At 35.3% G+C, this 134,191-nt stretch overlaps 5 protein-coding genes across 7 annotated transcripts; 4 read left to right on the top strand and 1 right to left on the bottom strand.

Annotated features, from left to right (window-relative positions):
- The first annotated feature begins 2,988 nt into the window (after positions 1–2,988).
- On the top strand, positions 2,989–8,407 carry LOC141479962 (endocuticle structural glycoprotein SgAbd-4-like). Its single transcript, XM_074169532.1, has 3 exons — positions 2,989–3,117; positions 5,812–5,918; positions 8,003–8,407. Exons 1-3 carry the CDS (start codon positions 3,064–3,066, stop codon positions 8,283–8,285), a joined length of 444 nt encoding a protein of 147 aa, XP_074025633.1. The 5' UTR covers positions 2,989–3,063; the 3' UTR covers positions 8,286–8,407.
- Positions 8,408–25,365: 16,958 nt separating this feature from the next.
- On the top strand, positions 25,366–31,220 carry LOC111506395 (uncharacterized). The gene is made up of 3 exons (XM_074169531.1): positions 25,366–25,441; positions 26,690–27,045; positions 30,906–31,220. Exons 1-3 carry the CDS (start codon positions 25,430–25,432, stop codon positions 31,144–31,146), a joined length of 609 nt encoding a protein of 202 aa, XP_074025632.1. The 5' UTR covers positions 25,366–25,429; the 3' UTR covers positions 31,147–31,220.
- A 6,018-nt stretch (positions 31,221–37,238) lies between these two features.
- Positions 37,239–42,141, top strand: LOC111506394 (uncharacterized). Its single transcript, XM_023161450.2, has 3 exons — positions 37,239–37,369; positions 41,216–41,589; positions 41,807–42,141. Exons 1-3 carry the CDS (start codon positions 37,358–37,360, stop codon positions 42,048–42,050), a joined length of 630 nt encoding a protein of 209 aa, XP_023017218.2. The 5' UTR covers positions 37,239–37,357; the 3' UTR covers positions 42,051–42,141.
- An 8,212-nt stretch (positions 42,142–50,353) lies between these two features.
- On the top strand, positions 50,354–56,614 carry LOC111506393 (uncharacterized). The gene is made up of 3 exons (XM_023161449.2): positions 50,354–50,448; positions 53,818–54,158; positions 56,300–56,614. Exons 1-3 carry the CDS (start codon positions 50,437–50,439, stop codon positions 56,544–56,546), a joined length of 600 nt encoding a protein of 199 aa, XP_023017217.2. The 5' UTR covers positions 50,354–50,436; the 3' UTR covers positions 56,547–56,614.
- A 21,033-nt stretch (positions 56,615–77,647) lies between these two features.
- On the bottom strand, positions 77,648–130,656 carry ninaC (STKc_myosinIII_N_like and MYSc_Myo21 domain-containing protein ninaC). 3 transcript variants are annotated; one of them, XM_074169528.1, is made up of 17 exons: positions 130,524–130,656; positions 125,290–125,618; positions 123,112–123,216; positions 112,308–112,538; positions 111,658–111,824; positions 107,649–107,739; positions 106,234–106,515; positions 101,407–101,795; positions 98,101–98,643; positions 94,134–94,426; positions 91,009–91,277; positions 84,217–84,497; positions 82,210–82,469; positions 82,080–82,151; positions 79,727–79,902; positions 79,416–79,615; positions 77,648–78,573 (listed from the first exon to the last, which is right to left on the bottom strand). In XM_074169528.1, the coding sequence occupies exons 2-17, from the start codon at positions 125,560–125,562 to the stop codon at positions 77,811–77,813; spliced, it is 4,395 nt and encodes a 1,464-aa protein (XP_074025629.1). In that variant the 5' UTR covers positions 125,563–125,618; positions 130,524–130,656; the 3' UTR covers positions 77,648–77,810. The 3 variants fall into 3 exon arrangements, with proteins under 3 accessions (XP_074025629.1, XP_074025628.1, XP_074025631.1); XM_074169527.1 differs by having other exon boundaries at positions 130,499–130,646; XM_074169530.1 differs by having other exon boundaries at positions 77,648–78,570; positions 130,499–130,646.
- Between the last annotated feature and the right edge of the window lie 3,535 nt (positions 130,657–134,191).

The following is a 134,191-nucleotide window of genomic DNA, read 5'->3' as shown; positions in this document are numbered from 1 at the left end:
AATATTGCTTTTAGAGAGTGGTAATCGTAAATCATCCTTACGACGTGTGTTGTATTCGTGAAAATCGTTATTTATGAGAAAAAAATCCCTATTTTCGAACACAAAAATACAGACTTTAAATACGTAGAGGCCTGTACAGATCAGAATTTCAAATCTTTTGGAGATTTCTCAACAAGAATAGTCTTTTTTCACTCCAGAAATACACCTAATGATTTTTTTATGTGATACGAGGACGTTATTCGATAGTGTAGAGTCTCCCCATAGGCAAATACAATACCTCAGTCGACTTTCCACTTGTGCATAGTATAAGTTTATTAATTGTTGCTGTGTCAGAACAACTTTGAGATTTCTGAACATATAGTGGAGAGATGAAAGTTTGGAAATCAGGACCTTGCAATGTTCTTTTCAATCTAAGTGTGAGTCAACGAATAGTCCTAAGAATTTACAGCTGTTATTCATAGGCAGAGGTGTGTTATTTGAAATTATATCTACATCTACCAATTCCCTCTGATGACTATGGAATTTCACAAGGTTAATTTTGTCTGTATTAAAATAAAGAGTGATTTGATTGAACCAAGAAGTTAGTTGGCATAGAGCAGTTTCACAGATTTCTTTTAGTTCTATTTGATTTTTGTTGGAAATCAGTAGAGAAGTATCGTCTGCATAAATAGTCATCTCAATATCCGAAAAGGAATTTGAGATTTCATTTATGTACAAAATAAAAAGAACTGGGCCCAAAATAGATCTTTGTGGAACACCTACATTAATATCGATTTTGGCAGATGTAACATTACGAGTTATATTATTTTGATGATGTTTCAGACTCACATACTGAGAACGACATCTAATAAATGATTCTAACCATTTCAGAGAAACACCTCTAATACCATAGTTATACAACTTTGATAAAAGAATATCGTGGTCCACACAGTCGAAAGCTCGACTCAGGTCACAGAAAATGCTCATTGGGACCTCTCCTTGTTCTATATGGTTCATGAGATTGTCATAGAACTCATAGATTGCGCTAGTTGTTGATTTACTAGGTCGAAAACCGTGCTGGCTATTTGTCAAAATATTATGTTCATTGATAAAATTCATCAGCCTGTCCAGAAATCCATATTCGAAAACTTTCGAGAAACTACTGCAAATCGTTATTGGTCTATAATTTTCCATGTAATCTGGACAGTGTTTTTTATAAATAGGAATGACTTTCCCTTTCTTGAGGGTTGTGGGGAATTTTCCTGTTTCGAATGAAATATTTAATAAAAAGGTCAAAGGTTCTATTATAACATTCATAACTTTTTTTAAAACGAAAGTGGGTATTTCATCTGGACCTGCGGATGTTTTATTTTTCAGCCTATCACTGAGCAGAATAAATAATTACTTAGATGAAAACGATCTGAGAAATAGAGAAGGTATAAGAATTTATTGGGTATTGTTTACTGCAGTATTTGACTGGGTGATCTTTTCTTTAAGTTCTAGCGGGACATTTTTGAAAAAGTCATTGAACAGATCTGATACAATAACTGGGTTTTCCACTTTTATATCATTGTAGAACACATTGATATTTTTGTGTCCTATTTTGTTTTTGTTGTTCATTTCGGATATTACTTTCCAGATACCCGGCTCATCAGAGGTGAGAATATTATTTTGATAGTATTGTTTCTTTTTAGATTCTTAAAGCCGAGAGTGTCACATTTGATGTTGCTTTAATAGTTTGTTTCCCTCGAAACCAAATTTGAGATGTAGATTCTTATATATATTGAAACATACTCTCCGTGTTTCAATATTCAAATGCATGCGAATCTATTCACTGGTATCTCCTTTTCGTATAGTTCACCATCGCTATTGGAATCACCACACTGGAAAAAGTCTGCGTTGTTATAACAGTCGTTATTACTATTAGTAAGTGTCCAAGGACGCCACATTTCAAACAAATAACAAAAATTTTTGAGTAATCATAACTGCACCAATATCGAATTTCAACACTCGAATAGCGATCACTTCCTGAACTGAACACGACGGCGATAACATTCCCCGATTTCCCCGATTTCTATTCGTCACCGTAACATGACTTCAAATTTAATTTTATGCCTCTTTAGCAATCATAAAACTCGGTTAGTAGAATTATCCAATATGAACCGCCAATTCTACAATCCACGTTGGCTATTTCGGCTTTCTATGTATTGGTTTTTTGGCCTTTGACAGTGCCGCCAACTTTAAATATGCACAATATCGTTTACTTCGACTATCGTATTTGTCAGTATTCGAATGGAATATTTCCTGACAGAATCCAAATTTCTGTGCAAAATTTAGTGAAGAGAAGGAAACTTGGAAAATAATAAATAGAATTAAAATATTGTGAAATTGAGAAACTCTTATGAGAATTCATATACTTCGAAAATGTTGTACCTATGCTGTCAACTTCAAATATCTGCTTGAAAATTGCTATTCTATCACATCAAATTCTTAATCAACTGCAACAAGTTTTCTCTATGACGGTGCAAGACAAATGTTGAGTAAATTTTTTCATCATTCATACATTTTGCATTTTTGCTGAATTCACCCACGTAGACGAAGTATCCATAGTATTAACACGAAGTGGAATAATTTATCTTGTGTGCAGTGAAGGTTATGATATAAGCAAGTTCCATCCGAATCTGTTCAAATATTTTACGCATGATTGAACAAACCTCCAAACATACGAATTCACATCAGAAGATTCATCCTCCGATGGAAGTTTGCTGAATATGTCTTGTTGCTGGAACTGATCAAGAATCACCCAGTATTTCGAATCACCAGATTTACGTTTATCCTTGCGAATAATCCGGACGTTTTAGAAATGCGATCGTTACCAATGAACTGATTCCATTCCATGAATATGGATAACTATCATAAAAGAATCCAATTCTTATACAATTATGACATCATTAGGTCATCCCATATCTGTATATTGATGAGTATGAAGACATAATAATGATCATAGCCAAAACTCTTTTAGGAAATTATGTAAAATGCAAATTCTGCGATGCCGGAGTATAAAACTGAATATTTCTGCAGAAAATGTATCAGTTTCAATCAGCTGTTGACACAGTAGCTTACAAAATGTACAAGTTGGTGAGTATTTACGAAATGTATTTTTTAATAATGAAACAGAGAAGATATCAATCTGATCTTCAGATGTGTACTTTTTGTTACTTCAGAAGAAATGATCATTCACAATAAAAATAATGATGTGAAATTTTCATGATTGAAAAAGCATTGGTTCACAAATATTTTTTGTAATTATAATAATTGATGAACATTTTAATTGTCTTTAAAATAGTGCTTCTACTACTGGTAAAGGTCAGAATTAATTACAACTTAAATGAAATATCAATATTAATTTGACAAATTATGAAAGTTTAGTATTCCTCTATTTCATTAATGTATATTTCTTGATCATATCCTAACTGGTAAAATTTATGTCTCAATGTCAAATTGGATTTTTATCATCGCCGGTTTCCTGTGGAGAATGGAATAATTTAGTAAATTGCCAGTGTATTCATTTCACTCTATAATCAAAGCTTGTTAGTAAAAACACCATCATCCTCAAATTTATAATTTGAATTGTAACTGAATACAATCAATATAATGATAAAATCTAGTGCAAGTAATCAGAAACTAGTTTTAAATTGGACTATTGAAAACAAAAAAACCGGAGGGATAAAAATTATCTGACACATGACTGAAGAAACGTTCAATATCGAATGAAAATAGAAAACTTTTAAAGATTAAGGAAGAATGAAGAAATCGATGTATGTTTTGATGAAAGAAAACAATTATATATTCCGTGAACAAGTCAAGGTTTGAAAAACCATGTTGTATTCAACTGAAACTTAGCCCCAAATGGATCAGTTTCTTCCTGAGGGTAATGTGAAAAGTCTCTTTGGAGCCTCCACAATCACATGTTTGCCTTCTTGGGAGCAATAATGCTCTCAATTCAATTTTTTGTCAAAGGTATCGAGCTGTCACCAGGATAATATTGCTTCGTGAAGGCAACATATCGATAATTTGATGATCTCACCAGAAACTACAAGTTTCCCTTCAGGAACAATCTTTTCTTCTTCTTTATGTTTTCATACTTCTAGTGATATGCTCTTGTATTTATCACCTTCAAACATTTTTCAGAGCAAATTCTGAAAATCCTTTCCTAGTCGTATTTGCAAAAATGTTTTACTGTTTCATACGAACATGTTCAGTTTAAGTGACACACTCTCCACTAAAACTATGGCTGGGTATATCTCATTTTCGTTAATTCGCATTTTCACGGCTCTGGGTGACAAATCTCTGGAAACTATGCATATTGTGACAGAGACAAACCTGTTCTGGGTAGGTATAATGTATATACTGAACTAGACTTCTTTTTATTTGAATATTCAGGACTATTGAGTCACAGTAACCTCGTTTATTTTTATCAAAGGTTGATCCGAATTGTGCTGTTAGTAGAAGGTTATCTGTGTTGTTTAATATTCCTTCAGCAACTCTTTGTTGTAGAAATCTCCCCCCAAAGGAATATCAAATTGGGGAGGAATGTGATTCACAGATTACTAAGGTGATTTTAACTACAGTCTACATTATTCAGGAGCGGAAGTTGTGCTAACATTGAAACAATTTTTTTCGATAAAATTCTGTTTTATTATTACATATTTATTTATTTTATCCAGCAGCTTGAGGACACATTCAGACAAGTCCAAAAATAATGTCCACTAATTTTAGATACAGTGAAATTGTAGGGTTTATGGAGATTATTACAAATATACGTACAGTGATACTGAATGACATTTAATGATATTAGTAAAATAGGAAAAATGGGTTATTACATACAAGTATTTTACATATAAATCTAACATACATGTACATACAATTATCCTTAAATTTCAATTTTCGAAGTTTAACTAAAACGACGAGTTTCAAAAAAAAGTTATAATGACCAGCAGTTAAAAATATGAAGATCTGATAACTTTTTTTAGTGACAAGAAGTTGTTGAAAAATATATCTACATGCTTTTTTTAAATACATATTATATTCAATTCTTTTTGTGATCGTATGAGACGAGAGTTTGTATCAATTTTTCTCCTGTTTTTCATGTGATTGAAAAATTCCTTTTTCCGATGGCTCCTTGATGGAACCTTGAATTCCAATTGTGACAGTAATTCTTGCGATTTTTGCGATTATTGCGATGATTTTAGTTGAAATTATACCTCACCAAGAGTTCTTTTATCGGCTAGTCGGAGAATATTGAATTTTTCCTTGATGATGTCGTAGTTGCTATCCTGTACAAGAAAATTGATTTTATATTCCAGGAATCTTAAGAATTTGTTTTTGATTTTTTCCAGTCTATTTATATCTATTTCATACATTTGGTTCCATAAAGTTGTCTTCGAAGAAAACACAACGATTGGCTACACCAGTATTTTTTATCGCTAAAATGCAACGCACGACTTTCGTTTTTATCCATTTCTTTCAAACTAACAAAAGTTGCTTCATTCAAAATAATTTACCTCACAAACTAATTGTCGGATAGTTGTGTAGTTTTTTCAAGTGTCTTTTGAAGGTTAGGGTTACCTAAAAATTATATGGATTCGATACTAGTACACCAACTTTTCAGCCCACCTGATAATTAAATTGTATTATCCTTGAAATTACCTTGAAATATATGTCTAATGTCTCAATAAGTGCCTTATTTGTTCTTTCTCATGCATTTGAATTCAATGCTATATACCAAGAATTATTTAAATCACGAATTTGAGAAATACCTTTTTTTTGCAGACGATATTCTCAATTCTATTGGTAGCTACATACGCTCTGCCCAATCAATTTGTTCGTATTTTAGGCCAAGACCAAGTTCTTTACCCTGATGGAAGTTACAAATATGGGTAAGTGTATTTTCGAATTTGATTGAAAATAAATACCTTTTTTCATCACCTGTTAAATAATCGATTTCATATTGCTCAATTGAGAAAACTTGATCATAAATATGAGAAGTAGGTCTCAGTATGAATATTTTGTATATGTATTGTCAGGTGTTTATGGTAAATAACTGAATGAAGAAGCGATTAACAGAGAAGACATTGCAGATTCAAAAAAGAGTTGATGGTAAGATACATGGTAATTGATAATTAAATTTGACAATACTACAAATCATCAACTCCAATCCGTCTGGATAACATTGTACAATCAGTAGAAATACATATTCACGGAAATCGATGATATTATTGAAAAAAATGAGGATAAGTTGATTTATTTTCAGCTAACATGAATGTCTTGGATTGCAGTGTGTCGGGGGAAAAGTAAGAATTGAGAGAAATCTACCACTCATTCCACTCTTTAGCTCCATAAAAATTTTGAATAATTCCAACTTTTGAATCATTCATATTTCACAAGAAGAAATTCTCAAATAGTTTTGATTTCAACTTCATTCAAATGTTTGCAATATTTATCAATGCTTTGTTCCTTTGGGAATTCCATCAGTGATTATGGGCATTAATTTAATTGAGATGATACATGATACTATTAGGATTGTTAATGTGGAGTGTATATTTGGCTCATTTTTCAGTTATTCAGGAGATTGATTTTTGAATATTCAGAAGTCTATTTTCACACCTTCCAGGTTTAATTGTTTTCTACAACTTTTTTAATATGCTTCTTTTGATTCATTCATTTATATTTTTGGAATTTTTTCTACCCTTTTGAGTATTTCATTTGATATTTTTTGTATTCACTGTATTTGTTTTGAAAAGTTCTCCGTAAGATAATCTTTATCCTTTTTTTATATTTCCTCAACTCTCTCTTCTCCTTCGAAACTCATTCTTTTCTCTTTTCATATAATGGGGTTAAATCATATTTTCTCCATTGTTACTCATTTTTCCATCATTTAGGGTTTGTTATTTCGTTTATTGTTTCTTTTCTTCACCTACCTAACTTTTTTATATGATGTGTTTGTGGTATGGTGGTTTGATATCTTCAATGCTTGACTTTCGAAATGGTTCTATCACTCACCTGCAAAAAGTTCACTAATTTCAATATTTAGTGATAAAAAATAGTGATTACTTCATTTGGTTCATCGCTTATATAATTGAAATCACTACCACCACTTAGTTCCAAGAAAAATCTGAAGAGATATATATATTTCAATTCGGTCCTCTTCATTCATAAAATTCAATCATTTGATATCAGGTTTTGATATTTATTTTCCATAAATATCTAGAGAATATCAAAGTTATCATTATATTATTATTTTAAATTTCCTGTATGTTAATGACATTACCTTTCACATTTAAAATATCAAATTCTCATTCATTCGTTTTTCGTCTCTCTTTCCTGCTTTTCACCCATTTTACTTCTTTCTTTTCTTCTTTTTTTTAATCAAGTTTGATTGCAAAATATTTTGTATTCATATGAATTAGCTATTGATGGTTGGACGAGAGAACAATATCTGCCTTGATTTTTCATGTCTAGATGTTGAATTCTGCCATTTGTTAGGTTAGGTTAGTATCTCTTGTATTGAGCTACCTTTCAAGAAAATCATTTATTACCATTATAAATATTACTATGTGGTAACTGAATTGCTGGATGAAGTTTGTCCACTTGACATCCCGTCCGTTGATGATTTTCAACTCCTCTGTTTGGCAAAAAGGTTATTACCAACTTTCTCCACTGGTTGACAATAATCAAACGAGTTTTGGTAAAATAATGATCAAGATCTAATAAATTGTGTAGCAAAACAATGAACAACAACACAGATGAAGTGAGTGATTACATTTTCAGATATTTTTATATTATCTAATTTCAAATCATCGAAGATATGAATATAACCTATCCAACACGATTATTGATTTCATGACAAAATGAATGAGTCCATCAATATTAATATAACCATCTTTACTCCTTCTATTTCACCTCATATATGAAGATGTTAATGAATTCACCATTTACAAAAATTCGAACTTTCTACTTCCAGTTACGAAACTGAAAATGGTATCCAAGCTGTCGAACAAGGAATCCAAAAACAATTGCCTGAAGGTTCTGGTACCGCTGCTGAAGGGTTCTTCCGTTATACCGCACCCAGTGGAGAACCCATTGAACTCAGATATGTGGCAGATGAAAATGGTTTCCGTGCAGAGGGTAATGCCGTTCCTCAACCCCCACCAATCCCGCCACTGATCCTCAAAGCATTGCAATGGATCGAAGCCCATCCTGAACCAGAACAGCGAGTACTCGCACAGAACCAGTACTACCAGTGAAGACGAAATACTAGTCATGTGATATCGTTTTAACCATATATAACGAAGTAATTTTACTGTGAAATAGTTACCCGAAAATAATATTTATTACTTTGTTGAATAAAAAATAGTTTCGATGACGATTCTTCATTAATTTTTCTGCTCAAGAGAATAAATTTATTCTCCTGATGAATCCGTTGAAGATTTCATGCTCTTTGACTAATTTGAACTTCGGAAGTTTTACATGAAGTTACATTTGCACATTCTGCCCCCATTTCATTTCATTTGTCGATTTATAGATGTTGGCGCGATTCATTTTCAAATTGAAAGGTGTATATTTTGACGATATATTAATTTTTCATAAAAAAAGTGGGGATCTTGCAAAGAACTGAAGAAATGAATTAATTTCAAAATCAACTCCTTACAAAGATTTGTAGATCATGCGAAGGAGTAACTTTCAGACACAAACTGGAAGAAAAAGCTTTCTCGAAACAACTACTTTGAATTATACGAAAGAAAAATATCTAATAGATTGTTCTAAAAGTGTTGTCCTTTGTGATGTCATGTGTTTTGTAGCTCTATATCTCAAACAATATCCTTTCTGCTTTGTCGTGGTATATACTAATCGATAGAGGATTTTTTTACTCCATACATTGATGCTCTTTTTTTCCCAAAATTTAGATTTTTCTGCCTCATTCAACATATTCGCCAGTCTTCTCGCCAACCGACTGTCATCTTTTCAAGCACTTCGGTAATTTTTTCACCGGTAGAACCTTCGCTAATCAGAAACGGGCAAAAACGGCCTTCGTCGATTTCATCAAATCCTGAGCACACCATTTGCAAAAATTTTCTGATTCGAATGACACTTATTTCCATTGAATTGATGGTACACACTGACCGGTGAGAATTTTGTACTCTATACATTGATGCTATCAATTTTTTTCCAAATTAAAATTTTGCCTTTTATCACTAATTACTATATGATGTCGTGCATGGGATGGCGAAACTGCAATTCAATGTCTGTATGAAAGTAGCTGTTTCGACAGAACCTTTCTTCCAGCTAGTGTCTGAAAGTTACTTCTTTGCCTGATCTACATATCTTTGTATAAGGTTGATTGTTTTATTTCTTTCTTTGAAAGATTTCGTAATTTTTTTGCATAAAGATTGTAATGGATCGTATGGTATCTCAGGGTTGTAGGGGATCAAACCTGGCTCTTTGTAGTGAAAAGCAGAAATATGGTAGACTGTTTATTCTCAGATGACTTGACAAAACTAAAATAGTGCACGTTTAGATTTACACTTGAATTTTATATCCTTACCCACCTAAAATAGTGCAGGCACCAACCAAATATCAAAAGGATAATATTATGAGTTTTATTCAACCAAAAAACAGTTTCATCAATGTGCCGATCTTTTCTGACTTTTAAATGGCCTTGCAGTAACCACGATCGAAACAGCCGTTGCCGTTTTTATGTGGAACTAAAAAAACTCGCTTTGAAAAACCCTTCTCGAGCTGCTAATCGTAGCCCTGCCTAGAGCACATAGAAATGTATTGTAGGTTCTATAACGAAGTGGCGCTGTGGAAATCACTTTTCGCTACAAGATGGAGAAGTAGAAAGTCAAAAACTTTCTTTCCCATCAATTATTCTCTCCTAAAAATACACCCCTTTCTATTTAAATAAGATTGCCATGGCTGGATTTGATCAAAACGAAAACGAAAACGTCAATCCTCAGTTATAACTTTTCGAAGACTTTGTTTTATGAAATTTAAGGTGTTTTTAACTTGGTCCACATCATTCAGCAAGTGTTTTAGTCATATTCAGTGTCTGCCTAAGTTATTCGTGAACCTGTCATTCGATTAAGATGTGGTTGACCGTTTCTATTCTATTGCAGATGTTGCATACTTCTGGTCTATCGCCCCGTAATAGGTATGATGCATACTGGAGATTTATCCACATGGAGATGATCACTTGGTGATCGAAACACGTGTGGAGGTGTTAAAATAACGGTTTGGGATTAAACTTCAGTAATATTACTTACAAAGACAATGCTGTATTTTGTCTATCAGGTTTCCAAGTAGTCGTCTTAGGATGAAACTTGTTAAATCCAGCCTGTGTAATCTCTCCTGATATGTTGAATACCAGATAGAGATGTGACGGAATTGGCAGATACTTGATGAACATCCATAACGTATTCAAGTAACACCTCAACCTCCTTTGCAAAGGAGGGTGCTCCCTTGCAAAGGAGGGTTCTCCCTTGCAAAGGAGGGTGCTGCAAGCAGGTTCATTGGACCAGAACCTGCCATTGGCATCGCTTCAGGTTTTGCCAAATAAAGATTGAATACCTGGATGACAAGAAGATTTATGGACTTCTGGCAAAATCTGCCAGGATTGGCTAACTCCCAGGCGTTTATTCACCCTTCGAAGATTGATTCCAAATAGTTGTTGGACTACAGTAGGGATGAACTAAGATGTCTAACAGGCCTTCTTACAGGTCACTGTCATTTGAATCATCACAAGCAGAGACTTGGAATGTCGGAAGACAGTGTGTGTCGCCTCTGTCTGGAAAATGAATGAACAGCAGAGCACATACTTCATGCCTGCACCACTGAGTACCGAACCCAGTATTTAGAGTTCGGCAGAGCCGTACTCTTACTATCTGACCTGAAAGACCACTCACCATACAAACTAATTGGCTTCGTTGAGAAGCTGGGTTTATTTGGTTGATTTTGAATAGGTGTGAGCCAAAATAAACTCTTGCGGGTTGCGGTAGAGGATCGAATATACTAACTCACTTTGGACCTTCCCTAACCTAACACTTTATTCTGTGATTTGGACAAGTTACTAAACCGCAACACGTGTTTCACAATACAATAGCTACCTTATACTCATAAACCCGCATAAAGAAGTTACTGCATATCAAAACTTGCTTGATGATTCTTCCACTGTTTTTTTTAAAGAAGTGGAATTCATAGTAGCACAGTATTTTCCAGTATGGATTGTACATCACTATTATAGATCAAATTCGGGAGTTCAGGAGACATGTTTTTGAATGCCGAGGAAATCATATAAGATATCAAGATACTTATCTTAACGGGTGCTTCTAAGTGACTTGCCGATTCAAGATGGCCCCCAATTCGTTGTGATAGAACACAGACCTAATTTGAGAATTGTTGAGATACAAATGATGTTTGGCATTCTTGGATCCAATATGAAGTACAGTTTATTTCGCCATTGAGTAGAAGCAGTCATTTCTGGCATAATGTTCCATTAGTTTTAATCTTTTCCGTGATTTTGTAAGATTCAAGTGATATGATTGGTGAATAATTCAGTATCGTCAGCGAAAAGAAATGCATATGACTTTATCGGTGGTATGAGGCCACTAATGAAGATGTAGAATAGTAGTGGGTATATCACGGACCCTTGGAGTACCCTACTGGTGGCAGAGTAAACCCTAAGGGAGATCACCATCGATTTTCACAAGTTTTATAAAATGTTTCTCATTCTCCATATATGTTTTTTTATTTTCTTCACTTTTACGTACCATTTACCATTCTAGGAGCTGTAATGAAATATGTATCAAAATAATTTTTATTTGAATTATTCCACACTGAACAATAATATTGAAACATATCTGGGGTACTCTGGGGTGCTTGAAACATATTTCCTCTTGGCCAGTTATGCCAATTAATGAATACGACGATAATTAACTACGTTTGCAACAAAACAGTTATTGTTATAAAAATAAAGTTCTTCAAAACGAAAGTCATTGAAGAATTTCTGAACTAATTTATATATTCTATTGAAAATGCCAAATTCAATTCATGAGAGAAGTTCCACTGAAACCTACGAATTCATCAATATTAATTAAAAAAAAATTCCAATGGGTGAAGTATAAGACATGTGAATATCATTAACAATGGTAGTAGGTTGTAATATATCCCAATTTTATTATGAAATCAAAGATAACATGTACCGGCAATAAACGATTTTCGATGAAACTGTTACGGATTATAGGGAACTATAGAAGTTAGATGGATAAATAACTTTACTTCTGTGGGTATTGTTCGGTATTTAGATACCAACTCAACTCAAAGCCTTCAGTAGCCATGCGTTTTTGAAAAATAAATATTTTTTATGGATATCTGAAGGAATTTATTTTATAGACAGTTTTGAAATATCTTGAACTAGCCACCCAGCCCGGCTCCGTACGGGTGCAATGCTGATATACATGTTATATTTCAGAACAACATATAACAATAAAGTGGTACATTTTCTATCTATGTCATAGGGTTCAGCCAGCGTTTACAATGTAAGCGTAAAATAATAATGATAATTATAATGATTCTTCATTTACCATAATATAAAATATTCTTCAAATTACATAACGAGCTAAATAAATGTATTATGCTAGGCCTTAAAACCAATTTTTCCACATAAACCACAACTAAAATAAAATAAACATTCTAGCTATAGTTACACCAGGATATAAATAGAACTCAAATATTGCTTCTCAAACAAAAGTTTTTTGGCATTTTTTTGGAAGTGTGAATTGATGTAGAGAAATCGGGAACATCCAGGAGATTGCCGTGAAGAGATATCTGGTAGGTAGATGACCTTTTATAAATTTGGGTTCAGGAATATGGATCATATTTTTTTCTCCGAAGATTGACGTTATGCACATCTGTCCCATATATAACTTTTCTATATAAATATTCAGGATTTTTGAATTTCAGTATTTTATAATAAAAAGTGAGAGCTTATAATTTGCGTCTGATATACATACTCAACCATTCCGCGTCTTTCATCTTTTGGAAAATTCTTTCTCTTCTCCTTATGTGATATATCATTCGAAGACAACAACTTTGAACTTTTTGGATTCGACGTATGTCACTATAATCTATACATGAACCATACACAATGTCACAGTGATTGAAATGGGACAATATCATAGTATCGCTCAACATTTTCTTCACTTCCAAACCTAGATAAATTCTCTGCTGATATACTAACTTCGACGACGCGTAGGCCTTTCGAAGTTTTTCGGTACATGTGCTTTAAAACGTAATTTAACATATAAGTCCCTAAGATTATCTGCATTTCACTCAAAGCTTCATGTTTCTGAGTATCGTTACCAAATGATACAGCTGATAAATTTATAGATAAAAGATGATCATTAGAAAGATTAAGGAGGATTTCTAAATCACGCTTGATTTTTATGTTAGCTTTCTTCAAATTCTCCAATTTAAATGCACAATAAATTTGCGTGTTATCGGCAAACATGTGGTAATTGCAATATGTCAGATGATTATGAAAATTGGAGATATACAATAAATACAATAAAAGTGATCCCAATACGCTACCTTGTGGAACCCCTTGGTGAACCACTATACTATTTAATATTTCGTGTTCTATTTTAACGCACTGAGTTCGGTTTGATAAATATGATTTCAGAAAAGAACAAACCAATAAAGTGTAAAATTGCAGTTAATATTTGATGATTTAACGTGTCAAATACCCTTTTTATCCAAGGCATTCAAAATATCATCTGTTATAGTTGCTAAAGCTGTTGAACAGCTGTAACCAGATCTGAAACCAGACTGATTTGATGGTAATATTTTATTGATTTCTATATGCTTCCTCATCTGTTTTTCAAATGTGTTTATTTACGACATCACATTAGAAACCTCTAAAATTATCAGTGGTTCTTTACTATATTATGCATGCTATGTACATATAAATCTTCATCTTGAATCACTTTATTAAAAAACGTGCATCAAAATCCGTTCTGTAGTTTAAAAGATCTACAGACAGCGGAAAACGACTTTGATGAGATTTATTCACAAAAGTCATAAAAGGGTTTCCAAAAATAAATATTCATATACTCAACACTTCGGTACTATTTTCATTGTTATTTTAGTGGTTTTTACATGTTCACTTGTTGAGAGCAACTCATGTTCAACGCTTCTCTTTCCATATCTCACTCTCGTAGCCATTCATTTCATTTGAAATATCTATTCCGAACAGGGATGGTTGCAAAATAGTTCAAACATAACCTATTTCGATTATATTTGCTCAAGCTAGATCTTGAAGTCGGTTGCTAGTGAATTTATGAACGACTTGATATTTCCAAAGGGTCATCAATCATCTGTGGGAAAACGTTTATCACGCCTTACAGATTAAGTAATAATAAATTTATCGCGGCTTGGTACAACGTTACAAATTATGATGAGGCTTCAATTTCTGTTATTAAGTTATTTAGCAAATCTGAATATTTTTCATTTTTAATAGCTACCTTCAAAACATAATTTTGTTACACATTTTTTATCGTTTAATTACTTCAACCTTTCGGTTCGCGTTGTCGAGGATCATTAGTTCAGAATTAATAAATATAACAATGTCGATTTCAACATGAAGAGTTTTCGATTCTTGGAACTTCCTGATTGATGATGATTGATGATGAGGATCATTATATTTGACTGTGAATATTATGTGATCAGTATTATGAATATATGATTTCAATTAATTTTCTATAAACTGTATCGAATTCGTGAAACCAAAGCCAAAAATACATTCAAAACTGGAGTTTGTAGCTGCAGAGAAAAATAAATTTGGAATTGCAATGGGGATCTTATTTATCTGAATAAGTCCTTTTCAGAAGCCTGGAAAGAAAACACTATTCTACTTATTCGAATACCGGAAATTCAGATAAAATCTCATGATTTAGTCGAGTCATACTTTCAACTATTTCTGAAAAATCATCAGAACACCAACATGTGATCAATCGAGAAACTATCTCTAATCGAATGAAATATCGCCACCAAGTCAATCAGGTTTCAGAAAACACATAGCAAGCACCACAACGGCGCATCAATGAAAATGATAAATAAAAAGAGCACCTATTGGATATTATTCAATTTCAATAAGTCTTACGATACTTTGTCTGCAGGTGGCGCAGTGGTACACTCTACTGGATCAACTGCAGGCAGAGCATATGACTAGTTGGAATTCATTTTGTTTGTTCGGGACCTATTCCCAGATAACCACAGGCCAATCAGCTTAACCCCTTCCTTAAGCAAAGTGGCAGAACTTGTCATCCTAAAAAGATTAGAGGACAAACCAACGCACTAGGAATACTACCAAACGAACAGTTTTGTTTCACATCAGAACACTCGACAGAGTTGCAAGTCCTGAGGGTAGTAGATTTTGCGACGGAAGGCTTTAACTTCGGCAAAGAATTCAACACCGGAGCTATTTTCTTAGATGACTCCAAGGCGTTTGACAGAGTTTGGCATGATGGACTTCTGGCCAAAATGAGAAACTTTGGCTACACGAAACCAATGGTAAGATTAATCTAGTCTTTTCTAGCTGACAGACAGAGTAGGACAAGAACTCTCAACCATGCGATTACTGGAAGCAGGGTTTCCACAAGGTGCAGTCCTTTCGCCACACCTCTTCTCGGTATACACAGCAGACGTGCCCAAGCCAGAAAACAACTTTAACAAGTTGGCATTCTACGCGGACGACACAGCTCTGCTGGCGAGATCAACAAGCCAAGCGGATGTCAATAGATACTTGCAGCAACAGGCAGATATATTAGAGGAATGGGCCAACCTGTGGAAGATCCTGACAAGAGTCAGGATTTTTATATTGAAAATGAGACGGATAATTCGCTTTTGACATATGAACGCACTTCCAGAATTTACACAATCCCCCCCACAAAATAACAATATATGCCAAATGGGAGTAAATTAATGCATAGAAGGTATCAGTAAGAGCCATCTGATTCACCGTAGACTTCAGTTTTAAAATTGCATAAAATATTGAGTTTAATTTCTTGCAAACATTCTGCAGTTGGTCATTCCATGTTGAACACTGATCTAGAGAGGCCCCTAAATTTTGTTTTGGTACTAGTTGATACAGCATCCATAGTTATGTTATTGTGAATTTTTCGGCATTTGAAATTGATACATACGGTTTTATTCAAGTTCAAGATGAGATAATTTCTATTACACCAATTTTCAAATGAATATATAATGTGTGTAATAGCATTTTGAAATGCCTCTGGTGTCTGCACTCTAACCCCTATTGAGGAGTCGTCTGCAAACATCGTGACAGATCCTGTTGATAAGAACTCAAGCATATCGTTTATAAATATGGTGAACATTAGTGGCCCCAGTACAAACCCCTGAGGTACCCCAATATCATTTGTCATATACTCAGTACAACAGTTTTCAAATTCAACATAGGATTCTCTATCTACTAGGTATGACTGCATAAGTTCAAGCATATTTCCTTTAATTCCATTTGTGCACAGTTTTTGTAAAATAAAATCTCATTGTAGTCTATCGAAGGCGCATGAAAGATCGAAGAAGATACCGGATACATATTGTCCAGAGTCAATACCTTTATAGACATGACCCATGAAATCGCACACGGCATCCTCTGTCGACCTTCCCGCACGAAACCCATATTGAGCAGAAGAAAGAAGTCTGTTCTCGTCCAAAAAATTGACTATTCTATAGTAATACGTCCGCTCAAAAATTTTTGAAAGAATATTTAAGACAGTTACTTGTCTATAGTTTTCCAAGTTGATCTGATTTTTTGTGTATGGGTATTATCTTTTCGATTTTTAGACACTGCAAAAAAGTACAAGTTTCAAAACTCAGATTAATGAGATGAGCTAAAATGTCACAGATGGATTCATCAACAGCTTTCAAAATTTTTACACTTATGTTGTCATCACCAACACTTTTTTATTTTTTAAATTTGATATGGCCTTATCAACCTCTTCCGAGGTTACATAGGTGAAGTAGAAGCTATGATCTACAGTAATGGTTGATGTACATTGTACTGACTTGTCATTACCAAATTTATCATTCAATTTCTTGTGTGTTATAGAACTGAAGTGAGTAGCAAAATAGTCTGCAATTTCTTCAGGCTGATCAATTTTTTTGTCTCCTACTTTCAATGATATTCTATTGGAATGTTTATTTTTTCCTAGTTCTTCATTAACAATTTGCCAGAGGGTTTTCTGTTTGTTTTCACTGTTTTTTATAATCTCATAGTTATAGCTATTTTTTGCTTCAGTTATCAATTTCATATAGTTTTTTTTCTTTTTACTGTAATTTTGCCATTTGTCATAATCGTTTAGGTTTTTTATCGAGTTGAACATATTTTTTAAAGTTTTACTTTCCTCTTCAATGCGTTTTGTTACACACCCTTTTAGTTGCATTCTATTTTGCTGTCTCATTCTTTGCAGGCAATTTGATTCAACTTCAAAGTTCAAATTGATAAGAAAATATTTCATCGCGGTATTAATGTCATGTCCGGATTCATGGACTTCATCAAAGCCCATATTAAAAATGTTTTGTTTCGTCATGCTTGAGTTGTAATCTGATAAAACGGATATAATAATGTCAGATCAGACAATTCCGCTTTCTTCTTCGATAAGTTTAATGGGGGTTAAAATGGGCACCAATAGGTATTCTTGGAAATGCGAAGGCTGCTTCTCAAAAGATTGGAATACTGTTTCCACCCAGAAAACCGTACATACCTCAGCAACTTTTCATGCTTTATAAAGCTCAGATTAGACCTTCGTTGGAGTATTGTTCTCATCTATGGAGCTTCGCTCCCAAACATACCCTGAAGCTGCTGGATCCCATCCAGAAAAGAGCTATCCACCTGATTGGAGACGCGAACATCACATGCAACTCAGATATCTATAGATAATTTAACGGGAAGTGTTCAAGTGACACCAAGAGCGATACGTATCATATATACGCGACGGACTGTACCTGCTCATCGTTTCGAGGTTCAACTAAGAACACCTCGAACTTCACTGTTTAAGAACTTTTCCATTTGGAGAACTGAGTTTATATGGAATAAACCTCCTCACAACGTTTTTCCAAATGGATTTTAATCTCCAGCGATTCAAATCCAATGTGAATCACTACTTTAGCACAGGCACCGCTCTAAGAGCGCCTCTAGGATTTTTGTAGTGCTTGTGTTTTGTCCTTAAAAAAATTATACAAAAGTGTATTTTAAATAGCTCCTTGGGAATGGATCGTACTTTGCTACACGTCTTGAAGAAAAATATGGATAGTGGCGAAATACTAACTGATACCACCTGGTAATACATCGAATGTTTTAGAAGTCAATCAATAACATTGTCATATTTAATATTCCGAAACTCTTTCGACATCTGAAGAAGAAGTTAAAAAATATAGAGAATAAGCGAGAAAAAACTGTTAATGTACTTAGATGTTTTCAAAAGTGTTCGAGCATTTAAAAAAATAACTTGTTTTTTAATTTTTGAATTTAATAATTTATTTCAAGTTGAAGACTAGCACTGTAGAAGTGAATTATAATTCAGGGGATCATATCTGCTGGAGTTTGTGATGATACTTGCTTCTGTATCTGTAGAGTAGGGAGGGTGAGTGTAAGCCCACGCACTTAGGCCACATGTGACCCATTGTACATCCTCCCGAGGAGTTGTCCTCCTAGGTCATCGCCCATCCTGTCCTTTCCAGGAAGGTGGACAGGTCGCTGGGAGACATCTCCTTTATATCGGCAGGTGTAGGCCAAGACTCACCGAACACACACTCTCTTATTGACGATAACTCCGGGCACTCGCACAGGACATGCCTGACAGTCTCATCTTCCTGTTCACACATCCTGCATAGAGGTGTGTCCACTAGTCCCATATTATGTAGGTGTTTCCTTAGCTGACAGTGACCAGTCAGAAATCCTACTGTAAGGCGTAGATTTTTCCTGGTCATCGCCAGATATTTCTTCGGCGCCAGCTTCCCAGGGTCACCCAAGGTGATCCTGGCAAGATTACATCCTTTGGTTTCATCCCATCTCTTTAAAGATTGAGCATGGGTGTAACATTTGACTAGTTCCGCAATTGTCGAAGTCATCAGGCCGTGGGTGCCACTGGGTCCTAAAATTGTTAGTTCAGCCGCTTTCTTGGCTAAAGAGTCGGCAATGCGATTACTTTTTCTCCTGTCGTGCCCTTTAACCCACCTTAGGATAATGTTATTATCTACCGAGGCTTTGGCTAAATCTTGGTGGCACTCTAGTGCTAGCCCTGAAGTAACACGCTGTCTGTTCAAGGCTAATAGTGCTTGTCTGCTATCAGTGCAGATTGTTATGTTTTTGTCAGAAATTCTTTTCTTGGTTATTTCTTTTGTGGCGATTGAGATACCAGCCAGTTCTGTTAGAACCACGTTGGTATTTCTTTCCATTCCCCACTTAATCTTCAGGCTTAGTGATCTGGAGTACACTTCACATCCTGAGTTTTTGGGCCATGTGTATAAATCCGTATTGCATTTGTAGCATCTGACTCTGTGTTCTGCTTAATTTGTATTTTGTAGGGTTTATTGAACATAAACCTGGGTTCAATTGCATCACTTGTTGCCTGCAGGTTGGAACTATGTTCCAGAGAAGTGGTGATAAGACCCCTCCCTGTGGACATCCCCTCATGACCAGTCCTTTTACTGTGATGTCTTCTACATTAATACTTATTTCTCTGCTAGAGAGCATCTGGAGTATCCATTCTCCTACTACCAGGGGTACATTCCTGGAGTGTAGTTGCTGGGTAATTGTTGGAAAGGTTGTTTTATCAAACGCTCCCTCGATATCTATGAATATACCTAGGGTGGATTCTTTATTGTTCTCGATTCTGCCAACCACATGGTGAAGGGCCGAATCAGTAGACCTTCCCGGGGTATATGCATGCTGATTTGGATGAAGTGGTTTTTAAGAAAAAAGATGTGAGACTAATTTGTCGGAATGCTTTTGGTAGGGTGTAGTCCATCCTACCTGGTTTGGGTATAAATACTACTCTTACTTCTCTCCACTTACTGGGAATATTCCTCAGAGCTAGAGAGGCTCTGAATATTCCAACCAGGTGTGGCATAAGAGTGTCCAGTCCCCACTGAAGTAGGGCTGGTCTTATACCGTCAGGCCCTGGTGACTTGAAGGGGGAAAAGCCCGATATAGCCCATCTTATTTTGTCCTCATCAATTACTGTACTAGCATATTGCCAGTCATATTGTGAGGGTGTTATTGGTACATCCGTCCAGTTCGCCGTTCCAGTAAAGACAGAACCTGGGAAGTGAGTTTCCATAAGAATCTCAGCACTCTCCTGGAGGTTGGCGGCTTTGTCGCCATTTTCCCTCGTCAGGATGCCAATAATCTTATGGTGGTCATTTGAGAGTGCCTTCTGTAGCCTAGAAGCTAGTGGAAAGTCTTCTACTGCCTCACAATAGGCTCTCCAGGCTTCTCTTTGCTTTCGTCTGCAGACTTTTTTGAACTCTCTGAGGTTGGCTTGATATATAACCCAGTCCTCTTCGAGTCTTGTACGTTTTGCCTTGTTAAAGGTCGTTCTCGCTGTCTTCCTGAGATGTTCCAATTCAGGGCACCACCATGTGTTGGTTGTGCCATGCGTTTGAACCATCCTCATCCGACAGGATTCCTTATAGGCAGTGTCTATTTTGTTGTGGATAGATACTGTGTACCTTTTCAGTTCTTCACTGTTGCCAGGAGTCAGGACCTCTGTTTCCCGCAGAGCTCCTCTTAAGAGTCGATTGTAGAGAGCTACATCCGTCCTCTTCGGGTCACGGGATTTTACAGTAGACCTGAGATCCTGGCTTACCGTATAGGTCAGCCAGCGGTGGTCTGACATAGAGATATGGTCCGAGACTTGCCAGTCTTGGATTTTGTTTCACATTTCGGCTATCGTGAGCGTGATATCTATTAATGTTTGGCTACGGGCATTAATAAATGTTGGCTCCGTGCCTCTGTTCAAGATTGTTAGATCTTTCTGTATTATATATTCATATAGTGACTTACCTCGGGCGTTGGTATCCTTGCTGCCCCAGCTCACGTGGTGAGAGTTTGAGTCGCAACCCAATATGAGCTCCAACTCTCTGGTTGAGGCAGTGGTCCACTAGTAGCAAATCGATAATTGCTTATTAGAGGATCCTTCACAGAGGTAACGTTTTGTGAACGATTTTGGTCCACCTTGGAGTAAGTATACGTCTCTCCGTTTTAAGAACCCCATTGAAAATCCTTTATTATCTTGGTTATAACTTAAAACATATTTCACTAATTATTATATTCTATTCATCTAGGCATCTTCACTCAGGTATCAGGAAATTATTCACAGTGAAACACATTAACTATTTATCAACATTTTTTTGATATTACTTCACATCAATTATGTAAATGTTGCCATTCAAGTAAGCCAACAATAATACAAATTGAATGGTGTTATTATGGCCTATTAAATAGGATTGTGGATTTTTAGTGTGAATGTCATCTAGTAACATCAATAAAGCAAATTAATGGATTGATAATAAGCACCGAAGAAAAATAGTCCAAACAACCTTGACGATGGCCCGCAGATTGAAGATGATCTAATAAAATACTTTTCAATAACGAAATAACAAACCTGTGGGCGTGCTTTGTTTGATTTTGCGTTGGCCGAATACAATTATATTAGTTCAATGGGGAAATTGTCATTAACGGATTTCAACTTCTTTAGGATTGGCCATTAAGGTCAAATGGTAATATGAAACCAAACAAATACGGAATTTGGACACGATTTCTTAGTTTGAAACCTACAACGGATTGACATTTCTCTGGATTTTTTTGATTTTCCCTTTTACAGTGAATATGAGCAACTTTTTTCATTTCAATTGGTTCATTCCAGTCCATTCATAGTTATCCTATTCCACTTTCTTAAAAAAAATCTCACCTTCGATATTGTCGAGTTCGAAAGAATGAGCAGAAAATGAGTATTTCAAATGTCCATTCGAAACATTCAGCTATTCCATGATTCTTCTGATAGGAAATTTTTCCACGCAATATAACAATAATAGCTATCAGAAACTGATTTTCATTCTTTTCAGTTTATTTTATTTATCCGAAGTCGAGTTACAGTTTTTCAATATTTTTTTTTCTATTTCAAAATAATTCCGTCCAAACTGTTGAAGATTACATATAACATGCATACTAAATGAATGAGACTTTAGTGAATTTTGATTATGTATTTCTCAATTATAAACCAAAATAATTACGCCTTTATATTGTGCAAACTAAAAAAAAACAATATTTTCATATTTTCTTAGAATTGTAACATAAAGAATATACGAACTATAAACAAAAATGTCTATATAAAAGATTACAGATGATGAATTTTGGCTTATTTTTCATAAAAGATAGAAGATAGATTCGTGTATTTTCTGGAAATTTCGAAGTTGAAATCCGTTTTTATTTGTTGTAAAACATAATTGAATATGTTTTCAGATGAAATTTTCATGAAATGTTTCGCAAAAGATATCAAGCATGTTTTGTTTGTGAATAAAAAAAGATTTATGACTTTCTACTTTTCCAAACAAAAAATATAGAAAATTACTCAAAAATTCAAATCATGTATATTATTACAGTGTCTAAACTGAGTCGTTAACACGATATACTTTGCTGACTACGGCGATATGAAATTTGTAAGTACCTTTCAGGTAATATTTGAAGACACTATATTCAATAAAATACAGAGTAAATAGGTGGTTGGGTTAGGTTATATTACTCAATAAGATAATAATAATAATAATAATAATATGACCGCCAGGCGCCCGAGACCCTAATGCACTTGCTATCAGCATGTCCAGCATATGCGGTCTCGGCCTATATCCATCGACATAATGCGGCCTTAAGAGTGCTATATTACCATTTACGGCATTCTTACGGTATTGACGAGACACCGGTGTTGCCCTACGCTTCGGGGGATATTGAATCCGGTGTGGGAAACAAGAAGTGCCGAATTTATTGGAACTATTTGTTCCCCACCCTCAGGTTCATACAAGCTAATAAGCCTGATGTAGTCCTTCTCGATCACCAGAGCAAAACGATATCTGTCGTGGAGTTTTCAGCTCCTGGCGAGACGAATATCGTCAGAAAAGAGGAGGAAAAACGGATAAAATATCGAAATTTTCTCTTCTGATTATTGGAGTCTTTGGTGGAATGATGTCCTCTCTACTCTCGAATCTCAAAATCATACCGGCTTGCCGCACTAAGGCAGAAATATCAGCCGCACAGATGCAGAAGGCTGTCATTCTTGTCTCACTGCGTTTGCTCAGGGCACATGATTCTCGGACCCCACGGTGTGGGGAGTGGTCATTAGTTGATAATGCTGGCGCGCCCTCCCGAATGTATCGGGGCTTCGGGGGATAGGGCCTGACCAGCGCACACTACGGGGATAATAATAACAATAATAATAATAATAATAAGTTTCTCAAAATAAAATACAATAATATAATAATTGTGCACTTATTCCAAATATTTACAATAATTACTACACTTTAAAATCGGGTTCAGTTGCATTTCTATATTATATATTATATGTATAAAATTATGTATAATTCACTAAAATGTTGTAACATAATAAAATTATAGTAAATGTAATAAAATTAGGCTAATGAGCCGTACATACAATTATTGAAACATAAATATCATAACGTAGGTAACGAACATAATTAATCAACAAGAATAAATTATATTGAATATTCTAATATTCGAACAATGAATGGACAGCCTTACGTTTTAAAGAAAGAATATAATGTTTAGTCTTTTTTTTGAAGGAATATATGTTTGAGATTTCTTTGTTTTCCGTCGGCAAAAAGTTATAAAATTTACTAGATAAAAAAGTATGATTTATCTGTCCTATTCTCTTTCTGGCTGGTTTCATTTTCAGAGAATTATTCTCTTTCAGACGAGTTTGGTAGTTATGGCTGATGAGTGGGAGATCAAATCTGTTTTTGCATTGTCTTATCACAATTTGATAGTAATAGTCCTGACGCAAATCAAAGACTTCCGTTTCTGCAAATAGTAGGTCGGAGGAATACCTAATTGGTTTGAAAGATATAATTTTCAAAAATCTTTTTTGTATTACTTCAAGATTCTACAAGTGAGCATTTGTTGCTGCCCCCCAAGCTAGAATACCGTAAGTAAGTCGTGTTTCCACTAATGATTGATAAAGAATTTTGAGATACTTGAAGATACAGAATATGTGTTTAAAATATGTTTAGAGTATGTTTTAACCAGCTGTCGCACCCCTACGAACGACAATCCTCAGAAGTCGAAACTTGTGCAAGCTTAGGACTAACGAGGTCTTACCTTTCAACGTGTGATTCCTAACATGGGGTTTTATGTAAATTTAAAACCTGTAAGAATTGGGTAATTAACTGAAGTATATCTAACAAAATGATCACGGGAAATTTTTTTTATATGGATTTTCGTTTATTGAAGTGTATAAAAGGTATGTTTTTTTTCTCAATAATGGTAATTAATGGGTTGAAATAATATTTATTGTTCAAACGTCCGTATCGGTCATCGCCCGCTTTTAGCGCTATTTTCGCCTCTGAATTGAAATTATAAATATTGGTGATAGAGTTCCGGGAGGCAGGACTTTCTTTTGGGAAATTTTCTCCTCCTCAAGGATGTTTTATCAAATTTTGGATATATTCAATATTTTTCGAGATATTTGCAAAAAACCAAACCCCTTTTTTGTACTAAATTGTTCAGAACTTTTGCAGTTTTTACGAGCCCCTTTTGAAATTCTTCAAAAAGTTGCTAGAGGTCATTCCGAATCGAATTAGCCATGGATCATTATTCTTGGTGCCCTTGGACAGAAGTACCAAAAAAAGGATCTTGTGACCTAGATTATTACTTACAGTGTTAGGTAATAGGAGTACTTTTGTAGTTAACAAACATGCTGTTTTCAATGATTCGCTTTGTTATCTAATAAGTTTTTTTTTTCTGGATATAATTGAAAATATGCAGGATATATTGACGTATTATTGAATACTTTCAGTGTCAGATTGTCTGATATTAATTTTCAGAGTGAACTGAAGTCACAATCATTGCGTTGGTTTATGATATTTTTATGAAATCAAATTCAACAGAATTGAGCAAGCATTTTATTAATTTTAGTACTTTTTAATTGATTCATCAACATTCATGTTATCTCATGTAATTGGCGAACAATTAATTTCCTTCCAACGAATTTATTGGTTTTGGAAAGAATTAGAATTGTATATAAAAAAATATTTGATTCTAAATCATCATTCACAGTACGCTTGTTTGTGAAAGATATTCAGTATGTTCAAATTGGTAAGTAGTGAAAAGCATATCCTGTTTTTTTTAATGGTAATAATAACTCAAATGAACGAAATTATATTTATTTCGTTATCCAAATTTTGTGGTGGTTCAATGGTTAGACTAACTTGTATTGTGAGATAAATCTGTACGAAAGGAAATATTCCATTTCATAATATAACAAAAATCCAGTCAGTCTTTAGGTAAATTTATAATTCAACCGTATATTTGAACAATCTATTGTTTGTCGAATGACAAATTGAGTAATCGGTTCATGGAAAAATTTGGAAATTGTGGTGATGGAGTAATTTTCAGTATTCAATGGCATTTTGCATACTATTTTCATTGATATTTCAGATTCAAATTTTTCAAATGGACTCTCTTGAAAATATAGCGAATCAAAACAACAGAAACTGTTGAACTCAATAATGGAGTCGACGCCTTCAAATCATTCTTGTTACTATAATTGAAACTCCACTAACTATACATTAACTTTTCCATCAATTCATGACAGTTTTTGTTTATGATTCTATGAATACCTCCTTTTTTCAATTACGACCAAATTTGCTGATTCATTGAGAAAAAAATAAGATGTTCAGAAATAATGGGATCTTTTACGCAATTATTTTAATTCAGTTATTAGTATTTCTGGGAGAAAGCCACCATTAAATTCAATAGCTTTACTCCCTTCAAAAACTATAGAATCCGTACTCATGCCACATGAGTTTCAAATATTTCGAAATGCTATTTCTTGATGATGTAACAGTAAAGTGTCTATAACTATGATGATTATAACAGATAATGTTACTCATATGAGCTGAGTCTTGATTTATGAGAACAATCCATTCCAAAACATCTTTCAGATACGTTATTTTATGGAAACACAAGATTGAATTTTCACCTGAAATTGAGTTGTTATGTATTTGGTATCTATTGAAGAGCATATTATTACATAAGAACGTGTGCAAATCTCCTCTGCAATTCATTCACATCACCCCTTTATGCAAAACACATATTTTTTCGAAGTATTTGTCAAATCTACTCTAATTTGTAGTCGGATATATTGATTTGCTGGAATTCTGTTCAAAGAAACGCACAATTAAAAGTGGGAGATTGGTTATTTTCAGCTAGCATATGCCAAATGAGAACTTCTCAAGGTTACTGCGGTGAAGAAAATACACAAAATAATGTTTTCTCAACCCCACATGTGCTTCGAAAAATATATTTTTATCTATCTTTGAATTTTGCAATTTTGCTTTTCAGGTTCTCTTTTTCTGCCTAGCAGCCATTGCTTTTGGCGCAGAAGACCCTGCTACCACCTTCCCAACTACTACCTCGCCATTTACTCGAGATTTCTTCAGAAACCAACTGTTCCAGAACCCAAACAACCCGTACACTGGGAACAAGGTGTACCTACCCAATAACTACAAATACAATCAACCCAAGTATTTCGACAAAGACTACCAAAAGAAAAATCCAGTTGATTATTACAACAAAGAATATCTGAATAAAAATTATTATAACAACGAGTACTACCAGAAGTACAATCAAGAAGCCAAAAGTGCTGGCATCGTCCGTTCTGAGAGTGACATCAACCCCGATGGTAGTTATCAGTATAGGTGAGTTCCACACAAAATGTGAAAAAGGAAAGTTTTATAATCAATTTATTCCGTTGTCTTATATGACCCAAGAATCAGAAAAATACAGTTCCAAGTGGAATGGAGTTATTTAGGATCTGATTTCCTAAAAATTCAAACATTATATAGCAAACTCCAATCTACAAATATTGCAATTGTTCAAAATGTGTGAATTTTCACACAAAGTTATTTTTCGGCTTTATTTGCATCATAGATGCTAACAAAACTCGCAACATAGCTTTGAAATTCACAATAATTCGACTGTCAATTTTTAATGAAATGTCAATTGTACAAATTTTTCACTGTAAAACAGTTCAACAATTGTTTTTCTCTGTGAGTTTCGTAATCAACATCTGTGCTGAAAAATCCCGGGCCTAGGAAAAAAAACGCGTTTTTTTGTTCGAAGTTGTATTTATCAACGTAATCCCCATCAAAAACCACACTTTCATTCCAGCGCTGCTCTAACACTTCAATACCACTTTTGTAGAACGACTTATATTTTGCCCCAAAATAGACCTCAGAAATAACCTTTCCATTCGAGCAAAATTTCTTTCCAATGACCATTCTCATGAGATCTGAGAACAGCATAACGTTGCTGGGGACCAGATCTGAAAATAATAATAATATCGTCTTATCAAGATGGTTGTTCTGATTATTGGAGTCTTTGGTGGAATGATGTCTTCTCTACTCTCGAATCTTAAAATCATACCGGCTTGCCGCACTAAGGCAGAACTCTTAGCCGCACAGATGCAGAAGGCTGTCATTCTTGGCTCACTGCGCTTGCTCAGGGCACATGATTCTCGGACCCAATGATCACTTACCCCACGGTGTGGAGAGTGGTCATTGGTTGATAATGCTGGCGCGCCCTCCCGAATGTATCGGGGCTTAGGGGGATAGGGCCTGACCAGCGCACACTACAGTGAAAATAATAATAATATCTTCTTTATTATCTTCTAATACATTTAAAGCAAATTAATCATGTACAGTTCATTTATTATAAGAAGATAAAAGGCGAAGTTCAATTTACATGATGAGAAGTCATCATTCAATTGTTCTTCCACTTAACCTCGGTGGCTCCGTTTTTTTCGATTTGTGACACTGTGCATTATATCGATGTAGCAGTACTCTCTGACCATTACATCGAGACCAATATGCATACAGCTCAGGTATGTCATCAGAAACGGCTTTATGTCGGGTAACAGAAAAAGTAGAATATACTTACAAAAACAAGGAAGTACTTTTAGCTGCTTTCTTGGACATTGAGGGCGCATTTGATAATACGTCGTTAGAATCAACCATCCAGGCGTCGAGGAGAAGAGGGATCGACAAGACAAGCTGTAGGTGGATAGATTGCATGCTTAGGGGAAGATTGGTATATACAACCTCTATGGGCAAGCAGTCATGGCACGGGTAGCAAGGGGCTCTAATCAGGGGGGGGGTTCTATCCCCTCTGTTATGGAACCTTGTAATAGACGAGCTACTATATCTCTTGGACCATAATGGGTATGAAGCACTGGCTATGCAGACGACTCAGTCATCTTAGTCCAGGGTGAATACAATAATGTAGTGAAGGGATGCATGCAGCAGGTCCTGAAAATTATAACCAGATTGACCGAAGAAGAAGGGCTTAACAAAAGCCCATCCACATCGACCATAGTAGCATTCACCAAGAGGACTATAACGGAGGGTCTCGGACCTCAAAGACTTCGAGGTGAAGAAATACAAGTGTCGGGGGAAGTTAAATAGCTGGGAGTAATCCTAGATTCCAAACTGACCTGGAACCAACACTTGGAAGCTGGAACCAAAGAGGAAAGCGGAGGTAGCATTGATGTTCGCCAGACGCATCTATGGAAAACATGGGGGCTAAAACCAGACATGGTATTTGGCTATAAACGATCGTGGTTAAACCCATGATAACATACGCATCTCTGGTCTGGTGGCCAAAGATGAAGCAGGCGACCGCCATCAATAAACTGGGCAATGTGCATGTTTGGGAATGAGGGGAGTAATGAGAACTACCTCAACAGCTGTATTGAAGACTCCTGTATCTACCTCCTTTACACTTTGTGAGAATGAAAAACTCACCGCACTACAAAAGATCGGACCGAACAGAAATTTCGGAATAAGTGGAGAAGCAGATATTGAATATGTGCACGGACCATATGACACCGAAGTACACCTTTAACACAAACTTCACAGCCAAAAGCATAAGCCGTGAAGAGTGGAAGACCATTAGTAATCCTGAAAACATATTTGGAAAAAACACCTGGGATACAGATGGATCGAAAACCAAACATGGAACGGGAGCTGGAATATACCGAGCGGGTAAAAATCTAAACTACAGCCGCTATCATCAACTTCATATTAGGTCTTGAACCAGCTCTGGGGGTACCAAAATCATTGGTACGAAACCAGATTAGGACATGGACTAATAAGAAGGACACAGAGTACTGGACAAAAGTAGCTGGCAAAAAACACAGTAGAACCTTCATTATGGAACCGTTCGAGAAAATAACCGAAGAAATACTTCAATATAGTGTGGATCGGCTCAGAATGATTACAGGGTTACTAACCGGTCATTGTCCGCTTAGAGGACATCTGAATAAAATGGGGCTGTACAACGGAGACCTCAGCTGCAGATTATGCAATGAAGGGACAGAAACAGCTCTACACATCTTATGCGAATGTGAGGCACTGAATCACAGGAGGCAGGCAATATATGGACGTACAAAATTATGCCTAGAAGAATATGACGAACATCAAACACGGAACCTGTACAAACTAGTACAGGAAACGAGACTGATGGAATGAGTGTCAAGAAAAGATGGGAGAATAAACGCAATAAGTCCAAGAGGCTGCAGTGTTTTCTGGAGACTTGGACTGAATGGACAAGTCAGACAGCTCCCAAGGTACAAAAAAAAACTCTCTGTTTTTTCAAAGGGGAAGGTTTTTCCGCAAGTTTTTCAAACGCTTCAATAACGCTGTATAATATTCACTGTTGATGTTGTTTTCCTTCTCAAGATAGTCGATGAATATTTCACTACGCACATCCCAAAATATAAAGGCCGTAGCCTTTTCAGCCATTGTCACAGATCAGGGACCACTTTATTTATTGATGATCTTCCAAAGTCAAAACAGTATTTGAAGGAGTTTGAATTTCTAAAAATGAATTCCAAAAATTCGAACAGCTCGAAAATAACTGAAAATATAAAAAATTGTGAGAAGAATTGTTCTACAGAAGAGTCGGGCACACTTCTTAAGTAACTCTATTAGTGTGGCAGAATATTTCGAATAATAATGGAAAATTGAAGTTCCATCCTGAATCTTGAGAATAATTGAAGATGTAGAAGATTTCCAAAAAATCGATTTCATTGACATTAATGAGTACTACATTTACGACTAAACTTTCCACTAATTTTGGAATTCTCTTTCCACTAAACATTTTCAGCACTTTTACCGAAAATGTTAAAAAATTTTGAAATATACAACAAAAATTTTTCTTTGAAACATACAAAATCCATAACAATTTCATTTTCATTCACAACTATTCTTCGAAAGAGAATATCACTAATCTTTATTTCTTGGTGTCATTAGTCAATTCACAAATTTCAAACATTATAAATTCGTGATATAAACATTTCCTTTATATTCTTGTTTTATTTACTCTGTGTAAACATTGAGCAGGACGAATGTTACCTTTATAGTGCAAATCCTCCTATTCTCTTTGATTCAACTGATCATCTAGTCGAACTAAAACTATATCAGTCATACCATCACATTGAAAATGTTCAAATAACTTCAACAATTCAGCTTGTTTATTTATTCGTCTCTTTAATTCACAGTTTCGAAACCCAAAATGGAATCGCTGCCGAACAACAAGGTGCAGTACGGGCAACAGCGGACAAAACAGAATCTGTAGTCGTTCAAGGATTTTACCGTTATTTTAACCCAGATGGAACACCCGTTGAAGTGAAATACACAGCAGACGAATTTGGTTACCATCCTCAAGCAAGTGTTTTATCCAACCAAGGGAGAGCCGTTACCTACAAGGCTGATGTCACCCCAAAACCGGCAGACGAGTGATAGATGATATATTCCATATGACGAAGCTTTTTGATTTTGTGTATCAGCCTTCTCATTAAACATTATTTCTATTATTTGTTGATTTAATTTGAGTATACTACCCCAAAAGTAATTCATGGCATTGATGATGCAGACCAAAATTTCGATAAAATAAGGTAACTTGATAACAATTTTTATGCTTCCTGATCAAAACTTGTGTCCAGAGTAGTGAATCATCATTTTTTTCATTCCCCCTCCAATGAGGTGAATTTTTTTCTGGAGTATCTGTATCTGTAAAGTAGGGAGGTTGAGTGTAGACTCACAGCACTTAGGTCACTTGTGACACATTGTACATCCTTTCGAGGAGTTGTCCTTCTAGATCATGGTCCATTCTGTCCTTTCCAGGAAGGTGGACAGGTCAGTAGGAGACATCTCCTCAATATTGGTGTAGGCCAAGACTCGCCGAACACACAATCCCTTTGGCAACCTTGAGATGTCTCACGGCGGCCTACGCGTAGGTTTTGGAAGGTGCAGCGACATTATTGTCGTTGCATCTTCCCCGTTCCCCAAGGGAAGTATTTTTCAAGGATAGGTTGCACGGGGTGGAAATAAATTAAAAAAAATGACAATTACCGGCAATTCTTCTGTGGATGATCTGCATCATCCTGGGATTTTCGAGCTTCAATCTCTTATTAAACTCAATTTTGCGTTTCTTACTTTTGGCAATGGTATTCTGATACTTGTTGTTTGTAACTAACAAACGTTGCTTCACTCAAAATGTTCTATCTCATAAACTAATAGTGCGACAGTTGTGAAATTTGTACACGTGTAAAAATCATCAACTCATTCATGATGGAATTGGCCGATACTTGATGAAAATCCATAACTGACGTATTCAAAAAACACTTTATTATGAGATTTTCCATAATCGATTTTACAAAAACGCAACACGTGTTTCGCCATGCAATCGCTTCACTTGAGTAAAGACACTCCCGAAGAGGTGATTGTACGGCGAAACTGGTGTTGCTTTTTTGTGAAATCTCACAATTAAGTGTTTTTTGAATACGTTATCATCAATTCAATATTAGAAGCGTCATCTGTGTGTTAGCCTACGAACTTTTCATCCTACCTGAAAATATATCTTTTTTTACTATAATAATATCATACTGAGTGTTTTCTAACTTCCTTTCGGAGATAAAAGGCGTTGGAGTTTGAGAAAACTGTATTTTGAAATATCACAAATATCCTCACAGAAAGATTGTACTGAAGTTTAAATCGTCTTCTTGAAGATGATCACTTAGTGATCGAAACACGTGTCGATGCGTTGAAATTAACGGTTTGGTGTTGGGATAAAACTCCAGTACCTATAATTCAATACTACTTATTTAAAATTGTTATTGAAAATTATTAATTTGTGAACTCAAAATAAATTTCGATGTGATTATATGGTTATTTGCTGGAAAAAATACAAAATTTGTGCAAGTAAATATATGAGAGTTTGTTCAAGAAAATTTGTTTTGAGGAAGACTTTTCTGTTTTTCTATTCATTCATGATTATATTGTAAAATGTGGGATATTTCCGAAAAAAGGAAGAAAGTAATTAGATTCGAAAACATTCCACAAATATGTGCAGATCATTAACAGACGTTTTTTCAGGAAAAAAAGTATCACTTTATCACATACACATATGAGCATTCAATTACATGGAAAATTAAGTTTCTTCGGAAGCTTTTGATAATTCCTCTTCCATTTAAATTAATAATGAATTCATTTCCACCATCAATATGGCAGTGTCCAATCACCATATAGTCTTTTCCAACTGAAATTACTTTTTTAATCCTTTTGTGCCAGTCTTTTTCGATAATAGTAGATACTTCTTCTCTATTAGCGTCTTATCAAATTCTGGAAAATTATTTTTACGCCTGATGCTTTGTTTCAATTTTCCCCAAATCAACTCGATGGGATTGAAAACACAAAAATGAGGGGAAAGTCTCAGTATGGTGTGTCCATACTTTTCAGCAATACTCTCAAGGGCATACACTTTTTCAAATGTTTTTGTCTGTGAAACAAATAGTTGGTTTTTGGTATGATGATCTTCAAAATATAATAAATAAAAAAACTTTGTATTTCATCTTTCCTCGAATTTTTTGTTGGTACTTTGATGAGCTGTCGCGAATGATAGGAAGCGTTGTCAAGAATTATTACACTATTCGTATCCAAATGTGGGATCAATGTGTTTTCAAACCATTCCTCGAAAATATTAGCTTCCATGTTCTTATGATAGTCAACATTGCAGTTCTCACGTTTTTTCCACATAATTGCAAAGAATTCGAAACCCATCCTTTACTTCCTCCATAATGCACAATGATTAGTCGTGATCCTTTATTTGCAGGCATGTTAGGCGTACACATTCTCGAACCATCAGTCCGCCCTTTCGTAACTGTGTCGTGAGTGTCACACCAAGTTCTGTTCGAATAGAAAATTTGCCAATGTTCTTGTCTATATTTAGTTATTTGTTCTAAGTATTTGTTATGCAATTCCTCTATTCTTCTGCTTTCCATAACTGCTTAACGTTTGTTTATTATTTTGAATCTAAATCCTAGTTTCTTTATCCATTTCTGAAGGGTTTTGTCACCGCAGCTCATGTTATGGCCGGAAGTATTCAATTTCTTCCTCATGATTTCAATTGTAGAAATCTCATTGCTTTTGTAACAGTCGTATATTATTTTTCCAATGATGTTATTAGATGAACATCTAAAGGTTTTGGTAATCTTGTATCACATCGCGTCTTGCATTCATGAGGTTTGTTTCTGACTATTTTACGTACAGTTGTGAAAGGAGTTTCTGTCAAATCTGATGTTGCTTGTAGTAGTTTGTTTCCTTCGAAACTAAACTTGAGATGTAGATATTTACATACATTGAAACATATTCTCTGTGTTCCAATATTCAAATGCATGCGACTTTTATTCACTGGTATCTCTTTTTCGCATTGTTTACCATCGCTATTGGAATCATTACACTGGAAAAAGTCTGCGTTGTTATGACACTCGTTATTATTATTAGCACTTGTCCAAGGACGCCACATTTTAAACAGATAACAAAACTTTTAAGTAATTATAACTGCACCAATATCGAATTTCAACACCCAAATCGCGATCAGTTCCTGAACTGAACACGATGGCGATTATCATCCTTGTATTCCCCGAATTCTAGTTCGCGGAGTAGTTCGCAGCCGGTTCGTTTGTATGTATTGGATCTTTTGGACTTTGCACAATATCGTTTACTTCGACTATAAATGAATTGAAACGAATATCCTTCACAGAGACGCTACACAACTTCAAATATGAAACAGTATTTTCGGGAAATAGAGATTTTGGCTTTCTGCTTCTCCATCGTTATACAAAAAAATGTGTTATTCAATGTTCAATGAATTAGAATTGGAAACAGCACTTCCTAGCGGAGAAAACTTTGCGTTAGAAATAATGTGACCAAATATGAATATAAATAAAATCTGCTATTGAGACACATGTCTTATGGAATCATAGTATATCACAAAAATGAATTTCTATGATGAAATATTAGTCTGAAACACTATATTTACAGGAACAACAGTAAAAATGTTGACAAAAATGTTTATCGCGCTATTACAGTACCCAATTCGATAGCGACAAGTTGCATTACTGTATCTTTACCATGCAGCAAGTAAATGTTCTGTTTCTGTTTAAAATCTGTTTTTCCGTTAATCAGCTGTCGCCCCCATACGAACGACAACTCTCAGAAGTTGAGAAACTTGTGCGAGCTAAGGACTATCGAGGTCTTACCTTTTAACGTGTGATTCCTAACACGGTTGCAGAATCATCGCAGCTTCAACGAGATGAATTCTTTCGAGAAAAATACTACAACATAAGCATAAGTATACATGGTGTGAAGCATGCGTGTGTATGTACGAAAAATGTGTGCATTATGTAATATTTGGGGACTCACAAACCAGTATAGCAGGACATCGATAGAAAATGACCACGTAGTCAAGTTGAAGATCAAACTCAAATTCAAGGTCAGATCATGAAATGGTGGAGGGGAGGAATCAGTTTTCAGGTTGAAGTGTGGAAATACCTCCTTTTCAGTTGAATACACGCTTACGTCATATGGTATATTGACTTGAATCTTGGATAATATTGGGTTTTAAGAAGAAGATAGTAATACATTTCAAATTGAAACATGTGTATTGCGACATGTAAAAGTTCATGACGAGAATATATTTAGGTGTGAAAAATATGTCTTTTTCGATGTAAAATGGTGTGTTGTGACTGTATACATTGTTTTGGAGAACTTCCAAACCCTGTTTAGCATGATTTTCGAAAAGAATGAACTTTGTATTCATTTTCACAGTCAAACCACACTCCACCGTCAGATATTGCAATATAGTGTTGAATTTCAAATGATTAGATTGTATTGCAATACGTGAAAGTTCTTGTTAGGCGAGCATATGCATGTGTGAGAAATATCAATCTATTCAACTGCTAATTCTTCCAATGCTAATTTTTTATGATTGATTTCTTTCTTTGAAAAAGTCCTATATTTTATCAATGGATATGTGGAAGTAGAAGGCCACAGTTTTTTCTTTCCCAAATATTATTCTCTTCTGAAAATATACCCCTTTCAATGTGAACAATGGGGGATGTGACTTAAATGAGCGAATGAATGTCATTACCTACTGCCGTCGATGACATTAGTAGATTCAACTCATTCGTGACATAAAGTCGTAATTTTATGAATGCATTGAGTCCTTCATCATATAATGTTATCTACATTGGTGCTGACGAGGCAATAAGGCAAGTATCTTACGCCGAAACATCGTACGTCCAACAGTGAGGAAGACACTGTTCCATTAAGTGAAATGGTACCTCTTTCATATAATATATTGTGTAGCAATTCTGTGAATTATATCTGATTCAATTCCATAGGAATTGTTTGCAATAAAAATGAATAGAGAGAGTTTTGTATAACTCAATCATTAGGAAGTATTTCATTAGTTCAGACTTCCATTGTCTAATATGATATAAATTGATTTTAAATTCTTGAAACAATACAGATTGACAAATTGACAAAGATTAGTTGAAAAATAACGATTATATTAATCAAAAAAAAATATCCAATTGTTATTTTTTAGCTATTCTTTTAAATTTTTTAGATTCTTTCAGGAATTTCAAATCAATTTATAATATCATATTAGACAGTGAGAGTCCTAACTAACGAAATGCACCACGAAACATTGTCAATCTCCTTCAAACAAACGCAAGGAAGTAGTTTCATCAGAAGTATTTTTTTTATAATTAATCTTTGAGTGGAAGTAGCTGTTTTGAAAGGGCTTTTTCTTTCAGTTTGTATCTGAAAATTACTCCTTTGCACGATATAGGTACACACTTTTCTGTAGAGTTACTTTTTTGAATTGATTGCTTCTTTCCTTTGGAAGATTCTTCCCTAAAAATATACCCCTTTCATTTCGAATGAAAGACTATTATTGTAAATTTTTACTCAGAAGGAAAACTATCCCGTCCTGTAGAGGTGAAAATATTTCTCTTCATCTTCTCATCAGCACTTTTTTTGATAGCTTAAAAACGAAACAATGCTTTTTTTCATAAAATCACGAGAATAATTTCCATGTAGTTCAATGTTCATATGTCGATAGATGTTTCGGATGGACTTTTTTTTATCTTAACGAAACTTCTCGAGCATAATCTACAGACTACAAGCATAAAATTTATGATTTTCTTCCTTTCTTTGTAAGTTTCCCATATTTATTTGTATAATAATAGAGAAGTTAAAAACTATTATACTTTTTCTGAAACTCGAATCTCTCCTATAAAATATTTCTATTTCTATTCCATAAAAAAGTTGCTTACACTGAAATATCTCTTATCAAAAAGATAATTCGAGATATTTTGTCTAGTTTAACATTTTGTTTCACATTGATGAACATATTTTTAAATTTTGGCGAATAATTTAATTTTTTTTTCCTTGATTGGCTACTATTCATCAAATGAACAACTTGATTCATTCCTTATTCAAATGATCTTGGCTTCCCTGTGTAATTGGCGAGCACTTAATCTGTCTGATTATGAGTTATCGGTGTTCAGAAGAATAAGGATTGCATATAAAAAGGATTCAGATCTTCGAGATCATCAAACGCAGTTCGTTCGTTTGTGAAAGATATCGTTCAATATCGTTCAAAATGTACAAACCGGTGAGTGACTAGGTTAATTAATGATTGGAGAGTTTTTCCTTCAAAATTTGACGACTAATTATTTCTTCGGAATTAAAAAAGTGTTATGCAGGAAGTGTTATTTTCTATTTCATTTGGTTGAGCCAAACTAAGTAATATTTCTCAGTTATCAAACGTAGTTTCCAGGTGCGATTTGTTTCAGAATTCGAATTTCAAGAAGAAAATACAAATGTTCCATTGGAATAATCATTCCTTTGGATACTAAAAATTTTTGTTTTCATATACAGGGTGAGTCAACAAGATTCCCCCGGTCCATTGCTATCAGTGAAAACAATTTTTCGAATCATTAATTTTTTTTCGCAGTCATATCAATACTGGGTGGTTCAACCGAGCCTGGCCAACCAAAGTTATAATTTATTAAATGAATATACAGTATATGGACTCGTCATTCGATTCCATATTTTTTTAGCTCTCCAAAGAATTTGTTGTTTTCGAATTTTTATTGCGGCATCGCAAGTTATTCCAAAAAAACCTATTTTTTTAATTCACCATGATAATTTCTGTGATCTCAACTTTCGTAAACAATATATAGGGTGCTTGGGAACACCTGTCAAGTATTATTCATTTTCAAACAGACATTATTCAACTTTTTCAAATGGAAAACCCTGTATTTTTTCATTTGTATGAAATGTTTCAACATTCTACTACATTTATTATTAGAATTATACTATAAGAAAAACAGATATTTTACCAATTTGTCCCTGTTTTATTAATTGTTGTAACCACAAAAAATTCATTTATTGTCGTTCACTCAGGGCCGTCGCCATGGAGGGGGGACGGGGGATCTTCCCCCCTGCTTTTTCGGGTAAATTTTGGGCCGTGAAGAAAAAAATAATAGTAAAAAAATGAAAAAAAAATGAAAAAAATAGAAATGAGAGAAAAGAAAAGGAGAGGTGATAAGAAAAGGGAAAGAACGAGGAGAAGGTTGGGATTTCCTAACATGCTTAACTTGGAGATCCCATACTTCTGAAATTTTGAGTTGTTTGAAAACTTCAAAAAACTTGAATTTCTCCCAAGTAAGAGATCAGTCCTGAACACTCCACAAATTTTGAAGTGACAATTTTACAAAATTCCCAAATTTCCGCTGTTTTTTCGACTTGGAAAAGTCGAAACTACAGCGGAAATTTCGGGCCGTGAAGATAGAAAAAATAATAGTAGAAAACAATAAGCACAATATTATTTAAGTGTCGTTTCCTTTCATTTGTATTGCATATTCCTATACATGGTGGAAGGACAAGGACCTTGGTCCAAAGTAGAATAATTTCCATTATTACTTTTATAATTACCAAAATTTATTTTCGTTTGTGCATACCCTAACGGGCATATAAGCATTCATCCAATCTTTGGATACCTAAGTAAGAAAATTAATATATTATAGTAGTAACTTATCCCTTGGCTTCCATTTTTTCGAAAGTTTGCTGGTAAGGTTGGGAAAAATTTGGATTTCCCCCCTTCCCTGGTTTTTCTTTTCGCTACGGCCCTGCGTTCACTTACTCAAATTTTTTTCAATATGTTCAACATCAACATCAAAAGATGTTCAAAATGGCGACCAATTTCTGCAACAGATAATGTCAGTCTTATTTTAAATGAAATCCCCACCCGTTCCAGCATATTCTCTGGGATTTCCCCTGAAAGCTGTAGTGATTCTTCGTTTCATGTCTTCGATAGATGTACCCGCATAAAAAACCTATTTTGTCAGGTCAGGTGATCTGGGTGGCCATGCCACAGGCCCACCCCTACTTTACCATTTTTGATTGAAATGATCTATGAGGTATTCGGTATTTCCGTACTTCAGTTTTAAAATGTGGTGGTGCACCATCTTTTGGATGGAAGAGTAAGGTCTGCTCATGTTGCGATTTCTCCGTAGCATGTTCAGAAATTGAATCCTGCCATTTGATAGGAGGTTATATTTTTGTATATATATTTTTTTCTTTGTACTTTGTTCTCATCAATAAAATCAATTATTATTATTATTATCTTATTGTAGCCACATTCTAAGTCTTGTTCCATATGGAACCCCGTTCAATAAACTCGAAAACTCATACCGAAGAAATCTAACATATTTTTTTTTCAGTGAGATGCCCATCCAAAAAATACGGACCGATAATTTTTTTCCGAGAATTCCACACCGAACATGCAGTGACCATTTTCCCGATTGATCTTTCCTAAGCCCCATCGGCAAAATTGAACACGTTTTTCAGAATCTCTTCCTCTTAACTGCAAAAAAATTGAGCAGTTTACAAAATTGTTTTCTCTGATAGCAATGGACCGAGGGAATCTTGTTGTACAGTAGTACTTTGAATACATATCATCATGGAGATTACCAAACTGACAATACTTATATCTTCAATTGAAATTTCAAATTCGTAAGGAAGCTTTGTTTCCCCTACAGTTTCCCCTACACGATTTCTTGAAAAAATATGAAACTCATGAATGAAAAACATTCAACGCATTCTCAGACAAAATTTGTTTGACGAAGGAAGATAGAACTTATATAATCATTTCTCTATGCTTCAATTCGACTTGCTATAAGATAATGAATGTCGTTTTCCAGTTTACCTTTCCAAAAGAAATTTCCTCAGATATTGTTTATACAAAAAAAAAAATTCAATGAAAGGGCGAAGTTCAGCCGAGGCTGTTTTACAACTTAACCTAGGGGATACCTTGTATTATACAGGGTGTAACTGAATAAGTGTAAAACATTTGAGGAGGTCATTGCTCATCGGAAAAAAGATAGAATCTTTCATATAAAGAAACTTCATTGGAACATCTCTTGTTAAGATACAGCCCCTTAAAAGGGGTACATAAAATTTGTATGACAATTTTTTTCACAAGCACTAAAAAAGTTACAATATTGAAATTAACCTGACGTTTTGTACTACCAAAAAGAACTCAGCCTGTAATTTATTTGGTTTACCCCATGGTTGAAAGGGGTGGAAAACGCAATTCATTGGTAAGTGAGTAGTTCATAAATCATTGTAAAACTGAGAATAAAACAAAGGTTATAAATTTCAGAGTAAATATTAAAAATCTGTTTAGCTTAAATAAGGTGAAATATATAGCAACACATAGACACAAGTGAGAAAAAGGGAAAACCATATGAGCAGGGCATAACATGAATATTTTATCTATCCAGAAGACTTCAGATATGCTTTCAACTTTTTCTTGAAATTATATATAGAGTAGTGTCTAAATTCACTGGGCAGAGCGTTATATTATTTGATAGAGTTGTAAATAAAACTACGAGAAAAGCAGGCAGGAATCAGTAAAAATTATACTGTTGTAAAGAGTTTTTGTGATGCTGATTCCTTAAGACTTCCTTCTACAGATTATTTCTTCTTGGCATTTATGAGAAATGAACTTACTTGAAATGTAATCTATTCTAATGATGTGAGTATGAATTATATAGAAAAAGTTTCGCTTCGCGTTTTCCGTACTTCAGATTGAGGTCATTTTGTAAATAACTTAATTTTCCAATTTGGGGATTCTAAAATCTCCAATGGAATTAATGAATCTCCTGGGGAAGGATCCGAATCAGTAAAAATTATATTGTTGTAGAGAGTTTCTGTGATTTTAATTTCTTCACACTTCTTTCTACCCAAGTATATATCTTCAAAAAACTGAACCACTCGTATATTTGTCCTTGAAAGGTTCTGGATGGATTTGAGAACTTTCTGTGGATTCCTCATTGAGTGTGAGAGTTGAAAAGTTTGTCTGCGGATCATTTATTCATAGGAAAACTTGTTTCTGTTTACCTTGATATCGGCACAATTATCCAGAGTTTCTCAATTTATATATTCATTTCAGATTCTTCTGTTGGGGTTTTTGTCCATTGCACTTGCAGCTGATGTACCGGCTACTACTCCAATTCCCTCTATCTTCAATCAAGGATATTACAGAAATCAATTGTATTCAAATAGGTTCAATCCTTATCACAACAACTTCAAAGGAAACAAATACTATCAACCCGATTATCGATACAATCAAGCTGGTTATTTCGACAAAGACTACCAGAAATACAATCCAGGTAGCTATTACAACAGAGACTACTACAACAGAGATTATTATAACAAAAACTACTACAACAACGAGTACTACCAGAAATATATTCATGATGCTAGAAATGCTGGCATTCTCCGTTTTGTAAACGATGTTCAACCTGATGGCAGCTACCAATATAGGTAAGTGTTCCACAAGAATTTTCAGAACACTGTAATTTTTATTGCCTCTTTATTGAGGAAAAAATACTTGATCAGTTATTTGAAAGATGTAAATGGAGCAAATATAAACATTTATTTGGCTCATCTTTCAAATTATTGTGCAACATCTTCAAGTCAATAGTGAACTGTGAAATTTGCAGTTATATCAAGATTTTTTCAATAAATGATTTCTCTGCAGTTTCGAAACACAAAATGGAATTGCTGCTGAAGAACAAGGAGCAGTTAGGGTGGCAACAGATCACACAGCTCCTGTTGTCGCACAAGGATTCTATCGCTATACTTCTCCCGAAGGAGTTCCAGTTGAGATTAGATACACTGCCGACGAATTTGGATACCATCCACAAGGAAGTGTAATTGCTGGCCCAGGTCGTGTCTTTGGTTTAAAGAGTGCTGCTGACATTCCAGCTGCTGAGAAAAAATGATTTCATGAGACAGTTCATATTGTTTTGTTCCTTCGAACTTCGAATTGTGATCCTATTACTACCTTTACTAATAAATAGCGCTTAACTCACACCCATGTTGTTTAATATGCCCTTAAAACTCATTCAAATTTTTTCTCTATATTCTATGTTCTATCTTATCTATTTCAACTTGAAAAAATGGCTGGTAATCAGTCAGAAGATTAATTATTACCCCTACTGATGATTTTTCATACACTGCTCCACACAATTTCGATAATTTTTCATACACTGCTCCACAATATCTCGAGAATTTTTCATTCACTGCTCCACACTATCTCGATAATCTGAGAATGTGGTGCCGTGACATTTTCCTCAAAGTTAAAGTCTCACAGTCAAACGAATCCGTGAAAATGTCTGCATCTTTGATACTTGAGAGTAATCTCCAGATAGAATGAAGGGATTACGGTATTGGAAGCAAACTATTTTATCCCCTAGTATGTTTTACCAAAAATGGGTTGTTCCATCGCGAGTGGCAAGCAGTGTATATGACTTTGAGTTTTCATGTCAAAATTCTGATTTTCTATGACAGGTACGTGTTTTGATGTCAAAGCAAAAAAAAATACTTCAATAATTACGGAAAATACGGGGGTGTCTCCATGAGAAGTCAGACAAATTCGGATTTTTCAGGACTGAAATTTTTTCAGGGAAAAAGTGTACTTGTAGTAAGTTGCTAGTCTTGATCATGAATCTGTAGGAATTTTGAACCTATTTTGCTTCTTAGTGTGTTTTACAATAAAAATGACCAACCCCATTTTAGGTGGTTGGTACTTTTTGAGCATTCTAACTCGATTATTACGGAAGATACAGGGGTGTTTCCATGAGAAGTGAGACACACTTTACAATCATTAAATTTCACACATAAGCTCGATAGGTGTACATATATGTGTATACAAATTAATTCATATTGATCATTATAAAAACAGATCAAATACATGTAGTCGAAAGTTCAAAGTCTGCTGGAACTGCAGCATTGTCGAAAAATTAAAACGAAAAAAACGAAAAATTAAAACATAAAAAACCAAAAATTAAAACGAAAAAAATACTGAAATCTTAGTAACAGCTATATGTTTAGGCCAAGCAACGAAAGATTACCGTTGTACTTCTTTTTTGATGAAAAGAATTAGTTTTGCTATTCAACGTGCTAATGCTGCTTTGATCCTTCAAACTGTTCCTCCTTCAATAATTTTGATGAGATCATGCATTGCCCTCATTTCAGTACGGAACTGAAATCTCTTCGAAACAAGCCGAGATATTTGTATATCAAGGTTAATGCGCAAGTGATTGATCCACTATCTTCTTTTTCAGTGGGATCAATGCACTTGAGTCATTCTTGGCCTTCCAAATATGAGCTGCAGTCCTCGTGGTTTTGGTTACCTTTCAGTGGAAGAGATTCGTGAAGCAAGAGCCGAATCGATCCCTCTACAAAAAACCTTCATCACTTGGAAGGATCGATTGCAGCTTGAGAAATGGTTTTGATGCATATTCTGTGAAACATGTACTTCCTTAAGAATCATTAAACAGTTGTCCTGAAAATCTTGAGAAAAAAATTGGATAGATAATCTAGGAAACACTTGCTACATGAATAGAATTTTACAAGTGTTGTTCATGACGAAGGATTCAAGAATGAGGTTTTAACGATGAACGAGAACGAGAATGCTTCCTACTTATTCAACAAACTGTAAGAATGTAACATGTAACAAACTGTAAGAATGTATCATCTTTCCCAGCAACCGATTTCTTGGAGTCTTTGAAGTCCACTAGATACTCGTTAGAACAACATGAGGGATGCTCCGAATTCTTGGGGTTCTTGTTGAAAACTCTTCGTGAGGAAAAATTAGCAGAGTCAATCCTCCTGACCGCTCTGGATTGAATGATTCCGTACAGTCTATCTAGTCTTGTGTTTGTAGATCTTTTTCTGGAAAAATCCTCACTTATTCACTTTTTAGTACATGTTCAAGTGGTAGCAAAAACGTATGTGACTTTCTGGAACTCCAATTAGCGTTTCCTAATATGACTGATAACCAGTCCATGCGAAATCATCTGAAAATGAAAGTTTTTACGGGTGATGATCAACTGTATGGCCAAACATGCGTTAAACTAACTGACTATTATAAGAAAACAAGTATAGCTGAGACGCCAGTCAATTTAATAATAACACTGATGATCTTCAAACATGACTCAACCTCTGACGGAAGCACCAAACTCTTACGAAGGTTCGAAATAGATGAATAATTCAATCTAGCAGCAATTATAATCATGTTGTAGTCATTGTTCACCGTGGTTCTGGCGTTGACTCTGGTCATTATTACGCATTGGTCGATGACGAAATGGACTGGTTAAAGTTTGATGTCGTGTTACTAAGTATTCCGGCGAGGTTGAATTTATTGGAGCCTCTGGAGACACCCTACATTTTGTTTTATGGAAGAGAGGACATTGGCAGATCAAGATCTTCAGATGATGTGGTGCTGCAGGTTTTTCTGCAGGTAAAAATGCGAATGCGCCACTGAATTCAATGAAGTCGCCTCGTAGCGCCTCGTAGCGCTTTTTCAACAAGTAAAAAGTATCAAACGATCGTAAAAATACATACATACAAACGTCATACAATAAAAAAAGGAGAAATTCAGCCAAATTATAAAAACATCCTTGAATTAAAAATATTTTCAGCTCCCTACTGAATTCATTGAAGGTGCGTGACCCCTTTATATATTTTGGCAGCTTATTAAAAATTATTTTTCACATTACAGATGGCGAGTCTGATGAAATTTTGTGAAAAGAAGATGCAATTTTGTGAAAGGAATATGAAAATTTGATTTTTGCCTCGTATTCACATTATGAACATTCGAGTTCAGCAAGAACTTATCTTTATTCTTGAAAATATATAAGGATAATTGAAAAATATGAAGAGTTACAAGAGTCATAACCTTAAATTGTCTGAATAAACTCCTAAAAGAAAAAATGCTTCAAAATTCATTTCTGTACTATAAATACTTGAGATGCCATTGTAGAGTTACCCCACATGCATATGCCATATATCTCAGCCTGGATGCTACCTGGGAGTGATTTAAAGAAAGTAGTTGTTGTTTCGTCAAGAAATTCGTTATATTTCTGAATAGATAACACAAGGAATTTGCTAGATAGGAGTTCACAGTGTTTTCTCAAATTCAGGAATGAATCCATAGTGACACCAAAAATTTAGTTTCTTCTGAATTTTCGAGTATTAGGTTGCTGATTAGGATATCAGGGCATTGTTTCTGGCGATTGTGGAATCTTATAAATTGCTGCTTTGCTCGATACGAAAAAAAAAATATATAACAGTTTGAAGACTTGAACTCCTTGGAGATCTGACATAACCAAATTGGCATTCATCAGTTATGCTGACCAAAAAGTAAAAAATGACGTATTTCCTTATGCATCTGGCTCCGTATGGGTTTTACAGGTTTTTTTGGTGATCTCTCATTCTCCCTTCATGACGTTGATCACCATCCATTTTATGAGGAATGTGCCATTCTTGAAAATATATAATTATGACGTGAAAAAATAAAAAATGCATACATTTTTTCCCCGCAGGCTCAAAGCAAATTTAACAGCATTTAATAGCTCATTAATTGTGTTATATCAACAGAATCTGTGATTGAAGATCGCACATATTTGGTCCGCTGGCGACCGAATCAGGTTCTTTGAGTTCGGCAGATCTGTACTCTCACCATCTGACCTGAAAGACCACTCACCATACAAACTAATCGGCTTCGTTAAGAAGCTGGGTTTATTTGGGCGAGTGTGAATAGGTGTGAGCCACAATAAACCCTTGCGGGTTGCCGTGGAGGGTCGAATAGACCCACTGACTTTAGACCTACCTACCTACATATTGATTCAACATATTTGGTTACAAACAGGGGCATGCCTAATTTTTTTATCTGAATAAAGGGATATGTTTATCGATAATTCTGAACAAATAAGACGATTATAATTGAAACAATTGTCAATTATGAAGTTGAAATACTATGAATATATTTGCTGAATGAAATTTCAATAGTGTTCAATATATTATTGAATATACATCATTCCAAACTGTTATTAATTCATCGGAGTTTGTTGAGTTATTATTTTCAGTGATGGAAGTTGTAGGATTGGGGATATACACCCTATTTCACTGGGTGAACCTTTTTTCTATCTCAATACACCTTGTAGAACGCAAAAATACATTCCGAATTTGAAAAAAAGTGGTATTTTGATAAACCCCTTCATCAAAACTAACTAGTGGAAATATTTCTTAACTTGACAACTAATAGAAATAACCTCTATGGACCAAATTCGTAAGTCTACAATTGTGCTTGTAGATATCTTTCTTTCTTATACATACCGTTCAATACAAGTAGCCATAGAAGCTCCTCCGATATTTTCATCCTCAACGCTAGTGATCGCAAAGAATCTATTTTGTCTGTAAACTCAGGAAAACTATTGTTGTTCATGACGAAGAATTTCAAGAACGAAGTTTTAATGATGAACGAGAACGGGAATATTTCCTACTTATTCATCAAACTCAAACACCTGTTCATGCAGCTGCAGTTTCGTAAGAAGGTATCATCTTTCCCTCCAACCGGTTTCCTGGAGCCTTTGAAGTCCACTAGATACTCGTTAGGACAACAAGAGGATTGTTCCAAATTCTTGGGGTTCTTGTTGAATACTTTTCATGAGCAAAACAATAGCAAAATCAATACTCCTGACCGCTCTGGACTGAATGATTCCGTACAGCCCATCTCGTCTTGTGTTTGTAAATCTTCTGCTGGAAAAATCCTCACTTGTTCACTTTGTGGTAAATGTCCAAGAAGTACCGAAAACTTATGTGAATTTCTGGAACTTCATCTAGCTTTTCCTAATATGACTAATAACCAGTCCGTGCAAAGCTTATTGTTAAATCATCTGAAAATGGAATTTTTAACAGGTGATGCTCGACTGTATTGTCAAATATGCGCCAAACTAACTGACTGTTATAAGGAAACAAGTATAGCTGAGGCACCAGTCAATCTAATAATAACACTGATGATTTTCGAATAAGACTTAACCTCTAACGGAAGCAAGAAACTCTTTGGAAGGTTCGAAATAGATGAACATTCCCTAGCAGACCACTATTATAATATTCATGCAGTCGTTGTTCACTGTAGTTCTTGCGTTGAATTTGGTCATTATTACGCCTTGGTCAAAGACGAAACGGACTAGTTTAAATTTGACGATAGTCGTATCACGAAGTGTTCTGGCGATGCATTGAATTTATTGGAGCCTCTGGAGACACCCTACATTTTGTTTTATAAGAGAGAGGACATTGTTAGATTAAGATCTTCAGATGATGTGGTGCTGCAGGTTTTTCCGGGTTTTCCTGCAGCTAAAAAAGCAAATGCGCCACTGGAATCAATGAAGTCGCCTCGGAGCGCCAATTAATTTTTATTATTGTTGTTTTTATTTTATTTTTGTCAAAGAAGTATACACATCATATATAAATCTAAAGAAATGAACTTTAAACGTTCAAGCCAGTCTCAAATATACACAGATATACACAGTAGGTTGAATGGACTGACGCCTATCAGAAAACAACTACTCCCCTGGCTAATACCACGATGGGCGTTGGATTATATACGACAGGAGACAGTGGAGTTCATTTCTTCAGATTTATTTACTACCAGTCTTCAAGCATAGCCAAGTGACTGAGAAACATCATATATACACAGTATTGAGAAGAATTTGAGGTGTTCGTGACTTGGCGTATTTGATTCCACTAAGAGCGATACATATCAGAAATACGCGACGAATTGTGGCTGTCCATCGTTTTGAGGTTCAACTGAATACACCTCTAACTCCAATGTTTGAAAACTCTGACATTTGGAGAACTGTGTTTATGTGAAGTGATCCTCCTCGAATTAATTTAATCACCAGAGATTCAAATCCAACGTGAATCGTTACTTTCGCATAGGCACCGCTCTTGGACCGCTTCAAGGATTTTCCTGTAGTGCTTGTATTTTGTCTTAAAAAAATACATCGTGTATACACAGTATTGGGAACAATTTGATAGTTGGTCCGAAAACTTTCTCGACATTCGTTCATAATAAGAATAATAGTACAAAAATTCTGAGCGAAATCAACCCACAATCAATTGTGTACAATCAATTCAGTACGTTTTTTGAAAATGTTTATTCACTACCTCATATCGAAGAAGATAACGTTGTTTTCAACTTCGAATATAATAGTTCAATAGATATTAGTGAAGAACTAATAACAGAGATGAAAATATTAGAAGCTGAATCGAAATTAAAAAACAAGATGACCTCAGGTCCAGATAAAATTTCTTTGTTTCTAGTGAAAGACTCTCTGAAAATATCAGTTTATAAAACAAATAGCCGTCAACAATGATTACGATAGTAGTAGTCTAATATATTCTTTATTATCAAAAAAGTTATACAGCCAAGTTTACCCAATTGGAAGAGAAGAATATAAAAGTTATAGAACCTTAACCCATTTAGGCCAACCCACCACAAATATTTGAGATTTTCTGCACAACAGAGGCAAGTAGAAATGTTGTACACAGACTTTTCTAAAGCATTCGATAGGATTAACCATGAGTTACTCATTCGTAAACTTTCTTGCATGGGTTTCAATAAAATTCATTTGCAACTTTTGGAATTATATTTTAGCGGACGCAATCAATATGTATACTATTATGGCTTCTCTTCAAATATGTACATAACCACTTGCGGAGTTCCGCAAGGATCTTATCTTGACCCCTTATTGTTTTCATTATTAATTAACGATTTGTGCAACTCGTTAACCTGAAACAGATTAAAGTTTGCCGATGATTTGAAACTTTACACGTCTATAAACAGTTCAGATGACTGCATCATTTTGCAAAACCAGATTGATTTATCATAAGAATGGGGTCTCAAGAACCTCCTCCATGTGAATATATCTAAATGTGAAATTGTGACATTAAGCCGAAAATTCAATACACTGAAAATTCATTACCATATTGTTAACATTATATTGGACAGAACAGATAATATCCGGGATTTAGGAGTCTATTTTGATCATCATCTGACGTTCAATTACCACATTAATCACATTGTAAACTGAGTTTACCGTACTTACGTTTATATAAGGAACTATAAGAATTTCCATAATAAACTGGCCCTATCCTCTCTGTTTTTCAGTTTGGCGAGTCCAAAACTAGAATATATTTCCATAATATGGCATATTTGATCGATATGCATCTGCAATTGATAGAGTAAAAATGAAATTTCTGAAATTCCTCAGTTTCACAAATATTGGAACGTATCCCCCAAGGAATTGTAATTAATTTCTAATTAGCCAGTGGGCTATGCTTGAAGACTGGCAGTAAACAAATCTAAAGAAATAAACTTTAAACTTTCAAGCCAGTCTCGGATTTACCTACACAGTAGGTACTAACCAACTGCATATCCGAAATTTCGGATAGTTATTACCTCGTCCACTAGATGGAGTGACATTTTGTGGTTCGCTCCAACTCAGGAAGAGGAATGAAATACTCTGAAAGAATTCTGATTTTCAATTGTGGAATATCATTGACTAGGTCGATGATGGCCACTATCTTGCACTGATGAGTAGCTAATGAGCCTGAAACCGGTCTGCAAGTGTGTCTGTTCCAAAATTGAGGGTCGACTCTTTCAGTTGTATTGCCAATTGCATATGCAGGAAATTTTCTGTGAAGATTCCTGCACTGATGCCTGTCGGATATAATCCAACGCCCTTCGTGGTATTAGCCAGGGAAGTAGTTGTTTTCTGATAGGCGTCAGTCCATTAAATCTACTATGTAGGTATATCCGAGTCTGGCTTGAACGTTAGAAGTTAATTTCTTCAGAATTGTAATTAGAGAAACGAAGAAATCAGGCATCTGTTTTATTTTCGTAGAAGTTAATGAATGGCAAGATAGAATCTACTGCCCTACAATCAGAAATAGAAATCTTTATTCCAAGACTAGCATCTAGGAACAGTAATACTTCTGTATGCATAAGGGCACGTCTTTTGTTTCCGGAATACTGCTAATGAATAACCCAACAAATGAATTTGTGAGATTAGCACATTTTTTTTTCATGTATTTCAAGCCAAAAAGAAGAAAAAATGAACCATAGCTTCCTTCCTTTAGTTTATATTTAATTTTAATTTGACTGATTTGAAATTCTAATTATTCGCTGTTCCTGTATAATTGGTGGTATTTAATCCATCATCTTTTAGTGAGTTATCGGCGATCGTAAGAATATAAAAGGATTCCACATGTTCAAAATTATCACACGTATTGTGTTCTTTGTGAACTGTATCGCTCGATATGTACAAAACGGTGAGTGAAGTCTACTTAATTTTTGTGTCAAGTCTGTTCATTATTATACATAATAAATTACTCACGTTCTGTAGCCGTGTTTTTCAAAATTAAATATTATATTTTTTGGACAAATATTGCAATAGTACATTAAAAAATTACAAACGTTTGTTGAAACACGTTCAACTTGGAACACACAAATTTTTGAAAGATATTCGTTCCGAAATTTCATTCTGTAATGCATTTGTATTTCATTCTATAATGCATTTGTATTCTTGTCTTGGTCTTTTTCAGGGAAGGCTTAGATATTTGAAAGATTTTTGAAACATGTATTTTGATTTATTTCTTCAAATTCTATCATCAAATTAAGGTTTCTATATTTCTGCAAATATTGAATTGATTTTAAATTTCACTATGGAATTATTTGTTATCCTTTTATTTTAAATAATATTGAAATATCATTTGACGATAATGATTTTGAGAATTTTATTTCATTGGTATTTACAATATAAGGTATAAATATACAAATTGGCCTCCTTGATAACTTTTATGCTGAATATTGCAGATACAGAAAAAAACTAAGATTTCACAATATTCCAAATTCACCATCAGTCTACCAAATATTTTGTTATCATTTCATTTAATCTTTGTGAAATTCAATTGCAATGGAAGTATCTTGCGAAAAATTTCATGTAGTTTCATACTCTTTACTGTAAATTAAGAGTTTTGTTCCATTGATATGTATAACTGAAGCCTCTGGCGTAAAATAAATCCAAGGAATAAATTCAGGGGATGAAGTAGTCTACTTCATCTTTTGAAGGCATCCAACTTGGTTAGGAAATGCGCAAAGTATTTGTTTCAGTTCTGGTGTTACCGCAGCGTTCTCTTCAAGGCAAACAATTATGAACGACTAGCTATTTATGATATGAGTGTTAAAAGTAAGGTTTTATTTGGTGTGTGAGAACAAAATAAAACTTACTTTCAACACAAATATCATAAGTTTTTTGTACAACTGTCCTGTTTTCACACTAAAATAGATGAATTCAATATTTCTATAAAAACAGATTTTGACATCTTTTGTCAGTTAACTATTTTCATGGTTTTGCATTTGTTGTGAAGTAGCCATGTCAGGTGACTCCGAATCACCTGGTAGACAACAAACAGTATTGTTTACAGGTATCCATTTTATTTAAAGTCACATTTAAAGTTCTTGCTGGTGTTTAATGTCTTGCATAATGAAGAACGATAGTGAGGAATTCTGTGTTCATGACGATATTGAAGAGGCTGCAAAGAGAGCTGCTTCAACTGAATTTTTACCAAAAAAATCGACTCAGCAGTACGACATCGCATATTCTAATTTTCTTAGCTGGTGTAGACTTAAAAACGTCGAAGGAAATTTCCGGGAAACAGTCTTCTCAGCCTATTTATAAGAAAAATCAAAAATATGGAACTCATCAACTTTGTGGAGTAAGTTTTCAATGATAAAGTCGAGTGCGCTCTTTAAAAATGGTGTTAATACAAGAAAATATTCCAAGATAATAGCATTCTTAAAGCGGAAAAATAAAAGTTATAGGTCTGAAAAATCAAAAACTCTTACGTTTGAACAAGTTCAGAGGTTTATGAATGAGGCGCCAGATGAAAAATATTTGATGATAAAAGTTGATACTATTTTCGGAATATATGGAGCCTGCCGGCGTGCAGACCTGTGCCATTTATTAATAGAAGACGTTAAATTAATGGATAAATTATTGATTGTTTGAATTCCAAATACAAAAACGAAAATTAGTCGTTCTATTTGCATTGTTGGAAAAAACGTTGACTATTTTAATAAATACGTTGCATTACATCCTTCTGTTGTCAATCATCAACGTTTTTTTCTGATATACTCTAATTATAAATGCAGTGCCAACCCAGTTGGTACAAACACGTTTGGAAAAATGCCCTCTACCATTGCTGAGTTCCTGAACCTCCCGGAAACACAGGAATATACAGGTCACTGTTTCAGAAGGTCTTTTGAAATTATGTTTTGTTTATTGCTATTTGGTCGAAAAAAATCGTGTTAAAAATACATTTACTAGTATTAAAAGTATTTTTAACACACTACTTTGTGAATATCATCTTTTAATACTCTTAACAACCATTAAAAATGTCACTTTTAATGATAGTTTACAAAAATTATATTTTGGAAGGGAATGAGTTGGAAATTATTTTGGCTTTTGATTTGAATCTCTAGAAATGTGAAAATCATGTATGTGATACTTCGGAAACAAAGAAGAATAGTTAATTATACAAGATTCACTTTTTTTCATGTTGTACACAAACTATTCGTGATGTAAAATATTTGTTGCCGACATAGAAATACTGGCTTGACAAAAAATAGGTCAGCTTAAGTATATACGAGAGGAGCACACCGCAAATTCAAGATAAAGGAAACAATTTACAAATCTGAGAAGAAAACAAAAGAAATAGAATTTAGAAATGAAAAAAGGAACCATAAATGAAATCTGAAAATATGGAATTTCAGTGGAATCAAAATGTATGTCAAGGACAATAGCGACGAACAAATTTGAGGCGAGGATGTTGAAGGTAACCGAGAAAAAAATGGAAAAAATTGTTACAGGCATTATATGGAAGAGTAGGGAGAGAAAGCCAATGAAACTGAAGAGCTGATAAGAAATTAAAAGACTATAAGAATAAAAGAAATATAAATTGCTTGAAAGCGAAACAAATTACATGGATTGGATATGTTATTCGATTGAGAAATAACTGAATCATCAACATGATATTGGATAGGAAAAAAAGCCGAAGAAGTATATTCGCGAAGAAAAAACATAGATTGGAGAGATAAACACTAGATAGGGAGATTAGGTGCTAGGTAGAAAAGGTTGAAAAGATAAGAGAAAGCGAAAACATATTTTGTATGATATTGTAGTCAGAAAGTAATGTACAAGCCTACTAAAAACAAGCTTGTGATTTCAAAATGCCCATTGGTTTCAGATAAATACACTCCTCATCAGTCAATGAAAATGCTGAATATTCAAGAATTCATATCCTCTATGGAACTAACAGTAACAGACTATGTTTGATGAGAATTTTATGATAAACGTGAAAGGTATCAACAGAATTACGTTCAATGGACTGCTCATTGAAGATTACCCAATAAATATTCAAATAATTTGAGAGTTTGCCATTTGAATATTTGTGGAAAAAAGATTTTCACCAGAATAATAGTGACAAATATAAACAAATAAATAAATCTTTCCAATCCGTTTTGCAATGAGATGCTTCTTCATATACATGGATGAAGGAGCATATCAAAAAGTTCCTAGAATATTTAATTAGAATCTCATATCCTTCTATGATTTTTTGTATATTTCAACTGAATTACAGGCATTCCTTCTTTTTGGCTTGATAGCCATTGCAATCGCAACAAACGAACCAGTTACGACTCCTCAAGACTACTACACGAATCAACTTCATCAGAACCAGTTTAATCCATACAACACCAGGTTCTACCAACCTAACAGATACAATCGACCGGGTTACTACAATAACGACTACCACAAGTACAACTCGGGCAGCTACTTCAACAACGATTATTATAACAAAGACTACTACAACAAAAATTATTACGATAATGAATACTATCAAAAATATAACCAAGATGCTAAAAACGCCGGAATTCTCCGTTTTGTGAACGATGCGCAACCTGACGGAAGCTACAAATATGGGTAAGTTAGCCACACAATCAAAATATTTTGTTTCTCGTGGGAGATTTAGGAAAGCATCAAAGATACTCAACATACATTATGGAGTAGGAGGAGGAGGTGACAGAAGGCTCAACCCATGGAAATCAATGATGAAAAAGGCTCCCAAAATAAGGTCATTATATCAAGCAAAGTTTGGATATTGGGAGACGGACGAGGTTCATCACCTCTTTTTGAACGCGTAATGAGCAGAGTGATATCCGTAGATTGAGTCTTTTGTCGAACATTAAGACGAGATGTCATTGCCTTTTCCTACTTAGGCTTGTCCCTTGAAGACAGTTCAGTCCAACAATAAATTCTTGGTTTAGCCTAGCAGAGCTGATGATACTTGTATTGGTGTTGGATGAGTAATACTTCGTTTTTTAGACTTTGCCTTGCAAATTTATTCGGTTGCGTGCGTATAAGGAAAATGAATTTATTGGTTTTGTTATTATGTCAACAATATGTTTGAGTTTTCTAGATAAAGACTTGAAATGTTGTTCTGATTTGTTGGGAATCTCTAATGAGTTTCTAATCAATGATATATATTCAATTGTCAAATTTATTTTGTATCCTGCTAGTCATGGTGCCAAAAACACATATTTGCACATCCGTCTAAACGGTTGACATTTTAAATCTGGCTGATTGACTTCAACAATCGTTTCATTATCTGAAAAGGCAAGTGTTAGGTATCTAACAATATTTTATTGAAATAAAATATTCATGAATATGAGGTTCATTTGAAACGCAGAAATAAATTTCTGACTATGGCATGAGTATCATATAGTTGGAGCTTAGAGCTTTCTCTTCCAAGCAACCAACGCTCGCGTATCTATCCATAAATAACATTTTCATTGTTGGATGATGGTTCAATATCCGCATTGTATGATGATGGCGAATACATACTATCCCCCATAATCGATGTAGACTATTGTAGTGATGACTGAAGAATGGTAGATGATATAACATGAGCTGGGAAGCCGCGTCTTATAGATAACGCTAGTCTTATTGCATTTACCGTTGTTTCAGTTAGTACTAACCTTTAAAAGTAAGCAGTTGGAATTCGATGATATTCTAATCATAAGTTTGCGAGTTATTGTGCTGACTGACACTACTTTTGTTATTTTCAATACAATGAATCAGATATAATTTCGTGTTTAGACTGCTCCTTGATGGGAAAAATACCGTTCAAGCGCAGCAATAGCTTGAAAACTGTTATAAGAACTTCGCTTCATCAACAACAACAATTAAACGTTGGTTTGCTGACTTCAAACGTCGAAGAGACACCGATGATGCAGAAAGCAGTGGACGTCCATATGGGGCAGTAACACCAGTCGTATGTCAATTAAAACAATGCAAAACTAGATGAATTGAACAATGAATTGCTCCCACATCCACCGTATTCGCCAGATTTGGCTCTCAACGAAGCTAATTTTGAACACAAAAAAAAGTGTTTTTTTTCTTAGGCCCGGGACTTTTCATCCCATGGAATATGGAAGTCACAAGAGAGCTATTTTTTTATCATGCACATCTGTTTTGAAAATACCTCGGGCAAATATCGGTGGATCAATAGACGGCGATCTTTCGAATGGCCAGCAAGTTCACCAGATTTTCTTTGTGATAAGAAATAATGGACAATTTTTGAGTTTTCTGCAGCATATCACTACCCTATTACTGAGTATTCAATAATTTCAGGTTGAATCCTCCACTTTTTCATTGTTTCATGTATATGTGACTTTCATAATCAGTACATTTTGTGTTTTGAAGAGAATAATTGCTTTTCATAGATATATTTGTCAGAATTTCTTCCTTGTTAGTGACATACTCAAAACGAATTATCGGATACAACAACAGTAAACGTTTCTTCGATGACATTCAACTGATAATACTAGTTCCCTTATCAATTATTTAAAAAATATTGTAAATGATATTCCGAAACGTAATTATTGCATAAGAATTTGATACATGAAGATTTCAACGACTTCATATGAATAGAAATCCTATGTCACTGTAAAAATAATTAGACTCTGTGATTTGCGTGGACAAATTATTCGGTAAATAAATAGGGAAACATGAGATTTTCTCAAAATTATTCATTCATCAATTCTTTTGTTCCACTTTCACAGATTTGAAACGCAAAATGGTATTGCTGCTGAACAGCAAGGAGTCGTCCGAATTATAGGAGACCAAACAGCTCCAGTGGTTGTCCAAGGGTTCTATCGCTACACTTCTCCCGAAGGAATACCTGTCGAGGTTAGATACACAGCAGATGAATTCGGATATCACCCCCAAGGAAGTGCTATTCCTGGACAAGGGCATGAACTTACCTACAAGAGTGCTGTGATCCCAGAAGCAGCAGCTCAACAGAAGTGATTTATAGTATAAGCCACGAATTGTGATCCTACAAGTTACCTACACTATTAAATAGCTTTCACTCTATATTATGGAGTCCATTTTCCGGATTGTTATTCAATATATTAGTGTAGTGTGCAATAAGCTTGGTTTACTAAAACTTTTTAGAGGTTTAATATTTCAAAAAATGGCAATGACGTATTTCCTCACGAAGACACCATCCATGGGTCCAACCACGATGATAAAAAAACCACTGGTTATTCATTCAATCATAAATCAATAATTTTGATGAATTGGTTGAGATGGTGACATTGTGATTTTTATGAGAAGTGGTATGCCTAATCTATTCAAAATGTTTCTGGATATTGGTTGACAGCGACCGCGCAAGCTTTGCACGGGTGCCAATGCCTCTAAAAATATAGCCTTACGGAGAAACAGTGATGAAAAGGTAATTTTTATAAGTAAACGCTCCTATTTTACCCCCACGGAGGCGCCCCAGTTATAATATTCAAAAATTATGTTTTAGTGAGCATCTGAGACGCAAGCAGCACCTATATACCAAATTTTAGCTTCCTAGGACTTACCAGTACGGAGAAAGAGACACTACTGGGGCACTCCCCTAGGGATAGATGTGACGCGTTTGAATATGAAAATTATCTTTTCATCATTGTTTCTCCGTACTCCTTCATTTTCGGAGGCTGACATTTTGTATGTAGGTGTGTTTTATGTTGTAGATGTGCAATAACGAAGGATTTTTAAATATTCCAAGTGTTCCTGCGGAAGTTTGTTTCAAAACGTTTGTTTATTGTTAATCTTGTTCATTTAACATTTATGTTTGGGTCAATTTTCCTGTTTAACCCTGTATAAAAGACAATTGAGAGGTAGATTTGGAAATGAAAAGTTGTTGTTGACGGTACGAAAAAATTATCTTCGCATTTCTTCATATTAAACAAAACCAAAGTCTTGTCCAAGTCGAAAAGTAAAACCAAGTCAGATATACCGAGTGTTAGGAATAACACGTTAAAAGGTAAGACCTCGTTAGTCTTTAGCTCGCACAAGTTTCTCGACTTCTGAGAGTTGTCGTTCGTATGGGGGCGACAGCTGATTAACGGAAAAACATTTTAAACAGACAGAAGACGCCAGCCGCAAAGGAAAAAGCGCGGTCGGTAGCCAAGCGGTTCGACGTGGGTGCTTGGTTCACTCAGTCAATCGGCCGATGTGTCTGTCGATGGTTCAAGCCGCAGACTGAATGATCGATTATCACTTGCTATTGTCCAACCCGTGTTAGGAATCACACGTTGAAAGGTGAGATCTTGTTAGTCCTCAGCTAACATAAGTTTCGATTTCTGAGGGTTGTCGTTCGTAGGGGCGCAATAGCTGGTTACAGGAAAAACATATTTTAAAACATATTTATCTTATATGTGCCCATTATGTGATCAATATGGCCCCCTACAGCATGTGCTTTGAATGAGTACTGTCGAGATATTACAGATTAAAATGCAGGGACATCGCGGTGTCGGCGGTACCGGGTGATTATACAATGTGTAAAAACCATATGGAATGAATTCATTATTTAAGTTACTGTACAGATAAAAAAAATGAAATACATCAAATGTAAATTACAATTTGACACTCTTCAACATAAAAATGTCACCCCTAACTAATATATATATATATATATATATATATATATATATATATATATATATATATATATATATATATATATATATATATATAGCTTTCGAGTTTATTGCAACAATTAGGATAAAATAAATTAAAACCATGTAGTTACCGAAATTCGATAAAATACACTCAAAAACTAAAATTCAAAGCAAAACGCAATGAAATGTAGAATACGAATGTTTTAGTGAGCATCTGAGACGCAAGCAGCACCTATATACCAAATTTTAGCTTCCTAGGACTTACCAGTACGGAGAAAGAGACACTACTGGGGCACTCCCCTGGGGATAGATGTGACGCGTTTGAATATGAAAATTATCTTTTCATCATTGTTTCTCCGTACTCCTTCATTTTCGGAGGCTGACATTTTGTATGTATGAATACGAAAAAGAACTATGGGTGTTAACGAAGTAGATGTTCAAAATGTTCACCGCGAACGTCTTGGCAACACCTCAAATAAAACTGTCTTTCAACATTATTAACATATCAGGCGTGTGTTCTTCTCTCATCCAGTGATGATTTTCCGTCGACCAGTGGCGGCAATACACTCATCAGAAAATATAACGTCTTCTAATTGAATGATATTGTTATCCAACATGTCCATCATTTGCTCACAAAAATAAGTTTTTCTATCAATATCGTCTTCCATGAGCTCCTAAGTATAATTTCTGTATCTGTAGAGTAGTGAGGGTGAGTGTAAGCCCACGCACTTAGGCCACATGTGACCCATTGTACATCCTCCCGAGGAGTTGTCCACCTAGGTCATCGTCCATCCTGTCCTTTCCAGGAAGGTGGACAGGTCGCTGGGAGACATCTCCTTTATATCGGCAGGTGTAGGCCAAAACTTGCCGAAAACACACTCTCTTATTGACGATAACTCCGGGCACTCGCACAGGACATGCCTGACAGTCTCATCTTCCTGTTCACACATCCTACATAGAGGTGTGTCCACTAGCCCCAAATTATGTAGGTGTTTCCTTAGCTGACAGTGGCCAGTCAGAAATCCTGACGTAGATTTTTCCTGGTCATCGCCAGATATTTCTTCGGCGCCAGCTTCCCAGGGTCGCCCAAGGTGATCCTGGCAAGATTGCATCCTTTGATTTCATCCCATCTCTTTAAGGATTGAGCATGGGTGTAACATTTGACTAGTTCTGCAATTGTCGAAGTCATCAGGCCGTGGGTGCCACTGGGTCCTAAAATTCTTAGTCCAGCCGCTTCCTTGGCTAAAGAGTCGGAAATGCGATTACCTTTACTCCTGTCGTGCCCTTCAACCCACCTCAGGATAATGTTATTATCTACCGAGGCTTTGGCTAAATCTTGGTGGCACTCTAGTGCTAGCCCTGAGGTAACACGTTGTCTATTCAAGGTTGATAGGTCTTGTCTACTATCAGTACAGAATTTTTTGTTTTTGCCAGAAATTTCTTTTCTGGTTGTTTCTTTTGTGGCAATTAAGGTACCAACCAGTTCTGTTTGAACCACGCTGGTATTTTTCCCGTTACCCACTTAATCCTTTGACTTAGTGATCTGGAGTAAGTATCATTTAATAGGAATGCATTTTATTTTCTTTCAATATATTTACTATCGATGTCTGGCTAACATTGACCGTAGTGGATGCCTGTTTATTATATACAGTGTGATCCATTTTTAATGGAAACACCTCCCTAAAATTTTAAGTTGTGAACTGGTTTTAATAATTTTTTTTTGAAATCTCAAGTACTAAAAGGTATACCTTGAGACAAAATTTTAAATGTTTATTAAAGTTTCTCTTAGTCGAGAATCGGGATTTTTTATTAGCTCAAAAATAATCAAAAATTCGAAAACTCACACAGCTAACAGTCACAAAAAACACCCTATATCAACAGATATAGCCATGAGAATACTTTTTTTATGATTTCAACAATGAAGTGCCGCCAGATGAAAAACAAAAAACAAATAGCGTAAATATTTTTAATGAAAATAACGGAATTACATTCAAGTTTTCACGCAAATTAACTAAAACAAAGACCTAATATTTCAATTTAAATCTTAGTTGCCATGGAAATGATATTACAGTTTGACACTTGTGAAATATTTGAGTGTAAAGTAAAGAAATAAGCTCTCAAAAAAGGAATAACTGCATATTTATTCGAATTTTTATCCATTTCTGAAGACGGAGGCAGATTTTGGCCTCCGAAACGTAAAAGATAAGTATAATTTCTTAATATTTTTTTTGATAGGAAAAATTGTGAAACACGACAAGTTACTGATAAATAGAAGATTTTTCTTTGTGAAAAATACTTTGATTTTTACGCAGTAACTTATCGGGGTAAACTAAAAAGTTTGCCCTTCTACACTTGTATAAAGTTCTCCATTAAAATTTTTATATTTTTTCAGATTGTGGAAGCTAACCATTACCCAAAAAAAGGTCGATAAAAACTGATTTTTTCCTCCACAAAAAATGACTTTCGTTGAATATTTGAGTGTACTATTGTCAACAATATTCACCTTACAGTTCTTCGAATTATTTTGTGTCATGTCTGCAAGATTGAGCGTAAGAGAGAAAATTGAAATTGTACGCCTTTCGGGAGATGACGTTAGAAGTGCTAGAGAGGTTTGTAGAGTATTTAATGAGAGACATCCAGACCGTCCTCGTATTAGCTGCTGTACGGTAAATAAAATAAATAAAATATTCAATGAAACTGGTGCAGTATCAAAAATGATGTTAAAAAGTAATCCTGTACAAAGACGAAACAGGAATGACAGGAATGATCAAACCATTTTAGATTATTTCGGAAATAATCCTAATGCCAGTATAAGGAATGCCACTTTAGATTTGAATATTCCACGAGAAACTATTTGGAGATGTCTCAAGGCGAAGAATATTAAACCTTTCAAGCCAAAATTTTTACACACACTTCAAGAAGGCGACGAAGCAAAACGCCTGGAATATTGTTTATGGGCCCAAGGGGAATATTTAAACAATAGAAATTTCCTAAAAAATATTTCATATACCGACGAAGCCACTTTCACTATAAATGGAGTAGTGTCATCACATAATTGTCGCCATTGGGCAGCGGATAATCCTTACTGGGTAATAAACTGTAAAAGCCAGTTTTCCCAAAAAATCAACGTCTGGTGTGGGATATTGAACGAATGAATTATTGGTCTTTTCTTTTTTGAGAAAAACATTATTGCGCAGATGTTTCTAGAATTTTAAACACAGAGTTTTGGGATGCTATTCACGAGCTGCCAATCAATGAACGATTTAGTTGTCCAGTTAGATGGGTGTTCAGTTCATTATGCCAGAGCTGTGAGGCAATGACTCAACGACCATTTTCCAAACCGATGGATAGGCCGTGGTAGCCCGTTTATAGAGTGGCCACCCGGATCTCCAGACCTCACAGTTTTGGACTTTTTTCTCTGGGGACTTCTCACACAAAAGATTCACAAAAACCTCTCAAGAGATAGAAATGAACTTTGTGCAAGAATTCGACAGGTATGTGCAGACATTAGCCCTCAAGAACTAAGGAACGTAATCAGAAACATTCGTAAGCGCTACGACACATGTATCGAAATACGTGGTGGATTAGTAGAGGCTACTAGAATATGAGTTAGAATTAATTGTTGCACTGAATCGAAACATTTCAATAATTAGTTATTAGTTACGTTTATTAAATTTTTTGCTTCATTGTTAGTTGAATTGTGAGAATGTAACTCCGTTATTTTCATTAAAAATATTTACGCTATTTGCTTTTTTTTTCATTTGGCAGCACTTTATTGTTGAAATCATAAAAAAAATATATTGTGACTATTAGCTGTGTGAGTTTTCGAATTTTTGAGTTGTCATAACTTTGTTAATCATGTATATTTTTTCATGAAATTTTGGTCACACCTATTTAGAGGCACTCTGAATCCAGTGGCGTAGTGATTTTTTCAAAATGAATAGAGAATGAAGAGATCTTTCAAACGATATCTCACAAGCCTATGTTTCCTATTTGAAAAATTGGGGGTTGTACCTGTCATTCATCGGGGGTTGAAGGTATGGATAGCATTTCTTCGTTGAAGTATGTCAAATTATAATTTGAATCTGATATGTTTCGGGATTTTGTCAAAATATGTATCGTAACCAAAATAATGAATATATTAATTCCATTTAGTTTTTACAGACTGTATGTCGCTCTTTCAAGAGTTACCTCTAAAGAAAACATGTTTGTGTTCACTGACAAAAAATCTGTGGGCGTCGTATATGAATAAATTCTGTAATATATTCAGTATCAGCGTTGAACCCGCTACTGTTGTAACACTTGTGAAATTCATAAGAACCGATAAGAAGGTATATCCAACTGAACGTCCTGAGTCATTCAGAAGTCCAAACTGATAGCATCATATTAGTTTCTTGAAGTGTAATTAATTCGACATGATCTTCAAAGATTGATTATTACTTTATCGGTCCTAAAGATCGTTCTGATGAAAACATTTATTAGGAAAAGAAGGAAAATAACAATTTTTGAAATTGTAGCGAATTTTTTGGAATGCGAATTTTGAAGAAGTCAATATTTTCATTATGTCTTCAGTTTATATTTTAAAAACATGATACATCAGTATCATGTTTTTTGAATATATTATATGATGAACAAAGTAAAATGAAATTTATGGACTTGAAATTCAAAATTGTGAATTCAATTTCCAATAATGACATCGGCGGATATCGTTATTATCCAACCACGCATAAATTGTCAACAACTCATTATTGACTTTGCATTTTCCTTCTTAACTTCTCCCATACAAAAAAACCATAAAAAATGGTAATTAAGCAATATATATCTCTGCTCAAATTAGGAACATGCATGATGAGTAATGCTCTAAGAAATATGATCTGGGCGACCATGAAACTGGTACTAATTCGAGACTACATTTTTGTGTAGTAGGAAGTTCGAATCCTCCGAGGCTAGAACACGCAGTGAAGAATCGGTTTTCAGTAGACCGTGGATTTTTTTTGTTAATGATTCCTCATCCGTAATGAATTCATTACAGTTCATATGAAATATTGCTTATGGTAGCCAGATGATCCTTTTGTAAACTGACAGTAGGTGTCGTCCTTTATTTTTCGAACAGCGAATATAACTTTGAATAAATATGAGGATTTGGTGAATAAGTTTTACGAAACTGGTTCAGTGATAAATAAAAAAGAAATAACCCCAGAGTTTTGGTAACATTTGCTGCAGAGCCCACGAGCTCCTCACGATCAGTATCAGAACACCTGGAAATGTCACACGAGACTGTAAGAAAAGCATTGGAGCTTCGAGAGCTTCACGAGGATGATTGTGAGAGAATAATAGAGCTTTTTGAAATCATGTCTTTTCGAGTCAGTATCATCATCTTCTGTTGATCATCTGTTTTAGCGATGACTGTTCATTTTCTCCGAATGGCAAAGTCATTAGACAACATTGTCGCTATTGGAGTAACGAAAACCCACATATTTGTTGGGAAAGACATACGCAACACACACAAAAAGGTAATGTTTGGGATGCTATTCTTGGAAATGCCAATATTGGTCCATTATTTCTGAAAGAAAACCTTGAAATGCTTGAAAAAGCTATCAGTCATCTTATAACTCAAGAGCTAGAAACTCAAATGGATGCATAAGATAATGAACTTTTGCAGGAGGATTTGTTACATTTCCTGCAGGACGGTGCTCCACCTCAATATTTTCTTTTCGTCCGTCAGTGGTTAGACGAGATCACCGGACTTAACACTCGAAGAGTTCTTTCTTTAAGAGTATTTCAAATCCGTTGTTTATAAAACACAACCTTCTGATATTGAATATCTTAAAAGATGAATTACAGTAGAATATCAGTCAATTCCGTGGCAAAGGAAAAAATTAACAGCGATCTACAAAAGTTACTGGATCTATCTCTAGCCCATAACCTGAAATTGCATTCTAAAAAACTCAGCTGATACTTTATGGCCCGAAACACAAAAGATGGAAAATCGAAGGAAGAATTGAATTACAGAAAGCAAGAACTTGGGTTTGTGTCTAGATGCTGATCTGAGATTTCACAGACATATGAATTCACTTTTTTGTAGCTCGTACAGTATCTTACGTTAACTTTATCAAAGTAGAGATATTGTGACTTCCAAATTGAAATTGAAACTTTGCGAAACCCTCATATTGTCTAGATTGGCATATTGCGATATAATCTACAGGCCTTCTTTGATACAAACCGATGTAAATCGCTTACAAAACAGAACAATTTGAGAACACGAAACCGTCTCACATTTATTTTTCCTAAACACTCGACAGCCTGCTTTTCTCGTAGTTTTATTTACAACTCTATCAAACAATATAACGTTCTGCCCACTTAGACACTACTCCATATATAATTTCAAGAAAAAGTTGAAAACGTATCTGAAGTCTTTATGGATAGATAATATATTCATGTTATGCCTTGCTCATATGGTTCTCCCTTTGTATCACTATTATGTATGTTTTGCTATATATTTTACCTCATTTAAGCTAAATCGATTTTTAATATTTACTTTGAAATTTATAACCCTTGTTTTCTTCTTAGTTTTACAGAGATTCATGAACTACTCACTTACCAATGTATACCAAGTAATTATTTTTATATTTCTATGTAATACATGCTATCCTGTTCTAAAATCTTTGCCCTTTCATTGATTTTTGTATCTACTTCTTCTTTGTAAACAATGTATGTCAATGAATAAAGCCCATTTATTATTATTACTATTAATTCAGAAAATTTCCCGTAATGTTAGATGGAAGTTCGAAAATAGAATTTATCACTATAAGATAAGCGTAAGTAAATTTTATGTTTGAAATGTTTTTCTCGCAAATTGAATTTTATTTTATAGAATGACAAAAATCAACAAATAAAAAATCCCACGCGTGGTGGTTGAACCACGAGGGCTACAAATATTTCTTGAAAGTGTCCCCTTTGACTAAAAAAATTGACCTGTTTTTTCAATTCCTCATATTATTTACTGGAAGGAAGATATTAAGGGTGGGAAGTTTTCAAATTGACATCCTGTATAACACAACTTTGTGTGTAGAAAAAAAAAAATAATTTCAAACTTCAATGAGAAATTATTACTAATTCAACAACATCTTGTATAAAAACAAAATCAGAAATACAAATAAATATAACCTATTATAATAATGTTATAATGAATTCTCTACAATTAAGTGTTGATTAAATAAACGCTAATAATGAGAGTTCTCAATGAATGTTGCCAGTTTCACAATTCGAAGTTTGGAAAATAGCAAATACATTTTTTGCCATAAGTTGCTCCAGTTAAATTATACATATTTTTGTGTGAAAGCTATTTTTCGAGTTTTACGGCTGTGGCCTGCAAGTTGCATGTCTGACGTTTCGTCTTCTACTGCGGTAGACATAATCAAAGGCGATACGGCAACGATGGCAGTGCACGAGTTGGTGCTCGCGTTGCTGGTTCCGTTGTGAACGCGGTAACCACGCCCACGGTAGTGGGCGTGGCTTAGTTTCCCTCGATTGCATAAACTGACCTTGAATGTGTATCATTGAGTATAGGTAGCCAGATTTTATTGATGTTCATTGCCTTTCCTTTTCTACTGAAATTATCCGCGTGATTTTGAATTTCTGTTGCATCTCTATACACTCTTGGATATTAATTTTGAGTTTTATTGACTATTACAGTATCTTTGAATAAGATGTTGTCAGTGCCTTCTTTGTTAGAACATGTTTGGCTACAGCTGATTTGTCGGCTTGTCCGAGTCGACAATTTATTGTGTTTGCAGGGTGACAGGTATAGTCGAAGTTACCTGTATTGTGCATAGTTGAAGGTGTCGTCCCTCTCAAAGGTCAAAAAACTAATACAGAGAAATAAAGCCGCTGCCAACTAGTCCACGTGATGTGACGAAAAGGAGATACCAGTGAATGAGATTCGGATGCATTCGAATATTGACACATAGAGAGTATGTTTCAATGTATATAAGAATCTACATCTCAAGTTTGGTTTCGAAGGAAACAAATTATTACAAGCAACATCAGATTTGACCGAAAATTCCTTTGCCAACTGTACGTAAAATAGTCAAAAACAAACTTTATGAGCGCAAGGCGCGATGTGATACGGGGTTACCAAAACCTTCAGATGTTCATTTCGTAATAAAATCATTAAAAAAAACAATATACGACTGTTACAGAAGCAATGAGATTCCTACAACTGAAATCATAAGGAAGAAATTGAATACTTCCAGTCATAACGTGAACTGCTGTGACGAAACTCTTCAGAATTAGATAAAAAAACTAGGATTTAGATTTAAAATAATAAACAAACGTCAAGCAGTTATGGAAAGCAGAAGAATAGTGGAATTGCGTAACAAATACTTACAAAAATAACTAAATACAGACAAGAACAACGATTAATTTTCTATTTTGACGAAACTTGGTATGACACTCACGTGACAATTACGAAAGGGTGGACTAATGGTTCGACAACGTGTATGCCTAACATGTCTGCAAACAAAGGATCGCGACCAATCATTGTGCATTGCGGAGGAAAAAAAGGATGGGTTCCGAATTCTTTGAAATTATGTGGAAAAAAATTGAGGACTGCAATGTTGACTATCATAAGAACATGGAAGCTAATATTTTTGATGATTGGTTTGAAAACACATTGATCCCAAATTTGGATGTGAATAGTGTAATTGTTGTTAATAACGCTTTCTATCATTCGCGACAGCTCATCAAAGTACCGAATAAAAATTCAAGGAAAGATGAAATACAACATTTTTAAATGGATTACATTTTGTATTTTGAAGATACCTATACCAAAAACCAATTACTTGGTGATACTACAAGTTGCTTCTTAAGCTAATATTTATATACCACTTATATACCTCTACAACTTTTAAATACCCGACGTACCTCTTCAATTATGATTACCTGAAGAATAATACTTCACTTCTATATCAGTAATAATACTTCCTCGTTTTTGTTCAAAAAACAAGTCCAATAATGGTGATCTATTCAAATCTAGTTGGTCATTCTTAAGAATGTTTGAATTGTTAAGTCCATTAATTTCCATTGCTTTCGAACGATACAGTTTCAAACCTTTATTTTCTGTCTGTAAAATTTCAAACTATTCATTGAATATATGATTTTTCTCCTGAAAGATAATTTGAATATGTTGAACTTGTTTTCCTATTTACATAGTTCGTGTGATGTTCCTGAATTCGATTCCTAAATGTTCTGCCAGTTTGACCAATATATACCTCAGGACACGAATTTAGATGTTTTGTTTCCAACGTATTACTTGTTCTATATGCAATAATTTCGGCTCCTGCTTTGGAGTCAATTTCAAGAATCACTTGAAACTGTACTTACAAGACTCGAGGAATAACGGAATTAGTTAGCTCCATAACTATATCATTATAGGGAAGCTGGTTGCACTATATCGTTCACTTGAACTATACCCACGAGTATACCTCCTTTTGTAGTTCCGATGTAGATCGTTCTCTGGGGTCCTTAGCTGACTTTAGATTTTCTGTGATGGTTTTTTGTTGTCTTGAATATTGATTTCACATCGTGTTTCTCTGAAACTCTGTTACATAGGGAAGGAGGGCTTTTCCTATGTTGGCAATGTTACAAATCGGATTGGGAGAGTATCAGAGAAACACGACCTTTACTAAATGATGTCTACCGCAGTAATATTCGAAACGTCAAGCATAAAAACCTGTAGATCACGATAAAAACACCCGGAAAATAGCTTCCACACAGTTAACTCCGGTTGTGAAGTTTATATCCTTGTTAATTTTATTTTTTTTTAGAAAAAAAAAGTCCTATTGCAAATTAAATAAATCAAAGTTTTTTTCATGACTGAGATTTGGCCATAATTTTTTAAGACTGACCAGCTAGGTCGCCAAATCTAACTCAACTGGATTTATTTCATTTGAATTTCAATACATTTTTGTTATTGAAAAATTATTCGTATTGCCTGAAAATGTGTTGTAACATTTTCAAAGATTTTGATACATAAATCCATTTTGAAATCTCACTCAATAAGAAAAAAAAACAGAGTTCTTACTGCTTCTTGTTTTCTTCGCCACGAAAGATAAAAACTGATTTTCTACAGCAGAAAAGATTGTCTGAAAAAAAGTACATACTTATCGATAAACACAGAAGCTACTTGGGTATACTTAATAAATCAAATCAAATGGGAAATGAAAGAAAACGTTGAAGATTCATCAGTGTTTTTTTAATTATGAAAACCCAAGCGATGATCCCATTACTTCACGGATACACAAATTCAATAAAAATTCAAATAATGTCTACTCATTATTTGATATTGATGCCTTCAGCAATAAATTTAAGTTGAGGTCAGGATTTACATAAACCTTTTATTAATAGCTTGGGTGGGATCTTCTACCAAATTTGTTATATCACTATTATTATGGCCCCATTATTAGTTTTACTATATTATGCAACCTTGAGGTAAAGAAGATCTTTACGAAATATACCGTGTTAATGATTCAACGTGAATTCCAAGCTCATTAAAATGAAATAGATTATTCGGCAACTGGTCGGTGTAGGAAAAACATTATCAGTAGTTAATTCTGAATACTCGTACATTTCTGGTTCGAAATAGTGAATATTCAATGAATACAGGTGTCAATATGGTCAAACCAATGCCTAATATGAAATCTATACTTTTTTTTTTTTTTTATTTCAAATTTACCCGCATCAACCATATAGGTTATTAGCGGGGTTCGATACATTTCATATGTCACACAATATATTTATACACTTCAGGAAAGTAACAAGTCTACCATTGTTCTGTGGGGTGAGGATTCCTCGTAGGTCACCGGGTAAGCCACTAGCACGTCTTTGTCGTTGGTAAGATGGGCAATCCAGAAGAATGTGGTTTACATCAAGGTTTGTTTGGCAGGTTTCACATTTTCTGGCCACATCTCGTTGAAGGAGGTGTTGATGTGTTAGCTTGGTATGACCAGTGCGGAGCCTGGTGAGAATCACTTGGTACCTTCTACACATCCCCATGTATTGGACAGGATTCAGATTCGGGTTTATTTGCAAAAGCTTGTTGTTTTGATTTTTATGCCATCTGTCATGCCAAATATTCCGTATATACGTTTTAATAACGGGCTTCATGTCTGTATATGGTATTTTTGATATAATTTTGGCAGATGGGTCTACACTGGCCTCTTTTGCAGCCACGTCGGCCTTTTCATTACCAGGAATGCCTATATGGGATGGGATCCACACCACCTCGATATTTTTTCCTTGGAGTCTCATCTCATATAACTGTGTCTTGATGTTCTTCAGTATGGGATGTTTTGGGTAGGGCTGTTTAATGCTCTGTAAGGAGCTCAGGGAGTCAGTGAATATTACCGAATCTTTAGCGTTGAGGTTTGTAGAGAGTTTAATCGCTTCCGCTATGGCATGCAGTTCTCCCGTATAAACTGAGCATTCTGGAGGCATACTGAACTTATAGGTGTTGGTCCCTGATATAACTGATGCACCAACTCGTTCATCTTCATACGTCTTAGATGCATCAGTGTAGAGAATGTTGAACCCACTGTACTTAGTTTCTATCTCGAAAAATTTTTGAACGAGTTTGTGGTTGGAGGTAGTGGACTTAAGAAACGTTGTGAGGGAAGTATTACAGGGAGGAATTTCCACAAGCCAGGGTGGTGGGCTTTCTTCTTGAGCTGATAGGGTGTTAGAGAAAGTGAACCCATGTTTTCTGACTCGTACATTGAATGGATCTCTAATACTTTTATTATGTTAGGGATTTCTACCAGAAGCTTCCGAAAATGTATGTTCATAAGTTGGATGTTTATTATGTGCAGATATTTTGGATGCATATGTTAGGCTGAGGTATTGACGTCTCAAATCCAGGGGTGGTTCGTTGGCTTTGACATATAGACTCTCAACCGGGGTAGTTCGATAAGCACCCATTGCAAGTCTTAGAGCTGCATTGTGTAAGGTATCCAGTTGTTGCAAGCGTGATTTTGCGGCAGTGGAGTAGCTGATTGAGCCATAATCAATTTTAGATCTTATTAGAGATCTATATATTCTGATGAGGGTGGTACTGTCCGCTCCCCAGGTATGGCTGGATAGAATTTTCAGTAAGTTGATTCCGCTCTGGCATTGTTGTTTAAGGTGACGGATGTGAGCATCCCAATTCAGTTTTTCATCGAAGACTATTCCGAGAAACTTGAATTTCTTCACAAATTCAATCTGCTCACCATACACTTTCAGTATTGGATATCTTGTGGGGGGTCGTTTACTAAATAGCATACACTTCGTTTTTGTACTTGAGAAGGTGAATCCATATTGGGAAGACCATTGTTCCAGTTTGCTGATTGCGGTTTGTAGGAGTTTAGATGCAGAGGACATGTTATTGCTACTTATATATAGCACAAGGTCATCAGCATATATACCACTTTTAATAGGCGACTCGTTTCCCTCGCAAATATCATTAATGGCTATAAGAAATAATGTTACACTCAATATTGATCTTTGTGGAGTTCCGTTTTGTTGTATTTTTTTATCCGATAAAGTGTTGTTTGCTCTCACACGGAATGATCGGTTGCTCAGAAAATTCGATACGAACGCTAGGAAGTTACCATCTATTCCCCAAACTTTCAATTTCTTCAGGATATTATATCTCCATGCTGAGTCGTATGCTCTACAAATATCAAAAAATATGGCAATAACATTCCGTTTAGTCGCAAAAGCTTGATGAACATTCGACTCAAGGTTTACTATATTGTCTGTTGTGGAACGGTTTTTACGGAAACCACTCTGCTGGGGTATCAGAAGATTGTTCGTTTCTAGATAAAATTGTAATCTTCGGTTCAGTATCTTCTCAAGTAGTTTACACATTTTACAGGTGAGCGAGATAGGTCGATATGAATCGGGGTTATTCGTGGATTTATTTGCTTTTAGAATTGGAATTATTGTTGCCATTTTCCAGTTATCGGGAAAACATCGAGATGTGAAAATAACATTGAAAATCTTCAGAAGATATATTTTGGCAGCTTTGGGTAGATAGATGAGAAGGCTATAGGGGATATCATCATGTCCAGCGGCTGAGTCCCTGGCGGAATTCAATACATCATCCAGTTCAGTTAGAGTTATTTTTGCATTGAGGGGATTCTCTTTGTCTTCTAATATGATGATTGGTTCTTTTTCTGCAGTTGCTTTGAGTTCGCGGAATTCTGGGGTATAATTGTTATTACTCGAATGACGTTGAAACACTTCCCCAAGTAAGTTAGATACTTCTTTTTTATTTTCGATGGAATTTCCGTCACCATCAATTAAATTTATATTTTGGTGTATTCTTCCGCCCTTCAGTTTCTTTATTTTATTCCATACGTCAGTCATAGTAGTGGAACTATTTATGTTAGACACATAAATTTCCCAGGATTTCTTTTTACTTTTTTTTAAAAATATATCTTGATTGAGCTCGTAGTTTCTTGAATTCCAGAATATTTTCCAGAGTATTTTGTTTCTTCAATCTATTGAAGGCATGTTTTGTGAGTTTATTTGCTTCTTCACATTCTTTGTTCCACCATGGTACCGGTCGATGTCCGATTACAGGGGAAGTTTTACCAATTGCTTGTGTTGCTGCTTCAATTATTGTATGAGTGAAATTTTTGACTATTTCATTTATAGGTGCCTCGTCCTTGATTTCATATGGTATATTATAGTCCACCAGATGAGAATAAAGTGTCCAGTTAGCGTTGTTAAGTTTCCATCTCTGTGGTACAGTTGAGGGTTCGTTGGATATTTTATTGTGTTCTATAAGAATAGGAAAGTGGTCGCTGTCGTAAAGGTCAGGAAGAACTTTCCAAGACAGTAAGGGAGCTAATGCAGGATCACACAGTGTTAGATCAAGAACTGAGTGTTTACCAGAGGATGCGTTGAATCTAGTTTTTGTTCCACTGTTCAAGAGAATCAAATTTGATGTGTCAATGACATTTTCTAACGACCGCCCCCGTATGTTAGTGGTGTCACTTCCCCATAACTCATTGTGGGAGTTGAAGTCACCAAGGATGATACGTGGCTTAGGTATCTGTTCGAATAAATCACTGAATTTCTGTTCATCGATAATGGTGTTGGGGGAAATATAGATGTTGCATAAATTTATATTAACTGGTCCTTTGGTAGACACTGCTACAGCTTCCAGATCTGTATCCAGTTGAATTTGCTCTGTCTGAATAGACTTATCAATATAGATTGAAACTCCTCCACTGGTCCTAAGTTGATCTTGTCGATTTTTGTGGAAAGCAAGGTAATTTTTGAGCTGATAGGTTTTGTGGTCCCGAAAATGGGTTTCCTGGAGACATAAAATTGACGGCTTCACTTCATTTTTCAATTTCTGCAACATTTCCAGACGGGTGTATAACCCATTTAAATTCCATTGCAAAATGAATGTGATTTGAAATTTCAATACGTTTCGAGAGATATACTGTCACTTTCAGACTCTGAGAGAGATGCATTAGAGTTTGTTTCAAATTGTTTCTGTAATTGGCGAATTATTTTCTTTTTAATTCTAGTTACTCTTGATTTGATTCCTCTGTCTACAAGAGATGGGTAGATTTTCGAGAGCATGTCCAGAAGACCATGAATATCCTTTGTGTGTTCTTTGGCGATCGATAGGGGATCCGGTGAACCAAAACTGTTATCTAAAAAACTAGTGAGTTGGTCGAAATTCAAAGGAAAAGGAGGGATTGCTTCTTCGATGGTTTTTTTTGATGGTGTGATTGATTGTTCGCATGAGGTTAGCGATTCATGAGGGTTTATTTTGATTTTTTTAGGAATAGGTTTCGGTTTGGTGAAAATTGGAGGCTCTTTCGTTGAGGGATCTTCAGGTGATGGTGTAATTATTTCAGATGAGTTACGCTTGTGTGTGGAAGGAGTTATATCTATAAGGGGTATTATTGGCTCCGTAGTGTCCAGCTCTGTAGTTTGGCTGATCATTGCATTGGTCTCATTTGATTTTTGTTGTTCGGTAATAGTTTCTGGTTCAGGACATGCAGAGGCTAGATGTCCCACTTTTTTACACCTGAAGCAACTCATGTTATCTTCGGAAAGAAATATTCGATATTGGGTGTTATCGAAGGTAATGAGGATTGACTCTGGGACAGGAACGTTTTCATTAGGATTTATATACGTTTGTCGACGGAAACTAAGGACATGACTGTACTCTGGGTTGTTTATTCCAGCTCGGAGGAATGACATAGGGGAGAGTAGAGTTAATCCGTAATTCTTCAAAGTTTTTTCGATGATATCATGTGGGATCATTGGGCACACGTTTGATAATACTACTCGTGTCGCTGGTGTTATGAGCCTGCGTGCCTTAATGATATGGTGATCCACTTTTATTTCGCCATGTTCTGTGAGGAACTTATCAACGATATCTTTACCCGACAAATATACACAGATGCGATTATTCGATATTCTTGATGTAAAAAGGATATTTTTCGGTTGAATAATTGATCCAAGAGCTACAATATAATCGTGTAGTTTGATTCCGTCAATTGAAGGGAAAAGAATAGCTTGTTCTTTTGTTGGAAACTGGGTACTTCTTCCTTGACTAACTATATTGGAGTAGGATGGGACATTGATTAATGCGTCGTGTTGTATTCTTTGGGTACCCCTGTAGTCAGAAGTACCCGTATTGGCATTTTCAGTCATTGCTGGAAAAACCTCAGTAGCATCGTCGTACACGATGTGCCGGTACGGTTCTGTGTCGCTACCTCGCTTGGAGATAAGGAGTGACCAGAGCCAACAGCGGGCAGTCAGGAACCTCAAGGCAATTATTTATTTGACGAAATTAGGTATTTCTTATTGTTTTTGGCTGTACTCACAGTGTTTGGTAATTCACAATTCGATGTACTGTAGTATGTTTCGCATGAAACAATATATTTATCACTAAAACTAATAAAACGTAAGCTTTCTTACAGAACTGTCGAAACTCCGTGCGTATTCAATTATACCAGAGTTGGACCTGAAATCTATACTTATAAATGCGAAAGTTCATTAATTTCCATTGCTTTCAAATGATTCAGTTTCAATTTATATATTCCTGATTTATTTAATTTGGATGTTTTGTCTTTATTATTTTTAACTAACTTTCCCAACGTATTACCTGTTCTATATGCAATAATTTTAATATCTCGTTTCCTCAAAAATAAAACCACTTTTTCTGTTGTTTGTCCAAAATACTTTAAAGATCTATTATTTTGATTTTGACTATCTGACTTCTCAATAGGAAAAACATCGCGAATCGGTTTTTGCGTTGACTTTTTTGGAAATTATTTCGTTTATCATTTCAGATTAATTTGCTTAGTGATATTGAGTTCTTCATTGAAATTATCTATTGAAAGAGTAACATTGACTAATCTGTAAATCATGCTATTAAAAGCTGCTACTTTGTGTTGATATGGATGGGTAGAATCGTTATGTATAGTAATATCCGTATGCGACGGTTTGTAATAAATTGAAAAATCATGTTTGTTTTTCATTCTACTAACTCTTAAGTCCAAGAAATTAATTGAGTTTGAGTTGTCTGCTTCTACTTCAATAGTAAATTCAATGTTTTCATGAATTTTGTTAATATCCCTATGAAAATTATCTAATTATCTTTTAGTAGGTACCTGTAGAACATACCAAAACGTCATCCACATATCTATATCAATACAAGAAATTCTCAATCAAAGGATGTTTAAAAATCGACTTCTGTAGGTTATCCATAGACATTTCCATAAGTAAGGGGCTTAACGGATTTCTCATAATTTAATCTTTTGAAGAGGAATAAATATTGTTGTTGAATTGAAAATAATTTTGTTTGAGACATAATGATAGAAGGTCAATGGTTTCTTGTTTTAAAATTGGATTCACTCTATAATAATCTAATAATTCTTTTACTAAAGTAACAGAATGCTGTTTGCGTTGTCTGGTAAAGTTATGTTTATTTAGACTGAATTTTTGGTGAAAGTTACAATGGTTCAGGATGACACAAATTAGCTGTTCTAATAACTTCACTGATGGTGCAGTGACAAACGAAACTACTGGTCTAATTGGATAATTTTGTTTGTACAGTTATTATGTTTTTTTCTGACTTTTACGATCAAATTATATTCAAGTAACACTTTGTTGTGAGGTTTTAACTGGACATTTCACAAAACCGTAACACGTGTCTCGCTATATTATAGCTCCCTCAGGCATTTTCATACAAAAATGTTTTTTTTATCAAAATTTCTGGAAAAAAATAACTTCAAAAAGTTACCACTGAAGGGTCTAATTAGTCAGTACCTGATATTCATAAATTTTGCCGACAATTTGAATAATCAATGAAAAAATTGGACAAGTTTGCTTTCTTGAGACGATTACATTTCGAAAAGTAATTCCTTTTCGTTTTCAATAGCCAAAAAATTCACTTCTCTAAACGAAAACAGGTATATTTTCTTTGACAAACGTCAAAAAGTTGAAATGTCCACATGTCATATTCGAAAGTCATGACATCTGGACTAATTGAGCTCTCCAGTTAGCTTTATTTATTATAAAGAATATGGAAGATGAAAACCTGAAAAAATTGTCAAAACACCTTGACTTTCACAAATGTCTTGAAAGAAGAGGTGTATTTATATTCAATTCCACAATTATGATCAATTACTGTAGTATAAGTACGAAAATTATCAAATAACACTTTTTTATTTAGAGATGGAGAAGTAGACCTTTCTTCGTCATAACAGAAAACAATTGAATATGAGAATTTCCATTGGAATATTTTTTATTACTGAATTGAAAAACAAGTTAGTCCTATAGTTTTGAATCACTCTATAGTAAACAAGTGGCAGTACTCTCGGTATACCTTCTTTACTTCGATTTTGGAAGATGATTGAAATGATATGTTTCAGTTCCAACTGAAGGACGAATTATTCACGCAAGATGAGGGACTACCAATGAAATCTTCACTTTCACCGGTTATAGCCAATATATATATATCATTGAAGAGGCCCACATGAAGCCCCGAGTTTGGTTGAGATACGTGGACGGCACCTTCATAATATGGAATCATGGAAATGCAGAACTAGACATCTTCCTGAAGCACATCAACAACGTGAGTTTTTTCATCACTTTTATGAGGAGAAGGAAGTCTACAACGGATTGCCATTCTTAGATGTATTGGTGAAGAGGACCGGCACGAAATGGGAAACATCTGTGTATCGAAAACCCACTCACACAGGATAGTATCTGAACCAGGAATCCAACCACCTTCAATCGAGTAAGAGAGAAATCATCAAGACTCTACTAGCCCGTACTTCCGGGCTCTGCAATACAAAGGAAGGTCTCGAAAGGAAAATAGGCATCATCGAAAATGACCTTCAACGAAATGGTTACTCTAAAGTGATGCTGGAAAAGGCTATAGCTAGATGACAGCAAGAGCTCCACAAGGAAGAGAAGTCACCATAACTAGTGCTAGCACTTCTCTACATCAAAGTATTGTCGGAAAGGATAAGAAGGATTTGGTCGAAGTATAACATCAGAAACTGCTTCAGATCTGGAAACACTATCTGTAGCAGCCTCACAAAAACCAGGCCACAAAACGAGAACTGCGATTCCAAGAATTGCATTTACCAGATACCCTGCGAGTGTGGAGAATTGAAAGTTCGTATTGCCGAGCATAAGAAACACACACAGCTAGGAGAAACTAGCAAATCGAGAATAGCAGAGCACGTTTGGACTCATCATCATAACATAAAGTGGGCTCAAGCTGAAGTCATCCACAAGGAAAAACACTGGTTTAGGAGAAAATTCAAAGAAGCCGCATATATACAACAACGCATTTAGCCAAGCTAGCATAGAGATACGGAACATATGGAAACCTCTAATCAAGTGGAACACGACCAACTCCCGCCAAACGGTCAGCTTCCGCTAAAACCAATTAAGCGGAGAAAGGGAAGAGGGGATACGTGAAAGCACTCGAGAGTCAGATTTCGAGTGCTTTCGAGTCCACTCGAGTCCACTCCCCTTAGTCATGAATCCATTTGTCTTTCTGACCTTAATCAGCTGAAAGGGCAAGGGAGCTGGGCTCCAACCTGAGTGAACTGAAGACGATTGGTTAGTTAGAATAAGTCCAGTTATCACCCGCAGACGATTGTGGATACTAACAATCGAAACGTCGTGAAGTAACTTGGTTTGCAATCTTTTAGTTTTCAATTCTTTTTAATAATTTTTCAATTTTCATCTCGTGTTAATATTTCATTTTGTTTTTTATTTTTTGGTTGTTCCTTCTATTTTATATCATTGTAATTTCAGTTTTTTTGATTAGTATATAATTGTTATTTTTCAGCTTATCTTTTTTAATTTTTTCACAGATTCTTTCAGGTATTAGACAATGGAAGTCCGAACTAATGAAATGCATGATTGAAATGAAATAGCATTCAAATATATTGTCTTATCCTTGACAAATGAAAAAAATTAGGTCTGAAGAATAACATTTAATGAAAACAAAAAAGTTCTTACATTATTCACTAAAATATATAAACAACTTCTTCTAGCAGAAATAACGCAAGGGGAGAGTTCAATCTTAGAGTTCTACTTCAACTCCTTCCATGATCAGACCCGGCAATATTTCCACAGAAACTGGTTTACTGATTATAGGTTCTTCCTTCAAGTTACCGTTGGTAAGAGCCTTTGCTTTATCTCCCTTCTCTTGATCTTGAGTTAGAGAGAATCTACGTACTGCTTGCATAGTATTCTTCAGAGATTCTCTCTTGAAGTTAGTCTTTCTCAACATCCCTTGGAAGTTGAAAGGTGGGTCGTCCTCAGAAGTATTGCTTTCTCTTCGAGCAATGCTTCTCAGTTCAGCTATTGGATCAACAGAGTGTTTTGGTTTAATACTGACAGGAGTAGCTTTGATGTAGTCAAAATCTTTGTTAGCAGGGGCGGAGTTGATGGTAAAATTTTCCTGGTTTGCTTTCTTCTTGTAAGTATCAGTTTTTCGAAGATTAACATTCGGAAATGGAGATTTTTCTGATTGAAATTTACTCTTTCCTTTGAAACTGTCCTTCTTCATCACATTTTTATTTTTTTGATCGGAAGTGACTGGTACTGTAGAAATGTTTCCTTTAACAGCCACATTGAAAAGATCTTTAGTTTCCTTAGTTCCTTCTTCTGAATCCACTGGACTTGTGAGCGACGCCATTTCCTCTTCAGGATCTCTCGAGTAGTTTATGTTGGATAAACCTTTACTGTCCACCTCATCTTCCGAATCATCTTCTTTTGTGAGGGATTTGGAGTCTCTCCATCGATAAGGAGTATCCCATGACTCTTCCTTATCAGCAAAACTTCTGTAATGAATAAAAATATCACTTCTCGTTGAAAGATATAGAATATGGGTATGACATAGAAATATATAGAATATCTTTTGTGGAAATGGTTTTCAGAATGTGAATATAAACTTTGAGAATGAAGAAAAAAAGGAAATTATAGTTATAATTACATGACGGTAGATTACAATGAAAATTAATGCAACTCATCTCACTTAAAATCTTATCTAATATACCTTACATGTCGGAGATTTGGGAAGTGAAAACAATAATGAACCTCTTGTTGATTTTGCTAATTCTGAAAAATGTTTGAGGAAAAATAGAAGATTCTCACGATAGAAAAAGTTTTTGCTTTTCTCAAATGAAAGTCCTTACTATTTTCAAAAACCACACAAAGTTTATACGTGACAGAGACAATTATGCAATTGTGCTAATGTTTTTTCACAAACATCAATGTTTCTGATAGTTTCAATGCAAATGAACCAAAGTTTCCTGATATGAGTTTGCTGCAGGAAAATCTTATCACAGCAGTAGTTAACTCAACTTCAGATGAATTTGGACCGTCCCAGAATATGTTTTTAACAAGATTGTATACCAGATCATTATGCTCAAATGAAAGCAATGAGGTATTCTATAGTTCAAGAATTTGATGTAGATGTAAATCTATTCATATGATAAAATTGTAACTGGTTCATAAAAAAATACACCAATTTAAAAATTAATACCAAACATTTGTTGGAGAAAATACTATTAAAGTACAGTTCAGATGATTCAACTGAAACTTTTGTTAACGAAAGGGGAGTTACAAATAATAGATAGTTAGTGAATGAAATGCTGAACCTTTGGAAAATACAAATACCCACCCCAAGTGTCTGAGAAAGTCACATACGTTCGACGAATCATAGAAAGGTATATCCTCCAAGATGAATTGTTTCTTCAGAACGGAGCTCTTCATCTCTCCCAACCAGGATGATGCATTTGCCTTTATATCAACATCTTCCAAGTCGATGTCTTCTTGGATTTCTTCTAAACTATGAACATAATTCATGTTGTATAGATGTACCTGAAATTTTGAATATTACCAGTGTGTCTTGAAGATTTTGAAGTGTCTTTGAAATTGATTTCGAAATTCAGAATTATGTTTTCAAATGAGTTTTCTACTTTACCAACTCACCTGTTGCGATAGATTAAAAAAATCCTGTAATTTCATACCCCTGTATCGCATCAGTACATAAAATAAACTTTTATTTTTCCATCTCATCGCAAAAGGCCTGATGAATTTAATATCCGCTTCTGTTAATTGCTCATAAAGTTCCAAACATTCTTTGCGTTTAGTTTTCTTTTTATAAGCTGAAATTAAAAAATATTCAGAATTCCTTCATGACATTTGCCACTGTAGGTTTTGGCAATGTTGTTTGGCATTGTTATTTTCAGTTTTTCACTCCTCCACCCTTTGAAGGTTGCCAACTCGACTTTGAAAAAGTTGAAAATACCCCTTGAGATACCTAGTTATTTTGGATAACAACTAGGAAAATATTATAGAAACAGTTCGTGAATAACAAGGAAATTCAGAAACGGAATGAATCAGTATTTATTTTCTCCTGTTTCTATGATAATGTCATGGTCTATATTGATTGTTACGTGAGCCTTTTGAATATACTCAGTTGAAATGAATATAAACGTTCAACAAACATGAATCAATTGAGATACTTATAATATGTGCAATTCTTATTTCGTTTATATTTTGTTCATACAGTGTGTGAATAAATCCATTATTTTAGTTACAGTAGATATTTCAACAAATTAACAAATTTAACGTACATTAATGGAAAAATTCTACTCCTACCTTCGACCCCCGTCGAATGACGGGTACAACCTCCAATTTTTTTAATGGAAAGTATAGGCTTGTGATATATCGTTTGAAAGGTATCTTCATTCTCTATTCAAAAATGTTATCGCTTTCAAGTTTATTACAACAATTGAGAAAATAAAAAATCATGTGGTTACCGAAATTCGATGAAATACACTCAAAAGTTATTGCAATATACTCAGAACTCATTTCATATTGAGGTATTGATAATGGGAAAGTAAGCAAAAATCATAGCAATGTTCTTTTTAGATGGTATCCTTTAAAAACTGTAAATAATTTCCGTGGCAACGTTAGTTTAAAACGCTTTGTCAAACTAGTTTTGTATGTTACAACATTAGTTGAAAGTATTTTAAATCAAGTTCAAAGTTCTTTAACTTCAAGTCTGACAAATGGATAGATTAACGGAAATGCATGAAATAACAGTTTTACAAATGATTGGTTATAGTGATAAAACCCGAACAAAACAGGAAGTCGCTCACCTATTTCATCAGAAATTTCCTAATTTACCGTGCATATAATAATAATAATAATAATAGGTCATCTTAGGCCAATATCTCAAGGAACAATAAGTAAAATAGAGAAGCTTGGTCATGTGTGGCAGATAGAAAAGCAGCTGCCAATGCAATGAGTGATGAACTCACATTAGATGTGATGCTTCAGTTTCATGAATACCTATATACATCGAGTGGACAGGCGTCCACTACATTCAATGTTAGCCATATATCGATAATAAACATATTAAAATAAAATAAAATGCATCCCTATAAAATGATACCTACTCAGGAGCTCATGGAAGGCAATTTTGATAGAAGAACTTATTTTTGTGAGCAAATGATGGACATGTGGGATAACAATGCGTTATGTTTTCTGATGAGTGTACTTTGTCTCTTAACGGTCACGCTAATCGGCAAAATTCGCACTACTGGTCAACGGAAAATCCTCACTGGATGACTGGGTGAGAGAAGAACCGCAATACCCTCAAAAGGTTAATGTTCGGGCAGGGATTGTGGGAAACCATACGCTTGCGATTACGTCGGTCACGCCTGATATGTTAAATAATGTTAGAAGACAATTTTATTTGAGATTAGGATGTTGCCAAGACGTTCGCGGTGAGCATTTTAAACATCTACTTCGTTAACATTCATAGTTATATTTCGTATTCTATATTTCATTACGTTTTGTATCACATTTTAGTTCTTGGGTATATTTTATCTCAATTGTTGCAATAAACTTGAAAGCTATAACATGAAGAGACCTTTCAATCGCTATATCGCAAACATATACTTCTCATTTAAAAAATCAGGGTTGTGCCTGTTATTCGAAGGGGGTTGACGGTAGAGGTGGTATTTTTACGTTGTAGAATGTCAAATTATAATTTTCATTTGACGTGTTTCGGGATTTATTCCATTTGGCTTTTATACACTGTATGTTTTCAAAAAAGTCACAGAAAAAGATAAAGGATATGTATCATGGCACACTTTGTTAAATAATATTTCATTTCTTCCAAACTCAGTAAAACAAAATATCAGACACTAATATGTTGTTTCGAAGATACAACCATCAACCATTTCGTTATTCGAAAAATCGATCATAAGTACTGTTGAGTAGGTTTCGTTTCATTGAAAATTTCTTTCAACCACCTCGTGGGCGAACTCACCTTTTTGTATAATTTCCGCCGCTTCATCTTCTGTCATTACACTGCTTCTTCTTCGTTTTTTGATTTCTTCGACTGAAATAAAAAATCTATTCAATTCGAAGCTAATCAGAGACGACTGAAAATTTCTTACTGCATTCCTTTTGTTCTTCTTTGACTTGTTTGGCGAGTCTACAGTGCACAAGGAATCCTCGAAGAATACTTTGAATTTTGATGATTTTCTTCACTTGGGTTTCATAAAGTCGTGAGAGGAATTCTTCGTTGTGATACTTCAAAAATACTTTGGTCCTGCCCAAAGCCCATCCTTCCATTTTTAGTCGAATCAGTAACAATCTACAGTTGTCTCTTGTTATTTCTACGTTTTCGTCGAAATCGAATGCCAGAAATTTGTACCTGAAATCAAAATATTATGGATCGTGAAAATTATATGATCTAACATATGTTGATACGTTTTTTTGAAGGTGCTTGACAATGTTTCATGGTGCATTCCATTAGTTCGGACTTCCATTGTTTAATATGATATAAATTGATTTGAAATCCCTGAAAGGATCTATGAAAAATCGAAAAGATTAGCTGAAGAAATAACAATTATGAAATGAAATAAAATACACGAAACAATAAAAAAAATTGAATTAATAACACGAACATGAAAATTAAAAATTAAAAGATTCCAAGCCAAGTTACTTCACGACGTTTCGAGTGTTAGTATCCACAATCGATATCACCAGAAGACGATTTGACGTATACGTCCAATGTATTTGAGTAATACATTTTAATAATAGTTGATATTTGAGAGTTCATGGTTGCCTTTTATATTTGGGGATTGGAGAATAAAAACAAATATTAATCATCGAAAATCACTTTATTGTTTTTCAAAATATTCCCCATGAAGATCTATATACTTTTGCATACGTTTGAACCAATTGTCGAAGGACTTTTGCCACTCTGATTGAGATATCTCCAAAACATGCATTCTGAATGCAGCAACCGCATCTTCAGGTGTCGAAAAACGTTGACCACTCAGTTTTTTTACGTGCGAAAATGAAAAAGAGTCATTCGGTGCCAAGTCAGGACTCTACGGCGGATGACTCATCAAATCGACGTTTTGGGTGCTCAAAAATGCAGTTGTTTGAGCCGATGTGTGAGAGCTCGCATTATCGTGGTGAAGAGTGACCAGTCTTCAGCGGTTGGTTTTCCTGATTTCTTGGAAGACAACTGGCAAAAACATGGTTGTGTACCACTCAGAATTGACTGTTCTGCGTTGTCTAGTGGTACGGTTGCGACATGTCCAGTTTTTCCGACCATTTGCTTGGAACTGCTTCGTGTTGGATTTTGCTCGTCTTGGAACACCCATACAGTCGTATGGCTGTTAACTTTCGGGCTCATACGCGTAAATTCACGATTCATCACCTGTCACGATGTCATAGACGTGTTCCGAAGCACCCAGATCGTTTTTTGAGCATTTCTTTCGACCAATCGACACGAGCCTTTTTTTTGAGCGATTGACAAATTGTGCGGGATCCAACACGAACAAATTTTGTTGACAGTCAAATGTTTATGAAATATTGAATGTATGCTGGTCCCACTAATGCCTAGGTTATCTCAATCTCATAATAGATCACATGACGATCTTGCAATATCAGTTCGCGCACAGCATCAATGGTTTTCGGAACAACAACTGATTTTGGACGACCTTCACGAAATTGGAGTGAACTACGATCATGATTGAATTCACCATCCCATCGATAAACACTGGTCCTTGATGAGCTTCATCGCCAAAAATTGAATTGAGTTTATCCATGCACTGTTGCTGAGTTAATCCACGTCGAAAGTTGTAAAAAATAATCGTACGAAAATGTTCACGATTTAATTCCATTTTTGGGCTGAGGTGAATCTTTTAAGTTACTGTAAACAACACAAGTTGCGCGCGTATGTCAAAATGTTCTGAGTACGTATAAGATCAAAAATGTCCAACTTTACGATAGAGCTATCAGTTGCCAGATTGCAACACTAGGGTTGCCAAACTCAGAAACATAAAAGGCAACCCACCAGCCCGATAGTAAAGTATCAAAATCTGTAATTTTCAGGTGAAGAAGTTCCATGGACGGGTCAAAACAATGTTTCAAGGTAAAGTGCTAACCTTCTCAAAAACTCCGAAAACGATATTCTATGTGGATACCCCTGCTGCCTGGTCTTGGCTGTTTCCACTACCGCCATTGCTCTTATTTGCTGTTTAACAAGCTCTCTTCTGAAACTTCCTGGAGCTCCCTTCAAATCTGTCCGGATACACCTCACGAAATGAGTGTTTCCTGCTCCACTTCCAACTGACAACTCCTTGAGTAAGCTCAAACAAAGTGATCTGAAAACTGTACTTTGGGTGCGCATCTTCTTGATTTGGGAATATTGTCTGTCACTACTTATCTACAAAATAATAAACCCTCAGAAACTTTCTGTTTTGTTTTCGAAACTCATTTATAATTAACTCAAATATTGATCACAACACAACAAAGTTTTTGTTTCGGGGTTGAAATTAGATGATTTTAATGTATTTCCACGTGTTAAAACCGAAAGTGACCATAAAAATTATATATTAGCTCTTGTTTTCAAGATATAGTATCATTATATTATATATATGTATATTGCGTCATATTGCGAGAGTGGCTGAAAAATAAAAACCGGGCAATGGCTTTTGCAGTACCTATGGTTTGGCGTAAGCCTACCAATCATACAGACGACTGTTATTTCTGCTTAACTCCTCCCATTAAGCAAGGTTTATTTATGAAGGAAAGAGGAACGGTTAAATACCCTAATCTCCCATCTGCTCTTCGGCCTGTACCACACTCAGACAATTTGCCAGTCCCTTCTCCACCCCAAAACTATGAAATTTTAGAGGAAGGTGATGAAGACTGTTTAGAAGGAGCAACCCATCCTTCTACATCCTATGACCCTGATTTTGAGGTAAGCGATAGGTCTAGTGATCCGCACAGAATCAGTCAAGCAGAGTTGAGTGACCTTATAAGAGATCTTCGCTTGTCTAAGGAAAAGGCTGAGCTGTTAGGGTCAAGACTACAACAGTGGAATCTTCTAAAACATGATGTGAAAATATCTCAGTACAGACAGCGTCAAAAAGATTTGCTTCCTTTTTTTGAGAAAAAAGAAAACCTCGTAGTTTGTTCTGATGTTAATGGTTTGATGGACTGCTTGAATTTGGATCACACTCCATCTGAATGGAGACTGTTTATAGACTCTTCAAAACTAAGCTTAAAAGCTGTACTTCTGCATAATGGAAATCAGCTACCCTCTATTCCTATAGGTCATGCAGTTCACATGAAGGAAACGTATATAAATATGAAAACACTTCTCCAATCAATCAAATATGAACAACACAAGTGGCACATCTGTGGTGATCTGAAAGTCATTGCTATACTCCTAGGAATGCAATTAGGGTTCACTAAGTACTGTTGTTTTTTGTGTCTGTGGGACAGTCGGGATAGAAAATCTCACTATAAAAAAATGAACTGGCCTACACGAGACCTAAACCCTAATGAGAAAAATGTAGTTTACGAGCCTCTTGTAGATCCTAAGGATGTTCTCCTTCCCCCATTACATATTAAGTTGGGACTAATGAAAAACTTTGTGAAGGCCATGGACCAGGAAGGACAAGCTTTTAAGTACTTGAGAGCAAAGTTTCCCAGGTTGAGTGATGCTAAAGTCAAGGAAGGCATCTTTATTGGGCCTCAAATCCGTGAAATCGTAAATGATCCTGCTTTTGACATGATTTTAACAGGAAATGAAAAAAGAGCCTGGGAAGCCTTTAAGGGGGTTGTACATGGGTTTCTAGGTAACAAAAGAGATGATAACTTCACAGCATTGGTTAAAGAGCTTCTTCAAGTTTACCACCAACTTGGATGCAACATGTCCTTAAAAATTCATTTTCTTCACTCTCATCTTAATTTCTTCCCACAAAACTGTGGAGCTGTGAGTGACGAACATGGAGAAAGATTCCATCAAGACATTGCCTTAATGGAACAGAGATATCAGGGCCGTTGGAATGAAGCAATGCTTGCAGACTACTGCTGGTCTGTGTGTAGGGATGCTCCAGAAGTGTTTTATAAAAGACAAGCTAAACGACAGCGATCTTACAATGAATCGAATGGACTTAATTGAAATTTGGTGGTACAAACTTCTTTTATTTGTCAAAACACTAAGAATAATGTTTTTTTTTTATTAATTTTGTACTTAAAATATTCTAAAAGAAACATAACAATATTGTTTTATGTACTTTCACTTTTCACGTATAGTATAACTACTCTTCAAGATTAAGTACTGTGTATCTCAAAAACCAGAGCTAATAAAAATTTTTCATTGTTATTTTCGTTTTTATCACCCCAAAATTAGTAGAAATTGACTAATTCAGTGTAGGAAACATTCAAAAAATATTTTTTTGTTGTGTTGTGAATCTGATACTGAAAATGAACTGAATAAGCGGTTAATGAAATTAATTGTAAGCATTCCTTTTCTTAATCAACTCAAAATTGTAATGATGATATTCATAATAGGAAGTTACTACAAATGAGGCGGTTATGGAACTAATTGTTGGAATCCAAAAGTGCATGTCAAATCTTACCATTTTGGTTGATGAAACATGACTTTTAATGAATCTATTAATAGTTTTATTCTATTTTATACATCTTCAACGATACATTAATACTTTTATTCTATTTCATACATCTTCAACGATACACCTGCATTTTCACTCAGAATAATAATTTTGTTCCATTTGAAGGAAGAATGTGATTTGAATGACTGAAAATAAGACTAAAACTGAGTTGTCAGTACAGATGTCGACCACATATCTAGGTTCATCAAAAGAAGATTTTGATCATGACGCTAGTTGGGGTGATATCGAGAATTAAAAAATGGTATGACAAACGGAAATGAGCCTATGATATACCAGCGAAGAAAAAGTTGGATAAGGAATCAAAATAGTTCAATGAAGAATGACAGCAAAACTTAGGAGATAAGAGAAAAGCTGGACTGAAATTCAAATTTTATTATCAAATAAGAAGAATTGAAGGAATCAAGAAACAAGATATAGTATTATGAGAAAAAAGAATACATGAAAATATCGACCCTGAAAGTCATTGGTGCTAGGCTCAAACAACGGACTGTCTTTGAAGCTTCGTTCATCTGTGATATTCGAAGATTGAGTCTTCTATCGATCCTCTCGATGTCTTTTCCGCAAGAGAGAAGTGAAGAAAAAATATTGAAGGGTGCCCAAGGTAGGAGTGTGCAGACTGATGTACAGTAAATGGATCAAAGGATAAAAAGGGATTGACTTTTGTGTCAAAATTCACTTCGCACAAAATAACATCTGTGATAGATCATAACAAAATTTACCCCTCCAGTTGAAGATAATAATTGAAAGGCTAACTGACAATGATTTTTCATATTAACTTGAACAAAAACTAAAAATACCAAACTGTTTTTGAGATATATCACAAATAAGAAATTATTCATGACTACAATGAAATATATGGTTACTATTTGGTTGTTACAAAAGTTTTGTCAGTTTTGATATCATGTTATTTGTAACTCCATATCTCAATAAATATTTATTTTACTGTTTCTTGGTATATGCTGCACGATAGAGAAATGTGTACTCTATATATTAATGTTATTTATTTTCACCTCTTTCCACCTCACTATAATATGATGTCGTTAATCGACTTTCGATCGAATTTGTCTCTACGAATTTAAATTAAACCAAAGCGCTGCCAAAACAGCCCGAAAAATCAATCATCATTTGTTCGACGTTGGTTTGCGAAATTTAGTTTTAAAAATTGAACAAAAATTAAAAATACCAAACTGTTTTTTAGATATATCACAAATAAGAAATTATTCATGACTACAATGAAATATATGGTTACTATTTGGTTGTTACAAAAGTTTTGTCAGTTTTGATATCATGTTTTTTGTAGCTCCATATCTCAATAAATATTTATTTTACTGTTTCTTGGTATATGCTGCACGATAGAGAAATGTGTACTCTATATATTGATGCTATTTATTTTCACCTCTTTCCACCTCACTATATGATGTCGTTAATCGACTTTCGATCGAATTTTTCTCTACGAATTTAAATTGAACCAAAGCGCTGCCAAAACAGCCCGAAAAATCAATCATCATTTGTTCGACGTTGGTTTGCGAAATTTAGTTTTGAAAATTTCAGCCTCGAAGATGAGTTCTGAAGAGGTCGACCTACAGTAATCCAGGACTACCATTTGAGGATCCTGGTGGAGGGTGACCCATCACAAAAGATGCGTGTGATAAAGGAAGAACTGGGCGTCAGCTCCTATGCTGAAAAAATGATCATGGTTACTTGGCGCCCAACGTGGGGCAAAATATGTAACTTAGTCGGGGCTACTTTGAATGCCCAGGCTAGTCAGTAGAGAACGGTGTGAGTTCTTTGGACAACTTTGCTAGTTTCTGATTTTTAATGTGTCAAGCAAGTAAAAATATGAATGTTGAATATTTGAACGGCTGGGCGCCAGCATTTTTTTATTTTATGATGGAAAAAAATACAAAATACCATCACGAAGATAGTAATGAAAACTCCCTTCTGTGATCAGGCGAGCAAGAAAATCATATATTCACAAAAATTAATACATATATTTACAAAAAAAAAAACAAAGATTGACCCTGTTAGTATGATGGTTTCACCTGTTCCATTCATAGATACATTAAATAATATTCACAACAATTACTCTTAGTTATACTACTCTTGTATTGATGCATCAATAGTTTATATAAAACAATTTAACCTTGAATTCAGGAGTCAACATGTATAAGCAAATAAATAATCTTATACAAAAAAAATTAACCTTGAAATCACCACTGAATATGTCTTAGGAAACAAAACAATGCTTTGTACAAAAAAATTACCACTAAAAAATTCACTAAATCATTTAAATTAGGAAATGGGATTATAACCTTAATTCACTTGAAGTCTGTAACCAATCTACAAAGATATAGATAATGAGGAGAGATTGGTTATATCTCGATCTATGAACCGGAGATTTGTTCAACCAAGAGACAGGTCCCTTGCTTGAATCCGAGTTCAGCGGCAGAGTGGAGCTTTCCGAACGATGAAGCAAAAATTTGGATTCAATAAAATAGAATGTAAAATAGATAGCTTGGGCTGAAATTCACTGTGATCACTATGAAATATTCAGATTTTTCAGAATCAGCATCATTACTTTCACATCCAAAAAAAACTCTAAGATATCGAGCTCTACCTTCTCAACTCTACCAGAGACTTCTCCCTTCCTTAAAAATTCCTCCTTCATCTTCTCTCCTTACCTATCTTCACGTTACTAGTGAACCAAAGATGGCTTATGCTAGGAGGAACACTTGCCAATACCGGTTACATGGAATTCATAGATGTCACATTTTATCGTATTATGAATACAATGAAATGACGATAACGGATATATCGTTACATGTCAAGTCCTCATTGTGCCCGTTCTAATGGCATGGTAGAATGCATGATTCAAACAATAAAAATATTTTGTGTAAATCTATTGAAGATAAACGGGACCCATTTCTTACGATATTGAATTGTAATATCACCCCAAAACAGGACATAACTTCTCCTAGCGAACTTCTCATGGGAAGAAAACTAAGATCTACGCTTCCAGTAGTTGAAAAAATATTGAAACCTCACTTCTCATTGGAAGGGGTGGGAAAGAAATTATATGAAAGACAAAATTTGCAAAAACTATATTATGATGTGAGAACTAAAAAATGCCCGAGCTTGATGTTTACCAACCTGTGATAGTTCAAAAATATATTAGAGGTTGGGAGCCCGAAATTATAATTAACAAATCAGGAAATGATGATTACAATGTTCTTACTAACGGAACGGAGTACAAAAGAAATAGACAATCATTCAGACCAACTGTTTTTCTCAAGCAGAATGAATATTTTCCCGAAACATATCAAGATGTACAAGATTCTATTCCAGGAATAAGTCAAGATAGTACAATGTGTTCTGGCAAATCAATGTCTGCCTCGAATTCAAGTTCCAGTCATTACCAAACGAGAAGGGGTAGATTCGTTAAGCCCCCACAAAGATTAAATTCATCTTGAAATACTTTTATATTGTATTCTTGTTTTATTTTGAAAGGGACGTGTAATGTATGTAGAAATATATACTTTGAGGACACGTTGGAAACGTTGGAAAATCAGTATATTTCATAGTCTCGATGTGAACACAGATCCTCTTAACCTGTTACAATAAATAACCTTATAGAAAAGTATCAGCCTCTTGATTCCATGAGAACCAATTTTCAATCAAAACAAAGAATATTACATGATTTACTATTTGAGAAAATCGACGAAATGTACTGAAAATTGTGTCAGCAGCAGCTGACACTGGTCAACAAAAAAAGTTCGATCCTATCCTTCAGCGGGTTTTACAAACCACCGTACAAAAATTGAACGAATTGAGCGTCGAAGTTCATCCTCATCCACCGTACTCTCCAGACCTCTCGCCAACCGACCACCATATTTCCAACCACTTCGATAACTTTCCCACCGATAGTACTTTCGCCAATCAGGGCCAGCCAAAAACGCCCTTTGTCAGCCTCATCGAATCCCGAGCACACAATTTTCATGCCGCCGGAATATTTTGACTTGTGTTACGTTGGCTAAAGTACACTGATTCAAACTGAACTTATTTTGATTGAATCGAATGAGTATTCACTGAGATATTACAGTTTAAGTTAGACTCTTAAAAATGCACAAAACTTTTAAAACAACTAATACTTTTCTGTTTGGCGATATTATGCTCTGAGTAGCTGAAGAAATTTATCAGTGGATCGGTTGTCATTTTCACCAAAATATTTGAACAAAAAAATAATTTTCAAACCTTTGGCGTGAAAGTATATTTTGACTTCTTGATTTCCTCGGGAGGCAAGATGACGTTTCCAGTGCCATCAAGTTTATTGGTGAACAATAAACTTATTATGGGGTTAGTGGAACCTCTCATGGTTTCTATGATTTCCTGAGGTAGAAAATCGCGATTCCTGTCGGGCATTTCCTTGCAACTGTAGGTAACTTTTCCCGTGAAATGTGTGACAGTGAAGCTGCTTTCATTATAAACTAGCACCTTCCTTTTGTCTTCGTTGTACATATTATCTAAAATATATGATAGAATTAAAGAAAATTATATTGTTGAAAAGATTACAGAATATTCTTTATGGAATACGAGGTAATTAATGAATTCCAGCTTCTGATCAATTTTGAAGAAAATATAAAATTGATAACATTTTCAGGAACTGACTAATTAGAATCACTGCATTTTGAATCTAATGCAAACATTATACATGTCGTTTCTTTTATCATGTAGTAACATTGTAAATTAAATGGGAAAAAAGATAACTGTGATTGGGAACAATACAATGGTCGAAGAAAATTTACGGGGACACTAGCCCTGCTTTTTTCCGTTTTTTTTTTCGAATGGAATTGTCATTTCGGAGAATATAAAAAAATGAAAAAGGAAACTGTTACTATATTCGAAGTGTACTATGACGATGTAATAATAAATATTCGATAAAACAATTCGTGTCAACATCGCCACCATCAACTTTTTTTTTTTAAAACGGATCTTTCTTTTTTATTACAGATATTAATGAAGCGATAAATTCACAATCCTAGGGTTTATCACATTTGATATTTTCATAGCGTTTCATTTGGAATAACCATCATCATTAGTGACAACAATCAAACAGAAAAATAATTTATTTCATCATGATCTTTTGGGAAAAATGAGAGTAATACGGAAAATCAAAGCTACACCTCTTTGTTGAATGCATATAAGTTGTCGGTCCAGACAATTTCTATGGCAATTTTCCATCATAAACGGTGTAATACTAATACATGCATATTCTATTGTCTGTTTGGGATGTTCTATATCTGTATTTGACGTAGGAAAAACTTTATCCTTTATGTATCTCCAGACGGGAAAAACCTACTTACTCCCTTACTATTGCTGCATTATGGGTAGGAGAGTCGTCCTGTTGAAAATATTTTATTTCATGGCGGATATTCAGTGGCAATTCATCTAAGTAACCATCGAATTCATTGAATATAAAATGAAGATACATTCCACTGTTCAAATGATCTGCGTGAAAGAAAAAGCCAAGGATGTTTGTTTCCACAATTCCCAACCAAACATTCATTCCGAACCTTTCTTGGAAATTGGTTTCCCTATGTAAATATTCATTTATATTATTTCAACTTCAATAGATATTTCTGTTAAAACAACAATTGTTGGTGAATTTTGATTCGTCCGTACATACTATTTTTGCACAAATATTTCCAATTTCCCTATTTCTACGTCTTAACCACTTCGCAAATCGAACTCTCCCTCCGTAATACCTTTCATTGAGGTGATGAACTTTGCGTATCCTGTAGCATTTATATTTGTTCTTTCTCAAAATAGTTCTGGTAGATTTTACAGTAATCCTCATTTCGTGGGCAATCTTGAGTAACATAATTTTTGTAACTGGCCAATCCTAAATTAAAAAAAAGTTGTTTCCACTGTGTAAATTTTTATGTGTTACCTAATATTTGCTCACTAATAACATTTTTTTGATTCCTTACACTTCCAGTAACCACATATTTTCTTGTTTTCTTTATATCAAATGCACCATAGTCCCTCAAATTTATTTTTAATCCTCTAAACATTTGGATGTTCGGAATACGACGATTCGGACATAGTTCATCATACATATTCTTTGCCAAAAGAGGATTTCTTTTTGATTTTGCATAATTGAATAGCCTATCAGTCCATCTTTGATATGTTTGATAGCGCATGATAACGCATTTATTTTCCCTGCCATAGAAACCAAGCAAACCCTACGTGTTCAAAATGGTAAATGAATTGAGATGCTATTTGATCATACCAAATTATACAACAATCGAATTTTGACCAAAAACTGATATTTTCGTTACTGCCAGGATTGAGAATTATAAAAATATTACGAATTATAATTGATTAGGGAGAAATAAGCCTTGAAGGAAGGATTACGGCAATACAAAAAATTCAAAACGAAAAAGTAGAATTTTCGTTGTGTTAGGATACCCCCCTGTCGAATTTATCGGATTGTCTGAATTATATTTTGAAGAAATCAAAACAATTCACAAACGAAATAACGAGGTAATGTAATTTAAAATTGTTGTCGCTGGTGATGGTAGTTGCTTTAAATGAAATGCTATAAAAATATTAAATGTGATATACCCTTGGATGGTGATTTTACTGCTTCATCAATATCTGAAATGAAGGCAGGTCTGTATTAAAACAAATGTTGGTGTCCATGTTGGCACGAAACGTATTATCGACTATTTATTATTACATTGTCATAGTAAACTTCGGATACAATAAAATTTCCTTTTTCTATTTACTGATATTCTCCGAAATAACAATTCAATTCGAAAAAAAACAAAAAACAGCATTTTTGGTTTTCCCCGTATAACTCGAGTAGGGCGAGAGTATCCATAAATTTTTTTCGACCATTGTATTGCTCCCGATGACAGTTACCTTTTTTCTCATTTTTTCATAATAATGTTATATTTTAGTGTAATGACCAAAGATTTTTAAATTTTTGACTTTCAATTTGATTTGTTACTCAAAACAAGTGTTTCACTCATTGAGAGTCAACGGTATTTGTTTGCAACTCTGTGTTACCTTTATATTTTTGAATTGAAAGATTTTTATTACATTATATTTTAGTGTAATAATTAGAGATTTTCAAATTTTGACTTTCAATTTGATTTGTTACTCAAAAGAAGTGTTTCACTTTTTGATTGTCAACGGTATTTGTTTGCAATTCTGTGTTATCATTATATCTGTAATATTTTGTTATGCAAATATTATTATTATTATTCAATCGTCTTTTTATCTGTAACGGTTTAGAATGTAGCAATGTTACCACATGTTAAAAGAAACGGTCTATAGATCATAAATATTTTGTTGGTTTTGTGATCACTCACCTAGGATATATCGCCCGCTGTGTCCTTTTTTAGAGGCATCATCTAATAGAGACAAAACTCCTTCTGGTTTTCCCAATAATTCATTCAATGTATCCTTGTTATTATAGTACGAGAAGTAGGTGAATTCTATATCTTCGCTCTGCAGATCCTGTAACTCCCAAGCGAACACTCTTTGAAGAAAGTGATAATGAAGTTGTTCATTCAAAGCATTGACAAGAAGTTGTGAGAATCCATTCTGCTTGAAACATTCGAATCCAAAATAATCCAAAATTTTTATTGTGTACCGTACACCACTAAAAATTAAACGAATGTTATATTCAAAAAAAATCATTGTCATCGTTAAACTCATTATGTGTACAGAAAAAAACTCTTGTAATAAAAAAGCCGTAATACATTGATATTTACCAATTTTTAAAACTGAATTTCACTGTTGTCAATTTTACATTCAATTTTCATTTCAAGTCAAAACTTAAATTACAAAGTGATACAAATGAAAGTTCGCTTTGGTCCCCTGTTCATAGACGGGGATAAACGCCTTTCCACTTACGAAAAATTTTGGGAAACATGACAAGAAGCTGTAATTATCTGCTGTACAAACCTTCCGGTGAGAAGTCGATAGCATTCGCATATGAATCACGGAGAAAAGAAAAGAAATAGATACATGAAACATAGATATTATATAGTCTTAGAAGAACTAATGAAAGTTACGGCTACCTCAGCAAGCTTGTATTGTAGCTAGGTCCAAGATACGTTAAAAATGTTTGATTATGCGTGGAACTGCATCGTGGAACAGTCATGGCCTTAACTGAACTGTTACGAGTATTGAAAGCATGCTGAACGAATTGATTGATAGGTATTTAGGCACTTTCTTCTTTGGATTCCGAAAATGTCAATTTTTCTCCTCGATCTAGAATTTTCCGTTAGAAAAATCGAAACATTGTGTTAAGTTAAGATAACTGGTTATATGTGGAAGGGACACTCCGCTTGGTCACTCTCAGGATTTGACTGGGAAGAGAACTTAATGTGATACATAATTAAAAAGGTGAAACATTTTATGGGGAGTTCATCCATGTTACTATTTACAACGTGAGTTTTCATTTTGGCTTCCTTTTGCTGAAGAATTTCAACTGCCTGTCTTCTTCGCAGCATTACTGGATAAATGCCATCTGGTTCCTCCGACCTATAATGTAGGGATGAGTTTTTCTACTACTGTACTTTTCAGAGTTTGAATTTCTCCGTTGTTAGATGTGTAATTTATGACCCTGAAAAGTGCACTCAAAGAAAGTCACTTATAGTTTCTCCTCGGTATTTGTCTTAGATTATTAATTAAGACTTTCGCTAACACCGTAGCTTCATCGGTAGTAATTGTACACATACTAGTCTACATTTCTTATATGTATACAACAGTAGCAGTTACCTCTCTCAGTTTATAATCTCAATTTTTGGGCAGCAGGTAAATTTTGAATATGAATCATTCTTGGCTTGATGAAAGAAGGTTTAACATTGGTGAGTGGTTAACGTCTTGTTGGTTATTCAATGGGGATTTAAGATATTTGCCCGAATTGATTTCCAGAGACTCCAGCAGGTTCAATTTATGTCCACTATATTTTTTATGGAGTATGCCGTAGGAAATGTTGAAATCGTGATTGTTCAAATTATCTTAAGAATAATTGAGGCTAGTCTTTCCTTAGCTATACGGTAAGTTTATGGACTGATACCTATCAAAAAACAACTACTCCGCGGACTAATACCACGAAGGACGTTGGATTATATCCGCCGGAATTGGAACACACTTGAAGATCGGTTTCGGGCTATTTGGCCACTCGTCATTGCAAGTTAGTGTCCATCATCAACATGAAGTCGATGATTTCAGATAATCGAATTCCTTTCAGAGTATCTATCATACTTCGAACAAAGCTGAAGCGAACGACAAACAATATATACGTCATCGCCCCTTTCGCCAGTTGACGAGATACTTACCAAGCGCATATCCCAATAGGCCCAAATCCTTGTATAAACAAATAAATTTCACCTATAGTAAGTGGGCATACTGGAAGACTGGCTTTTAATCAAATCATTTGAAGTAAAAATTCGAAAGATTTACCAGAAAAAAAAAGTTTATCGGGCTCAAAACCTCCCGAGATCTCCAAAAACAAACTAAACATTTCTGAAGAGGTGAAATACCTTGGTACTATTCTCGACAGGAAGCTAACATAGAACTCTCACCTACAGAGTAGAGCAAAAGAGCTTATGTGGCTTATGAACAAGGTCGGAGGACAGTGGGACGCGCCAGTGTAGATCCAGGGACCTCACTCCGTGAGGAGTCATGAGAACGACACCAACTGCGATAATGGAATTGATCACTAATCTGAACCCTCTGGACCTGTACGTTAAGGAGGTTGCGTTAATGACCATGTTACGATTGCGCACGGCTGGTGTGAGGGTAGAAATTGGTCAATTGAGGATGAGCCTATGGCGAGAAGCGTTTACTGCGCAACCTCTGCTGCAGGCAGCCAGTGATGCAATTGAACCCAGGTTTGTGTTTAATAAACCCTACAAAATCCAAATAAAACTGAACACAGAATCAGACGCAAATGGGAAAAATACCAGCGTGGTTCACACAGAACTGGCTGGTACCTCAATCGCCACAAAAGAAATAACCAGGAAAGGAATTTCTGGCAAAAACATAACAATCTGCAATGATAGTAGACACTAGAGTGCCACCAAGATTTAGCCAAAGGCTCGGCGGATAACAACATTATCCTGAGGTGGGTTAGAGGACACGACAGGAGTGAAGGTGATCGCATTGTCAAAGCTTTAGCCAAGGAAGTGGCTGGACTGAGAATTTCAGGACCCAGTGGCACCTATGGCCTGATGACTCCGACAATTGCGAAACTAGCCAAACGTTACACCCATGCTCAATTCCCAAAGAGATGGGACGGAATCAAAGGATGCAATCTTGCCAGGATCACCCTGGGCGACCCTGTGAAGCTGGCGCCGAAGAAATATCTGGCGGTGACCAGGAAAAATCTACGCTACAGTAGGATTTCTAACTGGCCACTGTCAACTAAGGAAACACCTCCATAATATGGGGCTAGTAGACACAACTCTATGCAGGATGTGAGAACAGAAAGATGAAATTGTCAGGCATGTCCTATGTGAGTGTCCGTAGTTATCGTCAATGAGAGAGTGTGTGTTCGGCAAGTCTTGGCCTACACCTGATGATATAAAGGAGATGTCTTCCAGTGACCTGTCCACCTTCCTGGAGAGGGCAGGATGGACGATGACCTAGGAGGACGACTCCTCGAGAGGATGTACAATGGATCACATATTGCCTAAGTGATGTGGGCCTATACTCACTCTCCCTACTCTACAGATAGGGATACAGAACTTCAGTGAAGAATCTTGCACTTACACCTGGCGTATATAATTCAACGCCCTTCGTGGTATCAGCTATGAGTCTTTTATTTTTCCGCAGTTTAGATATCTCCTAGAACTTTAAATTTTAAAAGCAACTTCATTTGATCCGACCAAAAGATGAAGAAATTAATATTTCGAGTAAAACAATAGACAGATGGAACTGTGTATGAATCCTGTGTTTTTTGTCTTTATGAATGATTAACGGAAAAACAAATTTTTTAAACAGATTTTAAACAGATGATTTCGTTCGAATGGCAGGTTTATCGAGTTATCAGAACTTGATATGTTTCGAAATGTTCATTCAATATACACGCAATGTCATCAATAGGCCGTCATCACCAGTCAGCTGACCATTCAACTTCTTTTAGATTGAAATAATATTTGTTTTCAGTTTTCCATTATTGGAATATGGAAGTTATTGATAACCAAAACATTTAGTCAAATCTTCGAGTACACTTTCTCAAAAATGTTGGTTTTCCATCGTTTCCTAGCTTCATTTCATCAAAAATCGAAATATCGGTGTAAATCTACTGAAAAATTTACTCACAATATTGCCTTTCCAAACGACATTTTATCGTTGATAGTTTCCAAAACATAATCCACTAGTCTAGCATAAAGTGTATTCGCGAGAACATCTCTGGCTTCACAGGCTTCCCTGCAGGAGTTTCTTCTTCGTATGGCGTCACCATCTTTCAACAAACAGTAGTTGGTTAAAGCCCAACGAATTTTCTTGTTTTCGATTTTCACCAAGTCCGCAAAATCGTCAACAACCTCTCTATTCACCAACACTGCCGACAGATCTTCATTTTCTGCAAACTCTGCCTCTCCGATAATGAGGATGGCTGCAATGGTTGAGTGAATCATGGAGATTTGTTCTTCCGTGAATTCCAGATCATTGAGGTAAGTGGCGATTTTAGAATATTTGTAGACATTGATATCGATTTCTTCTTTGTGATTTTTATCTTTTGAGTTATCGGAAACTCTTAGGTAACGATACGCTCTCTTGGAGTTCAGTTTGAATCTTTTGTGTTTTCCAGCTGCTACAATTCCGTCATAGAGGTAATAAAATATGTGGAAGTTTCCCTGATTCCTGCAACAAAATTTTGCATATCGGATATATTTTAATGAATTCGAAGGTCTCGAAAGTTTCAACGAATGGATAATATATTTCATCATCTGGCATTGAATTTTTTTATTATATCAGATCAGTTCTTTAGCTCCCGCTGAATGTGGAACCAAGTTAACAAGTATGTTACATATAAAAATGAAAAAAGTTATCAAATTGTAACAATAAATTAAATGAGGGTCGATATAGTTTTAATAATCGGTATAAACAGGGTGTAACATAAGTACGTGGAAATATTCAAGTGACGTATTCCTGAGACAATTTTAAGAAAAAAAGTCTGTATGAACTTTATGTCCGAAAATGCTTCGCTTCGGAGACACGGGGTGTTGAAATTGAATTTTTTTGTTCGCTTTTTGAAAATAGTCCTTGCAAAAAACAAGTTATTTGAACGAAATTCGGTAACCGGGGTTTTTTTGACGTGAGAAATCAAAATTTCGTATTAATTCTCATGTAACATCTAGAGGGCGCTGCGTACGCTGTCATTATTTATTTGAAATTACCCTAACTTTTTTGACAGTGAACTTTTGATACTTTTCATGAAAAAACCTAATTTCCACATCTTTTCCAAGTAAAAAGGATACACCTTCTTAACAACGCTGGAGGTAATCGCTCTCCTAGCTCCTAGCTCCTAGGGCGCTAAGTGAAGTTGCTGAGAACGTTACAAAAACTAAGTAGGTGGATCTCGTCAAAATAAATAACTTTTTCCTATAAAATGATTAACGAAGAATGATTCGTTTTAGAAATACAGATTGTTATAAATTTCCAAAACATGGTAGGTTTTTGTCATAAGTTTTTTGGAATTTTAGTTATTTTCATCAAACTTTATACGCAGTATACCCGTACAGACTTCTTCTATACTGAGCATTATCGAACTGCTTATTCAATCCAAATAAAAAAATTTTTGTCAGGTTTAATTATTCGATTAGAAAGTGCTACATTTCGAGGTTTGCAAAAAAAAACAATTCGGAGAAGTACTATGTTATTCATTAGGAAAATGAGCATATAAAAATTGAACGAGACAACTATTACAACAACTGTTCAAAGTGACGACACCCAACAGTAATACAAGCTTCTGCTCTCCTCATCAAAGAATTCCGCACCCATTGAAAAATGCCCGGAGTATTTCTTATCGTTTCGCAGCAAGCTATGATGCGAACCCTCAACATTTCCTCGTTTTTAATGGGGCTAGCATAAACTAGTGATTTTTGTCCCCAAAAAAAAATTGACGGAATTGAGGTTTGGTGACCTCGGGGGCATGTTCAGTGCCTCCTCTTCCTATCCATCTTTGGGGATATGCTACATCTAAAAAATTTCTTGCTATCACACTGAAATGAGCAGGAGCTCCATCGTGCATAAAACAAGAGTGATTTCGGAGACCAATGGGAACATCTTCCATAAGTTGGGAAAGCTCGTGTTCCAAAAAATGTAGGTAAGCATCTCCATTCGAACGTAAGGGGAGAAAATAGGGCCCAATTTAATTATCCCCAATTATGCCTACCCATACATTAAAAGAGAATCTGTCTTGGAAATGAGTTTGCGTTATCGCAACTGGGTTATCTTCCGCCTTGATGTGGTTGTTATGGAAGTTCATGATACCATTTCTTGAAAAATTAGCCTCATCTGTGAAGAAGACTTTCGATAAAATTTGCGGATGTTGTTCGACTTTTCTTTGAAGCCATTGAGCAAATTCGATACGTGGTTGGATATCACGTAGCCTAAGTACCTGGACACGCTAAATATGATAAGGATATAATTGCTGTTCCTTTAAAATTCTGTAAACTGTCATGTGATTCACATTTGAAGTTTGACTAATTTTTCTTGTACTTGTCTCTGGATGTTCACTAATTTCTTTGAGAATGGCCTCCTCCAGTTCTACAGTTCTTGTAGTCCGTGGCTGTCCTACTACAGAATTTGTTTCAAAGCTTCCAAATTTGGAAAGTCGCCGGAAAAGATTCGCAAATGTCGCTGCACAAGGAGTCACGCGATGGGTATACCTTTCCTGATAGATGCGTCTGGCCTCGCTTGAATTTTTATCAGCCAAGCCGTATGAAAAAACCATTTCAGCATTCGTGAAGTCGGACATGGTACCAAAAAATCACGTTATGCACTCCGAACTGTGAATTTCTCAATTAATAGTTGAATGCGAACTTCTATTTTTATAAACAAACTTTCATAGCCTACTCGATTTAATAAACTCAATTTGCAAGCGGAGAGTGACAAAAATTATTGAAATCGAATTTGGCTATAAAGTAATATGCATCGATATAGAAAATTGTAAATATCTCGAAAACGATCACCTCCAGCGTTGTTTAGGAGGTGTACCTTTCATACTTGGAAAAGGTGTGGAAATTAGGTTTTTTCATGAAAATTCCCAAAAGTTTACTATCAAAAAAGTTAGGACAATTTGAAATACATAATGACAGCGTACGCAGTGCCCTCTAGATGTTACATGAAAATTAATACTAAATTATGATTTACCACGTCAAAAAAACCCCGGGTACCAAATTTCGTGTAACTAACTAATTTTTTGCAAGAGTTATTTTCAAAAAGCGAACAAAAAAATTTAATTTCAACACCCCGTATCTCCGAAACGAAGCATTTTCGGACATAAGTTTATATAGACTTTTTTTCTTGAAATTGTCTCAGGAATGCGTCACTTGAATATTTTAACGTACTTATGTCACATCCTGTATTGTAATGATTGAAAATAAAACAAATAATACTTACAAATCTTTGCTGGATACCCTACACTTTTCTAAACAATGCCCCTTGAAATTGACACATGTGAGTTTTCCTGTCTTTCCATACGAAACGTCTGTCTTGAAAACAGCCCTTGTTGAGTAGGGGTTGAAAGGGGTTGACGCGTGAATGAGAGAATGGGCTAGTTTCAAAGCGTTCTTCATTCTCTCAGAACCAATGCTGGAGTTCTCACCCAAGAAAAACAGATGGTCGATCAAATGAAGATAATTAGATGTTTTTCCTGACCCGGTTTCTCCGGAAAGAACAATTTGTTGGGGCGTCATATGATGCTGAGCATTTTGATATGCTGTATCTGCTATTTGGTAGATGTGGGGGGCATTATCGGATCTTGATTTCGAGTGGTATTTCGAATGAAACTGAAAATGATGAAGTTATAATAAATTTGAATTCTGATTTAAAAAATGGTTTGAAGAAGAACAATAATAAACCCATTGAAACTAAAAAATATCATTTGCGAATATTTATAGCCTAACTTTCCGTAACAAAAAATATAACATAAGCTCTAATGACTAATAGCCAACGTCTCTTAGTCATTGGATCTCAGATATTGATTCAAAACACACAAACGAGTATTCTTGAATGAATATTTGAATAAAATAATCTGAATTCACTTGAATATCATCAATGATATTTCATGTATCGATTATTTTCTGATTAAATTCATCTTTGAATCTAGAATCGAGCAGAGTAAAGTTATTGAAGTGGCGTAAACATGAGTCGATTGACTACGTTTATGAGTATATTGGAAAAATCAAATAATTTTGAAAGACCTTTCATGAAATATTCTCTGACGGTGTATATTTCATCTCCATGATTGGTTTATATATAAAAGTGATTTCCAATACCGTTTGTCATTTTTAATATGATGAGTATTTTACTGCAGCCTTACTCGATCAGAAGACATTTTTATTATTTAATTTTGAGGGTCTGTGTATTGAAGAAAAATATCGAAAATTAAGAAGCAAGTTTACATAACCAACTAAGATATATGAAATAATGGGCTCATTTAACATTTTTTTTTATTTCATAATTTGAAAGTTTATGTTTCAAATAGTACATTTGCAAAAAATCTGAATTTTCACTCTTCATCTTCCCCCTCAAATCAATTGTTGAATGTGGCGTTCACCGAAACGGGGCGTGGTCAAGCTTGACGTCACATCAGTCGACTCGGCGACAAGGGAGTGCTGCCGGATAAGCGAAATACTTGTGCTAAAGTTCTTGTACTAAAGTAAGTTGTGTGTTGTTTACTGCAGTGTGTCAACTGCGTGAATATTAATAATGATGAAAAATAACGTTACAAGTATTGCATCGTTCCTAAATGCAAGAATTCTTCGGTAACTGCACCAGACAAAATTTTTATTTCACTGTTACGAAAGTTATGAAAGCGCGCTATGCGGGGGGGGGGGGCAACTTTGTATCTGCCAAAGGGACGCATTTTTGTTGCGAAGATCATTTTAATGTATGAATGATAATGATTATTAAAAAAAAATTATAGTTTATTCTGAGCAATACTTTGAAGTTTAGGTTGAAACAGACTTAGAAAATTACGTGTATATCAAAACTATGAAAGTGGGAAAAATTATATTGAAACCAGGCGTAATTCCGCATATATTTGATTGCCAGATTGATAGACCGACGGCCCATACATCTGAAGCCCCACAAATTTCATTGAATACTTGTAACGAAGATATCTCTGGAAATCAAGATCATGTCTGATTAAGCAGGTACACAGGAAAATACCTTTGATGTTGGAATTCAAGTTAATAAACAGGTTTTTCGAAAATCAAAAGCTTAACAGACCGTAAATACACACATCGGAAAAGTCTAGGGATATTTTTATAACATACTAAATATCATAAAAATAAATGCATGAGGTCGTTTAATTTCGATTAAATTGATACACTCGACCACCCTGTACATTTCTATGGGTTGAACAAAGCCTGCAAAAACGATAACTAATCTTTTATCAAGTTTTTTACAAACTGTAGGTTTTCGGCTAAAATGAATAATCTGAAAGTGTCGAGTTTGTACATTCTATGCAGTTCTTGCTCAGCAATTAAACTGGAAATATTGTGCTTTAACATGGAACGCCATCACTTACCATTGGCTGAGATGAATAGAGCTGTAGGGCTTCTTCAAGGTGGCATGCGACAAAATGATGTAGCTCTTCGTTTGGGGGTCTCCCAAAGTGTTATCAGTCGATTGTGGCGGCGTTTCCGTGAAACTGGCAGTCCAGCCGAACAACATCCAGGGCGAGGACGCGCTACAACTGCAGTTCAAGACCGATTTTTGGTCCTAACCGCAAGAAGACAACCGACAATCACAGCACCTGAGTTGGTTAACGTGTTGCAGCAGACGCACCAGGTAACCATTGGTCGTGATACTGTCAGAAATCGACTGCATAAAGCAGATCTCCACAACAGAAGGCCACTTAGATGTCCACCTTTGTCGAGAGGCAATCGCGGTAGAACATTAGAGTGGTGTCAAGAACATCAAAACTGGGATGCAAATGATTGGGCCACAGTTTTGTTTACAGACGAATCCAGATTTGGATTTCATCCAGATTCTCGTCGAGTAAGACTGTGGAGACGACCTGGAAATAATGAACGTTTGAGACACGTCCAGAAAGTCCACACATACAGAGGTGGTACAGTAATGCTATGGGGCGGAATCATGATCGGCGGCAGAACCGATCTCGTTTTTCCAAATCGCTCCCTCACAGCTCGACAGTACCTCGACACCATTCTTCTACCTATCGTCCGTCCGTTTGATGGTGCTGTTGGTGAAAACTTCCACCTAATGCACGATAATGCTCGTCCACATGTCGCGCGTCTAGTGACTGACTGGCTCACCAACGAAGGAGTTGATGTATTGCCATGGCCAGCACAATCACCGGACCTGAATCCCATCAAGCATGTGTGGGACATGCTTCAACGAAGAATTACTCCGCATATGGGGAACATTCACACAACGTTTTAATTAGGAGAGCTTTCAATCGCTGAATGGGCAAATGTACCTCAACAAGACATTGACAATCTCAGTTTGTCGATGCACGATAGATGTAGGGCCGTAATAAACCAGCGTGGAGGCCATACTCTGTACCGATTCCAATTTTTTTTGAATTATGATTTTTTTTCGGGGTGCCAAAGAAGAGCCATACTTTTTTTTAGTTTTGCTTGTATGCGCACTTAGTATTTTTGACCATTTAATAAATTTTGTTGTAAGTTACATTCGTTTTATAATCACCCGTCAACTTTTTTTTCCCTAAAGTGATCTAAAAAAAATTATTGCCATTTTTAAAAATATCCCTAGACTTTTCCGATGTGTGTATTATTTACTACTGAAAAAGAAATCGTTCTAAAGAACTAGAAAATACAGAAAGTATTGGAAAAAATTACCGCTAAGTTCCCTCGAGAACAGTGAGAGTTTTGAGCACATCAGACATGACTTCTGTTGATACATCATCAGATTCTACTTTGTTCGGAATATCAGTTGAAAACTGGGATTAGAAAAACAATATTGAGCGAAGATCTATTTACATCATAGAAAAATTCCGAAATTATGCCAGTTACCCATAATTGATATATACATTACTTTAAAGAAAATTAAATTGAATTGTCGATAGCAGCGACTCATAATCTCCGACAGGCCCGAATGCCACCGCTCGAAGCTCGTTTGCCTGGTGTGACGTCAAGATGTACCGGGGGCGATCTCACATTTTCAATTGCTTTTGCTCAGTTGTTAATTGACATATAAACCGGAAAATTTTGTGGGATATTTGGGAGATGATTTACTTGAATAATATATAATTTTTAATAAAAAACTAAATTAGCCTGAATGAGCCCATTTAGACATTGTACATCAACACCTCCGCCAGTTTACAGAAACTCAACCTGAAAAATGCCGTATATCATGTGATTTTTTCCAGTTGTCTTAGGTAAAATTTAATCACAACTGAATTGAAATGATTTCGAAGAGTGAATCAAGTCGAATATTTTGTTAGATGATATCGAAAGAGAAGACATTTAGTTGAACAATAAACACTGGCGAGTCCGCCAAAATTTCGAATTATGATTTTGATATCTCCCTTTTGTCATGATTTACATTTTGGAAGGTAGTTAATGAGATATGTACAATGTTTACTTTTTGTGAAATTTTTCATATCATTCAATATGTTCATTTCTAGAAACCTTACCACCAATAAAGAGTCACCCTTATCTACGTTTTCACATTCTTTATCGATATCATTCTCTAGAACTCTATTTTCACAAAAGTATTTCCTGCATATGTTGTTGTTAGTTAATGTACACTGAAATACTGATATAATGGGTCATTGAGTTTTCTCTGAATTAAAAAATTTTCTATTTGGGGATTTGATGCACGAATATAAATAATTTCAATAACTGTTCTGGCGCTTTTCATTGAAAACACGTTTTTTCAGTTTATATAAAAGCACTAAGAGTTCAGACCATTTTGTTATTACAAAATTCTTTCGAGGAAATAATAATTAAATATACAGTATGTGACCCTTCAAGCTTCCATCATGTGTTCGAGTTTCGTCTAAAATTTTAAGATGACTATGAAAACATATTTTCAAATATCATATATCGATTTCCATATTTGGCTTCTTTCATGATTAAGAAATTATGCCAAAGAAAATTTAATTTGGTCAATTTGGTTGATTTTCTAACATACATTTTCACTAACTATTGTGTTTTGATGAAAAGGGAGAACTTCAGCAAAAGTCTTCATGTGTCTGTTGCAACTCAATTGCTGATTTCTATAAATACATACCTCCCTCCCGAACATATTGATTTTCTCATTGGGATTCAGTGACAACAGAATATCACCAATGAATGAGTAACACTGTCCCATCTCGAAACGCCTTTGCAGTAGATCCAATATGTCCCGTTCGTTTATATTGTCCAGTGCTGCCAAATCTTCTTCGTACATGGGTACCATATCAAAATCTATACCTTTTTTCAGTAATTTTCCATGAACGTTCATTTCTGGGTTTCTTTCGGATGGATACGTTTTACCCATGTCAGATACCAGTGACTTCATTTCGAGAGACAGCTGAAACAAGCAATGATGAAATAAAAATAAAATTCTTCAAGACATGGATTGAAGTAAGGGTAGAGGTGGATGAAGTTGAAAGTTTTATTTGATTCTGCTCTTGTCAAGAAAAAACTATGTTTCTGTGGGATTTTATTAATTGCATATATTATTAATGAATGTTTACGGGTTATAATTTCGAAATATTTTGGATTTTGGTGATAAAATTATTCGTGAACATGCAAGTTATTTGAGTCTCATCTTTGGGTAAGGTATTGAAGTGACTGATCACGTCTCAATGATATTTGTTGATAAACAAAAAGAAAAATCACATAATAGTTGATTAAGATTTTGTTCCCATGTCTCTAATCGAACATGTATGCCTACTTTAGGATCTTCCACCAGGAAATTCCGAACTTTGACAATTGATAACGGCAATCTTGATGAAGTATATCTGTCAAAGTGGTTCTCATTTATTCAGTCCGTTTTTGCCAAATTACCATGGACGGATATTACATTAAACAACAAACAACAAAATGGGTGTTCTGTTCGGGCAACGAAACGGGCGCTTCGCCCATTTTACGGTCGCCATAATCTTCCTAGCGAGAGAATTAGTCGCAATGTGGTGGATAAATTTGAGTCCAGTGGTTCAGTAAACGAATCGACCAATAACCCCTACGTTGAAGAAACGCAAGATCTGCCGAAAATGTCACCGCTGTATGTGAGAGTCTGCAGGAGAATCCGAGGCAGTTGATTTCGCGTCTCTCACACTTTGTTTTATTCAAATTCAAAGATAGTAAGCGTTTAATGAACTAATCTGATATATCGTTTACTGTTCAGATTCAGGAAGCGTTTGATAAAAAAACTACATACAGGCAGATGCTTCATTTCATCATATTGAAAAACGACAATCAATGGAAATTCTGAATCATCAATATATTCCAAATATGAACTGAATAGTACCAAGAAACAACTATATGTTCTCTCTAGCCCAATCTGAGATTACATCATGATCGTTGCACAATTCCGAAAATATCCGTATACTGTCGTTGAATATGGTGAAATCAAAATTGTGAAAAAAAGGAAAATAAAAAAGTCAGTTCATTTCATCAATAAGAGAGTCAAATGAATATTTGAAGATCAATAATACTTACGTGATAATTATTTTCAGGAATTTGTTCCAGAAAAGGATGTTCTATAATTTCCATAACGTAGGGTCGATATTCATAATTCTTCACCAAACATCTGCAATAGAAACAAAAAGTCTTACAAGATTAGAATATGAATTATAGACATTATTGAACTTACAGTTGTATAATTCAAATCAAAAATATTCAGATAATCTTATTGGAAAAATATGTCATAAAATATATTGTGTTATCGTTGGATACACCTTGGCTTATTTGAACTAGTCTTAATGAGATTTCACAAAATGGAACATCAGAAAGAATATGATGAAGTTGTTGGTATGGTCAGACGAAAGCGATTGAAAAATTCGTTTTCTCGAAATGTCTAGCAGTAGAAATGCCAAAAAATTACGAGGACTATCAGGAAGGTAGTGGAAACAATATATTTTTCATTATTTACGAAATAGAAAGTTATTTGCTTATTTAACTGTGATGTTGAAATTCTGAAAGTTGTAAATACGATTAATGAGAAACTCAGACTTTCTTATTAGTCAGTGGGATATTCTTGAAGGCTGGCAGTAAACAAATCTAAAGAAATGAACTTTAAACGTTCAAGCCAGTCTCGAATATACCTACACAGTAGGTTGAATGGACTGACGCCTATCAGAAAACAACTACTCCCCTGGCTAATACCACGGAGGGAGTTGGATTATATCCGACCAGGCGTCAGTGCAGGAATCTTCACATTGAATTTCTTGCATATGCAATTGGCAATAAAACTGAAAGAGTCGACCTTCAATTTTGGAACGGGCACACTTTCAGACCGGTTTCAGGCTCATTAGCCACTCATCAGTGCAAGATAGTGGCCATCATCGACCTAAAGTCAATGATATTCAAGAATTGAAAATCTGAATTCTTTCAAAGTATTTCATTCTTCTTCCTAAGTTGGAGCGAACAACAAAATGTCACTCCATCTAGTGGACGAGGTACTAACCAACTGCATATCCTAAATGTGCCCGATACTTCTGAATAAGGAAGAAAAATTTTCTTATTAGTCAGTGGGCTATGCTTGAAGACTGGCAGTAAACAAATCTATAGAAATGAGCTTTAAAATTGAAAACAACTACTCCCCTGGCTGATACCACGAAGGGCGTTGAATTATATACGTTTCAAAATTGAAGGTCGAATCTTTCAGTTGTATTGCCAATTGCAAATGCAGGAAATTTTGGGGATTCCTGCACTACAACTCCCTTCGTGGTATTAGCCAGGGGAGTAGTTGTTTTCTGATAGGCGTCAGTCCATTCAATCTACTGTATAGGTATATTCGAGACTAGCCTGAAAGTTTTAAATTCATTTCTTTAGATTTGAGAAACTCCGAGTTGAATTCTAAATTGAGTAAATAGTGTATTTATAATTATGACAGATATTAGTAGAAATTTTATAAGAATACTACAATCGGTGACGACCAGAATGAGAAATATGTTAAATTTTGTATGATGAGTATACTGATAGATATTCCAATAAGTACCTATCAATGGATCAACAGTGAGTAAAATAACAGATACCTGTTACCTTTATTGACTCAATTAACAGAATGAGGTTCACAATTTTTCTCTATTTCACGGGTGGTGATTCGCAAACTATAGCTATCCATCACTCGGAGATTCAACTGAATTCATCTCTCACTACACTTCTTGAAAATTATTTCATTTGGAGAACAGCATTTTATGAGTGGCTTTTTCTAGTTGGGGTGAAAAAATATAAGGAGGTGTTCAGGAGCTAATTATATAAAAATTAGTTGCTATAAAATTCGGTAGTTCATTGTTTTTCAAATACTGGATGTTGAACTTTTCTGAAAATTTTTTTTTTTGTGAATATACGTTAGCACTTTTCCAGTGAATATGATTTAACAAATAACAAACATCATGAACAATTAGTTCTTGCTTTTCATATATCGTCAGTGGGCATACTTGACGACTGGCTATAAATCAAATCATCTAAAGGAACAATTCTTTCAGGCCAGTCTCAACTTCCTACACTGTAGGTTAATGCTTTTCTTTCCTTATTTTGGATATGCGGTTGGTTACCTCGTTCACAGGCAGATGGGGCGATGACAAACCTGTTGTTTGCTGTCCGTTTCAGTCTAGTTCAAAGAATGATACTCCAAAGGAATTAGATTTTCAATAAATTGATGTAGTTTGTAGTATCCAATAAATATGGTAAAAAACATAGAAATATTCATTTCTCTTTTCATTTTTAATTAGATTTTCAATTATCGGAAATCATTGACTTTATTTATTCATTTATTCATTTACATCCAACAGGCCAAGACCCAATAAAAGGAGTATACAATAATAGGGCAGGTAACTAGTTCTAGATAAATGTAAGTATAAGTGAACATTTTGATATTCAGCTAGAAACTAATCTATACAAACTATTTCTAAATTGATTCAGGGTAAAAGAAAATAAATCTATAGAGTATTTATTGATAGTTTGGCACATATAGGTTAACGGGCTGTAGAAATGGTGCTGAGAATTGGGTACATTAATGCGGAATGTGATATTTGATCTGGACGTATATCGAGGTACATTGAAATTAATTTGGGACAGTAGAGTTGGTGAGTCAATGGGACCATTGACCAGAAAATAGATGAAAATGAGATCTGCAATTTCTCTTCTTTTTTTCAATGTCACAAAATTAAATTCAGTCAGAAGGCAAGTGTATTCATAATTTCTAACCGGATAGTTTTCATGTTCCTTATAATACGCAAACTTGAGGAATTTCTTCTAAACACCTTCCAAGGCATCAATGTATTTTGTTTGATTAGGATTCCAGACAGAACTATATTACTCTAGTTTACTTTTGTACCAAACTATAGTAAACTGAAAGAATACATTTAAATGATCTAAACTCTTTGCAATTTCTTATAACAAATCCCAGCGACTTAGAAGCTCTTTGAACAATATTTTCAATGTGCGCATTAAATGTAAGTTTATTGTCAAATAAGATTCCTACGTCGAGAGCATCTTGGTAAGTCGATATTATCAGTTGTATAATTGAACTGGTATGGATTTAATAAACGAGCATAAGTCATAATTTTACACTTTCCAACATTTAGAAAGAGTTTAGAAAGTTTTTAATTCACTTCATTTTTGGAGTGAATTCAAATTCCTTTAAAGCAACATACAATCAGACGAATCCCGTATTTCTCTGAAAAGCTTTGAATCATCAGCAAATATTAGCTTTGTTGATAGAAGCGTATATGTCATCTATGAAAAGTATAAATAACAGCCGTCCCGAATTAGATCCTTGGGGAAATCCCATGACGAGTGGCAAAACAGCTCGAAACCGGTCTGCAAGTGTGTTCCAATAATTAAAAATCTTTTTCGGCAGTTGTATCGCCAACAGCATACGCAGGAATAACTTTGGTGAAGAATCCTGCACTTTTGGATATAATCCAACGCCCTTCGTAGGGGAGTAGTTGTTTTCTGATAGGTGTAAGTCCTTCAACTTACAGTATAGCGAGTTGAGACTGAGCTGAACGAATTGTTCCAACGAATTGTGCCAATAATGTTTGCTAAACTGTGTCGCGAGCCACCACAGGACTCACTAATTGCTATAAAATTATGGCTCAATGAATCTGTTATCATGGAAAATAATATTGATATAAAACAAGAATAGGATAGAAAAACTCAACATTTTGTATCTTAGAAATACTGGATTTCCTGGTCTTATCTTTATATGACCTTTTCTTCATGAAATTAGTTCTTGAACATGGCCTCTATTTTTCAAATAATTTAGCACTGTTGTCGCACAGGCAAAGCACAGCGTTCAAAGGTTTTTTCTGATGCTGCAGGATCTCCATAAAAAGGTCCTTTTTAATTCTGACGAGTGTCTTTATACGCGAATTCTGATGAAAAGTAGGTGAACGAAATGCCTTTTATTTGTTAGTGGAAAATTCTGAAGCTTTATTTCGGTTATTTACTCAAACATCGCTCTGGATAATCAGATAGTATTACTGATGAAAAAACTTACTCGCTGATGAAATCGTGATAGTTTTCAGACCAATTCGATACTTTCTTCAGCGTAGGAGGGGGATTGGTCACTATTTGAAACAATGCTCTTGTAGGATGCATCTCTTCGAAAGGAGCTTTGCCGTCCCCAAGCTCGATGGCTGTTATTCCGATTGACCAAACGTCGGCCTATTAAAAGGTTGAAGTGGACGAATGAATGTTATGTGTTTAACAAATCCAACAATCACAAGAACTGAATTTGATGAGTGATATTATGAGAATAACATTTATGATCTGCTTATGAATTCAACACGGAAATACATGTTAGAAGAAGTAATATCTGTACCAAGGAGAATTATGCTGAAATCTTTGTTCACTTTTTGGTGACTCTCAGCTACAGAGAACATTCCACTTTTTTAGCTTGAATGTTAGGAAAGGTTGTTTACTTATATCATTTTTTGAGGTGGGTCATGCTTCTGAAACAGTGATATTTTGTTGTGTTTTTCAATTTAGATTTCCAGTGAACAAAGATTGCATACATGCTTTCATGAAAGCTGTTGTGTAATTTGAGAAAATCTGTGTTATTCTGGCATTTTACCGTTATAATTTAAACGGAACAATTCGCCTTATCAAAGGATTCTTGATAGACTGTAAATTGATTATAACACTCACCCTGCTGTCATATCCATCTCCAGCCTCGTTTGTGACTTTGCTAGCATTTATCACTTCAGGTGCCATCCAACTAGGCGACCCTAAACTTGCGGATAGTTTTTCATCGTGGCTTTTCCGTTTCTTTGATAATCCAAAATCACACAATTTCACTTCTCCTTCCCTTGTTAGCAGAATATTACTACCCTTTATATCCCTATGGATGACTTTATTCTCGTGCAGGTATGTAACAGCCTGCGAAAAAATAATTTTTAAATTATTATTGGACAACAATAATAATTATTATTCTCTTCTTCATCTGCATCTTCTCTACTGAATCTCACTATTGCCATTATCCGTTGCGCTCAGAAATATCCTCTCAGAAATACTGTGGCACCCCAGGAAACCGAAGGCACAAGGTCACCCATTTGTTTTATGTGGATGATCTTGAACTTTATGCCTCTGGAGAGAAGGATTTCCATCAGTCCTTGAGGGTGAGGGCATGCTATCGGTATGAAATTCGGGATAGCCAAATGTGCAATGGTCCATCTCAAAAGACTACGAAGCGGAAACTACGGAGATGATGTGCAGCTCGTAGATGGAAACATCTTACACCGTTTGGATGCTGGAGAGACGTATTCTCACCTAGTGGTGGAACGACGCCACTCACAAGAGGTAACAGCAATGAATACCTCTCTCCGCGGCAAGTATCAGCACGAATTTCGACAAACATCGGAATTGTCAGGGAACAACAAAGTTGCTGCAGCAAATATTCTTGCCGTTCCATTCTTACTCTACTCGTTTGGATTAGTGGACTCGGGAGAAGTTGTATCAACTCGACGTAAAGACCCGAAAAATGATGCATCTCTATAGGAGTTTGCATTCCAAATCGTTCGTTCCTCGGTTGTACTTTCCCCGACAATAGGAAGGCCGTGGACTTCTGACTTTCGAGGGTATACATGACAGAATGCTACTGGACTTATCCTGTAAAGTCATTAGGAGTTCGGATTCTCTTCTCTGCATGGTCCGCAACCATAAGAGATCAATGATTGGGGCATTTCTCTTCAGGGTAGCTGCCCGAGCAGCTGATGAACTCGGTTTAGTTTTTGACACTAAACGAGGTGATCACAACTCTGTCATCGAGTTGGAACGCGCTCAGCAAAAAGCTTATATAAAAGCCGCAGAGATCACCTCACTTCTGCGGAAACACAAGGATAAGCCAATGCATGGGGTCTTCTTCCATAACATTGGAGACCTTGGCTCATCAATGCGCCTGACTTTTGCTTTTCTCAGGTCGAATGGGCTGAAGTCGGAAACTGAGGGGTTCATCATGGCTTGCCAGGATGATGTCTTCAACACCTTCGTCTACCGCAGTCGCGTAATGGGTATACAGGTTCCTGACACAAGGTGTAGGGCATGACGCGAGGCGCCCGAGACCCAGTTGCTATCAGCATATCCAGCATATCCGGTTTTGGTCTATATCCATTGATATAACGCGGCCCTCAGAGTGCTACGACACTCTTACGGTATTGACGAAACAACGGTGTTGCCGTACGCTCCGAGGGATATTGAATCCGTTGTGGAGAACGAGAAGTATTGAATTTTTTGGAACTATTCTTGTCCCATCCTTAGGCTCATACAAGCTAATAAGCCCGATGTAGCCTCCCTCGAACACCAGAGCAGTGGAGCAGTGGAGCAGTGGAGTTTTCAGCTCCTGGCGAGATAAATATTGTCCGAAAAGAGGAGGAAAAACGGATAAAATATCGAGATTTCCTCATCGAACTTCGCAGTTTCGATTCCGGACCATTCTATCAAGATGGTTGTTTTGATTATTGGAGTCCTTGGTGGAATGATGCCCTCTCTAATCTTGAAACCATACCGGCTCGCCGCACTAAGTCAGAAATTCTATCCGGACAGATGCAGAAGGCTGTTATTCTTGGCTCACAGCGCTCGCTTAGGGCGTATGATTCTCGGACTCAATAACTTTATCTCACGGTGTGGGAAGTGGTCGTTGGTTGATAATGCTGGCGCGCCCTCCCGAATGTATCGGGGCTTCGGGGGATAGGGCCTGACCAGCGTAAACTACGGTAAAAAATAATAATATTAATTATAATATTAGTATATGACAGAATGGTACTGGATACAGCCTGTGAAGTCGTCAGGAGTTCGGATCCCCTTCTCTGCATGGTCCGTGACCATGAGAGAGCAGGAATTGGAGCATTTCTCCTTAGGGCAGCTGCTCGAGCAGCTGATGAACTCGGTATAGTTTTCGACTCTGAACGAGGTGACTACAACTCTGTCACCAAGTTGGAACCCGTTCAGCAAAAAGCTCAGATAAAAGCCGCAGAGATCACCTTACTTCTGCGGAGACACAGGGATAAGCCAATGCATGGGGTCTTCTTCAATAATATTGAAGACCTTGGCTTATCAAAGCGCCTGACGTTCGCTTTTCTCTGGTCGAGTGGGCTGAAGTCGGAAACTGAGGGGTTCATCATGGCTTGCCAGGATGGTGTCTTCAACACCTTAGTCTACCGCAGTCGCGTGATGGGTATAGAGGTTCCTGACACAAGGTGCAGTGCCTGGCGCGAGGCGCCCGAGACCCTAATGCACTTGCTATCAGCATGTCCAGCATATGCGATCTCGGCCTATATACATATATACATCGACATAACCCGGCCCTAAGAGTGCTATATTACCATCTACGGCACTCTTACGGTATTGACGAGACACCGATGTTGCCGTACGCTCCGGGGGATATTGAATCCGTTGTGGGGAACGAGAAGTGCCGAATTTATTGGAACTATTCGTTCCCCACCCTCAGGCTCATACAAGCCAATAAGCCTGATGTAGTCCTTCTCGACCACCAGACCAAAACGATATTTGTCGTGGAGTTTTCAGCTCCTGGCGAGACGAATATCGTCAGAAAAGAGGAGGAAAAACGGATAAAATATCGAGATTTTCTCTTCGAACTCCGCAGACTCTATCCAGATCACTCTGTCAAGATGGTCGTTCTGATTGTTGGAGTCCTTGGTGGAATGATGTCTTCTCTACTCTCGAATCTCAAAATCATACCGGCTTGCCGCACTAAGGCAGAAATCTTAGCCGCACAGATGCAGAAGGCTGTCATTCTTGGCTCACTGCGTTTGCTCAGGGCACATGATTCTCGGACCCAATGATCACTTACCACACGGTGTGGGGAGTGGTCATTGGTTGATTATGCTGGCGCGCCCTCCCGAATGTATCGGGGCTTCGGGGGATAGGGCCTGACCAGCGCACACTACGGTGATAATAATATGTTATACACTTATGATCATAACACAACCCGTCACAGGGTGAACTGAGTTCACTTAGGCATATGGATGCCTGTTTTGGGATTTTCCATGCGCCCAGTTTGGGTATTTGAAAGTTCAGGTGGAAACACCTCGCCCTTGCCTCTCAGATACCCGTCGGAAAAACCACAACTAATCTAGCTAATACCACGCAGACATCTGAACCATCAGCCACCTGTGGAACGTCTTCCATTTGAAATATTCATCAGAAATAACTTCCTATATATTTCATTTTGTCGTGACGACCATCAATAGACTGGTTTCGGTGTACTAGCTCCTCGTCAAGTCAGTCATTTCAGACGGAGTGAATCGTCTGAATATCCCGAACAAACTAAATTGATATCTACTAGTCATGAGCTTTATCTGCAGTTGATTCAGTAGGATGTACCACTGCGCCAGACAAATTCTAGAAACAACTCCATAGACACATACTCCGGGGTGGGAGGCAGAATAATGAATAAATGTATACCTTTTTCCGTTTGTGGTTCTGAATTTTCATCGTTCGTTTTATTATTTGTTATTATTTTGAAAATACTATCAGATTGGGAATTAGAAATCCAAATGTTATCGACTATTCAAATTCGGATTCGTGAGTTGTAACCATAATCTGTCCTGAATGGCCCTATTCTTTATTATATATTACTTGGTCAGACTCAGTCAGCCACTTCAATTTTATGATATGGTCTCAAGTAAGAAAGAAATGAAACAAAAACATTATGTCATATTGAATGATATATTGTCATCACAAGAGATAATTTTATAATCCATCCTGGACAATTTCAGTGCAGTATCCGGTCACTTTAACAAGATTTCTCCCTGTTTCTCGTGTAATTATTATAATTAAACCAGGTTTAATCAGTTGAGCTATTAACTTTGAACGAAGAAGCGACAAGAAATGTCTTCGATACATTCGAATGAGACGGATTGAATTCAATTTCAACTATCCCATAAGTAGGCAGTTATTAAACGAACAGAAGTAGAAAAACAGAAGATTCTCAACATAAAATGACTTTCATTATCTTTTTTACGAAGAGCTATGCATCGTATATCACCTCAGCTTAAGTGTGCAACATTTTCAGGCTTGAATATTATACATTTTCTCATAAATTGGCCATAATTACAGTCATAAAACAAGAAGCTTTTTGAGTTATTTATGGATGCGAACCTTCATTTGGACGAGAATATTTAGTGATTAGACTTATTAATGTCACTTTTGCAATGAAATGGAAAACGATAACGATACACTTTTTGATACATGCGAATCTGTTCAAAAAATATAGTTTTCCGTTAACCAGCTGTTGTTCTTCTACCAATGATAACCCCCAGAAGTCGATACTTCATACACACAAGTCAATGGTGTTCGAAGGTGGAAAGAATAGTGCCCTATATTGTGTATCACCGATGGTCGATAAACGCAGCTTAAGAATTCACTTCTGTAGAGACAATACTCATAATAATAATAATAATGATAATAATGATAATCTCAAATCTTAAAATCATACCGGCTTGCCGCACTAAGGCAGAAATCTTAGCCGGACAGATGCAGAAGGTTGTCATTCTTGGCTCACTGCGCTGGCTCAGGGCACATGATACTCTTACCCAATGATCACTTATCCCACGGTGTGGGGAGTGGTAAAAGGTATACATAATTCTCAAATATAAAAAGGAGTAAATGAAGAACGCCATCACAGAAGGAGCATCGCCGAAGGGATGTACGTGATAGAGCCATATCAGTAAATGATAAAAATAAAAAATTAGTACATATTTATGAGGTAAATTGAAATTCATCATAAGAAGTAATATAAAATAATTGTTAGGAAATTATTTAAAAAAGTCTGAATTATAAAATAGTGCTTACGATGAGGCTGATATTTACAGTAACAATGTATAACTGGATCTTGACATGAGTAATTCTGAAAAAATAATTTTATGTTCTTTTTTTTAGATTTATAAAATGGGTGAAAGTCACGACAAGTTTTCATATTATATGAAATTAATGTGATTACAATAAATGAAGAACAGTTTCCCCTACGAAATTTAAGTATCAGTATTCCTTGAGTTATTCCTTGAGTTAGAAACTCAAATCGATATTATAATAGTGTCAGAAATGTATGCGGTGTATGATCTTCAACTAATCGAAATGACGGGATATCATGCTTTATATAATGAAAGCATGCTCAACATGAATGATGGAGTGATCACTTGTATACGAAAAGACCTAGAATTTTCATATAACATTAAGAATATTGGAGAGCAAAAGGAACTCGAACTAAAAACACGAATAGATAATCAACAAACAATAATAACGAGTATTTACAGATCCCCAAACACCTGCCCAAATCAATTCAATGCCCAGCTATTGAATTACTTGAATACTTCTAAGAAAAATGATATACACATTATAACGGGAGACTTGAATATTGATCTGTTAGCTGACAATAATTATGTAGAAGAATATAAAATCATATTACATGTACTGATATATTAACAAAGTCACTTGTCCGGAGAGCTAAACTTGCATTGACCACTTCTTTGTGAAAAGCATAAATACTGAAATAGAGTCGTTTATATTTGAGGCAAATATAACAGATCATCACCCAATTGCTTTAACTATTCCGAAACTAAATCACAACTCTGATACTTGTTCTGAAAAAAGGCAAGTCAAAAAATATATCAAGTACGATAGTCTGAGACTTCAATTGCAAAAAGAACACTAGACGGATATATACAACAAAGAAGATCCAAACATTATAAAAGCAAAATTCATCAATAAAATGAAGCAACTTATAGAAAAAAATACGCGATTGGTCAAGACCAGAAACGCTGACTCAGTAAACAAGAAGAAATGGGTTACATCTGCAATATACGAATCTATCAGAAAAAAAAATGTGCAAAGATTTGATCAAAAACCCCGAAAATCAAACTCTGAGGAAAAAATAACATTTGTACAGAATCAAAATAAATAAATCAATAAAATTAGCAAAGAAAGAGTACTCTAAAAAGGTCATAAGTGCAAATAGCAACAACTCGAATGGGCTTTGGAAGTGTGTGAATGGAATTTGCAAAAAATCTGAGACGGAAACACAAATAAAAAAAATTCAATTGGAAAATGGTAACGTAATAGAAAACATAAAACATATTGCAGATAAATTCAACCAACACTACACTACACTGGGCAAAACATACGCGGAAAGAATAACCATACCACATAATTTCAATGAATTAGGAGATTCATTGATTCATTGATGAATTGAAGATTGCGAAACACCCTGTATCTCTATGACACAGACGAAGATGAAGTTCTTGAAATGATAATGAAACTAAAACCTAAGAAATCACCGGGTCCTGACGATATACTCTCTGAGACTCTGAAAGAGATGTCCATTGAAATAAAAAAACAGTCACATATCTTATAAATAGATGTTTTCATACGGGATGTTTCCCAAAACTGCTGAAGATAGACCTGTCTCTTTAATGTCCAACATGGCTAAAATAATGGAAAAAATAATCAAAGTAGGAATAGTGAATTTTTTGAGTAATCACAAAGTCCTTTCATGCTCACAGTATGGTTTCAGACAAGGTAAATCGACGGAAGATGCAATTCACAATTTAACATCAAGAATATATGAGGCTATCGATGAAGAAAAACCGGCTCTAGGCATTTTTGTTGATTTGTCGAAAGCATTCTATACTGTCTGTCATAAAAAGCTGCTCAGAACATTGGAAAATTACGAGATGAGAGGAAATATATACAAATAACTGAAAGACCATTCATCAAACCGAGAGCAGAGTGTCAGCATAGGTGGTATTATGAGTAGTTCGATGACTGTTACATACGGTGTACCCCAAGGAACGGTACTAGGTCCTCTTCTATTCATTATATACATGAACAGTATTTTTAGTGTGAACACAGAGGGTAATAAGTTTTGCTGATGATACCGCCATCTTCTACCAGTCGGACTCGTGGACTAATTTAAAAATGATGGTCGAAAACGATTTTGCCAAATATGATGAATGGTTTAGATATAACAAGCTCACTCTCAACTTAGAAAAAACCAAAAACCACTCACTTCTCAATCATCATACTTACCTAATATGGGGCCAATCAAATTCGGAAAAAATTGCGAAATTCCAGAAGACATCTCGATTAAATACCTGGGCGTTATTATTGACAGGTATATGAGATGGGATCTCCAAATTCTTAGTAAGAAAACTAAGAGGGTGTTTGTCTAGATTCAAGTATTTGAAAGATTTTTTAGACATAAATTACGCTCTGGTTCATTCAATATTGTCTTATGGAATCGTAGGATGGGGAGGTGTGAGTTATTATCACCTCAAGAATCCAAAAGTGGATACTGAAAATAATTTATGGGAAAAAAGCCACATACTTGAGTGACAACATATTCAAAGAGTCTCAAGTACTGGATGTTAGGCAGATTTTCTGTTTCAATATCTTAATTAATGTATGAAAACAAAAAACTTTAACTGAATCTGTCGAGCACAAATATGATATGAGGAGGAGACAAAATAAACTACCCACGATGCACGATGTGCAAACTATCTTGGACCTCGACTTCACAACATGGTACCTGAAACAATTAAAAAATATATTCTCCTACTTCATATAACAATAAAATGAAACTTTGGATTATGCTCAGTGAAAGGAAACTTCTCCATGATGCGGTGAATCAAAACTTACAAAAGTCTTGAACTTGAAAAACAAAAAATTACAAGGCACTATCCCTATTGCAAATATGAAAATACACCCAACTATAACAACATTCCCAACTATGATAATACACCCTACTATGTCAACACCAAATATGGCTCATATCTGAATAATATATACAAGTAACGTGACGTAGAAATAATAAAATTATAGGATCTCACCACTGACGCTTCGTGATTTTGTATTCTCGTTTATTTGTTTCATTTGATGATTTTCATATTTGTATTGGATATCTGAATATTATTATTATATTATTATTCATTCTAGAGCATTTTCATTGAAATTTGTTTCAAAAATGTTTTTCACTATTTAATTTATCTGTTCACATGAATTCCCTTAGAAACAACCAGTGTGCCATTTTGAGGATCCATTTCTGACTATCTAGTGTTTTGGATGATTGACAAACCCAAATGAGTTTTCAACTGGTGTTACGTTTCGGCAAGATGCAGTAACTCTTCATTACGACAGGCTGCGCTAGATAACAATGATCCTAACCGGTTAATAGACAAAAAGTATAGAATGGCAAGCTAATTCACCTGATATGATGTCCTTAGATTTTTTGTGTGGATTCGTAAAATCTCAAGTACACAACCACAGTCTATTCCAAAGCTCAACTATGGAATTAGAAGTGTTCCTGAGGAAATTACCCCGGAAACATAATGTAAGAAATTATTTTTTATACAAACTCCATTATTGCCAGGAAGCGAATGAGATATTGAAGACATCTGTTAAAATATGTTTTTCCGTTAACCAGATCTCCCCCTCCAACGAAAGACGACTATCAACAGTCGAAACTTGTGCGAGCTAAGAACTAACGAGGTCTCACCATTTAACGTGTCATTTATAGCACTTTGAACATTTATTGCAAGGAACTGAAGTGGTTTTTTATAATAAAACTGCTGATTACGAAGGAACGGCTGATACTATTCCCAAATATGGATAAGTGCTGAATAGAAAATTGAAATACATTTCTAACGAGTTATCTATCACAAACCCCCTTTATATTTTTGAAAACAAGTTGGTATCATCCGCTCGGCGTCAAGTAATATGCACACTATTGTGCTTCTTATCAAAAAGCTGAAATGCGATACATTTTCACGTAGGGGAGACCGGGTATGGTTGCCTCATGGGTTGGTTGTCACGGCGGCCATATTAAAAAATTGAATGAACAAAATCGAAAGATCGCGAGAGCAATTCCTCCATTCTAACATCACTTTAGTTCATGCTCATATTGTGTGAGGGAGAACCGTACTCTTGTTTTTTTCGGACGGCGAAAGTAAATTTTTGTGCATTTGTGTCGAGTCTCATAAGTATACTATAGTTTTCCGTAGATATATATTATTTTATGTATTTTTGATGATACAACGTATAGTGATACATGGAAATACATGGTATCACTATTCGTTTTCATGAATAAATATTGAATCAGAGTTATGTTATTTTAGGGGGTTATGTTTTGAAATGTGTTCAGGGGCTCGTTGTCTCAACTTGATGGGGGCTGGTAGTCACATGTGAAAACCAACACCATAAATATTTATGCTACATTTTTTGTTGACTTTTTGAACTTCTGCTACATACAATTTTGTTTGTTTTAGGAAAAATTATAAAAATGTCATGGTATCATATGAGAAAGTCGGATCGACTAGTTTTTCATGTAATGATACTGCGTGCTGCGAGATGAGTGATTTTGGGATCAATTATTATCACAGTCTGACACTGTTTTGTGAAAAGAGATAAGTTTTTATTTTGATAACCAAAAATTGGTTACCTATATGGAATCAAGTATTTATTCCGGTTTGTCTCCCAAGAATATTCTAAAAACCGAATTACAGTTGCCAGTTTGTTTGAAGGTGATTGACAATGTTTCATGATGAATTTCACTAGTTCAGACTTCCATTGTCTACTATATAAAATGATTTGAAATCCCTGAAACAACTAAACAGGAAGAATTGAAAATGAATAGCTGAAAATAACAATTATATCAACCAAAATAAACCTGAAATGAAATAATAGTGAAATAAAATACAAGTAAAAATAGAACAATTGAATAAATAAAAATGAAGAAATGAAAAAAGAAAATAAAAATCAAAAGTAGAGAGATTCCAAGTCACGTTTGTTCACGACGTTTCGATTGTTAGTATCTACAATCGTCTTCGGGTGATGACTGGACTGATTCCTCCGAGAGATGACTATTTATAGGTCGTTCGAGTACTTTCACTTATCTCGCTTTCCATTTTCCGCTTCACTGGTTCCGTGGGAGATGACCGTTTTGGCGAGAGTTGGCCATTTTTCGCTTGATGATGGGTTTCCATATGTTCCATATGTTGAGGTAGTCACATATGTGACTACCTGCCCGAGATACTGTGACAGCTATCCCTGGCTCGGAGTCAAAACCCCATAAGAATTGTCATATGTCTTTTATGGATGATGTTGGAGAAAACAAAAAATTTCATTGATAATTTATGAAAGTGGACATTGAAAATGCAAAAGACAGAAAATGTGACTTCCAACCCCAGTCTTTCAAGGGGTCTTTCAATGTCCGCGATATATACAATCAAATTCGTGACCTAGCTATAGGTTGTAGTGAGAACATTTCGAAGTCAATTCCATAACAATAGATAATAATTTTCCATGTCATCTGTTTCTATAATTATCAATCGTTACCATAAATAATCTTTCAATACTAATACAAGTCAATTCAGTCCACCCTTCCCTTGGAAAGCAGTCCATACATACAATACAAAATGAGTATTATAAATCCACTACTTACTCTGACAGTTTCTTTGATGACATATGCAATATGTTCTTCGGCCATCCTCCGGTTTTTTGCCAATAAACCATTCACCAGGTCGATAACTGGACCTCCTTCGCAGGGCTTGAAATAAATAATAAAAATAAATCATAACCGTAAATCAATCATTCCTGTTTTGTTGGCTCACCACAAGACAAGAGCAATTAATATAAATTATTTAATTTGTAATAGTGACACACAATAACTTATTGTAAATTCATTATTCTCAACGTAACCTGCAATTATGAGAAAAGGTTTCGAGATTGAACCTCAACGGAATGATTATAGTTCGAATGGTTCTTGGGTAATTTATCAAAGGGTCAGTATTTGAGTTAGTGATTTTAATTTTGTTTGAAATTGATTGACAATATTTCATGATGAATGTCATTAGTTCGGACTTCCATTGTCTGATATTATATAAAATGATTTGAAATCCCTGAAAAACTAAAAAGAAGAATTAAAAAAAGCTGAATTAAAAACCAATTATATTGAGCAAAAAAACCTGAAATGAAATAACAGTGAAATAAAATACAAGTAAAAACAGAGTGATCGAATTGTTGAAGCAGATTGGATATTTTGTAATGAGATGTATCATTTCAATTGTTGAAAAAATACAGATTATATTCAAAGAATTCATTCTTAACTTTGTCGTGGATATTGAAGGTCATTTAGTCTGGTTGATCAGCTTTTAGCACAAAGCTTCTGATGAATCACTAAATGCGGTATGACTAGCTAGGATTTTTGTTGTGACTTTTCCATTTTTCAACAGATTTTACCCTATCCCCTTCAATATACTCCTTCCACTGTTCTTACTTTCATCTATTTGAGCTCTTCACGATTCAAAACAGTATGAGCTGTTCATAGTCTTCATAAAAGCTTCTACTGCATAAAACCTGGTGCTTTCAATATTTTCTCCAATTTCGGGAACATAAAAAAGTCAAACGGAGCTAGATATGGTGAGTATGATGAATTTTCCAATATAGAGGTTCTGAACTCAGCCAAAAATGACTTGATAACGAATCGTTGCTTTGTGAGGGGTCCAAAACTTATTCCTCCATAACTTTGGTTGCTTTTCTTAACTCGCTGATGGAACCTACACCGGTAAATGTTGGGGTAGGTTATCTGCTACCTGGGCTCGACTTTTCTTGTGAAGAATACTCCCCTCTGAGGTTAATAGACCTTGGTACATTTTTCTGAATCTGGCGAGGACCTGATCGGCGTTGGCATGGAAAGCAAGTCTCAGATGACGCATTTCAAGGAAAATCCATAACTGCAGGATACTAATTGCTCTCACTAGCCAAGAAACATTTTCCTAGTCCTCTCAGGTAACCTCTAGTCACCGAATTATACAGCTCTGTTTTCGTAACTGTGCACTATCTTCGGAAATATTCCCTACCTCAACCATGTAGATATACTTACGGGATTGAAATATTACCTACGTGTGAGTCGTGAAATACAAAACTAATAAATACAATATTGTCATGCAATATGGGTTTCTCAATTTCGATATGCCTGTATAGAAGAGCGCACTCGACTTTATCATTGAAAACTTGCCCCACAAAGTTGACAAGTTCCATATTTTTGATTTCTTTTCTAGATAGACTAAGAAGACGGTTTCGCTGAAATTTCCTTCGACGTTTTTAAGTCTACACCAGTTGAGAAAATTAGAATATGCGATATCGTTCTGCTGAGCCGATTTTCAATTGAAGCTCATTTTCCAGCTTCTTTAGTATCGTCAGGAACACACAATATCTTACTATTGTTCTTCATTACTTTCGTTCCGCACAAAATGAAAACTTACTTTTAACGCTCATATCATATACAGTTATTTCCTTCTGAAATTGGTGAATTTACAGAACGTTCCCTGTGCAGTGTTCAGGGTCCTACTGTTTTTCTTTGGTTAATCATGTGATCACTAATGATTTGTACATTTCGATTCGTCTATGATTCTTCCTTTGTACTTTTTTCTTTGGAAAGATATATTTCTGAACAATACGAAAACGAAGACTTATCTATTTTAGTGATATGAATCACAGTATCTCAATAAATACAAACTAGTCAAGAGAACAGAAAAAAATGCTGAATCTTACTCATACATTGATGCAGAATGAAAACTTTTGACAGCATTGAATCGAATTTTTCACTTATCATACTCACCTCTAAGACCATCCAAATCTCTATTCCTATTCGATAAATTCCATAGAAGTCGACAATGTTCAAGTGGTGACTGAAATCTCTCAATATTTTATACTCTTCTTCGACAAACTGTTTGGAACTTTCCTCATACTTTTGAAGTTTGATCGCCACGTTTTTCTTGCTCGCCTGTGTGTCAGTCGCTGAATATACTTTTCCATAAACTCCATATCCGTATATTTCGCCGAACTCGTACCGTTTTCCGGGTTCCGGTATTTCAGAGAAATTAATTTTCATTCTTTTATATTTGAATTTCAACAATTTTCACAATGAGCAGGCAAATACTAGAGAATCTGTAAATAAAATGAAAATATTGTATTTTAAGTACTTATATCAAAAATATACTTCAGATGAATTAAACATTCATCACATGCAATAAATTTGACGATATGGGGTATCAGAAGTATCATGGTTACCATTTTTTCTAACGAAAACTTGACCACCCCTGAAAGTCAGAAACGGACGTGTTATCGAAAATTTCAAAGAAAGTGTCAATATCTATTTCTAGGGGAACTAATACTGATATGGAAATCATACCCCCCTACGGTCAGCAACTACCCCCCCTTTTCTTTCAATGGCATGGGGGTCGTGTGATACATCATTTGAAAGGTCTTTTGTCCTCTATTAATTCTGTGATTTTTTTCGAAATTGGTTCATTCGTTATTGAGGAATTGAATGTTGAACGTTTTATTTAAGAAAAAACAGAAAATTCCTGTCGCTCATTTTATTGAGGAAATCAACAAATGTAATATCAATGGCAACAGAATCAATGGATGAAGTGTTCAAAATGATCACCATCTAGTTCCATACAATTATACAGTCTACTTTCTAAAGCGTTCCTTACATTATTGAAGATGTCCGGTGTCGGAAATCGGCATTACCGAACAATTCTCTGTCGCAGACTTCTAGATTTGTGGGATTCGTAGAGTACAATTTTGATTTCAGGTGTCCTCACAGGAAAAATTTCATAGGTGTGAGATCAGGTGATCTAGCTGGACACTCCACTGGACCCCTTTTGCCGATCCAACGCAGTGGAAAAGGTTCGTTCAAAAACTGTCTCACCCGTAAATCAATATGTGGCGGTGCACCATTTTACTGGAATAATTATTTCATTTTCTACTCAATTGTCAACATTTTCTAAAATTTGTGTAACCATAGGATCTACACAGTCATGTAATAGATTTGTATATGTGTCTCTATTGAGATTACATCGTTCCAGAAACGACAATTGTGTCTATTCACTTCATCATTCAACATGAAAGAACTTTCGTCTGAAAAACATATATTGTATAATAGGTTTAGGTCATTGGTCAAATTTTCGCTGAACACCTACTCACAAAACTGAAGTCGACGATCAGGATCATCTTCGTTTAATTCCTGAACTTGCCTTGTTTAGAAAGGATGAAATTTGTAGGCTTTCAAAATCGGAAAAACACAAGTAGCTGATTCACCAGACGCTTTAGCTACTTGTCTGATGGATGCTCGATTATTCATTTGTACATGACCTAAAACTGCAATTTCAACTCCGTCATTTCTGACAGGACGGGATAATTCACGTTTTCTGTTGTGAACAGAACCTGAAGTTTGAAACTTATCCATTAACTGTTCAACGTATTGATGGCTCACGTTGTGGTCGGGAGGATTCGTATTAAAAATTCTTGCAGCAGCTTTAGCACATTCATTACTTCGAGAAAAGGTTGCAACAATTTCTATTCTTCCTCCAGTAGAATAAACCATGTTGGAACACAGTGAACAGAGATGACTGAATAATAATTCTTGAAGAAGGGACAGTGGCTAACTATCTACTTTTTGTTCTGTGACAACTAGATTCAACAAAAACTACCAGTGCAGAAAAAACCAACATTGTTGCCCATTCCAAAACGTTTACTATTAATTAAATGAAGTTTTCAAATCTAGAAGACCTGCGACAGAGAACTGTTTAGAAATGCAGATTTCTGACTCCGGATATCTTCAAAAATGTAAGGAACGCCTTCTAGAGTAGAGTGTATCATTGTATGCAACTAGATAGGGGTCATTTTGAACACTTCTTCCGTTGATTGTGTTTCCATTGATATTACTATTGTTGATTGCAATAAAATGAGCGACAGCAAATTTTATGTTTTTTCTTAAATAAAACGTTCAATATTTGATTTCTCAATAACGAATGAGCCAATTCCGAAAAAAATTACAGAAGTGCCCCATTGTAACGAATCTCAAGCCGGCCCTGACCGATATCTCAGCCAGCAAACACGCATCACATGATGAGTTCCGAAACCCCTAGCGAGATCTGGAGCGATCGTTGCCGATATTCTGTCTGTATTCAGAAAGCGAATCGTGCGTTTAAATAAAGAATTCGAACAGTGCAGATAAATTAAGCGTTAGTTGCTATTTGTGGAATATAAATTAGTTGTGATAGTGAAATATGGTTAAAAATAAATTTGTTCAAGACAGTTAATTCTTTAACTCGTTACAATTGGTGTTCAGAAGTGGATTTTTAAAATCAATTTGTGAACACTTGGTGGACAATCTTTGTATTACGGTGAAATTGGCTAAAAAACTTTCGCGCAGAGAGACTGGTGATTCATTGTGTTTCGCAAAGTGGACAGTAACGGACTACGGAAACATAAACTGATAGACCTTTCCCGCGAAAAATACACTTGTGGAAATAAATAAGTGTTTCGGACTCGAGTAAAATAAGTGGACGTATTCGGTTTTGTGGAAAATAGACAAAATGTGTTCCAGGAAAGTGTGCCTAGTGGACTTGAAAGCCGCCGAATTGAAGCAAGAATTGGAGAAGAGAGAGCTAGATTCTTCCGGAAAGGAATCAGTACTCCAGAAGAGACTATGGGATAACTTGATTGAATCAGGAGAAGATCCCGAAACATTTATTCGAAATTTCTCGGGATGATTTGAGTTCAATAATGAGCAAACTCGATTCGGTAAGCCTTGAAGGGAAGCTTCTGGAAAATGCGAAAAGCTTGAAAGGTAAATTTCTAGAAAATTCGAAAAGTTTGGAAGACAAGCTTCGCGAAAATTCGGTGAGTTTGAAAGATGAACTTCAACAAAATTCGAAGTGCCTGGAGGAGAAGCTTTTGGAAAACTCGAAGATTTTGGAAAACAAGCTTCTGGAAAATTCGAAAAGTTTGGAAGATAAATTTCTAGAGAATTCGAATAGCTTGAAGGAAGAACTTCTAGAAAATACAGAAGGCTTTAAAAAAGAGCTTTGTAGTGTGGCGAGCCTACTCGTAGAAAGGATAGGAACCATCGAGACAGAGATAGATAAAATCAGGAAGGAAATGAACACAGAAGTAGAGGAAATCAAAGGCGGAGTTCAGGCAGAAATCAGCGAGATAAAGGAAACAATTAGCAAGTTGTGAAACCAAATCATTAATTCTGCCCACCCCACAGAAACGGACTCAATTCCGAAACTGAAAGATGTCATAGTCAGTTCTGAACCAGGAAAGCTCTCCATGAAGCCGCCCCGGTTCGACGGAAAAACTTCCTGGGAAAATTACCGCCGACAATTCGTAGCTGCAGCCAGAGCAAATGGGTGGAATGCGGAGCATTAACAATGACGTTGCGTGGCGAAGCAACGAATATTTCGCAAACCCCCACGGCCCAAGAACAGGAAGACTATGACCAACTCATAAAGCACCTTGAGCTACGGTATGAACAGGCACACCTAGAACACGTTTACCATTCACAGCTGAAGAACCGCTGCCAGAAATCATAATAACGTTACCGTAATACGTTTCTTTTGCGACAATGAAACACAATTTCCTGCTTTGTGAAGGGTCTTCCAACAGGGACTTTCGAACTTTGATAATTGATAACGGCCATCTTGTTGCCATATCGAAAACAAAAAGTGATACAAAAAGATAGGAAATAAAAGAAACTTAAAAAACTGTTTATATTCATTTCGTAATTTATTTTGAATATTTATGAACAGATATTGCACGATAGACGATAATAATTATAAAAATCACAGTAACATCCTAAACGAATCTCATCTATGACAACTCAATCATAACTGAGCTAAATGGAACTACCACAAGTTCGTGATCCTTGCAGCAGACAAGATTTTGCAGGATTTTTCCTGTAAAAAACGTGACGCTAGACGCTAGATGCTGAATCCCGACCGTAAACTGGGTTGGATGAATCATCACATTCATCGTTCGATACGTAGTTCAAGTTCACACATAGCAATATTAAATTTCTTTGTTGAACAAATGCAGAAAGATAGTAAGACTTTAAGGTAATCATTGAACAAATCACTTATTGCAATTGAGTCATAAATACAGTAATATTGGAAAACTGAAAAACAACTAAAATTAAAACGAGTATTTCATTTTCAATTAAACAGAGTTATTAAAAACACGGATACAGAAAATTTTCACAAAAGAAATGAATTTCATCAGGGTTCTTTATAAGGAATGGATAATTGATATGGGAATTATGAAATGGCCACGCACATACGACATAAAATCTTTTACCGCCTTACCTCATCCCGTTTTCGAGGATGCTGAACTTCGAGTTTGGATGTCCCAACCCCGTAAACGGAAGAAAACAAGCACCAAGTGGGGTCTACTGCACATTTTTAATATATGAGGCACTCTAATAACTCATTTTTCGAGGTGGCAAAGTGCTAAAATTGTATTTCACCGTTTTCGAAGATGCCCGACAAAATGCGACAAGATACGTCTGCATAAAATGGGGCTGTTTGGTCTGGTTCTCATTTATCGAATAATTAAAAAATACCCGAAGATCGAAAAAAATATACGGTATTCGGATACTTACAAATTTGGACACGGATAGGGATACTGAATACAAAATTTGAAAAATATCCGAATACAGCTTTCGAATACATATAAAGTATCCGGATACTGTATCCGAATACAGAAATATTCGGATACTACCCAACTCTGCGCCACCCCAATGGTTTCTTCATTCAAAATCACTAGTCGAAGCCTATATTCAACAAATTTATAATACCTTATTTTCAAGAATCCATTAATCGATTAGAAATTAAAATTGTCAATATGTGGAATAAATATCATCAATATATTTTGTCATCATATTTATGTTCATCAATATATACGTGACTAGCATACCGTTAAGGCTATAAGAACTTTGCTAACAAACTAATCTAAGATAAATTGAGTAGGTAATTAACCTGTAATGATATCACGTATACATACGGAGAGCACTATGAAACAAGAAAATACAGCCTAATTCATTCGCAGCAGCTAATTTACTTCTGGAATTAAATTATTTTGCTTTATTTCCATTACACCATAGCTCACTTGGACGATAAAAACGAATATAACAAATGTTTCTTCTCTACGAAATACTTCTAATGCAATTACGGTAGAAACCATTAAAGTTTAATGGGATTTGGAATGAAAGTGATCCTAATTTGAAATAGATGCGAAAGAGCTCTAGAGCTCGATATTGTTTGAAGGAATGTATACATGGTGTTATTACTTGAAGTGACATCGAACGAAGTAGTTGTTTTCCGCCAGCCTTTTTGAATAATGGAGAAAGTGGTAATAATCAGAAAAAAACGTATCCGATGGATATTCATGAATATATTCTGAAAGAAGGTAACGTTAGTTGCAAAGGTAACAAATGAAGACTTTTTTGAGCTCCTGCTAGCAGAAAATCCAACTTGACGTTACCAGGTGAGGAATCATAGTACTATTCGATTAAATTCATCTAGAAACAATGAAAACCAGAATTATTAAAAAAGTTCCTTGTACAATTCATATATTCAGCATTCATAACAACTCATTCAACTTCTCGAAGTGCAAATACGAGGACGATCTTGATCCAAGTGATAAAAACTTAATCACATGTGGGGAAGATTTTGATGAATTCTTCGAGTTTCTCAAAACTTCGCTTTGCCAATAAGGTAAGTACTTTCACTGACTTGTCTCTGTCAATCTTCGAAATTCAAGCATTTACAGCAAATGTCATCACTCCAGATTTCAGTCGATTCAAAAATCCTTTGTCCAATTTTTTCATCGGGCCAGATTGCTCCATTCCATTTCTTTTCAATGCATTAGAACTCCTACAAAGTTATTTACCTATACTTTACTTCGAATATAACATTTATTATAATAGAAGAATTATTGCCCCTCTATGTTTGAACCCCGTGTTCGAACGAGTAATTTTGTTTATTCCAATTTCTGGTGAATATTATTATCATTGCTTTACCTCAGATGAACTAAAACACTTGTGTTAATCCGATGTTTTTTGAACTAACCATGGATATATAGTGGTGATATAGAAGTCTGCTCTCAATTAGCAGTTTCAAATATTGATTTTTTTATTATCCAAGGAAACTTGTCCGGAAGCAAAAAAGGGTAGATTTTGAAAAGTTCGACAGTGCCGTAAATTGATTGCAACTATAGAATCAACTGTATCAAACGGAATGTATCCTGTGATTCTGCGAATAGGAGGCAAATTCTCCACCAGTGTAATCCTTAGAAAAAGACTGGTTATGTGATATATTGAGTGATCTAACGAAAAGTATGCACCTTGCTTTTTTCCTTTTTTTGTGACTTTACGCAAAAATGCTCGGAAAGGTCAATTTTGCTTTTGAGGGAGACACATTTTAGAAGTATTTTTCTACCTGTGCCTTCAACCCCCTAGCGAGTGTGAGTAACAACTCTAAAATTTTAAATGGAAAGTGGGGAAAGTTGGGCACAAAATTCTCTTTCCAATGATACCTAATTTGTTGTATTTACTTGAATAGTTATAAAAAAAGCAAGAACATTTACTCGATATTTTTGATGTTAATGAAAATGCGGAAAAAACGGCATTTTTATCACTACTACATTCCTCAATTTCTCTCGTGCGTTTTTTGGTTCAAATAACAACAGCAGATAAGTGTACAAAAAGAATTTAGGCAAACGTTCATTAATCCAGTTCGGTTGCTTTTGAAATTATTCCAACTTTACTGTAAAAATGGTTTATTCCATTCCTGAACGAGTTGAAATTGTTAAACTTTATTATCAACATAATATTTGTGCTAGACTTACTGCTCGCCTCTTTGATAACAGTCATCCTGGGAAAAATGTGAATGATTCGTACGTTGCCAAGTTAGTCCAAAAGTTTGTCGATACCGGATCTGTCTGTAATGTGAAACACCAGCTACGGAAACCGATCAGAAATGAAGCAGTGGAAGTCGCTGTTTTGGGACATGTTGAATTGGATCATATTCAAAGTACCCGTCAGCTTGCTGCAGCCTCAGGTGTCTCCCGTTCGTCGATAATACGGGTATTAGAAGCCTATAAATTTCATCCGTACAAAATTAAATTAGTACAGGAACTCAATGAAGATGATCCTGATAGAAGGCTGCAATTTTGCGAACAACTGAGCCAGCTACTAATTGATGATCCGCACCTATCATTCAACACGTGCTTTTCCGATGAGAGTACATTTTTTTTAATGGAGCTGTGAATAGGCATAATTGCTGTTACTGGGATGACAGTAACCCACACTTATTCCGAGAGGTCCATACCCAGTACCCTCAAAAAATCAATGTCTGGTGTGGCATATTAGGTAGTTATATCGTAGGGCCACTTTTTATTCCTGGGAATTTAACTGGTGAGGTCTACCTGAACATGCTTGAAGATACAATTGATCCTCTCATAACAGAAATAATTGAAAATGACCAAAATCATAATGATGATCGGCTTCATTTCCAGCAAGATGGAGCACCTCCTCACTATGTTGCTCCGGTAAGAGACTTTTTAGATGACCGGTTTCCTGGATGGTGGATTGGAAGGAGAGGCCCCATCGAATGGCCTGCCAGGTCACCTGATTTATCGCCTTCAGACTTTTTCCTTTGGGGACACTTGAAAAATAAATGTTTTGCTATGCAGCCCGAGTCCATAGAAGATCTTCGCCAACGAATTACAGCAGAGTGCAGAAGTATAACACCTGATATGCTACAGAATGTTAGGAATAGATTTGAATAAAATCTGTATTATTGTATGGAAGCAAATGGGTCACATTTTCAGCACTTGCTGAAGTAGGATTCTACTAAGTCAATTACACATTTCAAAGTACTGGGTTGTAGTTGTAATTGATAATTTTGTGTCCTTTCAAATGATATATCACTCGACCCCACTTTCCATTTAAAATTTTAGGATTGTTATTCACCCTCGCTAGGGGGTTGAAGGCACAGGTAGAAAAATACATTTAAAATGTGTCCCCCTCAAAAGCAAAATTGACCTGTCCGAGCATTTTTGCGTTGAGTTACAAAAAAAGGAGAAAAGCAAGGTGCATATTTTTCGTTGGACCACTCTGTATACTCAGTGGGTAGAATTAGAGTTTCTTACGTGAAATTGATCTTATGACCAGCAAAAAGAATGAGTCAACTGGAAACATAAAGATTACTGAGAAAATACATATATATATATATATACCTGCAGAAAATACAATCAAAGGACTGAGAGAACTCTTATTTTATAGGAATATGAGCAACTGAATCATAACAGGTGAGCAATTTATTGTTGTATGTATTTGAACACATTCATATGAAAATACTCAATTTTGCTGAGTTTCTACTGTTTCTTCTCTGTTGCAATTGAAACCATTGGTGATTTAGAATCTTATGCTTTTGAATTGTTGGAAAACTTTCGTTAAAAATGTATAAAGACAAAGAAGTGAAAGCCAACCTTAGCCACGAAACCCATTTGTCTCTCTGACAAAACTCAGCTACTAGAGTAAGGGAGCTGGGTTCCAAGCTGATGAAACCGAAGATGACACGAACAAAGTGAGGTTACTACTAATTGGAAAGGTTAGTGTTTTGATAGAAAAAATACCTTAAAAAAAATAGAAACTAACAAAAAATAAT

Source organism: Leptinotarsa decemlineata, unplaced genomic scaffold (genome assembly GCF_025532065.1).
Source record: "Leptinotarsa decemlineata unplaced genomic scaffold, Ldec_3_MD MMD2_P_RNA_scaffold_5, whole genome shotgun sequence".
Classification (NCBI taxonomy): domain Eukaryota; kingdom Metazoa; phylum Arthropoda; class Insecta; order Coleoptera; family Chrysomelidae; genus Leptinotarsa; species Leptinotarsa decemlineata.
The sequence above is the reverse complement of the archived record's forward strand: the minus strand, read 5'-3'. Positions and strand labels throughout refer to the sequence as shown.

Excerpts from the sequence above, each read along its gene's own strand:
- LOC141479962 (XM_074169532.1), top strand. The coding sequence starts at position 3,064 with ATGTATCAGTTTCAATCAGCTGTTGACACAGTAGCTTACAAAATGTAC. Across the intron at positions 3,118-5,811 it reads CTTACAAAATGTACAAGTTG|ACGATATTCTCAATTCTATT; the intron begins GTGAGTATTTAC and ends TTTTTTTTGCAG. Across the intron at positions 5,919-8,002 it reads GATGGAAGTTACAAATATGG|TTACGAAACTGAAAATGGTA; the intron begins GTAAGTGTATTT and ends TTCTACTTCCAG.
- LOC111506395 (XM_074169531.1), top strand. Across the intron at positions 27,046-30,905 it reads GATGGTAGTTATCAGTATAG|TTTCGAAACCCAAAATGGAA; the intron begins GTGAGTTCCACA and ends TTTAATTCACAG.
- LOC111506394 (XM_023161450.2), top strand. Across the intron at positions 41,590-41,806 it reads GATGGCAGCTACCAATATAG|TTTCGAAACACAAAATGGAA; the intron begins GTAAGTGTTCCA and ends ATTTCTCTGCAG.
- LOC111506393 (XM_023161449.2), top strand. Across the intron at positions 54,159-56,299 it reads GACGGAAGCTACAAATATGG|ATTTGAAACGCAAAATGGTA; the intron begins GTAAGTTAGCCA and ends CCACTTTCACAG.
- ninaC (XM_074169528.1), bottom strand. The coding sequence starts at position 125,562 with ATGAAAATTAATTTCTCTGAAATACCGGAACCCGGAAAACGGTACGAG. Across the intron at positions 106,516-107,648 it reads TTCCTGAAAATAATTATCAC|CTGTCTCTCGAAATGAAGTC; the intron begins GTAAGTATTATT and ends TGCTTGTTTCAG. Across the intron at positions 82,152-82,209 it reads AGAAGAACAAAAGGAATGCA|TCGAAGAAATCAAAAAACGA; the intron begins GTAAGAAATTTT and ends TTTTTATTTCAG.